The sequence below is a fragment of the Schistocerca americana genome, chromosome X (genome assembly GCF_021461395.2).
Source record: "Schistocerca americana isolate TAMUIC-IGC-003095 chromosome X, iqSchAmer2.1, whole genome shotgun sequence".
Taxonomy (NCBI): domain Eukaryota; kingdom Metazoa; phylum Arthropoda; class Insecta; order Orthoptera; family Acrididae; genus Schistocerca; species Schistocerca americana.
In genome coordinates, this window is record NC_060130.1 from 79,074,674 (window position 1) to 79,218,852 (window position 144,179).

Below are 144,179 nucleotides of genomic sequence, written 5' to 3' on the forward strand. Positions count from 1 at the left end.
ATATTGGACTCACAGGAGAGTATCAAATCATAGAGAGTTAGAGTGTCAGTCCTCTTGTACTTAAGTCGGCATTGTGCCTTTTGAATTTAATTCCGATGCAATTTCTGTGCTTCATCGTCAATAAGAAGTTCCACGGTATACAGTAAACCTGAAGTGAAGCATCGGAATCTCAAACTGGACTCACAGGAGAGGTTCAAATCATAGAAAGTTAGAGTGTCAGTCCTCTTGTACTTATGTCGGCATTGTGCCTTTTGATTTTAATTCCGATGCAATTTCTGTGTTTCATCGTCAATATGAAGTTCCAAGGTATACATTAAACCTGAAGTAAAGCATCGGAATCTAAAACTGGACTCACAGGAGAGGTTCCAATCATTGAATGTTAGAGTGTCAGTCCTCTTGTACTTAAAGTGGCATTGTGCCTTTTGAATTTAATTCCGATGCAATTTCTGTGTTTCATCGTCAATAAGAAGTTCCACGGTATACAGTAAACCAGAAGGGAAGCATCGGAATCTAAAACTGGACTAACAGGAGAGGTTCAAATCATAGAAAGTTAGAGTGTCAGCCCTCTTGTACTTAAGTCGGCATTGTCGCTTTTGGATTTAATTCCGATGCAATTTCTGTGTTTTATCGTCAATAAGAAGGTCCAAGGGATACAGTAAACCTGAAGTGAAGCATCGGAATCTAAAACTGGACTCACAGGAGTGGTTCAAATCAAAGAATGTTAGAGTGTCAGTCCTCTTGCACTTAAAGTGGCATTGTGCCTTTTGAATTTAATTCCGATGCAATTTCTGTGTTCCATCGGCAATAAGAAGTTGCAAGGTATACAGTGAACCTGAAGTGAAGCATCGGAATCTAAAACTGGACTCACAGGAGAGGTTCAAATCATAGCAAGTTAGAGTGTCGGTCCTCTTGTACTTAAGTCGTCATTGTGCCTTTCGTATTAAATTCGGATGCAATTTCTGTGTTTTGTCGTCAATAAGAAGGTCCAAGGGATACAGTAAACCTGAAGTGAGGCATCGGAATCTAAAACTGGACTCACAGGAGAGGTTCAAATCATAGAAAGTTAGAGTGTACGTCCTCTTGTACATAACTCGGCATTGTGCGTTTTGTATTAAATTCGAATGCAATTTCTGTGTTTCATCGTCAATAAGAAGGTCCAAGGGATACAGAAAACCTGAAGTGAAGCATCGGAATCTAAAACTGGACTCACAGGAGGGTTTCAAATCATAGAAAGTTAGAGTGTCAGTCCTCTTGTACCTAAGTCGGCATTGTGCCTTTTGTATTAAATTCGAATGCAATTTCTGTGTTTCATCGTCAATAAGAAGTTCCAAGGGATACAGTAAAAATGAAGTGAAGCATCGGAGTTTAATTCCGATGCAATTTCTGTTATTCATCATCAATACGAAGTTCCAAGGTATACAGTAAACCAGAAGGGAAGCATCGGAATCTAAAACTGGACTAACAGGAGAGGTTCAAATCATAGAAAGTTAGAGTGTCAGCCCTCTTGTACTTAAGTCGGCATTGTCGCTTTTGGATTTAATTCCGATGCAATTTCTGTGTTTCATCGTCAATAAGAAGTTCCAAGGTATACAGTAAACCTGAAGTGAAGCATCGGAATCTAAAACCAAACTCAAAGGAGAGGTTCAAAACATAGAAAGTTAGACCGTCAGTCCTCTTGCACTTAAGTCGGCATTGTGCCTTTTGAATGTAATTCAGATGCAATATCAGTTCTCTTGTACTTAAGTCGGCATTGTGCCTTTTGTATTAAATTCGGAAGCAATTTCTGTGTTTTAACGTCAATAAGAAGGTCAAAGGGATACAGTAAACCTGAAGTGAAGCATCGGAATCTAAAACTGGACTCACAGGAGAGGTTCAAATCATAGAATGGTAGAGTGTACGTCCTCTTGTACTTAAGTCGGCATTGTGCGTTTTGTATTAAATTCGAATGCAATTTCTGTGTTTCATCGTCAATAAGTAGGTCCAAGGGATACAGAAAACCTGAAGTGAAGCATCGGAATCTAAAACTGGACTCACAGGAGAGTTTCATATCATAGAAAGTTAGAGTGTCAGTCCTCTTGTACTTAAGACGGCATTGTGCCTTTTGAATTTAATTCCGATGCAATTTCTGTGTTTCATCGTCAATAAGAAGTATCAAGGTATACAGTTAACCTGAAGTGAAGCATCGGAATCTAAAACTGGACTCACAGGAGGGGTTCAAATCATAGAAAGTTAGAGTGTCGTTCCTCTTGTACTTAAGTCGGCATAGTGCCTTTTGTATTAAATTCGGATGCAATTTCTGTGTTTTGTCGGAAATAAGTAGGTCCAAGGGATACAGAAAACCTGAAGTGAAGCATCGGAATCTAAAACTGGACTCACAGGAGAGTTTCATATCATAGAAAGTTAGAGTGTCAGTCCTCTTGTACTTAAGACGGCATTGTGCCTTTTGAATTTAATTCCGATGCAATTTCTGTGTTTCATCGTCAATAAGAAGTATCAAGGTATACAGTTAACCTGAAGTGAAGCATCGGAATCTAAAACTGGACTCACAGGAGGGGTTCAAATCATAGAAAGTTAGAGTGTCGTTCCTCTTGTACTTAAGTCGGCATAGTGCCTTTTGTATTAAATTCGGATGCAATTTCTGTGTTTTGTCGGAAATAAGAAGGTCCAAGGGATACAATAAACCGGAAGTGAAGCATCGGAATCTAAAGCTGGACTCACAGGAGAGGTTCAAATCATAGAAAGTTAGAGTGTAAGTCCTCTTGTACTTAAGTCGGCATTGTGCCTTTTGTATTAAATTCGAATGCAATTTCTGTGTTTCATCGTCAATAAGAAGGTCCAAGGGATGCCGAAAACCTGACGTGAAGCATCGGAATCTAAAACTGGACTCACAGGAGAGTTTCAAATCATAAAAAGTTAGAGTTTCAGTCCTCTTGTACTTAAGTCGGCATTGTGCCTTTTGAATTTAATTCCGAAGCAATTTCTGTGTTTCATCGTCAATAAGAAGTTCCAAGGTATACTGTAAACCTGAAGTGAAGCATCGGAATATAAAACTGGACTCACAGGAGACGTTCAAATAATAGAAAGTTAGAGTGTCAGTCCTCTTGCACTTAAGTCGGCATTGTGCCATTTGTATTAAATTCGGATGCAATTTCTGTGTTTCATCGTCAATAAGAAGGTCCATGGGATACAGTAAACCTGAAGTGAAGCATCGGAAACTAAAAAAGGACTCACAGGAGAGTTTCAAAACATAGAAAGTTAGTGTGTCAGTCCTCTTGTACTTAAGTCGGCATTGTGCCTTTTGAATTTCAATCCTATGCAATTTCTGTTATTCATCATCAATACGAAGTTCCAAGGTATACAGTAAACCAGAAGGGAAGCATCGGAATCTAAATCTGGACTCACAGGAGAGGTTCAAAACATAGAGAGTTAGAGTGTCAGTCCTCATGTACTTAAGTCGGCATTGTGCCTTTTGAATTTAATTCCGATGCAATTTCTGTGTTCCATCGTCAATAAGAAGTTAAAAGGTGTTCAGTAAACCTGAAGTGAAGCATCGGAATTTAAAACTGGACTAACAGGAGAGGTTCAAATCATAGAAAGTTAGAGTGTCAGCCCTCTTGTACTTAAGTCGGCATTGTCGCATTTGGATTTAATTCCGTTGCAATTTCTGTGTTTCATCGTCAATAAGAAGTTCCAAGGTATACAGTAAACCTGAAGTGAAGCATCGGAATCTAAAACCAAACTCACTGGAGAGGTTCAAAACATAGAAAGTTAGACCGTCAGTCCTCTTGCACTTAAGTCGGCATTGTGAATTTTGTATTTAATTGGAATGCAATTTCTGTGTTTTATCGTCAATAAGACGTTCCCAGGTATACAGTAAACCTGATGTGAAGCATCGGAGTTCAAAACTGGACTCTCAGGAGAGGTTCAAATCATAGAAAGTTAGAGTGTCAGTCCTCTTGTACTTAAGTCGGCATTGTGCCTTTTGTAATTAATTCGGATGCAATTTCTGTGTTTCATCGTCAATAAGAAGTTCCAAGCTATACAGTTAACCCGAAGTGAAGCATCGGAATCTAAAACTGGACTCACAGGAGAGGTTCAAACCATAGAAAGTTGGAGTGTCAGCCCTCTTGTACTTAAGTCGGCATTGTGCCTTTTGTATTAAATTCGGATGCAATTTCTGTGTTTTATCGTCAATAAGAAGGTCCAAGGTATACAATAAACCTAAAGTGAAGCATCGGAATCTAAAAAAGGACTCACAGGAGAGTTTCAAATCAAAGAAAGTTAGAGTGTCAGTCCTCTTGTACTTAAGTCGGCATTGTGCCTTTTGAATTTAATTCCGATGCAATTTCTGTGTTTCATCGTCAACACGAAGTTCCAAGGTATACAGTAAACCTGAAGTGAAGCATCGGAATCTAAAACTGGACTCACAGGAGAGGTTCAAATCGTAGCAAGTTAGAGTGTCAGTCCTCTTGTACTTAAGTCGGCATTCTGCCGTTTGGATTTAATTCCGATGCAATTTCTGTGTTTCATCGTCAAGAAGAAGTTCCAAGGTATACATTAAACCTGAAGTGAAGCATCGGAATCTAAAACTGGACTCACAGGAGAGGTTCAAACCATAGAGGGTTAGAGTGTCAGTCCTCTTGTACTTAAGTCGGCATTGTGCCTCTTGTATTAAATGCGGATGCTATTTCTGTGTTTTATCGTCAATAAGAAGGTCCAAGGTATACAGTAAACCTGAAGTGAAGCATCGGAATCTAAAACTGGACTCACAGGAGAGGTTCAAATAATAGAAAGTTAGAGTGTCAGTCCTCTTGTACTTAAGTCGGCATTGTGCCTTTTGTATTTAATTCGGATGCAATTTCTGTGTTTCATCGTCAAAAAGAAGGACCACGGGATACAGTAAACCTGAAGTCAAGCATCGGAATCTAAAAAACGACTCACAGGAGAGTTTCAAATCATAGAAAGATAGAGTGTCCGTCCTCTTGTACATAAGTCTGCATTGTGCCTTTTGAATTTAATTCCGATGCAATTTCTGTGTTCCATCGTCAGTAAGAAATTCCAAGGTATTCAGTAAACCTGAAGTGAAGCATCGGAATCTAAAACCAAACTCACAGGATAGGTTCAAATCATAGAAAATTAGAACGTCGGTCCTCTTGTTCTTAAGTCGGCATTGTGCCTTTTGGATTTAACTCCGATGCAATTTCTGTGTTCCATCGTCAATAAGATGTTCCAAGGTATTCAGAAAACCTGAAGTGAAGCATCGGAATCTAAAACCAAACTCACAGGCGAGGTTCAAATCATAGAAAATTAGACTGTCAGTCCTCTTGTACTTAAGCCGGCATTGTGCCTTTTGAATTTAATTCCGATGCAATTTCTGTGTTTCATCGTCAATAAGAAGTTCCAAGGTATACAGAAAACCTGAAGTGAAGCATCGGATTCTAAAACTGGACTCACAGGAGAGGTTCAAATCATAGAAAGTTAGAGTGTCAGTTCTCTTGTACTTAAGCCGGCATTGTGCCTTTTGAATTTAATTCCGATGCAATTTCTGTGTTCCATCGTCAATAAGAGGTTCCACGGTATACAGTAAACCTGAAGTGAAGCATCGGAATCAAAAACTGGACTCACAGGAGAGGTTCAAATAATAGAAAGTTAGAGTGTCAGTCCTCTTGTACTTAAGTCGGCATTGTGCCTTTTGTATTTAATTCGGATGCAATTTCTGTGTTTCATCGTCAAAAGGAAGGTCCACGGGATACAGTAAACCTGAAGTCAAGCATCTGAATCTAAAACAAGCCTCACAGGAGAGGTTCAAATCATAGAAAGTTAGTGTGTCAGTCCTCTTGTACTTAAGTCGGCATTGTGCCTTTTGTATTAAATTCGGATGCAATTTCTGTGTTTCATCGTCAATAAGAAGGTCCAAGGTATTCAGGATACCTGAAGTGAAGCATCGGAATCTAAAACTGGACTCACAGGAGTGGTTCAGATCATAGAAAGTTAGAGTGTCAGTTCTCTTGTACTTAAGTCGGCATTCTACCTTTTGAATCTAATTCCGATGCAATTTCTCTGTTCCATCGTCAATAAGAAGTTCCAAGGTATACAGTAAACCTGAAATGAAGCATCGGAATCTAAAACTGGACTCACAGGAGAGGTTCAAATCATAGAAATTGAGAGTGTCAGTCCTCTTGTACATAAGAAGGCATTGTGCCTTTTGAATTTAATTCCGATGCAATTTCTGTTATTCATCATCAATACGAAGTTCCAAGGTATACAGTAAACCAGAAGGGAAGCATCGGAATCTAAAACTGGACTCACAGGAGTAGTTCAAAACATAGAGAGTTAGAGTGTCAGTCCTCATGTACTTAAGTCGGCATTGTGCTTTTGAATTTAATTCCGATGCAATTTCTGTGTGCCATCGTCAATAAGAAGTTCCACGGTATACAGTAAACCCTAAGTGAAGCATCGGAATCTAAAACTGGACTCACAGGAGAGGTTCAAATCATAGAATATTAGAGTGTCAGTCCCCTTGTACTTAAGTCGGCATTGTGCATTTTGTATTACATTCGGATTCAATTTCTGTGTTTTATCGTCAATAAGAAGGTCCAAGGGATACAGTAAACCTGAAGTGAAGGATCGGAGCTCAAAACTGGACTCACAGGAGAGGTTCAAATCATAGAAAGTTAGGGTGTCAGTGCTCTTGTACTTATGGCGGCATTGTTCCTTTTGAATTTAATTCCGATGCAATTTCTGTGTTTCATCGCCAATAAGAAGTTCCAAGGTATACAGAAAACCTGAAGTGAAGCATCGGAATCTTAAACTGGACTCACAGGTGTGGTTCAAATCATAGAAAGTTAGAGTGTCAATCCTCTTGTACTTAAGTCGGCATTGTGCCTTTTGTATTAAATTCGGATGCAATTTCTGTGTTTCATCGTCAATAAGAAGGTCCAAGGTATACAGGAAACCTGAAGTGAAGCATCGGAATCTAATACTGGACTCACAGGAGTGGTTCAAATCATAGAAAGTTAGAGTGTCAATACTCTTATACTTAAGTCGGCATTGTGCCTTTTGAATTTAATTCCGATGCAATTTCTGTGTTCCATCGTCAATAAGAAGTTCCACGGTATACAGTAAACCTTAAGTGAAACATCGGAATCTAAAACTGGACTCACAGGAGAGGTTCAAATCATAGAATATTAGAGTGTCAGTCCTCTTGTACCTAAGTCGGCATTGTGCATTTTGTATTAAATTCGGATGCAATTTCTGTGTTTTATCGTCAATAAGAAGGTCCAAGGGATACAGTAAACCTGAAGTGAAGGATCGGAGTTCAAAACTGGACTCACAGGAGAGATTCATATCATAGACAGTCAGAGTGTTAGTGCTCTTGTACTCAAGTCGGCATTGTGCCTTTTGAATTTATTTCCGATGCAATTTCCGTGTTTCATCGTCAATAAGAAGTTCCAAGGTATACAGTAAACCTGAAGTGAAGCATCGGAATCTAAAACTGGACTCACAGGAGTGGTTCAAATCATAGAAAGTTAGAGTGTCAGTCCTCTTGTACTTAAGTCGGCATTGTGCCTTTTGTATTAAATTCGGATGCAATTTCTGCGTTTTATCGTCAATAAAAAGGTCCAAGGTATACAGTAAACCCGAAGTGAAGCATCGGGATCTAAAACTGGACTCACAGGAGAGGTTCAAATAATAGAAACTTAAAGTGTGAGTCCACTTGTACTTAAGTCGGCATTGTGCCTTTTGTACTAAATTCAGATGCAATTTCTGTGTATCATCGACAGTAAAAAGGTCCAAGGGATTTAGTAAACCTGAAGTGAAGCATCGGAATCTAAAACCAAACTCACAGGAGAGGTTCAAATCATAGAAAGTTAGACCGTCAGTCCTCTTGTACTTAAGTCGGCATTGTGACTTTTGAATTTAATTCCGATGCAATTTCTGTGTTTCATCGTCAACACGAAGATCCAAGGTATACAGTAAAAATGAAGTGAAGCATCGGAATCTAAAACTGGACTCACAGGAGAGGTTCAAATCATAGAAAGTTAGAGTGTCAGTCCTCTTGTACTTAAGTCGGCATTGTGCCTTTTGAATTTAATTCCGATGCAATTTCTGTTTTCCATCGTCAATAAGAAGTTCCAAGGTATTCAGTAAACCAGAAGTGAAACATCGGAATCTAAAACTGGACTCACAGGAGAGGTTCAAATCATAGCAAGTTAGAGTGTCAGCCCTCTTGTACTTAAGTCGGCATTGTGCCTTTTGGATTTATTTCCGATGCAATTTCTGTGTTTCATCGTCAATAAAAAGTTCCAAGGTATACAGTAAACCTGATGTGAAGCATCGGAATCTAAAACTGGACTCACAGGAGAGGTTCAAACCATAGAAAGTTAGAGTGTCAGTCCTCTTGTACTTAAGTCGGCATTGTGCCTTTAGTATTAAATGCGGATGCAATTTCTTTGTTTTATCGTCAATAAGAAGGTCCAACGTATACAGTAAACCTGAAGTGAAGCGTCGGAATCTAAAACTGGACTCACAGGAGAAGTTCAAATAATAGAAAGTTTGAGTGTCACTCCTCTTGTACTTAAGTCGGCATTGTGCCTTTTGTATTTAATTCGGATGCAATCTCTGCGTTTCATCGTCAAAAAGAAGGTGCAAGGGATACAGTAAACCTGAAGTCAAGCATCGGAATCTAAAAAAGGACTCACAGGAGCGTTTCAAATCATAGAAAGTTAGAGTGTCAGTCCTCTTGTACTTAAGTCGCATTGTGCCTTTTGAATTTAATTCCGATGCAATTTCTGTGTTCCATCGTCAATAAGAAGTTCCAAGGTATACAGTAAACCTGAAATGAAGCATCGGAATCTAAAACTGGACTCACAGGAGAGGTACAAATCATAGAAAGTGAGAGTGTCAGTCCTCTTGTACTTAAATCGGCTTTGTGCCTTTTGTGTAAAATTCGGATGCAATATCTGTGTTTCATCGTCAATAAGAAGTTCCACGGTATACAGTAAACCTGAAGTGAAGCATCGGAACCTAAAACTGGGCTCACAGCAGTGGTTCAAATCATAGAAAATTAGAGTGTCAATACTCTTATACTTAAGTCGGCATTGTGCCTTTTGAATTTAATTCCGATGCAATATCTGTGTTCCATCGTCAATAAGAAGTTCCACGGTATACAGTAAAACTGAAGTGAAGCATCGGAATCTAAAACTGGACTCACAGGAGAGGTTCAAATCAAAGAATGTTAGAGTGTCAGTCCTCTTGTACTTAAGTCGACATTGTGCATTTTGTATTAAATTCGGATGCAATTTCTGTGTATTATCGTCAATCAGAAGGTCCAAGGGATACAGTAAACCTGAAGTGAAGCATCGGAGTTTAAAACTGGAATCACAGGAGAGGTTAAAATCATGGAAAGTTAGAGTGTCAGTCCTCTTGTACTTAAGTCGGCATTGTGCCTTTTGAATTTAATTCCGATCCAATTTCTGTGTTTCATCGTCAGTATGAAGTTCCAAGGTATACAGTAATCCTGATGTGAAGCATCGGAATCTAAAAGTAGACTCACAGGAGAGGTTCAAACCATAGAAAGTTAGAGTATCAGTCCTCTTGTACTTAAGTCGGCGTTGTGCCTTTTGTATTAAATTTGGATGCAATTTCTGTGTTTTATCGTCAATAAGAAGGTCCAAGGTATACAGTAAACCTGAAGTGAAGCATCGGAATCCAAAACTGGACTCACAGGAGAGGTTCAAATAATAGAAAATTAGAGTGTCAGTCCTCTTGTACTTAAGTCGGCATTGTGCCTTGTGAATTTAATTCTGATGCAATTTCTGTGTTCCATCGTCAATATGAAGTTCCAAGGTATTCAATAAACCTGAAGTGAGGCATCGGAATTTGAAATTGGACTCACAGGAGTGGTTCAAATCATAGAAAGTTAGAGTGTCAATACTCTTATACTTAAGTCGGCATTGTGCCTTTTGAATTTAATTCCGATGCAATTTCTGTGTTTTGCTTCGTCAATAAGAAGTTCCACGGTATACAGTAAAACTGAAGTGAAGCATCGGAATTTAAAACCGGACTCACAGGAGAGGTTCAAATCATAGATTGTTAGAGTGTCAGTCCTCTTGTACTTAAGTCGGCATTGTGCCTTTTGTATTAAATCAGATGCAATTTCTGTGTTTCATCGTCAATAAGAAGGTCCAAGGGATACAGTAAACCTGAAGTGAAGCATCGGAATCTAAAAAAGGACGTACAGGAGAGTTTCAAATCATAGAAAGTTAGAGTGTCAGCCCTCTTGTACTTAAGCCGGCATTGTGCCTTTCGAATTTTATTCCGATGCAATTTCTGTGTTCCATCGTCAATAAGAAGTTCGAAGGTATTCAGTAAACCTGAAGTGAAGCATCGGAATCTAAAACCAAACTCACAAGAGAGGTTCAAATCATAGAATGTTAGAGTGTCAGTCCTCTTGTACATAAGTCGGCATTGTGCCTTTTGTATTAAATTCGGATGCAATTTCTGTGTTTCATCATCAATAAGAAGGTCCAAGGGATACAGTAAACCTGAAGTGAAGCATCGGAATCTAAAAAAGGACTCACAGGAGAGTTCTAAATCTTAGAAAGTTAGAGTGTCAGTCCTCTTGCACTTAAGTCGGCATTGTGCCTTTTGAATTTAATTCCGATGCAATTTCTGTGTTTCATCGTCAGTAAGAAGTTCCACGTTATACTGTAAACCTGAAGTGAAGCATCGGAATCTAAAACTGGACTCACAGGAGAGGTTCAAATCAAAGAAAGTTAGAGTGTCAGTCCTCTTGTACTTAAGTCGGAATTGTGCCTTGTGAATTTAATTCCGATGCAATTTCTGTGTTCCATCGTCAATAAGAAGTTCCAAGGTATTCAGTAAACCTGAAGTGAAGCATCGGAATCCAAAACTGGACTCACAGGAGAGGTTCAAATAATAGAAAATTAGAGTGTCAGTCCTCTTGTACTTAAGTCGGCATTGTGCCTTTTGTATTAAATTCAGATGCAATTTCTGTGTTACATCGTCAATAAGGTGGTCCAAGGGATACAGTAAACCTGAAGTGAAGCATCGGAATCCAAAACAGGACTCACAGGAGAGGTTCAAATCATGGGAAGTTAGAGTGTCAGTCCTCTTGTACTTAAGTCGGCATTGTGCCTTTTGAATTTAATTCCGTTGCAATTTCTGTGTTTCATCGTCAATAAGAAGTTCCACGTTATACAGTAGACCTGAAGTGAAGCATCGGAATCTAAAAAAGGACTTACAGGAGAGTTTCAAATCATAGAAAGTTAGAGTGTCAGTCCTCTTGTACTTAAGTCGGCATTGTGCATTTTGAATTTAATTCCGATGCAATATCTGTGTTTCATCGTCAATAAGAAGTTCCAAGGGATACAGTAAAAATGAAGTGAAGCATCGGAGTTCAAAACTGGACTCACAGGAGAGGTTCAATTCATTGAAAGTTAGAGTGTCAGTCCTCTTGTACTTAAGTCGGCATTGTGCCTTTTGAATTTAATTCTGATGCAATTTCTGGGTTTCATCGTCAATCAGAAGTTCCAAGGTATACAGTAAACCTGAAGTGAAGCATCGGAATCTAAAACTGGACTCACAGGAGTGGTTCAAATCATAGAAAGTTAGAGTGTCAGTCCTCTTGTACTAAAGTCGGCATTGTGCCTTTTGAATTTAATTCCGATGCAATTTCTGTGTTTCACCGTCAATAAGAAGTTCCACGGTATACAGTAACCCTGAAGTGAAGCATCGGAATCTAAAACTGGATTCACAGGAGTGGTTCAAACCATAGAAAGTTAGAGTGTCAGTCCTCTTGTACTTAAGTCGGCATTGTGCCTTTTGAATTTAATTCCGATGCAATTTCTGTGTTTCATCGTCAATAAGAAGTTCCACGGTATACAGTAAACCTGAAGTGAAGCATCGGAATCTAAAACTGGACTCACCGGAGAGGTTCAAATCATAGAAAGTGAGAGTGTCAGTCCTCTTGTACTTAAGTCGGCATTGTGCCGTTTGAATTTTATACGGATGCAATTTCTGTGTTTCATCGTCAATAAGAAGGTCCAAGGGATACAGTAAACCTGAAGTGAAGCATCGGAATCTAAAAAAGAACTCACACTAGAGTTTCAAATCTTAGAAAGTTAGAGTGTCAGTCCTCTTGTACTTGATTCGGCATTGTGCCTTTTGAATTTAATTCCGATGCAATTTCTGTGTTTCATCGTCAATAAGAAGTTCCAAGGTATTCAGTAAACCTGAAGTGAAGCATCGGAATCTAAAACTGGACTCACAGGAGAGGTTCAAATCAAAGTAATTTAGAGTGTCAGTCCTCTTGTACTTAAGTCGGAATTGTGCCTTGTGAATTTAATTCCGATGCAATTTCTGTGTTCCATCGTCAATAAGAAGTTCCAAGGTATTCAGTAAACCTGAAGTGAAGCATCGGAATCTAAAACTGTACTCACAGGAGAGGTTCAAATAATAGAAAATTAGAGTGTCAGTCCTCCTGTACTTAAGTCGGCATTGTGCCTTTTGTATTAAATTCAGATGCAATTTCTGTGTTTCATCGCCAATAAGATGGTCCAAGGGATACAGTAAACCTGAAGTGAAGCATCGGAATCTAAAAAAGGACTTACAGGAGAGTGTCAAATCATAGAGAGTTAGGGTGTCAGTCCTCTTGTATTTAAGTCGGCATTGTGCCTTTTGAATTTAATTCCGATGCAATTTCTGTGTTTCATCGTCAATAAGATGCTCCAAGGGATACAGTAAAAATGAAGTGAAGCATCGGAGTTCAAAACTGGACTCACAGGAGAGGTTCAATTCATGGAAAGTTAGAGTGACAGTCCTCTTGTACTTAAGTCGGCATTGTGCCTTTTGAATTTAATTCCGATGCAATTTCTGGGTTTCATCGTCAATAAGAAGTTCCAAGGTATACTGTACACCTGAAGTGAAGCATCGGAATCAAAAACTGGACTCACAGGAGTGGTTCAAATCATAGAAAGTTAGAGTGTCAGTCCTCCTGTACGTAAGTCGGCATTGTGCCTTTTGAATTTAATTCCGATGCAATTTCTGTGTTTCATCGTCAATAAGAAGTTCCACGGTATACAGTAACCCAGAAGTGAAGCATCGGAATCTAAAACTGGACTCACAGGAGAGGTTAAAATCATAGAAAGATAGAGTGTCAGTCCTCTTGTACTTAACCCGGCATTGTGCCTTTCGAATTTAATTCCGATGCAATTTCTGTGTTCCATCGTCAATAAGAAGATCCACGGTATACAGTTACCCTGAAGTGAAGCATCGGAATCTAAAACTGGACTCACAGGAGAGGTTCAAATAATAGAGAATTAGAGTGTCAGTCCTCTTGTAATAATATAGGCATTGTGCTTTTTGTATTAAATTCAGATGCAATTTCTGTGTTTCATCGTCAATAAGATGGTCCAAGAGATACAGTAAACCTGAAGTGAAGAATCGGAATCTAAAACTGGACTCACAGGAGAGGTTCAAATAATGGAAAGTTAGAGTGTCAGTCCTCTTGTACTTAAGTCGGCATTGTGCCTTTTGTATTAAATTCGGATGCAATTTCTGTGTTTCATCGTCAATAAGATGGTCAAAGGGATACAGTAAACCTGAAGTGAAGCATCGGAATCTAAAACGGGACTCACAGGAGAGTTTCAAATTATAGAAAGTTAGAATGTCAGTCCTCTTGTACTGAAGACGGCATTGTGCCCTTTGAATTTAATTCCGATGAAATTTCTGTGTTTCATCGTCAATAAGAAGTTCCAATGTATACAGTAAACCTGAAGTGAACCACCGGAATCTAAAACTGGACTCACAGGACAGGTACAAATCATAGAAAGTTAGAGTGTTAGTCCTCTTGTACTTAAATCGGCATTGTGCCTTTTGTATTAAAAACCGGATGCATTTTCTGTGTTTCATCGTCAATAAAGAGGTCCAAGTTATACAGTAAACCTGAAGTGAAGCATCAGAATCTAAAACTGGACTCACAGGAGAGGTTCAAATCATAGAAAGTGAGAGTGTCAGTCCTCTAGTACTTAGGTCGGCATTGTGCCTTTTGTATTAAATTCGGATTCAATTTCTATGATTCATCGTCAATAAGAAGGTCCAAGGGATACAGTAAACCTGAAGTGAAGCATCGGAATCTAAAACTGGACTCGCAGGAGAGGTTCAAATCATAGAAAGTTAGAGTGTCAGTCCTCTTGTACTTAAGTCGGCATTGTGCGTTGTGAATTTATTTCCGATGCAATTTCTGTGTTCCATCGTTAATAAGAAGTTCCAAGGTATTCAGTAAACCTGAAGTGATGCATCGGAATCTAAAACTGGACTCACAGGAGAGGTTCAAATAATAGAAAATTAGAGTGTCAGTCCTCTTGTACTAAAGTCGGCATTGTGCTTTTTGTATTAAATTCAGATGCAATTTCTGTGTTTCATCGTCAAGAAGATGGTCCAAGGGATACAGTAAACCTGAAGTGAAGCATCGGAATCTAAAACTGGACTCACAGGAGAGGTTCAAATAATGGAAAGTTAGAGTGTCAGTCCTCTTGTACTTCAGTCGGCATTGTGCCTTTTGTATTTAATTCGGATGCAATTTCTGTGTTCCAACGTCAATAAGAAGGTCCAAGGGATACAGTAAACCTGAAGTGAAGCATCGGAATCTAAAAAAGGACACACAGGAGAGTTTCAAATCTTAGAAAGTTAGAGTGTCAGTCCACTTGTACTTAAGTCGGCATTGTGCCTTTTGAATTTAATTCCGATGCAATTTCTGTGTTTCATCGTCAGTAAGAAGTTCCACGTTATACTGTAACCCTGAAGTGAAGCATCGGAATCTAAAACTGGACTCACAGGAGAGGTTCAAATCAAAGAAAGTTAGACTGTAAGTCCTCTTGTACTTATGTCGGAATTGTGCCTTGTGAATTTAATTCCGATGCAATTTCTGAGTTCCATCGTCAATAAGAAGTTCCAAGGTATTCTGTAAACCTGAAGTGAAGCATCGGAATCTAAAACTGGACTCACAGGAGAGGTTCAAATAATAGAAAATTAGAGTGTCAGTCCTCTTGTACTTAGGTCGGCATTGTGCCTTTTGTATTAAATTCAGATGCAATTTCTGTGTTTCATCGTCAATAAAAAGTTCCAAGGTATACAGTAAACCTGAAGTGAAGCATCGGAATCTAAAAGTGGACTCACAGGAGAAGTTCAAACCATAGAAAGTTAGAGTGTCATTCCTCATATACTTAAGTCGGGCTTGTGCCTTTTGTATTAAATTCGGATGCAATTTCTGTGTTTTATCGTCAATAAGAAGGTCCATGGTATACAGTAAACCTGAAGTGAAGCATCGGAATCTAAAACTGGACTCACAGGAGAGGTTCAAATAATGGAAAGTTAGGGTGTCAGTCCTCTTGTACTTAAGTCGGCATTGTGCCTTTTGTATTAAATTCGGATGCAATTACTGTGTTTCATCGTAAATAATAGGGTCCAAGGGATACAGTAAACCTGAAGTGAAGCATCGGAATCTAAAAAAGAACTCACAGGACAGTTTCAAATCTTAGAAAGTTAGAGTGTCAGTCCTCTTGTACTTAAGTCGGCATTGTGCCTTTTGAATTTAATTCCGATGCAATTTCTGTGTTTCATCGTCAATAAGAAGTTCCACGTTATACAGTAAACCTGAAGTGAAGCATCGGAATCTAAAACTGGAGTCACAGGAGTGGTTCAAATCAAAGAAAGTTAGAGTGTCATTCCTCTTGTACTTAAGACGGAATTGTGCCTTGTGAATTTATTTCCGATGCAATTTCTGTGTTCCATCGTCAATAAGAAGTTCCAAGGTATTCAGAAAACCTGAAGTGAAGCATCGGAATCTAAAACTGGACTCACAGGAGAGGTTCAAATAATAGAAAATTAGAGTGTCAGTCCTCTTGTACTTAAGTCGGCACTGTGCCTTTTGTATTAAATTCAGATGCAATTTCTGTGTTTCATCGTCAAAAAGAAGGTCCAAGGGATACAGTAAACCTGAAGTGAAGCATCGGAATCTAAAAAAGGACTTACAGGAGAGTTTCAAATCATAGAAAGTTAGAGTGTCAGTCCTCTTGTACTTAAGTCGGCATTGTGCCTTTTGAATTTAATTCCGATGCAATTTCTGTGTTCCATCGTCAATAAGAAGTTCCAAGGCATTCAGTGAACCAGAAGTGAAGCATCGGAATCTAAAACCAATCTCACAGGTGAGGTCCAATTCATAGAAAGTTAGACCGTCAGTCCTCTTGTACTCAAGTCGGCATTGTAACTTTTGAATTTAATTCCGATGCAATTTCTGTGTTTCATCGTCAATAAGAAGTTCCAAGGTATACAGTAAACCAGAACTGAAGCATCGGAATCTAAAACTGGACTCACATTAGAGGTTCAAATCATAGAATGTTAGAGTGCCAGTTCTCTTGTACTTAAGTCGGCATTGTGCCTTTTGAATTTAATTCCGATGCAATTTCTGTGTTCCATCGTCTATAAGAAGTTCCAAGTTATACTGTAAACCTGAAATGAAGCATTAGAATCTAAAACTGGACTCACAGGAGAGCTTCAAATCATAGAATGATAGAGTGTCAGTCCTCTTGTACTTAAGTCGGCATTGTGCTTCTTGTATTAAATGCGGATGCAATTTCTGTGTTTCATCGTCAATAAGAAGTTCCACGGTATACAGTAAACCAGAAGTGAAGCATCGGAATCTTAAACTGGACTCACAGGAGAGGTTCTAATCATAGAAAGTTAGAGTGTCAGTCCTCTTGTACTTAAGTCGGCATTGTGCGTTGTGAATTTAATTCCGATGCAATTTCTGTGTTCCATCGTTAATAAGAAGTTCCAAGGTATTCAGTAAACCTGAAGTGAAGCATCGGAATCTAAAAAAGGACTGACAGGAGAGTTTCAAATCATAGAAAGTTAGAGTGTCAGTCCTCTTGTACTTAAGTCGGCATTGTGCCTTTTGAATTTAATTCCGATGCAATTTCTGTGTTCCATCGTCAATAAGAAGTTCCAAGGTATTCAGTAAACCTGAAGTGAAACATCGGAATCTAAAACCAAACTCACAGGAGAGGTTCAAATCATAGAAAGTTAGACCGTCAGTCCTCTTGTACTTAGGTCGGCATTGTGCCTTTTGGATTTAATTCCGATGCAATTTCTATGTTTCATCGTCACTAAGAAGTTCCAAGGTATACAGAAACCCTGAAGTGAAGTATCGGAATCTAAAACCAAACTCACAGGAGAAGTTCAATTCATAGAAAGTTAGACCGTCAGTTCTCTTGTACTTTAGTCGGCATTGTGACTTTTGAATTTAATTCCGATGCAATTTCTGTTTTCCATCGTCAATAAGAAGTTCCACGGTATACAGTAACCCTGAAGTGAAGCATTGATATCAAAAACTGGCCCCGCAGGAGAGGTTCAAACCACAGAAAGTTAGAGTGTCAGTCCACTTGCACTTAAGTCGGCATTGAGCCTTTTGTATTAAATTCGGAGGCAATTTCTGTGTTTTATCGTCAATAAGAACGTCCAAGGTATACAGTAAACCTGAAGTGAAGCATCGGAATCTAAAACTGGACTCACAGGAGAGGTTCAAATAATAGAAAGTTAGAGTGTCAGTCCTCTTGTACTTAAGTCGGCATTGTGCCTTTTGTATTTAATTCGGATGCAATTTCTGTGTTTCATGGTCAATACGAAGGTCCCAGGGATAGAGTAAACCTGAAGTGAAGCATCGCAATCTAAAAATGGACTCACAGGAGAGTTTCAAATCATAGAAAGTTAGAGTGTCCGTCCTCTTGTACCTAAGTCGGCATTGTGCCTTATGCATTTAATTCCGATGCAATTTCTGTGTTTCATCGTCAATAAGAAGTTCCAAGGTATACAGTAAACCTGAAGTGAAGAATCATAATCTAAAACTGGACTCACAAGTGAGGATCAAATCATAGAAAGTTAGAGTGTCAGTACTCTTATACTTAAGTCGGCATTGTGCCTTTTGAATTTAATTACGATTCAATTTCTGTGTTCCATCGTCAATAAGAAGTTCCACGGTATACAGTAAACCTGAAGTGAAGCATCGGAATCTAAAACTGGACTCACAGGAGAAGTTCAAATCATAGAAAGTGAGAGTGTCAGTCCTCTTGTACTTAAGTCGGCATTGTGCCTTTTGTATTAAATTCGGATGCAATTTCTGTGTTTCATCGTCAATAAGAAGGTCCAAGGTGCACATGAAACCTGAAGTGAAGCATCGGAATCTAAAACTTGACTCACAGGACAGGTTCAAATCATTGAAAGTTAGAGTGTCAGTCCTCTTGTACTTAAGTCGGCATTGTGCCTTTTGTATTAAATTTGGATGCAATTTTTATTTTTCATCGTCAATAAGAAGGTACAAGGGATACAGTAAACCTGAAGTGACGCATCGGAGTCTAAAACTGGACTCACAGGAGAAGTTCAAATCATAGAAAGTGAGAGTTTCACTCCTCTTGTACTTAAGTCGGCATTGTGCCGTTTGTATTAAATTCGGATGCAATTTCTGTGTTTCATCGTCAATACGAAGGTCCAAGGGATACAGTAAACCTGAAGTGAAGCATCGGAATCTAAAACTGGACTCACAGGAGAGGTTAAAATCATAGAAAGTTAGAGAGTCAGTCCTCTTCTACTTAAGTCGGCATTATGCCTTTCGTATTAAATGTGGATGCAATTTCTGATTTTCTTCGTCAATAAGAAGGTACAAAGGATACAGTAAACCTGAAGTGAAGCATCGGAATCTAAAACTGGACTCACAGGAGAGATTCAGATCATAGAAAGTAAGAGTGTCAGTCCTCTTATACTTACGTCGGCATTGTGCATTTTGTATTAAATTCGGATGCAATTTCTGTGTTTCATCGTCAATAAGAAGGTCCAAGGGATACAGTTAGCCTGAAGTGAAGCATCGGAATCTAAACCTAGACTCACTGGACAGGTTCAAAGCAAAGAAAGTTAGAGTGTCAGTCCCCTTGCACTTAAATCGGCATTGTGCCTTTTGCATTAAATTCGGATGCAATTTCTGTGTTTCATCGTCAATAAGAAGGTCCAAGGGATACAGGAAACCTGAAGTGAAGCATCGGAATCTAAAACTGGACTCACAGGAGAGTTTCAAATCATAGAAAAGTTAGAGTGTCTGTCCTCTTGTACTTAAGTCGGCATTGTGCCTTTTGTAATAAATTCGGATGCAATTTCTGTGTTGCATCGTCAATAACAAGGTCCAAGGGATACAGTAAACCTGAAGTGAAGCATCGGAATCTATAACTGCACTCACAAGAGAGGTTCAAATCATAGAAAGTGAGAGTGTCAGTCCTGTTGTACTTAAGTCGGCATTGTGCATTTTGTATTAAATTCGAATGCAATTTCTGTGTATCATCGTGAATAAGAAGGTCCAAGGGATACAGTAAACCTGAAGTGAAGCATCGGAATCTAAAACTGGACTCACAGGAGAGGTTCAAATCATAGAAAGTGAGAGTGTCAGTCCTCTTGTACTTAAGTCGGCATTGTGCCTTTTGTAATAAATTCGGATGCAATTTCTGTGTTTCTTTGTCAATAAGAAGGTCCAAGGGATATAGTAAACCTGAAGTGAAGCATCGGAATCTAAATGTGGACTCACAGGAGAGGATCAAATAGTAGAAAGTGGGAGTGTCAGTCCTTTTGCACTTAAGTCGGCATTGTGCCTTTTGTATTAAATTCGGTTGCAATTTCTGTGTTTCATCGTCAATAAGAAGGTCCAAAGGTTACAGTAAACCTTAAATGAAGCATCGGAATCTAAAACTGGATTCACAGGAGAGGTTAAAATCATAGAAAGTTAGAGTGTAAGACCTCTTGTACTTAAGTCGGCATTGTGCCTTTTGAATTTAATTCCGATGCAATTTCTGTGTTTCATCGTCAATAAGAAGTTCCAAGGTATACAGTAAACCTGAAGTGAAGCATCGGAATCTAAAACTGGACTCACAGGACAGGTTCAAATCACAGAAAGTTAGAGTGTCAGTCCTCTTGTACTTAAGTCGGCATTGTGCCTTTTGAATTTAATTGCGATGCAATTTCTGTGTTTCATCGTCAATAAGAAGTTCCAAGGTATACAGTAGACCTGGAGTGAAGCATCGGAATCTAAAACTGGACTCCCAGGACAGGTTCAAATCATAGAAAGTGAGAGTGTCAGTAATCTTGTACTTAAGTCGGCATTGTGCGCTTTGTATTAAATTCGGATGCAATCTCTGTGTTTCATCGTCAATAAGAAGGTCCAAAGGATACAGTAAATCTGAAGTGAAGCATCTGAATCAAAATGTGGACTCACAGGAGAGGTTCAAATCGTAGAAAGTCAGAATGTCAGTCCTCGTGTACTTAAGTTGGCATTGTGCCTTTTGTATTAAATTCGGATGCAATTTCTTTGTTTCATCGTCATTAAGAAGATCCAAGGTATACAGTAAACCTGAAGTATAGCATCGGAACCTAAAAGTGGACTCACAGGAGAGTTTCAAATCATAGAATGTTAGAGTGTCAGTCCTCTTCGACTTAAGTCGGCATTGTGCCTTTTGAGTTTATTTCCGACGCAATATCTGTGTTTCATCGTCAGTAAGAAGTTCCAAGGTGTACAGTAAACCTGAAGTGAAGCATCGGAATCTAAAACTGGACTCACAGGAGAGGTTCAAATCATAGAAAGTTAGAGTTTCAATCCTCTTGTACTTAAATCGGCATTATGCTTTTCGTATAAAATGTGGATGCAATTTCTCATTTTCATCGTCAAGAAGAAGGTACAAAGGATACAGTAAACCTGAAGTGAAGCATCGGAATCTAAAACTGGTCTCACAGGAGATGTTCAAATCATAGAAATTGAGAGTGTCAGTCCTCTTTTACTTAATTCGGCATTGTGCCTTTTGTATTAAATTCGGATGCAATTCCTGTCATTTATCGTCAATAAGAAGGTCCAACGGATACAGAAAACCTAAAGTGAGGCATCGGAATTTAAAACCGGACTCATAGGAGAGGTTCAAACCATAGAGAGTTAAGGTGTCAGTCCTCTTGTACTTAAGTCGGCATTGTGCCTTTTGTATTAAATTCGGATGCAATTTCTGTGTTTCATCGACAATAACAAGTTCCAAGGTGTACAGTAAACCTGAAGTGAAGCATCGGAATCTAAAACTGGACACACAGGAGAGATTCAATTCATAGAAAGTGTGAGTGTCAGTCCTCTTATACTTAAGTCGGCATTGTGTATTTTGTATTAAATTCGGATGCAGTTTCTGTGTTTCATCGTCAATATGAAGGTCCAAGGCATACAGTAAACCTGAAGTGAAGCATCGGAATCTAAAAGTGGACTCACAGGGGAGGTTCAAATCAAAGAAAGTGAGAGAGTCAGTCCTCTTGTACTTAAGTCGGCATTGTGCCTTTTGTAATAAATTCGGATGCAATTTCTGTGTTTCATCGTCAATAAGAAGGTCCAAGGGATACAGTAAACCTGAAGTGAAGCATCGGAATCTAAATGTGGACTCCCAGGAGAGGTTCAAATCGTAGGAAATGAGAGTGTCAGTCCTCTTGTACTTAAGTCGGCATTGTGCCTTTTGTATTAAATTCGGATGCAATTTCTGTGTTTCATCGTCAATAAGAAGGTCCAAGGGATACAGTAAACCTTAAGTGAAGCATCGGAATCTAAAACTCGATTCACAGGAGAGGTTAAAATCATAGAAAGTTAGAGTGTAAGACCTCTTGTACTTAAGTCGGCATTGTGCCTTTTGAATTTAATTCCGATGGAATTACTGTTTTTCATCGTCAATAAGAAGTTCCAAGGTATACAGTAAACCTGAAGTGAAGCATCGGAATCTAAAACTGGACTCACAAGACAGGTTCAAATCACAGTAAGTTAGAGTCTCAGTAATCTTGTACTTAAGTCGGCATTGTGCCTTTTGAATTTAATTGCGATGCAACTTCTGTGTTTCATCGTCAATAAGAAGTTCCAAGGTATACAGTAAACCTGGAGTGAAGCATCGGAATCTAAAACTGGACTCACAGGACAGGTTCAAATCATAGAAAGTGAGAGTGTCAGTCCTCTTATACTTAAGTCGACATTGTGCATTTTGTATTAAATTCGGATGTAATTTCTGTGTTTCATTGTCAATAAGAAGGTCCAAGGGATACAGTAAACCTGAAGTGAAGCATCGGAATCTAAAACTGGACTCACAGGAGAGGTTCAAATCATAGAAAGTGAGAGTGTCAGTCCTCTTGTACTTAAGTCGGCATTGTGCCTTTAGTATTAAATTCGGATCAATTTCTGTGTTTCATCGTAAATAAGAAGGTCCAAGGGATACAGTAAAGCTGAAATGAAGCATCGGAATCTAAATGTGGACTCACAGGAGAGGCTCAAATCGTTGAAAGTGAGAGTGTCAGTCCTCTTGTACTTAATTCGCCATGGTGCCTTTTGTATTAAATTCGGATGCAATTTCTTTGTTTCATCGTCAATAAGAAGGTACAAGGGATATTGTAAACCTTAAGTGAAGCATCAGAATCTAAAACTGGACTCACAGGTGAGGTTCAAATTATAGAAAGTGAGAGTGTCAGTCCTCCTGTAGTTAAGTCGGCATTGTGCCTTTTGAAATTAATTCCGACGTAATTTCTGTGTTTCATCGTCAATAAGAAGTTCCAAGGTGTACAGTAAATCTGAAGTGAAGCATCGGAATCTAAAACTGGACTCACAGGAGAGGTTCAAATCATAGAAAGTTATAGTGTCAGTCCTCTTGTACTTAAGTCGGCATTGTGCCATTTGTATTAAATTCGGATGCAATTTCTGTGTTTTATCGTCATTAAGAAGATCCAAGGTATACAGGAAACCTGAAGTGAAGCATCGGAATCTAAAACTGGACTCACAGGAGAGGTTGAAATCATAGAAAATTAGAGTGTCAGTCCTCTTGTACTTAAGTCGGCATTGTGCCTCTTGTATTAAATTCGGATGCAATTTCTGTGTTTCATCGTCAATAAGAAGGTCCAAGGGGTACTGTAAACCTTAAGTGAAGCATCGGAATCTAAAACTGGACTCACAAGAGAGGTTCAAATCATAGAAAGTTAGAGTGTCAGCCCTCTTGTACTTAAGTCGGCATTGGGCATTTTATGTTAAATTCGAATGCAACTTGTGTGTTTCATTGTCATTAAGAAGGTACAAGGGATACAGCAAACCTGAAGTGAAGCATCGGAATCTAAAACTGGACTCACAGGAGAGGTTCAAATCATAGAAAGTGAGAGTGTCAGTCCTCGTGTACTTAAGTCGGCACTGTGCCTTTTGTATGAAATTCGAATGCAATTTCTGTGTTTCATCGTCAATATCAATGTCCAAGGTATACACGAAACCAGAAGTGACGCATCGGAATCTAAAACTGGACTCACAGGAGAGGTTGAAATCATAGATAGTTAGAGTGTCAGTCCTCTTGTACTTAAGTCGGCATTGTGCCTTTTGTATTAAATTCGGATGCAATTTCTGTGTTTCATCGTCAATAAGAAGGTCCAAGGGGTACTGTAAACCTAAAGTGAAGCATCGGAAACTAAAACTGGACTCACAAGAGAGGTTCAAATCATAGAAGGTTAGAGTGTCAGTCCTCTTGTACTTAAGTCGGCATTGTGCCCTTTTAATTTAATTCCGATGCAATTTCTGTGATTCATCGTCAATAAGAAGTTCCAAAGTATACAGTGAACCTGAAGTGAAGCATCGGAATCTAAAACTGGACTCACAGGACAGGTTGAAATCATAGAAAGTGAGAGTGTCAGTCCTCTTGTAATTAAGTCGGCATTGTGCCTTTTGTATTAAATTCGGATGCAATTTCTGTGTTTCATCGTCGATAACAGGGTCCAAGGGATACAGTAACCCTGAAGTGAAGCATCGGAATCAAAATGTGGACTCACAGGAGTGGTTCAAATCGTAGAAAGTTAGAGTATCAGTCCTCTTGTACTTAAATCGGCATTGTGCCTTTTGTATTAAATTCGGATGCTATTTCTGTGCTTCATCGTCAATAAGAAGGTCCAAGGGATACAGTAAACCTGAAGTGAAGCATCGGAATCTAAAACTGGACTCACAGGAGAGGTTCAAATCATAGAAAGTGAGAGTGTCAGTCCTCTTGTACTTAAGTCGGCATTGGGCCTTTTATATTAAATTCGGATGCAACTTGTGTGTTTCATCGTCATTAAGAAGGTACAAGGGATACAGCAAACCTGAAGTGAAGCATCGGAATCTAAAACTGGACTCACAGGAGAGGTTCAAATCATAGAAAGTGAGAGCGTCAGTCCTCTTGTACTTAAGTCGGCATTGTGCCTTATGTATTAAGTTCGGATGCAATTCTGTGTTTCATCGTCAATAAGAAGTTCCAAGTGATACAGTAAACCTGAAGTGAAGCATCGGAATCTAAAACTGGACTCGCAGGAGAGGTTGAAATCATAGAAAGTTAGAGTGTCAGTCCTCTTGTACTTAAGTCGGCATTGTGCCTTTTGAATTTAATTCCGAAGCAATTTCTGTGTTCCATTGTCATTAAGAAGTTCCAAGGTATACAGTAAACCTGAAGTGAAGCATCGGAATCTAAAACTGGACTCACAGGAGAGCTTCAAGTCATAGAAATGTACAGTATCAGTCCTCTTGTACTTAAATCGGCATTGTGCCTTTTGTATTAAATTCCGATGCAATTTCTGTGTTTCATCGTCAATAAGAAGGTCCAGGGGATACAGTAAACCTGAAGTGAAGCATCGGAATCGAAAACTGGACTCACAGGAGATATTCAAATCATAGAAAGTTAGAGTGTCAATCCTCTTGTACTTAATTCGCATTGTGCCTTATGTATTAAATTCGGATGCAATTACTGTGATTTATCGTCAATACGAAGGTCCAAGGGATACAGTAAACCTGAAGTGAAGCATCGGAAACTAAAACTGGACTCACAGGAGAGGTTCAAATCATAGAAAGTTAGAGTGTCAGTCCTCTTGTACTTAAGTAGGCATTGTGCCTCTTGTATTAAATTCGGATGCAATTTCTGTGTTTCATCGTCAATAAGAAGGTCCAAGGGATACAGTAAACCTGAAGTGAAGCATGGGAATCTAAAACTGAACTCACAGGAGAGGATCAAATCATAGAAATTTAGAGTGTCAGTCCTCTTGTACATAAGTCGGCATTGGGCCTTTTGAATTTAATTCCGATGCAATGTCTGTGTTCCATCGTCAATAAGACGTTCCAAGGTATACAGTAAACCTGCAGTGAAGCATCGGAATCTAAAACTGGACTCACAGGAGAGTTTCAAATCATACAAAGTTAAGGTGTCACTCCTCTTGTACTTAAGTCGGCATTGTTCCTTTTGTATTAAATTCGGATGCAATTTCTGTGTTTCATCGTCAATAAGATGGTCCAAGGGATACAGTAAACCTGAAGTGAAGCATGGGAATCTAAAACTGAACTCACAGGAGGGGATCAAATCACAGAAAGTTAGAGTGTCAGTCCTCTTGTACATAAGTCGGCATTGTGCCTTATGTATTAAATTCGGATGCAATTACTGTGATTTATCGTCAATACGAAGGTCCAAGGGATACAGTAAACCTGAAGTGAAGCATCGGAAACTAAAACTGGACTCACAGGAGAGGTTCAAATCATAGAAAGTTAGAGTGTCAGTCCTCTTGTACTTAGGTAGGCATTGTGCCTCTTGTATTAAATTCGGATGGATTTTCTGCGTTTCATCGTCAATAAGAAGGTCCAAGGTATACAGTAAACCTGAAGTGAAGCATCGGAAACTAAAACTGGACTCACAGGAGAGGTTCAAATCATAGAAAGTTAGAGTGTCAGTCCTCTTGTACTTAAGTCGGCATTGTGCCTTTTGTATTAAATTCGGATGCAATTTCTGTATTTCATCGTCAGTAAGAAGGTAAAAGGAATACAGTAAACCTGAAGTGATGCATCGGAATCTAAAACTGGACTCACCGGAGAGGTTCAAATTATAGATAGTGTGAGTGTCAGTCCTGTTGTACTTAAGTCGGCATTGTGCCTTTTGTATTAAATTCGGATGCAAAATCTGTGTTTCATCGTCAATAAGAAGGTCCAAGGGATACAGTAAACCTGAAGTGAAGCATCGGAATATAAAACTGGTCTCACAGGAGAGGTTCAAATCGTAGAATGCGAGCGTGTCAGTCCTCTTGTACTTAAGTCGGCCTTGTGCCTTTTGTATTAAATTCGGATGCAACTTCTGTGTTTCATCGTCAATAAGAATGTCCAAGGTATACAGTAAACCTGAAGTGAAGCATCGGAATCTAAAACTGGCCTCACAGGAGAGTTTCAAATCATAGATAGTTTGAGTGTCAGTCCTCTTGTACTTAAGTCGGCATTGTGCCATTTGCATTTAATTCCGAAGCAATTTCTGTGTTTCATCGTCAATAAGTAGTTCCAAGGTATACAGTAAACCAGAAGTGAGGCATCGGGATCTAAAACTGGACTCGCAGGAGAGGTTCAAATCATAGAAAGTTAGAGTGTCAGTACTCTTGTACTTAAGTGGGCATTGTGCCTTTTGTATTAAATTCGGATGCAATTTCTGTGTTTCATCGTCAATAAGAAGGCCCAAGGTATACAGTAAACCTGAAGTGATGCATCGGAAACTAAAACTGGACTCACAGGAGAGGTTCAAATCATAGAAAGTTAGAGTGTCAGTCCTCTTATACTTAAGTCGTCATTGTGCCTATTGTATTAAATTCGGATGCAATTTCTGTGTTGCATCGTCAATAATAAGGTCCAAGGGGTACAGTAAACCTGAAGTGAAGAATCGGAATCTAAAACTGGATTCACAGGAGAGGTTCAAATCATAGAAAGTGAGAGTGTCAGTCCTCTAATACTTAAGTCGGCATTGTGCCATTTGTTTTAAATTCGGATGCAATTTCTGTGTTGCATCGTCAATAATAAGGTCCAAGGGATACAGTAAACCTGAAGTGAAGCTTCGGAATCTAAAACTGGACTCACAGGAGAGGTTAAAATCCTAGAAAATTAGAGTGTCAGTCCTCTTGTACTTATGTCGGCATGGTGCCTTTTGAATTTAATTCCGATGCAATTTCTGTGTTTCATCGTCAATAAGAAGTTCCAAGGTATACAGTAAACCTGAAGTGAAGCATCGGAATCTCAAACTGGACTCACAGGAGAGGTTCAAATCATAGAAAGTTAGTGTGTCAGTCCTCTTGTACTTAAGTCGGCATTGTGCCTTTTGTATTGAATTCGGATGCAATTTCTGTGTTTCATCGTCAATAAGAAGGTCCAAGGTATACAGTAACACTGGAGTGAAGCATCGGAATCTAAAACTGGACTCACAGGAGAGGTTCAAATCATAGAAAGTGAGGGTGTCAGTCCTCATTTCCTTAAGTCGGCATTGTGCCTTTTGTATTAAGTTCGGATGCAATTTCTGTGTTTCATCGTCAATAAGACGGTCCACGGTATACAGGAAACCTGAAGTGAAGCATCGGAATCCATAACTGGACTCACAGGAGATATTCAAATCATAGAAAGTTAGAATGTCAATCCTCTTGTACTTCCGTCGGCATTGTGGTTTTGTATTAAATTCGGATGCAGATTCTGTGTTTCATCGTCAATAAGAAGGTCCAAGGGATACAGTAAACCTGAAGTGAAGCATGGGAATCTAAAACTGAACTAACAGGAGAGGATCAAATCATAGAAAGTTAGAGTGTCAGTCCTCTTGTACATAAGTCGGCATTGTGCCTTATGTATTGAATTCGGATGCAATTACTGTGATTTATCGTCAATAAGAAGGTCCAAGGGATACAGTAAACCTTAAGTGAAGCATCGGAAACTAAAACTGGACTCACAGGAGAGGTTCAAATCATAGAAAGTTAGAGTGTCAGTCCTCTTGTACTTAAGTAGGCATTGTGCCTTTTGTATAAAATTCGGATGCAATTTCTGTGTTGCATCGTCAATAATAAGGTCCAAGGGGTACAGTAAACCTGAAGTGAAGCAACGGAATCTAAACTGGACTCACAGGAGAGGTTCAAATCATAGAAAGTGAGAGTGTCAGTCCTCTAATACTTAAGTCGGCTTTGTGCCTTTTGTATTAAATGCGGATGCAATTTCTGTGTTTCATCGTCAGTAAGAAGGTCCAAGGGATACAGTAAACCTGAAGTGAAGCATCGGAATCTAAAACTGGACTCACAGGAGAGGTTCAAATTATGGATAGTGAGAGTGTCAGTCCTGTTGTACTTAAGTCGGCATTGTGCCTTTTGTATTAAATTCGGAAGCAATTTCTGTGTTTCATCGTCAATAAGAAGTTCCAAGGTATACAGTAAACCTTAAGTGAGGCATCGGAAACCAAAACTGGACTCACAGGAGAGGTTCAAATCATAGAAAGTTGGAGTGTCAGCCCTCTTGTACTTAAGTGGGCATTGTGCCTTTTATATTAAATTCGGATGCAATTTCTGTGTTTCATCGTCAATAAGTAGGTCCAAGGTATACAGTAAACCTGAAGTGATGCATCGGAAACTAAAACTGGACCCACAGGAGAGGTTCAAATCATAGAAAGTTAGAGTGTCAGTCCTCTTATACTTAAGTCGGCATTGTGCGTATTGTATTAAATTCGGATGCAATTTCTGTGTTGCATCGTCAATAATAAGGACCAAGGGGTACAGTAAACCTGAAGTGAAGAGTCGGAATCTAAAACTGGACTCACGGGAGAGGTTCAAATCATAGTAAGTGAGAGTGTCAGTCCTCTAATACTTAAGTCGGCATTGTGCCTTTTGTATTGAATTCGGATGCAATTTCTGTGTTTCATCGTCAATAAGATGGTCCAAGGGATACAGTAAACCTGAAGTGAAGCATGGGAATCTAAAACTGAACTCACAGGAGGGGATCAAATCACAGAAAGTTAGAGTGTCAGTCCTCTTGTACATAATTCGGCATTGTGCCTTATGTATTAAATTCGGATGCAATTACTGTGATTTATCGTCAATACGAAGGTCCAAGGGATACAGTAAACCTGAAGTGAAGCATCGGAAACTAAAACTGGACTCACAGGAGAGGTTCAAATCATAGAAAGTTAGAGTGTCAGTTCTCTTGTACTTAGGTAGGCATTGTGCCTCTTGTATTAAATTCGGATGCATTTTCTGCGTTTCATCGTCAATAAGAATTTCCAAGGTATACAGTAAACCTGAAGTGAAGCATCGGAAACTAAAACTGGACTCACAGGAGAGGTTCAAATCATAGAAAGTTAGAGTGTCAGTCCTCTTGTACTTAAGTCGGCATTGTGCCTTTTGTATTAAATTCGGATGCAATTTCTGTATTTCATCGTCAGTAAGAAGGTAAAAGGAATACAGTAAACCTGAAGTGATGCATCGGAATCTAAAACTGGACTCACCGGAGAGGTTCAAATTATAGATAGTGAGAGTGTCAGTCCTGTTGTACTTAAGTCGGCATTGTGCCTTTTGTATTAAATTCGGATGCAATATCTGTGTTTCATCGTCAATACGAAGGTCCAAGGGATACAGTAAACCTGAAGTGAAGCATCGGAATATAAAACTGGTCTCACAGGAGAGGTTCAAATCGTAGAATGCGAGAGTGTCAGTCCTCTTGTACTTAAGTCGGCCTTGTGCCTTTTGTATTAAATTCGGATGCAACTTCTGTGTTTCATCGTCAATAAGAATGTCCAAGATATACAGTAAACCTGAAGTGAAGCATCGGAATCTAAAACTGGCCTCACAGGAGAGTTTCAAATCATAGATAGTTTGAGTGTCAGTCCTCTTGTACTTAAGTCGGCATTGTGCCATTTGCATTTAATTCCGAAGCAATTTCTGTGTTTCATCGTCAATAAGTAGTTCCAAGGTATACATTAAACCAGAAGTGAGGCATCGGGATCTAAAACTGGACTCACAGGAGAGGTTCAAATCATAGAAAGTTAGAGTGTCAGTACTCTTGTACTTAAGTGGGCATTGTGCCTTTTGTATTAAATTCGGATGCAATTTCTGTGTTTCATCGTCTATAAGAAGGCCCAAGGTATACAGTAAACCTGAAGTGATGCATCGGAAACTAAAACTGGACTCACAGGAGAGGTTCAAATTATAGAAAGTTAGAGTGTCAGTCCTCTTATACTTAAGTCGTCATTGTGCCTATTGTATTAAATTCGGATGCAATTTCTGTGTTGCATCGTCAATAATAAGGTCCAAGGGGTACAGTAAACCTGAAGTGAAGAATCGGAATCTAAAACTGGACTCACAGGAGAGGTTCAAATCATAGAAAGTGAGAGTGTCAGTCCTCTAATACTTAAGTCGGCATTGTGCCTTTTGTTTTAAATTCGGATGCAATTTCTGTGTTGCATCGTCAATAATAAGGTCCAAGGGATACAGTAAACCTGAAGTGAAGCTTCGGAATCTAAAACTGGACTCACAGGGGAGGTTAAAATCCTAGAAAATTAGAGTGTCAGTCCTCTTGTACTTATGTCGGCATGGTGCCTTTTGAATTTAATTCCGATGCAATTTCTGTGTTTCATCGTCAATAAGAAGTTCCAAGGTATACAGTAAACCTGAAGTGAAGCATCGGAATCTCAAACTGGACTCACAGGAGAGGTTCAAATCATAGAAAGTTAGTGTGTCAGTCCTCATTTCCTTAAGTCGGCATTGTGCCTTTTGTATTAATTTCGGATGCAATTTCTGTGTTTCATCGTCAATAAGACGGTCCACGGTATACAGGATACCTGAAGTGAAGCATCGGAATCCATAACTGGACTCACAGGAGATATTCAAATCATAGAAAGTTAGAATGTCAATCCTCTTGTACTTAAGTCGGCATTGTGCCTTTTGTATTAAATTCGGATGCAATTTCTGTGTTGCATCGTCAATAATAAGGTCCAAGGGGTACAGTAAACCTGAAGTGAAGCATCGGAATCTAAACTGGACTCACAGGAGAGGTTCAACTCATAGAAAGTGAGAGTGTCAGTCCTCTAATACATAAGTCGGCTTTGTGCCTTTTGTATTAAATGCGGATGCAATTTCTGTGTTTCATCGACAGTAAGAAGGTCCAAGGGATACAGTAAACCTGAAGTGAAGCATCGGAATCTAAAACTGGACTCACAGGAGAGGTTCAAATTATAGATAGTGAGAGTGTCAGTCCTGTTGTACTTAAGTCGGCATTGTGCCTTTTGCATTTAATTCCGAAGCAATTTCTGTGTTTCATCGTCAGTAAGAAGTTCCAAGGTATACAGTAAACCTGAAGTGATGCATCGGAAACTAAAACTGGACCCACAGGAGAGGTTCAAATCATAGAAAGTTAGAGTGTCAGTCCTCTTATACTTAAGTCGGCATTGTGCGTATTGTATTAAATTCGGATGCAATTTCTGTGTTGCATCGTCAATAATAAGGACCAAGGGGTACAGTATACCTGAAGTGAAGAGTCGGAATCTAAAACTGGACTCACGGGAGAGGTTCAAATCATAGTAAGTGAGAGTGTCAGTCCTCTAATACTTAAGTCGGCATTGTGCCTATTGTATTGAATTCGGATGCAATTTCTGTGTTTCATCGTCAATGAGAAGGTCCAAGGGATACAGTAATCCTGAAGTAAAGCATCGGAATCTAAAACTGGACTCACAGGAGAGGTTCAAATCATAGAAAGTGAGAGCGTCAGCCTGTTGTACTTAAGTCGGCATTGTGCCTTTTTTATTAAATTCGGATGCAATATCTGTGTTTAATCGTCAATAAGAAGGTCGAAGGGATACAGTAAACCTGAAGTGAAGCATCGGAATATAAAACTGGTATCACAGGAGAGGTTCAAATCGTAGAAAGTGCAAGTGTCAGTCCTCTTGTACTTAAGTCGGCATTGTGCCTTTTGAATATAATTCCGATGCAATTTCTGTGTTTCATCGTCAATAAGAAGTTCCAAGGTATACAGTAAACCTGAAAAGAAGCATCGGAATCTAAAACTGGACTGACAGGACAGGTTCAAATCATAGAAAGTTAGAATGTCAGTCTTCTTGTACTTATTTCGGCGTTGTGTCTTTTGTATTAAATTCGGATGCAATTTCTGTGTTTCATCGTCAATAAGTAGGTCCAAGGGATACAGTAAACCTGAAGTGAAGCATCGGGATCTAAAACTGGACTCACAGGAGAGGTTCAAATCATAGAAAGTTAGAGTGTCAGTACTCTTGTACTTAAGTGGGCATTGTGCCTTTTGTATTAAATTCGGATGCAATTTCTGTGTTTCATCGTCTATAAGAAGTTCCAAGGTATACAGTAAACCTTAAGTGAGGCATCGGAAACCAAAACTGGACTCACAGGAGAGGTTCAGATCATAGAAAGTTGGAGTGTCAGCCCTCTTGTACTTAAGTGGGCATTGTGCCTTTTATATTAAATTCGGATGCAATTTCTGTGTTTCATCATCAATAAGTAGGTCCAAGGTATACAGTAAACCTGAAGTGATGCATCGGAAACTAAAACTGGACCCACAGGAGAGGTTCAAATCATAGAAAGTTAGAGTGTCAGTCCACTTATACTTAAGTCGGCATTGTGCGTATTGTATTAAATTCGGATGCAATTTCTGTGTTGCATCGTCAATAATAAGGACCAAGGGGTACAGTAAATCTGAAGTGAAGAGTCGGAATCTAAAACTGGACTCACGGGAGAGGTTCAAATCATAGTAAGTGAGAGTGTCAGTCCTCTAATACTTAAGTCGGCATTGTGCCTTTTGTATTGAATTCGGATGCAATTTCTGTGTTTCATCGTCAATAAGATGGTCCAAGGGATACAGTAAACCTGAAGTGAAGCATGGGAATCTAAAACTGAACTCACAGGAGGGGATCAAATCATAGAAAGTTAGAGTGTCAGTCCTCTTGTACTTAGGTAGGCATTGTGCCTCTTGTATTAAATTCGGATGCATTTTCTGCGTTTCATCGTCAATAAGAATTTCCAAGGTATACAGTAAACCTGAAGTGAAGCATCGGAAACTAAAACTGGACTGACAGGAGAGGTTCAAATCATAGAAAGTTAGAGTGTCAGTCCTCTTGTACTTAAGTCGGCATTGTGCCTTTTGTATTAAATTCGGATGCAATTTCTGTATTTCATCGTCAGTAAGAAGGTAAAAGGAATACAGTAAACCTGAAGTGATGCATCGGAATCTAAAACTGGACTCACCGGAGAGGTTCAAATTATAGATAGTGAGAGTGTCAGTTCTGTTGTACTTAAGTCGGCATTGTGCCTTTTGTATTAAATTCGGATGCAATATCTGTGTTTCATCGTCAATAAGAAGGTCCAAGGGATACAGTAAACCTGAAGTGAAGCATCGGAATATAAAACTGGTCTCACAGGAGAGGTTCAAATCGTAGAATGCGAGAGTGTCAGTCCTCTTGTACTTAAGTCGGCCTTGTGCCTTTTGTATTAAATTCGGATGCAACTTCAGTGTTTCATCGTCAATAAGAATGTCCAAGGTATACAGTAAACCTGAAGTGAAGCATCGGAATCTAAAACTGGCCTCACAGGAGAGTTTCAAATCATAGATAGTTTGAGTGTCAGTCCTCTTGTACTTAAGTCGGCATTGTGCCATTTGCATTTAATTCCGAAGCAATTTCTGTGTTTCATCGTCAATAAGTAGTTCCAAGGTATACAGTAAACCAGAAGTGAATCATCGGGATCTAAAACTGGACTCACAGGAGAGGTTCAAATCATAGAAAGTTAGAGTGTCAGTACTCTTGTACTTAAGTGGGCATTGTGCCTTTTGTATTAAATTCGGATGCAATTTCTGTGTTTCATCGTCTATAAGAAGGCCCAAGGTATACAGTAAACCTGAAGTGATGCATCGGAAACTAAAACTGGACTCACAGGAGAGGTTCAAATCATAGAAAGTTAGAGTGTCAGTCCTCTTATACTTAAGTCGTCATTGTGCCTATTGTATTAAATTCGGATGCAATTTCTGTGTTGCATCGTCAATAATAAGGTCCAAGGGGTACAGTAAACCTGAAGTGAAGAATCGGAATCTAAAACTGGACTCACAGGAGAGGTTCAAATCATAGAAAGTGAGAGTGTCAGTCCTCTAATACTTAAGTCGGCATTGTGCCTTTTGTTTTAAATTCGGATGCAATTTCTGTGTTGCATCGTCAATAATAAGGTCCAAGGGATACAGTAAACCTGAAGTGAAGCTTCGGAATCTAAAACTGGACTCACAGGAGAGGTTAAAATCCTAGAAAATTAGAGTGTCAGTCCTCTTGTACTTATGTCGGCATGGTGCCTTTTGAATTTAATTCCGATGCAATTTCTGTGTTTCATCGTCAATAAGAAGTTCCAAGGTATACAGTAAACCTGAAGTGAAGCATCGGAATCTCAAACTGGACTCACAGGAGAGGTTCAAATCATAGAAAGTTAGTGTGTCAGTCCTCATTTCCTTAAGTCGGCATTGTGCCTTTTGTATTAAGTTCGGATGCAATTTCTGTGTTTCATCGTCAATAAGACGGTCCACGGTATACAGGAAACCTGAAGTGAAGCATCGGAATCCATAACTGGACTCACAGGAGATATTCAAATCATAGAAAGTTAGAATGTCAATCCTCTTGTACTTAAGTCGGCATTGTGCGTTTTGTATTAAATTCGGATGCAACTTCTGTGTTGCATCGTCAATAATAAGGTCCAAGGGGTACAGTAAACCTGAAGTGAAGCATCGGAATCTAAAACTGGACTCACAGGAGAGGTTCAAATCATAGAAAGTTGGAGTGTCAGCCCTCTTGTACTTAAGTGGGCATTGTGCCTTTTATATTAAATTCGGATGCAATTTCTGTGTTTCATCGTCAATAAGTAGGTCCAAGGTATACAGTAAACCTGAAGTGATGCATCGGAAACTAAAACTGGACCCACAGGAGAGGTTCAAATCATAGAAAGTTAGAGTGTCAGTCCTCTTATACTTAAGTCGGCATTGTGCGTATTGTATTAAATTCGGATGCAATTTCTGTGTTGCATCGTCAATAATAAGGACCAAGGGGTACAGTATACCTGAAGTGAAGAGTCGGAATCTAAAACTGGACTCACGGGAGAGGTTCAAATCATAGTAAGTGAGAGTGTCAGTCCTCTAATACTTAAGTCGGCATTGTGCCTATTGTATTGAATTCGGATGCAATTTCTGTGTTTCATCGTCAATGAGAAGGTCCAAGGGATACAGTAAACCTGAAGTAAAGCATCGGAATCTAAAACTGGACTCACAGGAGAGGTTCAAATCATAGAAAGTGAGAGCGTCAGCCTGTTGTACTTAAGTCGGCATTGTGCCTTTTTTATTAAATTCGGATGCAATATCTGTGTTTCATCGTCAATAAGAAGGTCGAAGGGATACAGTAAACCTGAAGTGAAGCATCGGAATATAAAACTGGTATCACAGGAGAGGTTCAAATCGTAGAAAGTGCAAATGTCAGTCCTCTTGTACTTAAGTCGGCATTGTGCCTTTTGAATATAATTCCGATGCAATTTCTGTGTTTCATCGTCAATAAGAAGTTCCAAGGTATACAGTAAACCTGAAAAGAAGCATCGGAATCTAAAACTGGACTGACAGGACAGGTTCAAATCATAGAAAGTTAGAGTGTCAGTCCTCTTGTACTTATTTCGGCGTTGTGTCTTTTGTATTAAATTCGGATGCAATTTCTGTGTTTCATCGTCAATAAGTAGGTCCAAGGGATACAGTAAACCTGAAGTGAAGCATCGGAATCTGAAAGTGGACTCACAGGAAAGGTTCAAATCATAGAAAGTGAGAGTGTGAGTCCTCTTGTGCTTAAGTCGGCATTGTGCCTTTTATATTAAATTCGGATGCAATTTGTGTGTTTCTTCGTCAATAAGAAGGTACAAGGGATACAGTAAACCTGAAGTGAAGCTTCGGAATCTAAAACTTGACTCACAGGAGAGGTTAAAACCTAGAAAATTAGAGTGTCAGTCCTCTAGTTCTTAAGTCGGCATTGTGCCTTTTGAATATAATTCCGATGCAATTTCTGTGTTTCATCGTCAGTAAGAAGGTCCAAGGGATACAGTAAACCTGAAGTGATGCATCGGAATCTAAAACTGGACTCACCGGAGAGGTTCAAATTATAGATAGTGTGAGTGTCAGTCCTGTTGTACTTAAGTCGGCATTGTGCCTTTTGTATTAAATTCGGATGCAAAATCTGTGTTTCATCGTCAATAAGAAGGTCCAAGGGATACAGTAAACCTGAAGTGAAGCATCGGAATATAAAACTGGTCTCACAGGAGAGGTTCAAATCTTAGAATGCGAGCGTGTCAGTCCTCTTGTACTTATGTCGGCCTTGTGCCTTTTGTATTAAATTCGGATGCAACTTCTGTGTTTCATCGTCAATAAGAATGTCCAAGGTATACAGTAAACCTGAAGTGAAGCATCGGAATCTAAAACTGGCCTCACAGGAGAGTTTCAAATCATAGATAGTTTGAGTGTCAGTCCTCTTGTACTTAAGTCGGCATTGTGCCATTAGCATTTAATTCCGAAGCAATTTCTGTGTTTCATCGTCAATAAGTAGTTCCAAGGTATACAGTAAACCAGAAGTGAGTCATCGGGATCTAAAACTGGACTCACAGGAGAGGTTCAAATCATAGAAAGTTAGAGTGTCAGTACTCTTGTACTTAAGTAGGCATTGTGCCTTTTGTATTAAATTCGGATGCAATTTCTGTGTTTCATCGTCAATAAGAAGGCCCAAGGTATACAGTAAACCTGAAGTGATGCATCGGAAACTAAAACTGGACTCACAGGAGAGGTTCAAATCATAGAAAGTTAGAGTGTCAGTCCTCTTATACTTAAGTCGTCATTGTGCCTATTGTATTAAATTCGGATGCAATTTCTGTGTTGCATCGTCAATAATAAGGTCCAAGGGGTACAGTAAACCTGAAGTGAAGAATCGGAATCTAAAACTGGATTCACAGGAGAGGTTCAAATCATAGAAAGTGAGAGTGTCAGTCCTCTAATACTTAAGTCGGCATTGTGCCATTTGTTTTAAATTCGGATGCAATTTCTGTGTTGCATCGTCAATAATAAGATCCAAGGGATACAGTAAACCAGAAGTGAAGCTTCGGAATCTGAAACTGGACTCACAGGAGAGGTTAAAATCCCAGAAAATTAGAGTGTCAGTCCTCTTGTACTTATGTCGGCATGGTGCCTTTTGAATTTAATTCCGATGCAATTTCTGTGTTTCATCGTCAATAAGAAGTTCCAAGGTATACAGTAAACCTGAAGTGAAGCATCGGAATCTCAAACTGGACTCACAGGAGAGGTTCAAATCATAGAAAGTTAGTGTGTCAGTCCTCTTGTACTTAAGTCGGCATTGTGCCTTTTGTATTGAATTCGGATGCAATTTCTGTGTTTCATCGTCAATAAGAAGGTCCAAGGTATACAGTAACCCTGGAGTGAAGCATCGGAATCTAAAACTGGACTCACAGGAGAGGTTCAAATCATAGAAAGTGAGGGTGTCAGTCCTCATTTCCTTAAGTCGGCATTGTGCCTTTTGTATTAAGTTTGGATGCAATTTCTGTGTTTCATCGTCAATAAGACGGTCCACGGTATACAGGAAACCTGAAGTGAAGCATCGGAATCCATAACTGGACTCACAGGAGATATTCAAATCATAGAAAGTTAGAATGTCAATCCTCTTGTACTTAAGTCGGCATTGTGCCTCTTGGATTAAATTCGGATGCAATTTCTGTATTTCATATTATATAAGAAGGTACAATGGATACAGTAAACCTGAAGTGAAGCATCGGAATCTAAAACTGGATGCGCAGGAGAGGTTCAAATCATAGGTAGTGAGAGTGTCAGTCCTCTTGTACTTAAGTCGGCATTGTTCCTTTTATATTAAATTCGGATGCTATTTGTGTGTTTCTGCGTCAATATGAAGGTACAAGGGATACAGTAAACCAGAAGTGAAGCATCGGAATCTAAAACTGGACTCACAGGAGAGTTTCAAATCATAGAAAGTTAAGGTGTCAGTCCTCTTGTACTTACGTCGGCATTGTGGTTTTGTATTAAATTCGGATGCAGATTCTGTGTTTCATCGTCAATAAGAAGGTCCAAGGGATACAGTAAACCTGAAGTGAAGCATGGGAATCTAAAACTGAACTCACAGGAGAGGATCAAATCATAGAAAGTTAGAGTGTCAGTCCTCTTGTACATAAGTCGGCATTGTGCCTTATGTATTGAATTCGGATGCAATTACTGTGATTTATCGTCAATAAGAAGGTCCAAGGGATACAGTAAACCTTAAGTGAAGAATCGGAAACTAAAACTGGACTCACAGGAGAGGTTCAAATCATAGAAAGTTAGAGTGTCAGTCCTCTTGTACTTAAGTACGCATTGTGCCTTTTGTATTAAATTCGGATGCAATTTCTGTGTTGCATCGTCAATAATAAGGTCCAAGGGGTACAGTAAACCTGAAGTGAAGCAACGGAATCTAAACTGGACTCACAGGAGAGGTTCAAATCATAGAAAGTGAGAGTGTCAGTCCTCTAATACTTAAGTCGGCTTTGTGCCTTTTGTATTAAATGCGGATGCAATTTCTGTGTTTCATCGTCGGTAAGAAGGTCCAAGGGATACAGTAAACCTGAAGTGAAGCATCGGAATCTAAAACTGGACTCACAGGAGAGGTTCAAATTATGGATAGTGAGAGTGTCAGTCCTGTTGTACTTAAGTCGGCATTGTGCTTTTTGTATTAAATTCGGATGCAATATCTGTGTTTCATCGTCAATAAGAAGGTCCAAGGGATACAGTAAACCTGAAGTGAAGCATCGGAGTATAAAACTGGCCTCACAGGAGAGGTTCAAATCGTAGAAAGCGAGAGTGTCAGTCCTCTTGTACTTAAGTCGGCCTTGTGCCTTTTGTATTAAATTCGGATGCAACTTCTGTGTTTCATCGTCAATAAACTGTCCAAGGTATACAGTAAAGCTGAAGAGAAGCATCGGAATCTAAAACTTCACTCACAGGAGGGTTTCAAATCATAGTTAGTTTGAGTGTCAGTCCTCTTGTACTTAAGTCGGCATTGTGCCTTTTGCATTTAATTCCGAAGCAATTTCTGTGTTTCATCGTCAATAAGAAGTTCCAAGGTATACAGTAAACCTTAAGTGAGGCATCGGAAACCAAAACTGGACTCACAGGAGAGGTTCAAATCATAGAAAGTTGGAGTGTCAGCCCTCTTGTACTTAAGTGGGCATTGTGCCTTTTATATTAAATTCGGATGCAATTTCTGTGTTTCATCGTCAATAAGTAGGTCCAAGGTATACAGTAAACCTGAAGTGATGCATCGGAAACTAAAACTGGACCCACAGGAGAGGTTCAAATCATAGAAAGTTAGAGTGTCAGTCCTCTTATACTTAAGTCGGCATTGTGCGTATTGTATTAAATTCGGATGCAATTTCTGTGTTGCATCGTCAATAATAAGGACCAAGGGGTACAGTAAACCTGAAGTGAAGAGTCGGAATCTAAAACTGGACTCACGGGAGAGGTTCAAATCACAGATAGTGAGAGTGTCAGTCCTGTTGTACTTAAGTCGGCATTGTGCCTTTTGTATTAAATTCGGATGCAATATCTGTGTTTCATCGTCAATAAGAAGGTCCAAGGGATACAGTAAACCTGAAGTGAAGCATCGGAATATAAAACTGGTCTCACAGGAGAGGTTCAAATCGTAGAATGCGAGAGTGTCAGTCCTCTTGTACTTAAGTCGGCCTTGTGCCTTTTGTATTAAATTCGGATGCAACTTCTGTGTTTCATCGTCAATAAGAATGTCCAAGGTATACAGAAAACCTGAAGTGAAGCATCGGAATATAAAACTGGTCTCACAGGAGGGGATCAAATCACAGAAAGTTAGAGTGTCAGTCCTCTTGTACATAATTCGGCATTGTGCCTTATGTATTAAATTCGGATGCAATTACTGTGATTTATCGTCAATACGAAGGTCCAAGGGATACAGTAAACCTGAAGTGAAGCATCGGACTCTAAAACTGGACTCACAGGAGAGGTTCAAATCATAGAAAGTTAGAGTGTCAGTCCTCTTGTACTTAGGTAGGCATTGTGCCTCTTGTATTAAATTCGGATGCATTTTCTGCGTTTCATCGTCAATAAGAATTTCCAAGGTATACAGTAAACCTGAAGTGAAGCATCGGAAACTAAAACTGGACTCACAGGAGAGGTTCAAATCATAGAAAGTTAGAGTGTCAGTCCTCTTGTACTTAAATCGGCATTGTGCCTTTTGTATTAAATTCGGATGCAATTTCTGTATTTCATCGTCAGTAAGAAGGTAAAAGGAATACAGTAAACCTGAAGTGATGCATCGGAATCTAAAACTGGACTCACCGGAGAGGTTCAAATTATAGATAGTGAGAGTGTCAGTCCTGTTGTACTTAAGTCGGCATTGTGCCTTTTGTATTAAATTCGGATGCAATATCTGTGTTTCATCGTCAATAAGAAGGTCCAAGGGATACAGTAAACCTGAAGTGAAGCATCGGAATATAAAACTGGTCTCACAGGAGAGGTTCAAATCGTAGAATGCGAGAGTGTCAGTCCTCTTGTACTTAAGTCGGCCTTGTGCCTTTTGTATTAAATTCGGATGCAACTTCTGTGTTTCATCGTCAATAAGAATGTCCAAGGTATACAGAAAACCTGAAGTGAAGCATCGGAATCTAAAACTGGCCTCACAGGAGAGTTTCAAATCATAGATAGTTTGAGTGTCAGTCCTCTTGTACTTAAGTCGGCATTGTGCCATTTGCATTTAATTCCGAAGCAATTTCTGTGTTTCATCGTCAATAATAAGGTCCAAGGGGTACAGTAAACCTGAAGTGAAGCATCGGAATCTAAAACTGGCCTCACAGGAGAGGTTCAAATCATAGAAAGTTAGAGTGTCAGTACTCTTGTACTTAAGTGGGCATTGTGCCTTTTGTATTAAATTCGGATGCAATTTCTGTGTTTCATCGTCAATAAGAAGGCCCAAGGTATACAGTAAACCTGAAGTGATGCATCGGAAACTAAAACTGGACTCACAGGAGAGGTTCAAATCATAGAAAGTTAGAGTGTCAGTCCTCTTATACTTAAGTCGTCATTGTGCCTATTGTATTAAATTCGGATGCAATTTCTGTGTTGCATCGTCAATAATAAGGTCCAAGGGGTACAGTAAACCTGAAGTAAAGAATCGGAATCTAAAACTGGACTCACAGGAGAGGTTCAAATCATAGAAAGTGAGAGTGTCAGTCCTCTAATACTTAAGTCGGCATTGTGCCTTTTGTTTTAAATTCGGATGCAATTTCTGTGTTGCATCGTCAATAGTAAGGTCCAAGGGATACAGTAAACCTGAAGTGAAGCTTCGGAATCTAAAACTGGACACACAGGAGAGGTTAAAATCCTAGAAAATTAGAGTGTCAGTCCTCTTGTACTTATGTCGGCATGGTGCCTTTTGAATTTAATTCCGATGCAATTTCTGTGTTTCATCGTCAATAAGAACTTCCAAGGTATACAGTAAACCTGAAGTGAAGTATCGGAATCTCAAACCGGACTCACAGGAGAGGTTCAAATCATAGAAAGTTAGTGTGTCAGTCCTCATTTCCTTAAGTCGGCATTGTGCCTTTTGTATTAAGTTCGGATGCAATTTCTGTGTTTCATCGTCAATAAGACGGTCCACGGTATACAGGAAACCTGAAGTGAAGCATCGAAATCCATAACTGGACTCACAGGAGATATTCAAATCATAGAAAGTTAGAATGTCAATCCTCTTGTACTTAAGTCGGCATTGTGCCTTTTGTATTAAATTCGGATGCAATTTCTGTGTTGCATCGTCAATAATAAGGTCCAAGGGGTACAGTAAACCTGAAGTGAAGCATCGGAATCTAAACTGGACTCACAGGAGAGGTTCAAATCATAGAAAGTGAGAGTGTCAGTCCTCTAATACGTAAGTCGGCTTTGTGCCTTTTGTATTAAATGCGGATGCAATTTCTGTGTTTCATCGACAGTAAGAAGGTCCAAGGGATACAGTAAACCTGAAGTGAAGCATCGGAATCTAAAACTGGACTCACAGGAGAGGTTCAAATTATAGATAGTGAGAGTGTCAGTCCTGTTGTACTTAAGTCGGCATTGTGCCTTTTGCAGTTAATTCCGAAGCAATTTCTGTGTTTCATCGTCAGTAAGAAGTTCCAAGGTATACAGTAAACCTGAAGTGAGGCATCGGAAACTAAAACTGGACTCACAGGAGAGGTTCAAATCATAGAAAGTTGGAGTGTCAGCCCTCTTGTACTTAAGTGGGCATTGTGCCTTTTATATTAAATTCGGATGCAATTTCTGTGTTTCATCGTCAATAAGTAGGTCCAAGGGATACAGTAAACCTGAAGTGAAGCATCGGAATCTAAAAGTGGACTCACAGGAAAGGTTCAAATCATAGAAAGTGAGAGTGTCAGTCCTCTTGTACTTAAGTCGGCATTGTGCCTTTTATATTAAATTCGGATGCAATTTGTGTGTTTCTTCGTCAATAAGAAGGTACAAGGGATACAGTAAACCTGAAGTGAAGCTTCGGAATCTAAAACTTGGCTCACAGGAGAGGTTAAAACCTAGAAAATTAGAGTGTCAGTCCTCTTGTACTTAAGTCGGCATTGTGCCTTTTGAATATAATTCCGATGCAATTTCTGTGTTTCATCGTCAATAAGAAGTTCCAAGGTATACAGTAAACCTGAAGTGAAGCATCGGAATCTCAAACTGGACTCACAGGAGAGGTTCAAATCATAGAAAGTTAGTGTGTCAGTCCTCTTGTACTTAAGTCGGCATTGTGCCTTTTGTATTGAATTCGGATGCAATTTCTGTGTTTCATCGTCAATAAGAAGGTCCAAGGTATACAGTAACCGTGGAGTGAAGCATCGGAATCTAAAACTGGACTCACAGGAGAGGTTCAAATCATAGAAAGTGAGGGTGTCAGTCCTCATTTCCTTAAGTCGGCATTGTGCCTTTTGTATTAAGTTCGGATGCAATTTCTGTGTTTCATCGTCAATAAGAGGGTCCACGGTACTCAGGAAACCTGAAGTGAAGCATCGGAATCCATAACTGGACTCACAGGAGATATTCAAATCATAGAAAGTTAGAATGTCAATCCTCTTGTACTTAAGTCGGAATTGTGCCTCTTGGATTAAATTCGGATGCAATTTCTGTATTTCATGTTATATAAGAAGGTACAATGGATACAGTAAACCTGAAGAGAAGCATCGGAATCTAAAACTGGACGCGCAGGAGAGGTTCAAATCATAGGTAGTGAGAGTGTCAGTCCTCTTGTACTTAAGTCGGCATTGTGCCTTTTATATTAAATTCGGATGCTATTTGTGTGTTTCATCGTCAATATGAAGGTACAAGGGATACAGTAAACCAGAAGTGAAGCATCGGAATCTAAAACTGGACTCACAGGAGAGTTTGAAATCATAGAAAGTTAAGGCGTCAGTCCTCTTGTACTTACGTCGGCATTGTGGTTTTGTATTAAATTCGGATGCAGATTCTGTGTTTCATCGTCAATAAGAAGGTCCAAGGGATACAGTAAACCTGAAGTGAAGCATGGGAATCTAAAACTGAACTCACAGGAGAGGATCAAATCATAGAAAGTTAGAGTGTCAGTCCTCTTGTACATAAGTCGGCATTGTGCCTTATGTATTAAATTCGGATGCAATTACTGTGATTTATCGTCAATAAGAAGGTCCAAGGGATACAGTAAACCTTAAGTGAAGCATCGGAAACTAAAACTGGACTCACAGGAGAGGTTCAAATCATAGAAAGTGAGAGTGTCAGTCCTCTAATACTTAAGTCGGCTTTGTGCCTTTTGTATTAAATGCGGATGCAATTTCTGTGTTTCATCGTCAGTAAGAAGGTCCAAGGGATACAGTAAACCTGAAGTGAAGCATCGGAATCTAAAACTGGACTCACAGGAGAGGTTCAAATTATAGATAGTGAGAGTGTCAGTCCTGTTGTACTTAAGTCGGCATTGTGCCTTTTATATTAAATTCGGATGCAATATCTGTGTTTCATCGTCAATAAGAAAGTCCAAGGGATACAGTAAACCTGAAGTGAAGCATCGGAGTATAAAACTGGCCTCACAGGAGAGGTTCAAATCGTAGAAAGCGAGAGTGTCAGTCCTCTTGTACTTAAGTCGGCCTTGTGCCTTTTGTATTAAATTCGGATGCAATTTCTGTGTTGCATCGTCAATAATAAGGACCAAGGGGTACAGTATACCTGAAGTGAAGAGTCGGAATCTAAAACTGGACTCACGGGAGAGGTTCAAATCATAGTAAGTGAGAGTGTCAGTCCTCTAATACTTAAGTCGGCATTGTGCCTTTTGTATTGAATTCGGATGCAATTTCTGTGTTTCATCGTCAATGAGAAGGTCCAAGGGATACAGTAAACCTGAAGTAAAGCATCGGAATCTAAAACTGGACTCACAGGAGAGGTTCAAATCATAGAAAGTGAGAGCGTCAGCCTGTTGTACTTAAGTCGGCATTGTGCCTTTTTTATTAAATTCGGATGCAATATCTGTGTTTCATCGTCAATAAGAAGGTCGAAGGGATACAGTAAACCTGAAGTGAAGCATCGGAATATAAAACTGGTCTCACAGGAGAGGTTCAAATCGTAGAAAGTGCAAGTGTCAGTCCTCTTGTACTTAAGTCGGCATTGTGCCTTTTGAATATAATTCCGATGCAATTTCTGTGTTTCATCGTCAATAAGAAGTTCCAAGGTATACAGTAAACCTGAAGAGAAGCATCGGAATCTAAAACTGGACTGACAGGTTAGGTTCCAATCATAGAAAGTTAGAGTGTCAGTCCTCTTGTACTTATTTCGGCGTTGTGTCTTTTGTATTAAATTCGGATGCAATTTCTGTGTTTCATCGTCAATAAGTAGGTCCAAGGGATTCAGTAAACCTGAAGTGAAGCATCGGAATCTAAAAGTGGACTCACAGGAAAGGTTCAAATCATAGAAAGTGAGAGTGTCAGTCCTCTTGTACTTAAGTCGGCATTGTGCCTTTTATATCAAATTCGGATGCAATTTGTGTGTCTCTTCATCAATAAGAAGGTACAAGGGATACAGTAAACCTAATGTGAAGCATCGGAATTCGAATCTGGACTCACAGGAGAGAATCAAATCATAGAATGGTACAGTGTCAGTCCTCTTGTACTTAAGTCGGCATTGTGCCTTTTGAATTTAATTCCGATGCAATTTCTGTGTTTCATCGTCAATAAGAAGTTCCAAGGTATACAGTAAACCTGAAGTGAAGCATCGGATCTAAAACTGGACTCACACGAGAGGTTCAAAACATAGAAAGTTAGAGTGTCAGTCCTCTTGTACTTAAGTCGCCATTGTGCCTTTTTTATTAAATTCGGATGCAATATCTGTGTTTTGTCGTCAATAAGAAGGTCCAAGGGATACAGTAAACCTGAAGTGAAGCATCGGCATCCAAAATTGGACTAACAGGAGAGGTTCAAATCATAGAAAGTTAGAAAGTCAGTCCTCATGTACTTAAGTCGGCATTGTGCCTTTTGTATTAAATTCGGATGCAATTTCTGTGTTGCATCGTCAATAATAAGGTCCAAGGGGTACAGTAAACCTGAAGTGAAGCATCGGAATCTAAACTGGACTCACAGGAGAGGTTCAAATCATAGAAAGTGAGAGTGTCAGTCCTCTAATACTTAAGTCGGCTTTGTGCCTTTTGTATTAAATGCGGATGCAATTTCTGTGTTTCATCGTCAGTAAGAAGGTCCAAGGGATACAGTAAACCTGAAGTGAAGCATCGGAATCTAAAACTGGACTCACAGGAGAGGTTCAAATTATAGATAGTGAGAGTGTCAGTCCTGTTGTACTTAAGTCGGCATTGTGCCTTTTGTATTAAATTCGGATGCAATATCTGTGTTTCATCGTCAATAAGAAAGTCCAAGGGATACAGTAAACCTGAAGTGGAGCATCGGAGTATAAAACTGGCCTCACAGGAGAGGTTCAAATCGTAGAAAGCGAGAGTGTCAGTCCTCTTGTACTTAAGTCGGCCTTGTGCCTTTTGTATTAAATTCGGATGCAACTTCTGTGTTTCATCGTCAATAAAGGGTCCAAGGTATACAGTAAACCTGAAGTGAAGCATCGGAATCTAAAACTTCACTCACAGGAAGGTTTCAAATCATAGATAGTTTGAGTGTCAGTCCTCTTGTACTTAAGTCGGCATTGTGCCTTTTGCATTTAATTCCGAAGCAATTTCTGTGTTTCATCGTCAATAAGAAGTTCGAAGGTATACAGTAAACCTGAAGTGAGGCATCGGACACTAAAACTGGACTCACAGGAGAGGTTCAAATCATAGAAAGTTGGAGTGTCAGCCCTCTTGTACTTAAGTGGGCATTGTGCCTTTTATATTAAATTCGGATGCAATTTCTGTGTTTCATCGTCAATAAGTAGGTCCAAGGTATACAGTAAACCTGAAGTGATGCATCGGAAACTAAAACTGGACCCACAGGAGAGGTTCAAATCATAGAAAGTTAGAGTGTCAGTCCTCTTATACTTAAGTCGGCATTGTGCGTATTGTATTAAATTCGGATGCAATTTCTGTGTTGCATCGTCAATAATAAGGACCAAGGGGTACAGTATACCTGAAGTGAAGAGTCGGAATCTAAAACTGGACTCACGGGAGAGGTTCAAATCATAGTAAGTGAGAGTGTCAGTCCTCTAATACTTAAGTCGGCATTGTGCCGTTTGTATTGAATTCGGATGCAATTTCTGTGTTTCATCGTCAATGAGAAGGTCCAAGGGATACAGTAAACCTGAAGTAAAGCATCGGAATCTAAAACTGGACTCACAGGAGAGGTTCAAATCATAGAAAGTGAGAGCGTCAGCCTGTTGTACTTAAGTCGGCATTGTGCCTTTTTTATTAAATTCGGATGCAATATCTGTGTTTCATCGTCAATAAGAAGGTCGAAGGGATACAGTAAACCTGAAGTGAAGCATCGGAATATAAAACTGGTCTCACAGGAGAGGTTCAAATCATAGAAAGTGCAAGTGTCAGTCCTCTTGTACTTAAGTCGGCATTGTGCCTTTTGAATATAATTCCGATGCAATTTCTGTGTTTCATCGTCAATAAGAAGTTCCAAGGTATACAGTAAACCTGAAGAGAAGCATCGGAATCTAAAACTGGACTGACAGGACAGGTTCAAATCATAGAAAGTTAGAGTGTCAGTCCTCTTGTACTTATTTCGGCGTTGTGTCTTTTGTATTAAATTCGGATGCAATTTCTGTGTTTCATCGTCAATAACTAGGTCCAAGGGATACAGTAAACCTGAAGTGAAGCATCGGAATCTAAAAGTGGACTCACAGGAAAGGTTCAAATCATAGAAAGTAAGAGTGTCAGTCCTCTTGTACTTAAGTCGCCATTGTGCCTTTTTTATTAAATTCGGATGCAATATCTGTGTTTTATCGTCAATAAGAAGGTCCAAGGGATACAGTAAACCTGAAGTGAAGCATCGGCATCCAAAATTGGACTAACAGGAGAGGTTCAAATCATAGAAAGTTAGAAAGTCAGTCCTCTTGTACTTAAGTCGGCATTGTGCCTTTTGTATTACATTCAGATGCAATTTCTGTGTTGCATCGTCAATAATAAGGTCCAAGGGGTACAGTAAATCTGATGTGAAGCATCGGAATCTAAACTGGACTCACAGGAGAGGTTCAAATCATAGAAAGTGAGAGTGTCAGTCCTCTAATACTTAAGTCGGCTTTGTGCCTTTTGTATTAAATGCGGATGCAAATTCTGTGTTTCATCGTCAGTAAGAAGGTCCAAGGGATACAGTAAACCTGAAGTGAAGCATCGGAATCTAAAACTGGACTCACAGGAGAGGTTCAAATTATAGATAGTGAGAGTGTCAGTCCTGTAGTACATAAGTCGGCATTGTGCCTTTTGTATTAAATTCGGATGCAATATCTGTGTTTCATCGTCAATAAGAAGGTCCAAGGGATACAGTAAACCTGAAGTGAAGCATCGGAATATAAAACTGGTCTCACAGGAGAGGTTCAAATCGTAGAAAGCGAGAGTGTCAGTCCTCTTGTACATAAGTCGGCCTTGTGCATTTTGTATTAAATTCGGATGCAACTTCTGTGTTTCATCGTTAATAAGAAGGTCAAAGGTATACAGTAAACCTGAAGTGAAGCATCGGAATCTAAAACTTCCCTCACAGGAGGGTTTCATATCATAGATAGATTGAGTGTCAGTCCTGTTGTACTTAGGTCGGCATTGTGCCTTTTGCATTTAATTCCGAAGCAATTTCTGTGTTTCATCGTCAGTAAGAAGGTCCAAGGGATACAGTAAACCTGAAGTGAAGAGTCGGAATCTAAAACTGGACTCACGGGAGAGGTTCAAATCATAGAAAGTGAGAGTGTCAGTCCTCTTGTACTTATTTCGGCATTGTGTCTTTTGTATTAAATTCGGATGCAATTTCTGTGTTTCATCGTCAATAAGTAGGTCCAAGGGATACAGTAAACCTGAAGAGAAGCATCGGAATCTAAATGTGGACTCACAGGAAAGGTTCAAATCATAGAAAGTGAGAGTGTCAGTCCTCTTGTACTTAAGTCGGCATTGTGTCTTTTGTATTAAATTCGGATGCAATTTCTGTGTTTCATCGTCAATAAGTAGGTCCAAGGGATACAGTAAACCTGAAGAGAAGCATCGGAATCTAAATGTGGACTCACAGGAAAGGTTCAAATCATAGAAAGTTAGAGTGTCGTCCTCTTGTACTTAAGTCGGCATAGTGCCTTTTGTATTAATTTCGGATGCAATTTCTGTGTTTCATCGTCAATAAGAAGGTACAAGGGATACAGTAAACCTGAAGTGAAGCAACGCAATCCGAATCTGGACTCCCAGGAGAGTATCAAATCATAGAAAGTTAGAGTGTCAGTCCTCTTGTACTTAAGTCGGCATTGTGCATTTTATATTAAATTCGGATGCAATTTGTGTGTTTTTTCGTCAATAAGAAGGTACAAGGGATACAGTAAACCTGAAGTGAAGCATCGGAATCCGAATCTGGACTCACAGGAGAGAATCAAATCATAGAAAGGTAGAGTGTCAGTCCTCTTGTACTTAAGTCGGCATTGTGCCTTTTGAATTTAATTCCGATGCAATTTCTGTGTTTCATCGTCAATAAGAAGTTCCAAGGTATACAGTAAACCTGAAGTGAAGCATCGGAATCTAAAACTGGACTCACAGGAGAGGTTCAAATCATAGAAAGTTAGAGTGTCAGTCCTCTTGTACTTAAGTCGCCATTGTGCATTTTTTATTAAATTCGGATGCAATTTCTGTGTTTTATCGTCAATAAGAAGGTCCAAGGGATGCAGTGAACCTCAAGTGAAGCATCGGCATCCAAAATTGGACTAACAGGAGAGGTTCAAATCATAGAAAGTTAGAGTGTCGTCCTCTTGTACTTAAGTCGGCATAGTGCCTTTTGTATTAATTTCGGATGCAATTTCTGTGTTTCATCGTCAATAAGAAGGTACAAGGGATACAGTAAACCTGAAGTGAAGCATCGCAATCCGAATCTGGACTCCCAGGAGAGTATCAAATCATAGAAAGTTAGAGTGTCAGTCCTCTTGTACTTAAGTCAGCATTGTGCCTTTTGTATTAAATTCGGATGCAATTTCTGTGTTTCATCGTCAATAAGAAGGTCCAAGTATACAGTAAATCTGAAGTGAAGCATCGGAATCTAAAACTGGACTCACAGGAGAGGTTCAAATCATAGAAAGTGAGGGTGTCAGTCCTCTTGTACATAAGTCGGCATTGTGCCTTTTATATTAAATTCGGATGCAATTTGTGTGTTTCATCGTCAATAAGAAGGTACAAGGGATACAGTAAACCTGAAGTGAAGCATCGGAATCCAAAACTGGACTCACAGGAGAGGTTCAAATCATAGAAAGTTAGAGTGTCAGTCCTCTTGTACTTAAGTCGGCATTGTGCCTTTTGAATTTAATTCCGATGCAATTTCTGTGTTTCATCGTCAATAAGAAGTTCCAAGGTATACAGTAAAGCAGAAGTGAAGCATCGGAATCTGAAAGTGGACTCACAGCAGAGGTTCAAATCATTGAAAGTTAGAGTGTCAGTCCTCTTGTACTTAGGTCGTCATTGTGCCTTTTTTATTAAAGTCGGATGCAATTTCTGAGTTTTATCGTCAGTAAGAAGGTCCAAGGGATACAGTAAACCTGAAGTGAAGAATCGGCATCTAAAACTGGACTCACAGGAGAGGTTCAAATCATAGAAAGTTAGAGTGTCAGACCTCTTGTACTTAAGTCGGCATTGTGCCTTTTGAATTTAATTCCGATGCAATTTCTGTGTTTCATCGTCAATAAGAAGTTGCAAGGTATACAGTAAACCTGAAGTGAAGCATCGGAATCTAAAACTGGACTCACAGGAGAGGTTCAAATCATGGAAAGTTAGAGTGTCAGTCCTCTTGTACTTAAGACGGCATTGTGCCTTTTGAATTAAAATCCGATGCAATTTCTGTTTTTCATCGTCAATAAGAAGTTCCAAGGTATACAGTAAATCTGAAGTGATGCATCGGAATCTAAAACTGGACTCACAGGAGAGGTTCGAGTCATAGAAAGTGAGAGTGTCAGTCCTCTAATACTTAAGTCGGCATTGTGCCCTTTGTATTAATTTCGTATGCAATTTCTGTGTTTCATCGTCAATAAGAAGGTCCAAGGGATACAGTAAACCTGAAGTGAAGCATCGGAATTTAAAACTGGACTCACAGGAGAGGTTGAAATCATAGCAAGTTAGAGTGTCAGTCCTCCTGTACTTAAGTCGGCATTGTGCCTTTTTTATTAAATTCGGATGCAATTTCTGTGTTTTATCGTCAATAAGAAGGTCCAAAGAATACAGTAAACCTGAAGTGAAGCATAGGCATCTAAAACAGAACTCACAGGAGAGGTTCGAATCATAGAAAGTTAGAGTGTCACTCCTCTTGTACTTAAGTCGTCATTGTGCCTTTTGTATTTTATTCGGAAGCAATTTCTGTGTTTCATCGTCAATAAAATGGTACAAGGGATACAGTAAACCTGAAGTGAAGCATCGGAATCCGAATCTGGACTCACAGGAGAGAATCAAATCATAGAAAGGTAGAGTGTCAGTCCTCTTGTACTTAAGTCGGCATTGTGCCTTTTGAATTTAATTCCGATGCAATTTCTGTGTTTCATCGTCAATAAGAAGTTCCAATTTATACAGTAAACCTGAAGTGAAACATCGGAACCTAAAACTGGACTCACAGGAGAGGTTCAAATCATAGAAAGTTAGAGTGTCAGTCCTCTTGTACTTAAGTCGCCATTGTGCCTTTTTTATTAAATTCGGATGCAATTTCTATGTTTTATCGTCAATAAGAAGGTCCAAGGGATACAGTGAACCTGAAGTGAAGCATCGGCATCCAAAATTGGACTAACAGGAGAGGTTCAAATCATAGAAAGTTAGAGTGTCGTCCTCTTGTACTTAAGTCGGCATAGTGCCTTTTGTATTAATTTCGGATGCAATTTCTGTGTTTCATCGTCAATAAGAAGGTACAAGGGATACAGTAAACCTGAAGTGAAGCATCGGTATCTGAAACTGGACTCACAGGACAGTTTCAAATCATAGAAAGTTAGAGTGTCAGTCCTCTTGTACTTAAGTCGGCATTGTGCGTTTTATATTAAACTCGGATGCAATTTGTGTGTTTCGTCGTGAATAAGAAGGTACAAGGGATGCAATAAACCTGAAGTGAAGCATCGGAATCTAAAACTGGACTCCCAGGAGAGTATCAAATCATAGAAAGTTAGAGTGTCAGTCCTCTTGTACTTAAGTCAGCATTGTGCCTTTTGTATTAAATTCGGATGCAATTTCTGTGTTTCATCGTCAATAAGAAGGTCCAAGTATACAGTAAATCTGAAGTGAAGCATCGGAATCTAAAACTGGACTCACAGGAGAGGTTCAAATCATAGAAAGTGAGGGTGTCAGTCCTCTTGTACATAAGTCGGCATTGTGCCTTTTATATTAAATTCGGATGCAATTTGTGTGTTTCATCGTCAATAAGAAGGTACAAGGGATACAGTGAACCATGAAGTGAAGCATCGGAATCTAAAACTGGACTCACAGGAGAGTTTCAAATCATAGAAAGTTAGAGTGTCAGTCCTCTTGTACTTAAGTCGGCATTGTTCCTTTTGTATTAAATTCCGATGCAATTTCTGTGTTTCATCGTCAATAAGAAGGTCCAAGGGATACAGTAAATCTGAAGTGAAGCATCGGAATCTAAAACTGGACTCACAGGAGAGGTTCAAACCATAGAAAGTGAGAGTGTCAGTCCTCTTGTACTTAAGTCGGCATTGTGCCTTTTATATTAAATTCGGATGCAATTTGTGTGTTTCATCGTCAATAAGAAGGTACAAGGGATACAGTAAACCTGAAGTGAAGCATCGGAATCCAAAACTGGACTCACAGGAGAGGTTCAAATCATAGAAAGTTAGAGTGTCAGTCCTCTTGTACTTAAGGCGGCATTGTGCCTTTTGAATTTAATTCCGATGCAATTTCTGTGTTTCATCGTCAATAAGAAGTTCCAAGGTATACAGTAAAGCAGAAGTGAAGCATCGGAATCTAAAACTGGACTCACAGGAGAGTTTCAAATCATAGAAAGTTAGAGTGTCAGTCCTCTTGTACTTAGGTCGTCATTGTGCCTTTTTTATTAAAGTCGGATGCAATTTCTGAGTTTTATCGTCAGTAAGAAGGTCCAAGGGATACAGTAAACCTGAAGTGAAGAATCGGCATCTAAAACTGGACTCACAGGAGAGGTTCAAATCATAGAAAGTTAGAGTGTCAGACCTCTTGTACTTAAGTCGGCATTGTGCCTTTTGAATATAATTCCGATGCAATTTCTGTGTTTCATCGTCAATAAGAAGTTGCAGGGTATACAGTAAACCTGAAGTGAAGCATCGGAATCTAAAACTGGACTCACAGGAGAGGTTCAAATCACGGAAAGTTAGAGTGTCAGTCCTCTTGTACTTAAGACGGCATTGTGCCTTTTGAATTAAAATCCGATGCAATTTCTGTGTTTCATCGTCAATAAGAAGTTCCAAGGTATACAGTAAATCTGAAGTGATGCATCGGAATCTAAAACTGGACTCACAGGAGAGGTTCGAGTCATAGAAAGTGAGAGTGTCAGTCCTCTAATACTTAAGTCGGCATTGTGCCTTTTGTATTAATTTCGAAAGCAATTTCTGTGTTTCATCGTCAATAAGAAGGTCCAAGGGATACAGAAACCTGAAGTGAAGCCTCGGAATCTAAAACTGGACTCACAGGAGAGGTTGAAATCAAAGCAAGTGAGAGTGTTGGTCCTCTTGTACTTAAGTCGGCATTGTGCCTTTTGTAATAAATTCGGATGAAATATCTGTGTTTCATTGTCAATAAGAAGGTCCAAGGTATACAGTAAACCTGAAGTGAAGCATCGGAATCTAAAACTGGACTCACAGGAGAGTTTCAAATCATAGAAAGTTAGAGTGTCAGTCCTCTTGTACTTAAGTCGGCATTGTGCCTTTTATATTAAATTCGGATGCAATTTGTGTGTTTCATCGTCAATAAGAAGGTACAAGGGATACAGTAAACCTGAAGGGAAGCATCGAAATCCAAAACTGGACTCACAGGAGAGGTTCAAATCATAGAAAGTTAGAGTGTCAGACCTCTTGTACTTAAGTCGGCATTGTGCCTTTTTAATTTAATTCCGATGCGCTTTCTGTGTTTCATCGTCAATAAGAAGTTCCAAGGTATACAGTAAACCTGAACTGAAGCATCGGAATCTAAAACTGGACTCACAGGAGAGGTTCAAATCGTAGAAAGTGAGAGTGTCAATCCTCTTGTACTTATGTCGGCATTGTGTCTTTTGTATTAAATTCGGATGCAACTTCTGTGTTTCATCGTCAATAAGAAGGTCCAAGGTATACAGTAAACCTGAAGTGAAGCATCGGAATCTAAAACTGGACTCACAGGAGAGTTTCAAATCATAGAAAGTTAGAGTGTCAGTCCTCTTGTACTTAAGTCGGCATTGTGCCTTTTATATTAAATTCGGATGCAATTTGTGTGTTTCATCGTCAATAAGAAGGTACAAGGGATACAGTAAACCTGAAGGGAAGCATCGAAATCCAAAACTGGACTCACTGGAGAGGTTCAAATCATAGAAAGTTAGAGTGTCAGTCCTTTTGTACTTAAGTTGGCATTGTGCCTTTTTAATTTAATTCCGATGCAATTTCTGTGGTTCATCGTCAATAAGAAGTTCCAAGGTATACAGTAAACCTGAACTGAAGCATCGGTATCTAAAACTGGACTCACAGGAGAGGTTCAAATCATAGAAAGTTAGAGTGTCAGTCCTCCTGTAGTTAAGTCGGCATTGTGCCTTTTTTATTAAATTCGGATGCAATTTCTGTGTTTTATCGTCAATAAGAAGGTCCAAAGAATACAGTAAACCTGAAGTGAAGCATAGGCATCTAAAACAGAACTCACAGGAGAGGTTCGAATCATAGAAAGTTAGAGTGTCAGTCCTCTTGTACTTAAGTCGGCATTGTGCCTTTTGTATTAAATTCGGAAGCAATTTCTGTGTTTCATCGTCAATAAAAGGTACAAGGGATACAGTAAACCAGAAGTTAAGCATCGGAATCTAAAACTGGACTCACAGGAGAGTTTCAAATCATAGAAAGTTAGAGTGTCCGACCTCTTGTACTTAAGTCGGCATTGTGCCTTTTGAATTTAATTCCGATGCAATTTCTGTGTTTTATCGTCAATAAGAAGTTCCAAGGCATACAGTAAACCTGAAGTGAAGCATCGGAATCTAAAACCGGACTCACAGGAGAGGTTCAAATCATGGAAAGTTAGAGTATCAAGCCTCTTGTACTTATGTCAGCATTGTGCCTTTTGAATTTAAATCCGATGCAATTTGTGTGTTTCATCGTCAATAAGAAGTTCCAAGGTATACAGTTAACCTGAAGTGATGCATTGGAATCTAAAACTGGACTCACAGGAGAGGTTCAAATCATAGAAAGTGAGAGTTTCAGTCCTCTAATACTTAAGTCGGCTTTGTGCCTTTTGTATTAAATTCGGATGCAATTTCTGTGTTTCATCGTCAGTAAGAAGGTCCAAGGGATACAGTAAACCTGAAGTGAAGCATCGGAATCTAAAACTGGACTCACAGGAGAGGTTCAAATCATAGAAAGTGAGCGAGTCAGTCCTGTTGTACTTAAGTCGGCATTGTGCCTTTTGTAATTAATTTGGATGCAATATCTGGGTTTCATCGTCAATAAGAAGGTCCAAGGGATACACTAAACCTGAAGTGAAGCATCGGAATATAAAACTGGTCTCACAGGAGAGGTTCAAATCATAGAATGTGAGGGTGTCAGTCCTCTTGTACTTAAGTCGGCCTTGTGCCTTTTGTATTAAATTCAGATGCAATTTCTGTGTTGCATCGTCAATAATAACGTCCAAGGGGTACAGTAAACCTGAAGTGAAGCATTGGAAACTAAAACTGGACTCACAGGAGAGGTTCAAATCATAGAACGTGAGAGTGTCAGTCCTCAAATACTTAAGTCGGCATTGTGCCTTTTGTATTGAATACGAATGCAATCTCTGTGTTTCATCGTCAATAAGAAGGTCCAAGGGATACAGTAAACCTGAAGTGAAGCATCGGAATCTAAAACAGGACTCACAGGAGAGGTTCAAATCATAGAAAGTGAGAGTGTCAGTCCTTTGTACTTAAAACGGCATTGTGCCTTTTGTATTAAATTCGGATGCAATATCTGTGTTTCATCGTCAGTAAGAAGGTTCAAGGGATACAGTAAACCTGAAGTGAGGAATCGGAATATTAGACTGGTCTCACAGGAGCGGATTAAATCGTAGAATGTGAGAGTGTCTGTCCTCTTGTACTTAAATCGGCATTGAGACTTTTGTATTAAATTCGGATGCAACTTCTGTGTTTCATCGTCAATAAGAAGGTCCAAGGTATACAGTAAACCTGAAGTGAAGCATCGGAATCTAAAACTGGACTCACAGGAGAGTTTCAAATCATAGATAGTAAGAGTGTCAGTCCTCTTGTACTTAAGTCGGCATTGTGCCTTTTGAATATAAGTCCGATGCAATATCTGTGTTTCATCGTCAATAAGAAGTTCCAAGGTATTCAGTAAACCTGAAGTGAAGCATCGGAATCTAAAAGTGAACTGACAGGAGAGGTGCAAATCATAGAAAGTGAGAGTGTCAGTCCTCTTGTACTTACGTCGGCATTGTGCCTTTTATATTAAATTCGGATGCAATTTGTGTGTTTCATCGTCAATAAGAAGGTACATGGGATACAGTAAACCTGAAGTGAAGCATCGAAATCCGAATCTGGACTCACAGGAGAGGTTCAAATCATAGAAAGATAGAGTGTCAGTCCTCATGTACTTAAGTCGGCATTGTGCCTTTTGAATTTAATTCCGATGCAATTTCTGTGTTTCATCGTCAATAAGACGTTCCAAGGTATACAGTAAACCTGAAGTGAAGCATCGGAATCTAAAACTGGACTCACAGGAGAGGTTCACATCATAGAAAATTAGAGTGTCAGTCCTCTTGTACTTAAGTCGGCATTGTAGTTTTTTTATTAAATTCGGATGCAATTTCTGTGTTTTATCGTCAATAAGAAGGTCCAAGGGATACAGTAAACCTGAGGTGAAGCATCGGCATCCAAAATTGGACTCACAGGAGAGGTTCAAATCATAGAAAGTTAGAGTGTCAGTCCTCTTGTGCTTAAGTTGGCATTGTGCCTTTTGTATTACATTCGGATGCAATTTCTGTGTTTCATCGTCAATAAGAAGGTCCAAGGGATACAGTAAATCTGAAGTGAAGCATCGGAATCTAAAACTGGACTCACAGGAGAGGTTCTAATCATAGAAAGTGAGAGTGTCAGTCCCCTTGTACTTAAGTCGGATTTGTGCCTTTTATATTAAATTCGGATGCAATTTGTGTGTTTCATCGTCAATAAGAAGGTACAAGGGATACAGTAAATCTGAAGTGAAGCATCGGAATCTAAAACTGGACTCACAGGAGAGGTGCAAATCATAGAAAGTGAGAGTGTCAGTCCTCTTGTACTTAAGTCGGCATTGTGCCTTTTATATTAAATTCGGATGCATTTTGTGTGTTTCATCGTCAATAGGAAGGTACAAGGGATACAGTAAACCTGAAGTGAAGCATCGAAATCCAAAACTGGACTCACAGGAGAGGTTCAAATCATAGAAAGATTGAGTGTCAGTCCTCTTGTACTTAAGTCGGCATTGTGCCTTTTGAAATTAATTCCGACGCAATTTCTGTGTTTCATCGTCAATAAGAAGTTCCAAGGTATACAGTAAACCTGAAGTGAAGCATCGGAATCTAAAACTGGACTCACAGGAGAGGTTCAAATCATAGAAACTTAGAGTGTCAGTCCTCTTGTACTTAAGTCGGCATTGTGCCTTTTGTATTAAATTCGGATGCAATTTCTGTGTTTCATCGTCAATAAGAAGGTCCAAGGTATACAGTAAACCTGAAGTGAAGCATCGGCATCCAAAATTGGACTCACAGGAGAGGTTCAAATCATAGAATGTTAGAGTGTCAGTCCTCTTGTACTTAAGTCGGCATTGTGCCTTTTGTATTAAATTCGGATGACATTTCTGTGTTTCATCGTCATTAGGAAGGTCCAAGGGATACAGTAAATCTGAAGTGAAGCATCGGAATCTAAAACTGGACTCACAGGAGAGGTTCAAATCATAGAAAGTGAGAGTGTCAGTCCTCTTGTACATAAGTCGGCATTGTGCCTTTTATATTAAATTCGGATGCAATTTGTGTGTTTGAACGTCAATAAGGAGGTACAAGGGATACAGTAAACCTGAAATGAAGCATCGGAATCTAAAACTAGACTCACAGGAGAGTTTCAAATCATAGAAAGTTAGAGTGTCAGTCCTCTTGTACTTACGTCGGCATTGTGCCTTTTATATTAAATTCGGATGCAATTTGTGTGTTTCATCGTCAATAAGAAGGTACAAGGGATACAGTAAACCTGAAGTGAAGCATCGGAATCCTAAACTGGACTCACAGGAGAGGTTCAAATCATAGAAAGTTAGAATGTCAGTCCTCTTGTACTTAAGTCGGCATTGTGCCTTTTGAATATAATTCCGATGCAATTTCTGTGTTTCATCGTCAATAAGAAGGTCCAAGGTATTCAGTAAACCTGAAGTGAAGCATCGGAATCTAAAAGTGGACTCACAGGAGAGGTTCAATTCATAGAAAGTTAGAGTGTCAGTCCTCTTGTACTTAAGTCGGCATTGTGCCTTTTGTATTAAATTCGGATGCAATTTCTGTGTTTCATCGTCAATAAAAAGGTCCAAGGGATACAGTAAATCTGAAGTGAAGCATCGGAATCTAAAACTGGACTCACAGGAGGGGTTCAAATCATAGAAAGTGAGTGTGTCAGTCCTCTTGTTCATAAGTCGGCATTGTGCCTATTATAATTAAATACGGATGCAATTTGTGTGTTTGATCGTCAATACGAAGGCACAAGGGATACAGTAAACCTGAAATGAAGCATCGGAATCTAAAACTAGACTCACAGGAGAGTTTCAAATCATAGAAAGTTAGAGTGTCAGTCCTCTTGTACTTATGTCGGCATTGTGCCTTTTGTATTAAATTCCGATGCAATTTCTGTGTTTCATCGTCAATAAGAAGTTCCAAGGTATACAGTAAACCTGAAGGGAAGCATCGGAATCTAAAACTGGACTCACAGGAGAGGTGCAAATCATAGAAAATGAGAGTGTCAATCCTCTTGTACTGACGTCGGCATTGTGCCTTTTATATTAAATTCGGATGCAATATGTGTGTTTCATCGTCAATAAGAAGGTACAAGGGATACAGTAAACCTGAAGTGAAGCATCGAAATCCGAATCTGGACTCACAGGAGAGGTTCAAATCATAGGAACGTAGAGTGTCAGTCCTCTTGTACTTAAGTCGGCATTGTGCCTTTTGAATTTAATTCCGATGCAATTTCTGTGTTTCATCGTCAATAAGAAGTTCCAAGGTATACAGTAAACCTGAAGTGAAGCATCGGAATCTAAAACTGGACTCACAGGAGAGGTTCAAATCATAGAAAGTTAGAGTGTCAGTCCTGTTGCACTTAAGTCTGCATTGTGCCTTTTTTATTAAATTCGGATGCAATTTCTGTGTTTTATCGTCAATTAGAAGGTCCAAGGGATACAGTAAACCTGAAGTGAAGCATCGGCATCCAGAATTGGAATCACAGGAGAGGTTCAAATCATAGAAAGTTAGAGTGTCAGTCCACTTGTACTAAGGTCGGCATTGTGCCTTTTGTATTAAATTCGGATACAATTTCTGTGTTTCATCGTCAATAAGAAGGTCCAAGGGATACAGTACATCTGAAGTGAAGCATCGGAATCTAAAACTGGACTCACAGGAGAGGTTCAAATCATAGAAAGTGAGAGTGGCAGTCCTCTTGCACATAAGCCGGCATTGTGCCCTTTATATTAAATTCGGATGAAATTTGTGTGTTTGATCGTCAATAAGAAGGTACAAGGGATACAGTAAACCTGAAGTGAAGCATCGGAATCCAAAACTGGACTCACAGGAGAGGTTCAAATCATAGAAAGTTAGAATGTCAGTCCTCATGTACTTAAGTCGGCATTGTGCCTTTTGAATTTAATTCCGATGCAATTTCTGTGTTTCATCGTGAATAAGAAGTTCCAAGGTATACAGTAAACCAGAAGAGAAGCATCGGAATCTAAAACTGGACTCACAGCAGAGGTTCAAATCATAGAAAGTGAGAGTGTCAGTCCTCTTGTACTTAGGTCGGCATTGTGCCTTTTTTATTAAATTCGGATGCAATTTCTGAGTTTTATCGTCAATAAGAAGGTCCAAGGGATACAGTAAACCTGAAGTGAAACATCGGCATCTAAAACTCGACTCACAGGACAGGTTCAAATCATAGAAAGTTAGAGTGTCAGTCCTCTTGTGCTTAAGTCGCCATTGTGCTTTTTGTATTAAATTCGGATGCAATTTCTGTGTTTCATCGTCAATAAGAAGGTACAAGGTATACAGTAAACCTGAAGTGAAGCATCGGAATCTAAAACTGGACTCACAGGAGAGGTTCAAATCATGGAAAGTTAGAGTGTCAGTCATCTTGTACTTAAGTCGGCATTGTGCCTTTTGAATTAAAATCCGATGCAATTTCTGTGTTTCATCGTCAATAAGAAGTTCCAAGGTATACAGTAAACCTGAAGTGATGCATCGGAATCTAAAACTGGACTCACAGGAGAGGTTCAAATCATAGAAAGTGAGAGTGTCAGTCCTCTAATACTTATGTCGGAATTGTGCATTTTGTATTAAATTCGGATGCAATTTGTGTGTTTGATCGTCAATAAGAAGGTCCAAGGGATACAGTAAACCTGAAGTGAAGCATCGGAATCTAAAACTGGACTCACAGGAGAGGTTCAAATCATAGAAAGTGAGAGTGTCAGTCCTCTTGTACTTAAGTCGGCATTGTGCCTTTGGTAATCAATTCGGATGCAATATCTGTGTTACATCGTCAACAAGAAGATCCAAGGGATACAGTAAACCTGAAGTGAAGCATCGGAATATAAAACTGGTCTCAAGCGGAGGGGTTCAAATCGTAGAAAGTGAGAGCGTCAGTCCTCTTGTACTTAAATCGGCATTGTGCCTTTTGTATTAAATTCGGATGCAACTTCTGTGTTTCATCGTCAATAAGAAGGTCCAAGGTATACAGTAAACCTGAAGTGAAGCATCGGAATCTAAAACTGGACACACAGGAGAGTTTCAAATCATAGATAGTTAGAGTGTCAGTCCTCTTGTACTTAAGGTGGCATTGTGACTTTTGAATATAATTCCGATGCAATTTCTGTGTTTCATCGTCAATAAGAAGTTCCAAGGTATACAGTAAACCTGAAGTGAAGCATCGGAATCTAAAACTGGACTCACAGGACAGGTACAAATCATAGAAAGTGAGAGTGTCAGTCCTCTTGTACTTAAGTCGGCATTGTGCCTTTTATATTAAATTCGGATGCAATTTGTGTGTTTCATCGTCAATAAGTAGGTACAAGGGATACAGTAAACCTGAAGTGAAGCATCGGAATCCAAAACTGGACTCACAGGAGAGTTTCAAATCATAAAAACTTAGTGTGTCAGTCCTCTTGTATTTAAGTCGTCATTGTACCTTTTGTATTAAATTCGGATACAATTTCTGTGTTTCATCGTCAATAAGAAGGTCCAAGGGATACAGTAAATCTGAAGTGAAGCATCGGAATCTAAAACTGGACTCACAGGAGAGGTTCAAATCATAGAAAGTGAGAGTGTCAGTCCTCTTGTACTTAAGTCGGCATTGTGCCTTTTTTATTGAATTCGGATGCAATTTCTGTGTTTCAGCGACAATAAGAAGGTACAAGGAATACAGTAAACCTGACGTGAAGCATCGGAATCTAAAACTGGAGTCACAGGAGAGTTTTAAATCATAGAAAGTTAGAGTGTCAGACCTCTTGTACTTAAGTCGGCATTGTGCCTTTTGAATTTAATTCCGATGCAATTTCTGTGTTTCATCGTCAATAAGATGTTCCAAGGTATACAGTAACCCTGAAAAGAAGCATCTGAATCTAAAACTGGACTCACAGGAGAGGTTCAAATCATGGAAAGTTAGAGTGTCAGTCCGCTTGTACTTAAGTCGGCATTGTGCCTTTTGATATTTAATTCCGATGCAATTTCTGTGGATCATCGTCAATAAGAAGTACCAAGGTATACAGTAAACCTGAAGTGAAGCACCGGAATCAAAAACTGGACGCACAGGACAGGTTCAAATCATAGAAAGTAAGAGTGTCAGTCCTCTTGTACTTAAGTCGGCATTGTGCCTTTTGAATTTAATTCCGATGCAATTTCTGTGTTTCATCGTCAATAAGAAGTTCCACGGTAAACAGTAAGCCTGAAGTGAAGTATCGGAATCTATAACTGGACTCACAGGAGAGGTTCAAATCATAGAAAGTTAGAGTGTCAGTCATCTTGTACTTAAGGCGGCATTGTGCCTTTTGTATTAAATTCGGATGCAATTTCTGTGCTTCATCGTCAATAAGAAGGTCCAATGGATACAGTAAACCTGAAGTGAAGCATCGGAATCTAAAACGGGACTCAGAGGAGAGGTTCAAATCATTGAAAGGTGGAGTGCAGTAATCGTCTACTTAAGTCGGCATTGTGCCTTTTGTATTAAATTCGGATGCAATTTCTGTGTTTCATCGTGAATAAGAAGGTCCAAGGTATACAAGAATTCCTGAGATGAAGCATCCGAATCTAAAACTGGACTCACAGGAGAGGTACAAATCATAGAGAGCTAGAGTGTCAATCCTCTTGTACTTAAGTCGGCATTGTGCCTTTTGAATTTAACTCCGATGCAATTTCTGTGTTTCTTCGTCAATAAGACGTTCCAAGGTATATAGTAACCCTGAAGTGAAGCATCGGAATCTAAAACTGGACTCACAGGAGAGGTTCAAATCATACAAAGTTAGAGTGTCAGACCTTTTGTACTTAAGTCGGCATTGTGCCTTTTGAATTTAATTCCGATGCAATTTCTGCGTTTCATCGTCAATAAGAAGTTCCAAGGTATACAGTAAACCTGAAGTGAAGCATCGGAATCTAAAACTGGACTCACAGGAGAGGTTCAAATCATGGAAAGTTGGAGTGTGAGTCATCTTGTACTTGAGTCGGCATTGTGCCTTTTGAATTAAAATCCGATGCAATTTCTGTGTTTCATCGTCAATAAGAAGTTCCAAGTATACAGTAAACCTGAAGTGATGCATCGGAATCTTAAACTGGACTCACAGGAGAGGTTCAAATCATAGAAAGTGAGAGTGTCATTCCTCTAATACTTAAGTCGGAATTGTGCATTTTGTATTAAATTCGGATGCAATTTGTGTGTTTGATCGTCAATAAGAAGGTCCAAGGGATACAGTAAACCTGAAGTGAAGCATCGGAATCTAAAACTGGACTCACAGGAGAGGTTCAAATCATAGAAAGTGAGAGTGTCAGTCCTCTTGTACTTAAGTCGGCATTGTGCCTTTTGTAATCAATTCGGATGCAATATCTGTGTTTCATCGTCAATAAGAAGATCCAAGGGATACAGTAAACCTGAAGTGAAGCATCGGAATATAAAACTGGTCTCAAGCGGAGGGGTTCAAATCGTAGAAAGTGAGAGCGTCAGTCCTCTTGTACTTAAATCGGCATTGTGCCTTTTGTATTAAATTCGGATGCAACTTCTGTGTTTCATCGTCAATAAGAAGGTCCAAGGTATACAGTAAACCTGAAGTGAAGCATCGGAATCTAAAACTGGACTCACAGGACAGGTACAAATCATAGAAAGTGAGAGTGTCAGTCCTCTTGTACTTAAGTCTGCATTGTGCCTTTTATATTAAATTCGGATGCAATTTGTGTGTTTCATCGTCAATAAGTAGGTACAAGGGATACAGTAAACCTGGAGTGAGGCATCGGAATCCAAAACTGGACTCACAGGAGAGTTTCAAATCATAAAAACTTAGAGTGTCAGTCCTCTTGTATTTAAGTCGTCATTGTGCCTTTTGTATTAAATTCGGATACAATTTCTGTGTTTCATCGTCAATAAGAAGGTCCAAGGGATACAGTAAATCTGAAGTGAAGCATCGGAATCTAAAACTGGACTCACAGGAGAGGTTCAAATCATAGAAAGTGAGAGTGTCAGTCCTCTTGTACTTAAGTCGGCATTGTGACTTTTATATTAAATTCGGATGCAATTTGTGTGTTTCATCGTCAATAAGAAGGTACAAGTGATACAGTAAACCTGAAGTGAAGCATCGGAATCCAAAACTGGACTCACAGGAGAGGTTCAAATCATAGAAAGTTAGAGTGTCAGTTCTCTTGTACTTAAGTCGGCATTGTGCCATTTGAATTTAATTCCGATGCAATTTGTGTGTTTCATCATCAATAAGATGTTCCAAGGTATACAGTAAACCTGAAGTGAAGCATCGGAATCTAAAACTGGACTCACAGGAGAGGTTCAAATCATAGAAATTAGAGTGTCAGTCCTCTTGTAGTAAGTCGGCATTTTGCCTTTTTTATTAAATTCGGATGCAATTTCTGTGTTTTATCGTCAATAAGAAGGTCCAAGGGATACAGTAAACCTGAAGTGAAGCATCGGCATCTGAAACTGGACTCACAGGAGAGGTTCAAATCATAGAAAGTGAGAGTGTCAGTCCTCTAATACCTAAGTCGGCATTGTGCCTTTTGTATTAAATTCGGATGCAATTCCTGTGTTTCATCGTCAATAAGAAGGTCCAAGGGATACAGTACACCTGAAGTGAAGCATCGGAATCTAAAACTGGACTCACAGGACAGTTTCAAATCATAGAGAGTAAAAGTGGCAGTCCTCTTGTACTTAAGTCGGCATTGTGCCTTTTGAATATAATTCCGATGCAATTTCTGTGTTTCATCGTCAATAAGAAGTTCCAAGGTATACAGTAAACCTGAAGTGAAGTGTCGGAATCCAAAACTGGACTAACAGGACAAGTTCAAATCATAGAAAGTTAGAGTGTCAGTCCTCTTGTACCTAATTCGCCATTGTACCTTTTGTATTAAATTCGGATGCAATTTCTGTGTTTCATCGTCAATAAGAAGTTCCAAGGTATACAGTAAACCAGAAGTGAAGCATCAGAATCTAAAACTGGACCCACAGGAGAGTTTCAAATCATAAAAACTTAGAGTTCAGTCCTCTTGCATTTAAGTCGGCATTGTGCCTTTTGTATTAAATTCGGATGCAATTTCTGTGTTTCATCGTCAATAAGAAGGTCCAAGGGATACAGTAAATCTGAAGTGAAGCATCGGAATCTAAAACTGGACTCACAGGAGAGGTTCAAATCATAGAAAGTGAGAGTGTCAGTCCGCTTGTACTTAAGTCGGCATTGTGCCTTTTATATTAAATTCGGATGCAATTTGTGGGTTTCATCGTCAACAAGAAGGTACAGGTGATACAGTAAACCTGAAGTGAAGCATCGGAATCCAAAACTGGACTTACAGGAGCGGTTCAAATCATAGAAAGTTAGAGTGTCTGTTCTCTTGTACTTAAGTCGGCATTGTGCCTTTTGAATTTAATTCCGATGCAATTTGTGTGTTTCATCGTCAATAAGAAGTTCCAAGGTATACAGTAAACCTGAAGTGAAGCATCGGAATCTAAAACTGGACTCACAGGAGAGGTTCAAATCATAGAAATTAGAGTGTCAGTCCTCTTGTAGTAAGTCGGCATTGTGCCTTTTTTATTAAATTCGGATGCAATTTCTGTGTTTTATCGTCAATAAGAAGGTCCAAGGGATACAGTAAACCGGAAGTGAAGCATCGGAAACTAACACTAGACTCACAGGAGTGGTTCAAATCATAGAAAGTTAGAGTGTCAGTCCTCTTGTACTTAAGTCGGAATTGTGCCTTTTGAACTTCATTGCGATGCAATTTCTGTGTTTCATCGTCAATAAGAAGTTCCAAGGTATACAGTAAACCTGAAGTGATGCATCGGAATCTAAAACTGGACTCACAGGAGAGGTTCAAATCATAGAAAGTGAGAGTGTCAGTCCTCTAATACTTAAGTCGGCATTGTGCCTTTTTTATTAAATTCGGATGCAATTCCTGTGTTTCATCGTCAATAAGAAGGTCCAAGGGATACAGTAAACCTGAAGTGAAGCATCGGTATCTAAAACTGGACTCACAGGAGAGGTTCAAATCATAGAAAGTTAGAGTGTCGGTCCTCTTGTACCTAAGTCGGCATTGTGCCTTTTTTATTGAATCGTGATGCAATTTCTGTGTTTCAGTGACAATAAGAAGGTACAAGGAATACAGTAATCCTGAAGTGATGCATCGGAATCTAAAACTGGAGTCACAGGAGAGTTTTAAATCATAGAAAGTTAGAGTGTCAGACCTCTTGTACTTAAGTCGGCATTGTGCCTTTTGAATTTAATTCCGATGCAATTTCTGTGTTTCATCGTCAATAAGATGTTCCAAGGTATACAGTAAACCTGAAGTGAAGCATTGGAATCTAAAACTGGACTCACAGGAGAGGTTCAAATCATGGAAAGTTAGCGTGTCAGTCCGCTTGTACTTAAGTCGGCATTGTGCCTTTTGATATTTAATTCCGATACAATTTCTGTGGATCATCGTCAATAAGAAGTACCAAGGTATGCAGTAAACCTGAAGTGAGCACCGGAATCAAAAACTGGACGCACAGGACAGGTTCAAATCATAGAAAGTAAGAGTGTCAGTCCTCTTGTACTTAAGTCGGCATTGTGCCTTTTGAATTTAATTCCGATGCAATTTCTGTGTTTCATCGTCAATAAGAAGTTCCACGGTAAACAGTAAACCTGAAGTGAAATATCGGAATCTATAACTGGACTCACAGGAGAGGTTCAAATCATAGAAAGGTAGAGTGTCAGTCATCTTGTACTTAAGGCGGCATTGTGCCTTTTGTATTAAATTCGGATGCAATTTCTGTGCTTCATCGTCAATAAGAAGGTCCAATGGATACAGTAAACCTGAAGTGAAGCATCGGAATCTAAAACGGGACTCAGAGGAGAGGTTCAAATCATTGAAAGGTGGAGTGCAGTCCTCGTCTACTTAAGTCGGCATTGTGCCTTTTGTATTAAATTCGGATGCAATTTCTGTGTTTCATCGTGAATAAGAAGGTCCAAGGTATACAAGAATTCCTGAGATGAAGCATCCGAATCAAAAACTGGACTCACAGGAGAGGTACAAATCATAGAGAGCTAGAGTGTCAATCCTCTTGTACTTAGGTCGGCATTGTGCCTTTTGAATTTAATTCCGATGCAATTTCTGTGTTTCTTCGACAATAAGACGTTCCAAGGTATATAGTAACCCTGAAGTGAAGCATCGGAATCTAAAACTGGACTCACAGGAGAGGTTCAAATCATACAAAGTTAGAGTGTCAGTCCTCGAGTACTTAGGTCGGCATTGTGTCTTTTGAATGTAATACCGATGCCATTTCTATGTTTCATCGTCAATATGAAGTTCCAAGGCGTACAGTAAACCTGAAGTGAAGCATTGGAATCTAAAACTGGACTCACACGGGAGATTCAAAACATAGAAAATAAGAGTGTCAGTCCTCTTGCACTTAAGTCGGCATTGTGCCTTTTGATTTTACTTCCGATGCTATTTCTGTGTTTCATCGTCAATATGAAGGTCCAAGGGATACAGTAAACCCGAAGTGAAGCATCGGAATCTAAAACTGGACTCACAGGAGAGCTTCAAATCATAGAAAGTTAGAGTGTCAGTCCTCTTGTACTTAAGTCGGCATTGTGCCTTTTGTATTAAATTCGGATGCAATTTCTGTGTTTCATCGTCAATACGTAGGCCCAAGGGATACAGTAAACCTGAAGTGAAGCATCGGAATCCAAAAATGGACTCACAGGAGAGGTTCAAATCATAGAAAGTTAGAGTGTCAGTCCTCTTGTACTTAAGTCGGCATTGTGCCTTTTGTATTAAATTCGGATGCAATATCTGTGCTTCATCGTCAATAAGAAGGTCCAAGGGATACAGTAAACCTGAAGTGAAGCATCGGAATCTAAAACTGGACTCACAGAAGAGGTTCAAATCATAGAAAGTTAGAGTGTCAGTCCTCTTGTACTTAAGTCGGCATTGTGCCTTTTGATATAACTCTGATGGAATATCTGTGTTTCATCGTCAATAAGAAGTTCCAAGGTTTACAGTAAACCTGAAGTGAAGCATCGGAATCTAAAACAGGACTCACAGGAGAGGTTCAAATCATAGAATGTTAGAGTGTCAGTCCTCATGTACTTAAGTCGGCATTGTGCCTTTTGAATTTAATTCCGATGCAATTTCTGTGTTTCATCGTCAGTAAAAAGTTCCACCGTATACAGTAAACCTGAAGTGAAACATCGGAATCTAAAACTGGACTCACAGGAGAGGTTCAAATCATAGAAAGTTAGAGTGTCAGTCCCCTTGTACTTAAGTTGGCATTGTGCCTTTTGTATTAAATTCGGATGCAATTTCTGTGATTTATCGTCAATAAGAAGGTCCAAAGGATACAGTAAACCTGAAGTGAAGCATCGAAATCTAAAACTGGACTCACAGGAGAGGTTCAAATCATAGAAAGTTAGAGTGTCAGTCCTTTTGTACTTAAGTCGGCATTGTGCCTTTAGTATTAAATTCGGATGCAATTTCTGTGTTTCATCGCCAACAAGAAGGTCCAAGGGATACGGTAAACCTGAAGTGAAGCATCGGAATCTAAAACTGGACTCACAGGAGAGTTCCAAATCATAGAAAGTTAGAGAGTCAGTCCTCTTGTACATAAGTCGGTATTGTGCCTTTTGAATTTCATTCCGATGCAATTTCCGTGTTCCTTAGTCAATAAGAAGTTCCAAGGTATACAGTAAACCTGAAGTGAGCACCGGAATCAAAAACTGGACGCACAGGACAGGTTCAAATCATAGAAAGTAAGAGTGTCAGTCCTCTTGTACTTAAGTCGGCATTGTGCCTTTTGAATTTAATTCCGATGCAATTTCTGTGTTTCATCGTCAATAAGAAGTTCCACGGTAAACAGTAAACCTGAAGTGAAATATCGGAATCTATAACTGGACTCACAGGAGAGGTTCAAATCATAGAAAGGTAGAGTGTCAGTCATCTTGTACTTAAGGCGGCATTGTGCCTTTTGTATTAAATTCGGATGCAATTTCTGTGCTTCATCGTCAATAAGAAGGTCCAATGGATACAGTAAACCTGAAGTGAAGCATCGGAATCTAAAACGGGACTCAGAGGAGAGGTTCAAATCATTGAAAGGTGGAGTGCAGTCCTCGTCTACTTAAGTCGGCATTGTGCCTTTTGTATTAAATTCGGATGCAATTTCTGTGTTTCATCGTGAATAAGAAGGTCCAAGGTATACAAGAATTCCTGAGATGAAGCATCCGAATCAAAAACTGGACTCACAGGAGAGGTACAAATCATAGAGAGCTAGAGTGTCAATCCTCTTGTACTTAGGTCGGCATTGTGCCTTTTGAATTTAATTCCGATGCAATTTCTGTGTTTCTTCGACAATAAGACGTTCCAAGGTATATAGTAACCCTGAAGTGAAGCATCGGAATCTAAAACTGGACTCACAGGAGAGGTTCAAATCATACAAAGTTAGAGTGTCAGTCCTCGAGTACTTAGGTCGGCATTGTGTCTTTTGAATGTAATACCGATGCCATTTCTATGTTTCATCGTCAATATGAAGTTCCAAGGCGTACAGTAAACCTGAAGTGAAGCATTGGAATCTAAAACTGGACTCACACGGGAGATTCAAAACATAGAAAATAAGAGTGTCAGTCCTCTTGCACTTAAGTCGGCATTGTGCCTTTTGATTTTACTTCCGATGCTATTTCTGTGTTTCATCGTCAATATGAAGGTCCAAGGGATACAGTAAACCCGAAGTGAAGCATCGGAATCTAAAACTGGACTCACAGGAGAGCTTCAAATCATAGAAAGTTAGAGTGTCAGTCCTCTTGTACTTAAGTCGGCATTGTGCCTTTTGTATTAAATTCGGATGCAATTTCTGTGTTTCATCGTCAATACGTAGGCCCAAGGGATACAGTAAACCTGAAGTGAAGCATCGGAATCCAAAAATGGACTCACAGGAGAGGTTCAAATCATAGAAAGTTAGAGTGTCAGTCCTCTTGTACTTAAGTCGGCATTGTGCCTTTTGTATTAAATTCGGATGCAATATCTGTGCTTCATCGTCAATAAGAAGGTCCAAGGGATACAGTAAACCTGAAGTGAAGCATCGGAATCTAAAACTGGACTCACAGAAGAGGTTCAAATCATAGAAAGTTAGAGTGTCAGTCCTCTTGTACTTAAGTCGGCATTGTGCCTTTTGATATAACTCTGATGGAATATCTGTGTTTCATCGTCAATAAGAAGTTCCAAGGTTTACAGTAAACCTGAAGTGAAGCATCGGAATCTAAAACAGGACTCACAGGAGAGGTTCAAATCATAGAATGTTAGAGTGTCAGTCCTCATGTACTTAAGTCGGCATTGTGCCTTTTGAATTTAATTCCGATGCAATTTCTGTGTTTCATCGTCAGTAAAAAGTTCCACCGTATACAGTAAACCTGAAGTGAAACATCGGAATCTAAAACTGGACTCACAGGAGAGGTTCAAATCATAGAAAGTTAGAGTGTCAGTCCCCTTGTACTTAAGTTGGCATTGTGCCTTTTGTATTAAATTCGGATGCAATTTCTGTGATTTATCGTCAATAAGAAGGTCCAAAGGATACAGTAAACCTGAAGTGAAGCATCGAAATCTAAAACTGGACTCACAGGAGAGGTTCAAATCATAGAAAGTTAGAGTGTCAGTCCTTTTGTACTTAAGTCGGCATTGTGCCTTTAGTATTAAATTCGGATGCAATTTCTGTGTTTCATCGCCAACAAGAAGGTCCAAGGGATACGGTAAACCTGAAGTGAAGCATCGGAATCTAAAACTGGACTCACAGGAGAGTTCCAAATCATAGAAAGTTAGAGAGTCAGTCCTCTTGTACATAAGTCGGTATTGTGCCTTTTGAATTTCATTCCGATGCAATTTCCGTGTTCCTTAGTCAATAAGAAGTTCCAAGGTATACAGTAAACCTGAAGTGAAGCATCGGAATCTAAAACTGGACTCACAGGAGGGGTTCAAATCATAGAATGTTAGAGTGTCAGTCCTCTTGTACTTAAGTCGGCATTGTGGATTTTGAATTTAATTCCGATGCAATTTCTGTGTTTCATCGTCAATAAGAAGTTCCAAGGTATACAGTAAACCTGAAGTGAAGCTTCGGAATCTTAAACTGGACTCTCAGGAGAGGTTCAAATCATAGAAAGTTAGAGTGTCAGTCCTCTTGTACTTAAGTCGGCATTGTGCCTTTTGATATTTAATTCCGATGTAATTTCTGTGTTTCATCGTCAATAAGAAGTACCAAGGTATACAGTAAACCTGAAGTGAAGCACCGGAATCTAAAACTGGACGCACAGGACAGGTTCAAATCCTAGAAAGTAAGAGTGTCAGTCCTCTTGTACTTAAATCGGCATTGTGCCTTTTGAATTAAATTCCGATGCAATTTCTGTGTTTCATCGTCAATAAGAAGTTCCACGGTAAACAGTAAACCTGAAGTGAAGCATCGGAATCTATAACTGGACTCACAGGAGAGGTTCAAATCATAGAAAGTTAGAGTGTCAGTCATCTTGTACTTAAGGCGGCATTGTGCCTTTTGTATTAAATTCGGATGCAATTTCTGTGCTTGATCGTCAATAAGAAGGTTCAATGGATACAGTAAACCTGAAGTGAAGCATCGGAATCCAAAACTTGACTCACAGGAGAGGTTCAAATCATAGAAAGTTAGAGTGTCAGTCCTCTTGTACTTAAGTCGGCATTGTGCCTTTTGTATTAAATTCGGATGCAATATCTGTGCTTCATCGTCAATAAGAAGGTCCAAGGGATACAGTAAACCTGAAGTGAAGCATCGGAATCTAAAACTGGACTGACAGAAGAGGGTCAAATCATAGAAAGTTAGAGTGTCAGTCTTCTTGTACTTAAGTCGGCATTGTGTCTTTTGAATTTAATTCCGATGGAATGTCTATCTTCCATCGTCAATAAGAAGTTCCACGGTAAACAGTGAACCTGAAGCGAAGCATCCGAATCTAAAACTGGACTCACAGGAGAGGTTCAAATCATAGAAAGTTAGAGTGTCAGTCATCTTGTACTTAAGTCGGCATTGTGCCTTTTGTATTAAATTCGGATGCAATTTCTGTGTTTTATCGTCAATAAGAAGGTCCAAAGGATACAGTAAACCTGAAGTGAAGCATCGAAGCCTAAAACTGGACTCACAGGAGAGGTTCAAATCATAGAAAGTTAGAGTGTCGGTCCTTTTGTACTTAAGTCGGCATTGTGCCTTTTGAATTTAATTCCGATGCAATTTCTGTGTTTCATCGTCAATAAGAAGTTCCAAGGTATACCGTAAACCTGAAGTGAAGCTTCGGAATCTTAAGCTGGACTCTCAGGAGAGGTTCAAATCATAGAAAGTTAGAGTGTCAGTCCTCTTGTACTTAAGTCGGCATTGTGTCTTTTCAATTTAATTCCGATGGAATGTCTATGTTCCACGGTCAATAAGAAGTTCCACGGTAAACAGTAAACCTGAAGCGAAGCATCCGAATCTAAAACTGGACTCACAGGAGAGGTTCAAATCATAGAAAGATAGAGTCTCAGTCATCTTGTACTTATGTCGGCATTGTGCCTTTTGTATTAAATTCGGATGCAATTTCTGTGCTTCATCGTCAATAAGAAGGTCCAATGGATACAGTAAACATGAAGTGAAGCATCGGAATCCGAAACTGGACTCAGAGGAGAGGTTCAAATCGTAGAAAGATGGAGTGCAGTCCTCTTCTACTTAAGTCGGCATTGTGCCTTTTGTATTATATTCGGATGCAATATCTGTGTTTCATCGTGAATAAGAAGGTCCAAGATATACAAGAATTCCTGAAATGAAGCATCGGAATCTAAAACTGGGCTCACAGGAGGGGTTCAAATCATAGAAAGTTAGAGTGTCAGTCCACTTGTACTTAAGTCGGCATTGTGCCTTTTGAATTTAATTCCGATGCAATTTCTGTGTTTCATCGTGAAAAAGAAGTTCCAAGGTATACAGTAAACCTGAAGTGAAGCATCGGAATCTAAAACTGGACTCACAGGAGAGGTTCAAATCATAGACAGTGAGAGTGTCTGTCCTCTTGTACTTAAGTCGGTTTTGTGCCTTTTGTATTACATTCGGATGCAATTAGTGTGTTTCATCGTCAATAAGAAGGTCCAAGGAATACAGTAAACCTGAAGTGAAGCATCGGAATCAATAACTGGACCCACATTAGAGTTTCAAATCATAGAGAGTTAGAGTGTCAGTCCTCTTGTACTTAAGTCGGCATTGTGCCTTTTGATATTTAATTGCGATGCAATTTCTGTGTTTCATCGTCAATAAGAAGTACCAAGGTATACAGTAAACCTGAAGTGAAGCACCGGAATGTAAAACTGGACGCACAGGACAGGTTCAAATCATAGAAAGTTTGAGTGCCAGTCCTCTTGTACTTATATTGGCATTGTGCCATTTGTATTAAATTCGGATGCAATTTCTGTGTTTCATAGCCAATAAGAAGGTACAAGGGATACAGTAAACCTGAAGTGAAGCATCGGAATCTAAAACGGGACTCAGAGGAGAGGTTCAAATCATAGGAAGTTAGAGTGTCAGTCCTCTTGTACTTAAGTCGGCCATGTGCCCTTTGAATTTAATTCCGTTGCAATTTCTGTGTTTCATCGTCAATAAGAAGTTCCAAGTAAACATGAGGATAAGCATTCAAATCTCAAACTGGACTCACAGGAGAGGTTCTAATCATAGAAAGTGAGAGTGTCAGTCCAGTTGTACTTAAGTCGGCATTGTGCCTTTTGTATTAATTTCGGATGCAATTTCTGTGTTTCATCGTCAATAAGAATTTCCAAGGTATACAGTAAACCTGAAGTGAAGCATCGGAATCTAACCCTGAACTCATAGGAGAGGTTCAAATCATAGAAAGTAAGAGTGTCAGTCCTCTTGTACATAAGTCGGCATTGTGCTATTTCAATTTAATTCCGATGCAATTTCTGTGTTTCATCGTCAATAAGAAGGTCCAAGGGATACTGTAAACCTGAAGTGAAGCATCGGAATCTAAAACTGGACTCACAGGAGGGGTTCAAATCATAGAAAGTTAGAGTGTCAGTCCTCTTGTACTTAAGTCGGCATTGTGGATTTTGAATTTAATTCCGATGCAATTTCTGTGTTTCATCGTCAATAAGAAGTTCCAAGGTATACAGTAAACCTGAAGTGAAGCTTCGGAATCTTAAACTGGACTCTCAGAAGAGGTTCAAATCATAGAAAGTTAGAGTGTCAGTCCTCTTGTACTTAAGTCGGCATTGTGTCTTTTGAATTTAACTCCGATGGAATGTTTATGTTCCATCGTCAATAAGAAGTTCCACGGTAAACAGTAAACCTGAAGTGAAGCATCCGAATCTAAAACTGGACTCACAGGAGAGGTTCAAATCATAGAAAGTTAGAATGTCAGTCATCTTGTACTTAAGTCGGCATTGTGCCTTTTGTATTAAATTCGGATGCAATTTCTGTGCTTCATCGTCAATAAGAAGGTCCAACGGATACAGTAAACCTGAAGTGGAGCATCGGAATCCGAAACTGGACTCAGAGGAGAGGTTCAAATCATAGAAGGATGGAGTGCAGTCCTCTTCTTCTTAAGTCGGCATTGTGCCTTTTGTATTAAATTCGGATGCAATTTCTGTGTTTCATCGTGAATAAGAAGGTCCAAGGTATACAAGAATTCCTGAAATGAAGCATCGGAATCTAAAACTGGACTCACAGGAGAGGTTCAAATCATAGAAAGTTAGAGTGTCAGCGCACTTGTACTTAAGACGGCATTGTGCCTTTTGAATTTAATTCCGATGCAATTTCTGTGTTTCATCGTCAATAAGAAGTTCCAAGGTATACAGTAAACCTGAAGTGAAGCTTCGGAATCTTAAACTGGACTCTCAGAAGAGGTTCAAATCATAGAAAGTTAGAGTGTCAGTCCCCTTGTACTTAAGTTGGCATTGTGCCTTTTGTATTAAATTCGGATGCAATTTCTGTGTTTTATCGTCGATAAGAAGGTCCAAAGGATACAGTAAACCTGAAGTGAAGCATCGTAATCTAAAACTGGACTCACAGGAGAGGTTCAAATAATAGAAAGTTAGAGTGTCAGTCCTTTTGTACTTAAGTCGGCATTGTGCCTTTAGTATTAAATTCGGATGCAATTTCTGTGTTTCATCGCCAACAAGAAGGTCCAAGGGATACGGTAAACCTGAAGTGAAGCATCGGAATCTAAAACTGGATTCACAGGAGAGTTCCAAATCACAGAAAGTTAGGGAGTCAGTCCTCTTGTACTTAAGTCGGTATTGTGCCTTTTGAATTTAATTCCGATGCGATTTCTGTGTTTCATCGTCAATAAGAAGGTCCAAGGTATACTGTAAACCTGAAGTGAAGCATCGGAATCTAAAACTGGACTCACAGGAGAGGTTCAAATTATAGAAAGTTAGAGTGTCAGTACTCTTACACTTAAGTCGGCATTGTGCCTTTTGAATTTCATTCCGATGCAATTTCTGTGTTCCTTAGTCAATAAGAAGTTCCACGGTATACAGTAAACCTGAAGTGAAGCATCGGAATCTAAAACTGGACTCACAGGAGGGGTTCAAATCATAGAAAGTTAGAGTGTCAGTCCTCTTGTACTTAAGTCGGCATTGTGGATTTTGAATTTAATTCCGATGCAATTTCTGTGTTTCATCGTCAATAAGAAGTTCCAAGGTATACAGTAAACCTGAAGTGAAGCTTCGGAATCTTAAACTGGACTCTCAGGAGAGGTTCAAATCATAGAAAGTTAGAGTGTCAGTCCTCTTGTACTTAAGTCGGCATTGTGTCTTTTGAATTTAACTCCGATGGAATGTTTATGTTCCATCGTCAATAAGAAGTTCCACGGTAAACAGAAAACCTGAAGTGAAGCATCCGAATCTAAAACTGGACTCACAGGAGAGGTTCAAATCATAGAAAGTTAGAGTGTCAGTCATCTTGTACTTAAGTCGGCATTGTGCTTTTTGTATTAAATTCGGATGCAATTTCTGTGCTTCATCGTCAATTAGAAGGTCGAATGGATACAGTAAACCTGAAGTGAAGCATCGGAATCCGAAACTGGACTCAGAGGAGAGGTTCAAATCGTAGAAGGATGGAGTGCAGTCCTCTTCTTCTTAAGTCGGCATTGTGCCTTTTGTATTAAATTCGGATGCAATTTCTGTGTTTCATCGTGAATAAGAAGGTCCAAGGTATACAAGAATTCCTGAAATGTAGCATCGGAATCTAAAATTGGACTCACAGGAGAGGTTCAAATCATAGAAAGTTAGAGTGTCAGTGCACTTGTACTTAAGACGGCATTGTGCCTTTTGAATTTAATTCCGATGCAATTTCTGTGTTTCATCGTCAATAAGAAGTTCCAAGGTATACAGTAAACCTGAGGTGAAGCATCGGAATCTAAAACTGGACTCACAGGAGAGGTTCAAATCATAGAAAGTGAGAGTGTCTGTCCTCTTATACTTAAGTCGGCTTTGTGCCTTTTGTATTAAATTCGGATGCAATTAGTGTGTTTCATCGTCAATAAGAAGGCCCAAGGAATACAGTAAACCTGAAGTGAAGCATCGGAATCAATAACTGGACCCACAGGAGAGTTTCAAATCATAGAGAGTTAGAGTGTCAGTCCTCTTGTACTTAAGTCGGCATTGTGCCTTTTGATATTTAATTCCGATGCAATTTCTGTGTTTCATCGTCAATAAGAAGTACCAAGGTCTACACTAAACCTGAAGTGAAGCACCGGAATCTAAAACTGGACGCACAGGACAGGTTCAAATCCTAGAAAGTAAGAGTGTCAGTCCTCTTGTACTTAAATCGGCATTGTGCCTTTTGAATTAAATTCCGATGCAATTTCTGTGTTTCATCGCCAACAAGAAGGTCCAAGGGATAAGGTAAACCTGAAGTGAAGCATCGGAATCTAAATCTGGATTCACAGGAGAGTTTCAAATCATAGAAAGTTAGAGAGTCAGTCCTCTTGTACTTAAGTCGGTATTGTGCCTTTTGAAATTAATTCCGATGCAATTTCTGTGTTTCATCGTCAATAAGAAGTTCCAAGGTATACTGTAAACCTGAAGTGAAGCATCGGAATCTAAAACTGGACACACAGGAGAGGTTCAAATCATTGAAAGTTAGTGTGTCAGTACTCTTATACTTAAGTCGGCATTGTGCCTTTTCAATTTCATTCCGATGCAATTTCTGTGTTCCTTAGTCAATAAGAAGTTCCACGGTATACAGTAAACCTGAAGTGAAGCATCGGAATCTAAAACTGGACTCACAGGAGAGGTTCAAATCCTAGAAAGTTAGAGTGTCAGTCATCTTGTACTTAAGTCGGCATTGTGCCTTTTGTATTAAATTCGGATGCAATTTCTGTGTTTCATCGTCAATAAGAAGTTCCAAGGTATACCGTAAACCTGAAGTGAAGCTTCGGAATCTTAAACTGGACTCTCAGGAGAGGTTCAAATCATAGAAAGTTAGAGTGTCAGTCCTCTAGTACTTAAGTCGGCATTGTGTCTTTTGAATTTAATCCCGATGGAATGTCTATGTTCCATCGTCAAAAAGAAGTTCCACGGTAAACAGTAAACCTGAAGCGAAGCATCCGAATCTAAAACTGGACTCACAGGAGAGGTTCAAATCATAGAAAGTTAGAGTGTCAGTCATCTTATACTTAAGTCGGCATTGTGCCTTTTGTATTAAATTCGGATGCAATTTCTGTGCTTCATCGTCAATAAGAAGGTCCAATGGATACAGTAAACCTGAAGTGAAGCATCGGAATCCGAAACTGGACTCAGAGGAGAGGTTCAAATCGTAGAAAGATGGAGTGCAGTCCGCTTCTACTTAAGTCGGCATTGTGCCTTTTGTATTAAATTCGGATGCAATATCTGTGTTTCATCGTGAATCAGAAGGGCCAAGGTATACAAGAATTCCTGAAATGAAGCATCGGAATCAAAAACTGGACTCACAGGAGGGGTTCAAATCATAGAAAGTTAGAGTGTCAGTCCACTTGTACTTAATTCGGCAGTGTGCCTTTTGAATTTAATTCCGATGCAATTTCTGTGTTTCATCGTCAATAAGAAGTTCCAAGGTATACAGTAAACCTGAAGTGAAGCATCGGAATCTAAAACTGGACTCACAGGAGATGTTCAAATCATAGACAGTGAGAGTGTCTGTCCTCTTGTACTTAAGTCGGCTTTGTGCCTTTTGTATTACATTCGGATGCAATTTCTGTGTGTCATCGTCAATAAGTAGGTCCAAGGGATACAGTAAACCTGAAGTGAAGCATCGGAATCTAAAACTGGACTCACAGGAGACATTCAAATAATAGAAAGTTAGAGTGTCAGTCCTCTTGTACTTAAGTTGGCATTGTGCCTTTTGAATTTAATTCCGATGCAATTTCTGTGTTTCATCGTCAATAAGAAATTCCAAGGTATACAATAAACCTGAAGTGTAGCATCGGAATCTAAAACTGGACCACAGGAGAGGTTCAAATCATAGAAAGTTAGAGTGTCAGTCCTCTTGTACTTAAGTCGGCATTGTGCCTTTTGTATTAAATTCGGAAGCAATTTCTGTGTTTTTTGGTCAATAAGAAGGTCCAAGGGATACAGAAAACCTGAAGTGAAGCATCGGAATCTAAAACTGGACTCACAGGAGAGGTTCAAATCATAGAAAGTTAGAGTGTCAGTCTTCTTGTACTTAAGTCGGCATTGTGCCTTTTGTATTAAATTCGGATGCAATTTCTGTGTTTCATCGTCAATAAGAAGGTCCAAGGGATACAGTAAACCTGAAGTGAAGCATCGGAATCTAAAACTGGACTCACAGGAGAGTTTCAAATCATAGAAATTTAGAGAGTCAGACCTCTTGTACTTAAGTCGGTATTGTGCCTTTTGAATTTGAATCCGATGCAATTTCTGTGTTTCATCGGCAATAAGAAGTTCCAAGGTATACAGTAAACCTGAAGTGAAGAATCGGAATCTAAAACTGGACTCACAGGAGGGGAACAAATCATAGAAAATTAGAGTGTCAGTCCTCTTGTACTTAAGTAGGCATTGTGCCTTTTGAAATTTATTCCGTTGCAATATCTGTGTTCCATCGTCAATAAGAAGTTCCAAGGTATACAGTAAACCTGAAGTGAAGCATCGGAATCTAAAACTGGACTCACAGGAGAGGTTCAAATCATAGAAAGTTAGAGTGTCAGTTCTCTTGTACTTAAGTCTGCATTGTGGGTTTTGATTTTAATTCCGATGCAATTTGCGTGTCTCATCGTCAATAAGAAGTTCCAAGGTATACAGTAAACCTGAAGTGAAGCATCGGAATCTAAAACTGGACTCACAAGGGAGGTGCAATTCATAGAAAGTTAGAGTGTCAGTACTCTTATACTTAAGTCGGCATTGTGCCTTTTTCATTTAATTTCGATGCAAATTTTTGGTTCCATCGTCAATAAGAAGTTCCACGGTATACAGTAAACCTGATATGAAGCATCGGAATCTAAAACTGGACTCACAGGAGAGGTTCAAATCATAGAAAGTTAGAGTGTCAGTCCTCTTGTACTTAAGTCGGCATTGTGCCTTTTGTATTAAATTCGGATGCAATATCTGTGTCTCATCGTCAATAAGAAAGTCCAAAGGATACAGTAAACCTTAAGTGAAGCATCGGAATCTAAAACTGGACTCACAGGAGAGGTTCAAATCATAGAAAGTTAGAGTGTCAGTCCTCTTGTACTTAAGTCGGCATTGTGCCTTTTGAACTTAATTCCGATGCAATTTCTGTGTTTCATCGTCAATAAGAAGTTCCAAGGTATACAGTAAACCTGAAGTGAAGCATCAGAATCTAAAACTGGACTCACAGGAGAGGTTCAAATCATAGAAAGTTAGAGTGTCAGTCCTCTTGTACTTAAGTCGGCATTGTGCCTTTTGAATTTCATTCCGATGCAATTTCTGTCTTCCATCGTCAATAAGTAGTTCCAAGGTATACAGTAAACCTGAAGTGAAGCATCGGAATCTAAAACTGGACTCACAGGCGAGGTTCAAATCATAGAAAGTTAGAGTGTCAATCCTCTTGTACTTAAGTCGGCATTGTGCCGTTTGAATTTAATTCCGATGCAATTTCTGTGTTACATCGTCAATAAGAAGTTCCACGGTATACAGTAAACCTGAAGTGAAGCATCGGAATCTAAAACTGGACTCACAGGAGAGGTTCAAATCATAGAAAACTAGAGTGTCAGTCGTCTTGTACTTAAGTCGGCATTGTTCCTTTTGTATTAATTTCGGATGCTATTTCTGTGTCTCATCGTCAACAAGAAGTTCCAAGGTATACAGTTAACCTGAAGTGAAGCATCGGACTCTAAAACTGGACTCACGAGGGAGGTGCAATTCATAGAAAGTTAGAGTGTCAGTACTCTTATACTTAAGTCGGCATTGTGCCTTTTTCATTTAATTCCGATGCAATTTCTGTGTTTCATCGTCATTACCAAGTTCCAAGGTATACAGTAAACCTGAAGTAAAGCATCGGAATCTAAAACTGGACACAGAGAGGAGGTTCAAATCATAGAAACTTAGAGTGTCAGTCCTCTTGTACTTAAGTCGGCATTGTGCCTTTTGAATTTAATTCCGAAGCAATTTCTGTGTTTCATCGTCAATAAGAAGTTCCAAGTACACCTGAAGAGAAGCATTGGAATCTAAAACTGGACTCACAGGAGAGTTTCTAATCATACGAAGTGAGAGTGTCAGTCCCGTTGTACTCAAGTCGGCATTGTGCCTTTTGTATTAATTTCGAATGCAATTTCTGTGTTTCATAGTCAATAAGAATTTCCAAGGAATACAGTAAACCTGAAGTGAAGCTTCGGAATGTAACACTGGACTCACAGGAGAGGTTCAAATCATAGATAGTAAGAGTGTCAGTCCTCTTGTACGTAAGTCGGCATTGTGCCTTTTGAATTTAATTCCGATGCAATTTCTGTGTTTCATCGTCAATAAGAAGGTCCAAGGGATACAGTACACCTGAAGTGAAGCAGCGGAATCCAAAACTGGACTCACAGGAGACATTCAAATCATAAAAAGTTAGAGTGTCAGTCCTCTTGTACTTAAGTTGGCATTGTGCCTTTTGAATTTAATTCCGATGCAATTTCTGTGTTTCATCGTCAATAAGAAATTCCAAGGTATACAATAAACCTGAAGTGTAGCATCGGAATATAAAACTGGACCACAGGAGAGGTTCAAATCATAGAAAGTTAGAGTGTCAGTCCTCTTGTACTTAAGTCGGCATTGTGCTTTTTGTATTAAATTCGGATGCAATTTCTGTGTTTTATGGTCAATAAGAAGGTCCAAGGGATACAGTAAACCTGAAGTGAAGCATCGGAATCTAAAACAGGACTCACAGGAGAGGTTCAAATCATAGAATGTTAGAGTGTCAGTCCTCTTCTACTTAAGTCGGCATTGTGCCTTTTGTATTTAATTCGGATGCAATGTCTGTGTTTCATCGTCAATAAGAAGGTCCAAGGGATACAGTAAACCTGAAGTGAAGGATCGGAATCTAAAACTGGACTCACAGAAGAGGTTCAAATCATAGAAAGTTAGAGTGCAGTCCTCTTGTACTTAAGTCGGCATTGCGCCCTTTGTATTAAATTCGGATGCAATTTCTTTGTTTCATCGTGAATAAGAAGGTCCAAGGTATACAGGAAACCTGAAATGAAGCATCGGAACCTAAAACTGGACTCACAGGAGAGGTTCAAATCATAGAAAGTTATAGTGTCAGTCCTCTTGTACTTAAGTCGGCATTGTGCCCTTTGAACTTAATTCCGATGCAATTTCTGTGTTTCATCGTCAATACGAAGTTCCAAGGTGTACAGTAAACCTGAAGTGACGCATCGGAATCTAAAACTGGACTCACAGGAGAGGTTCAAATCATAGAAAGTTAGAGTGTCAGTCCTCTTGTACTTAAGTCGGCATTGTGCCTTTTGAATTTAATTCCGATGCAATTTCTGTGTTTCATCGTCAGTAAGAAGTTCCACCGTATACAGTAAACCTGAGGTGAAGCATCGGAATCTAAAACTGGACTCACAGGAGAGGTTCAAATCATAGAAAGTTAGAGTGTCAGTCCTCTTGTACTTAAGTCGGCATTGTGCCTTTTGTGTTAAATTCGGATGCAATTTCTGTGTTTTATCGTCAATAAGAAGGTCCAAAGGATACAGTAAACCCGAAGTGAAGCATCGAAATCTAAAACTGGACTCACAGGAGAGGTTCAAATCTTAGAAAGTTAGAGTGTCAGTCCTTTTGTACTTAAGTCGGCATTGTGCCTTTAGTATTAAATTCGGATGCAATTTCTGTGTTTCATCGCCAACAAGAATGTCCAAGGGATACGGTAAACCTGAAGTGAAGCATCGGAATCTAAAACTGGATTCACAGGAGAGTTTCAAATCATAGAAAGTTAGAGAGTCAGTCCTTTTGTACTTAAGTCGGCATTGTGCCTTTTGTATTAATATCGGATGCAATTTCTGTGTTTCATAGTCAATAAGAATTTCCAAGGTATACAGTAAACCTGAAGTGAAGCATCGGAATGTAACACTGGACTCACAGGAGAGGTTCAAATCACAGAAAGTAAGAGTGTCAGTCCTCTTGTACGTAAATCGGCATTGTGCCTTTTGAATTTAATTCCGATGCAATTTCTGTGTTTCATCGTCAATAAGAAGGTCCAAGGGATACAGTACACCTGAAGTGAAGCAGCGGAATCCAAAACTGGACTCACAGGAGACAATCAAATCATAAAAAGTTAGAGTGTCAGTCCTCTTGTACTTAAGTTGGCATTGTGCCTTTTGAATTTAATTCCGATGCAATTTCTGTGTTTCATCGTCAATAAGAAATTCCAAGGTATACAATAAACCTGAAGTGTAGCATCGGAATCTAAAACTGGACCACAGGAGAGGTTCAAATCATAGAAAGTTAGAGTGTCAGTCCTCTTGTACTTAAGTCGCCATTGTGCCTTTTGTATTAAATTCGGATGCAATTTCTGTGTTTTATGGTCAATAAGAAGGTCCAAGGGATACAGTAAACCTGAAGTGAAGCATCGGAATCTAAAACAGGACTCACAGGAGAGGTTCAAATCATAGAATGTTAGAGTGTCAGTCCTCTTGTACTTAAGTCGGCATTGTGCCTTTTGTATTTAATTCGGATGCAATTTCTTTGTCTCATCGTGAATAAGAAGGTCCAAGGTATACAGGAAACCTGAAATGAAGCATCGGAACCTAAAACTGGACTCACAGGAGAGGTTCAAATCATAGAAAGTTAGAGTGTCAGTCCTCGTGTACTTAAGTCGGCATTGTGCCCTTTGAATTTAATTCCGATGCAATTTCTGTGTTTCATCGTCAATACGAAGTTCCAAGGTATACAGTAAACCTGAAGTGACGCATCGGAATCTAAAACTGGACTCACAGGAGAGGTTCAAATCATAGAAAGTTAGAGTGTCAGTCCTCTTGTACTTAAGTCGGCATTGTGCCTTTTGAATTTAATTCCGATGCAATTACTGTGTTTCATCGTCAGTAAGAAGTTCCACCGTATACAGTAAACCTGAAGTGAAGCATCGGAATCTAAAACTGGACTCACAGGAGAGGTTCAAATCATAGAAAGTTGGAGTGTCAGTACTCTTATACTTAAGTCGGCATTGTGCCTTTTGAATTTCATTCCGATGCAATTTCTGTGTTCCTTACTCAATAAGAAGTTCCACGGTATACAGTAAACCTGAAGTGAAGTATCGGAATCTAAAACTGGACTCACAGGAGAGGTTCAAATCATAGAAAGTTAGAGTGTCAGTCCTCTTGTACTTATGTCGGCATTGTGCCTTTTGAATTTAATTCCGATGCAATTTCTGTGTTTCATCGTCAATAAGAAGTTCCAAGGTATACAGTAAACCTTAAGTGAAGCTTCGGAATCTTAATCTGGACTCTCAGGAGAGGTTCAAATCATAGAAAGTTAGAGTGTCAGTCCTCTTCTACTTAAGTCGGCATTGTGCCTTTTGAATTTAATTCCGATGCAATTTCTGTGTTTCATCGTCAGTAAGAGGTTCCACCGTATACAGTAAACCTGAAGTGAAGCATCGGAATCTAAAACTGGACTCACAGCAGAGGTTCAAATCATAGAAAGTTAGAGTGTCAGTCATCTTGTACTTAAGTCGACATTGTGCTTTTGTATTAAATTCGGATGCAATATCTGTGTTTCATCGTCAATAAGAAGGTCCAAGGGATACAGTAAACCTGAAGTGAAGCATCGGAATCTATAACTGGACTCACAGGAGAGGTTCAAATCATAGAAAGTTAGAGTGTCAGTCCTCTTGTACTTATGTCGGCATTGTGCCTTTTGAATTTAATTCCGATGCAATTTCTGTGTTTCATCGTCAATAAGAAGTTCCAAGGTATACAGTAAACCTTAAGTGAAGCTTCGGAATCTTAATCTGGACTCTCAGGAGAGGTTCAAATCATAGAAAGTTAGAGTGTCAGTCCTCTTCTACTTAAGTCGGCATTGTGTCTTTTGAATTTAATTCCGATGGAATGTCTATGTTCCATCGTCAATAAGTAGTTCCACGGTAAACAGTAAACCTGAAGCGAAGCATCCGAATCTAAAACTGGACTCACAGGCGAGGTTCAAATCATAGAAAGTTAGAGTGTCAGTCATCTCGTACTTAAGTCGGCATTGTGCCATTTGTATTAAATTCGGATGCAACTTCTGTGCTTCATCGTCAATAAGAAGGTCCAATGGATACAGTAAACCTGAAGTGAAGCATCGGAATCCGAAACTGGACTCAGAGGAGAGGTTCAAATCGTAGAAAGATGGAGTGCAGTCCTCTTCTAGTTAAGTCGGCATTGTGCCTTTTGTATTAAATTCGGATGCAATTTCTGTGTTTCATAGTGAATAAGAAGGGCCAAGGTATACAAGATTTCCTGAAATGAAGCATCGGAATCTAAAACTGGACTCACAGGAGAGGTTCAAATCATAGAAAGTTAGAGTGTCAGTCCACTTGTACTTAGGTTGGCATTGTGCCTTTTGTATTAAATTCGGATGCAATTAGCGTGTTTCATCGTCAATAAGAAGGTCCAAGGAATACAGTAAACCTGAAGTGAAGCATCGGAATCAATAACTGGACCCACAGGAGAGTTTCAATTCATAGAGAGTTAGAGTGTCAGTCCTCTTGCACTTAAGTCGGCATTGTGCCTTTAGATATTTAATTCCGATGAAATTTCTGTGTTTCATCGTCAATAAGAAGTACCAAGGTATACAGTTAACCTGAAGTGAAGCACCGGAATCTAAAACTGGACGCACAGGACAGGTTCAAATCATAGAAAGTTTGGGTGCCAGTCCTCTTGTACTTATATTGGCATTGTGCCTTTTGTATTAAATTCGGATGCAATTTCTGTGTTTCATAGTCAATAAGAAGGTCCAAGGGATACAGTAAACCTGAAGTGAAGCATCGGAATCTAAAACGGGACTCAGAGGAGAGGTTCAAATCATAGGAAGTTAGAGTGCCAGTCCTCTTGTACTTAAGTCGGCCATGTGCCCTTTGAAATTAATTCCGATGCAATTTCTGTGTTTCATCGTCAATAAGAAGTTCCAAGTAAACATGAGGAGAGGCATTCAAATCTAAACCTGGACTCACAGGAGAGGTTCTAATCATAGAAAGTGAGAGTGTCAGTCCCGTTGTAATTAAGTCGGCATTGTGCCTTTTGTATTAATTTCGGATGCAATTTCTGTGTTTCATCGTCAATAAGAATTTCCAAGGTATACTGTAAACCTTAAGTGAAGCATCGGAATCTAACACTGGACTCATAGGAGAGGTTCAAATCATAGAAAGTAAGAGTGGCAGTCCCCTTGTACATGAGTCGGCATTGTGCCATTTCAATATAATTCCGATGCAATTTCTGTGTTTCATCGTCAATAAGAAGGTCCAAGGGATACTGTAAACCTGAAGTGAAGCATCGGAATCTAAAACTGGACTCACAGGAGAGCTTCAAATCATCGAAAGTTAGAGTGTCAGTCCTCTTGAACTTAAGTCGGCTTTGTGCCTTTTGTATTACATTCGGAAGCAATTTCTGTGTGTCATCGTCAATAAGTAGGTCCAAGGGATACAGTAAACCTGAAGTGAAGCATTGGAATCTAAAACTGGACTCACAGGAGACATTCAAATCATAGACAGTTAGAGTGTCAGTCCTCTTGTACTTAAGTTGGCATTGTGCCTTTTGAATTTAATTCCGATGCAATTTCTGTGTTTCATCGTCAATAAAAAATTCCAAGGTATACAATAAACCTGAAGTGTAGCATCGGAATCTAAAACTGGACCACAGGAGAGGTTCAAATCATAGAAAGTTAGAGTGTCAGTCCTCTTGTACTTAAGTCGGCATTGTGCCTTTTGTATTAAATTCGGATGCAATTTCTGTGTTTTATGGTCAATAAGAAGGTCCAAGGGATACAGAAAACCTGAAGTAAAGCATCGGAATCTAAAACTGGACTCACAGGAGAGGTTCAAATCATAGAAAGTTAGAGTGTCATTCTTCTTGTACTTAAGTCGGCATTGTGCCTTTTGTATTAAATTCGGATGCATATTCTGTGTTTCATCGTCAATAAGAAGGTCCAAGGGATACAGTAAACCTGAAGTGAAGCATCGGAATCTAAAACTGGACTCACAGGAGAGTTTCAAATCATAGAAATTTAGAGAGTCAGTCCTCTTGTACTTAAGTCGGTATTGTGCCTTTTGAATTTAAATCCGATGCAATTTCTGTGTTTCATCGGCAATAAGAAGTTCCAAGGTATACAGTAAACCTGAAGTGAAGAATCGGAATCTAAAACTGGACTCACAGGAGGGGAACAAATCATAGAAAATTAGAGTGTCAGTCCTCTTGTACTTAAGTAGGCATTGTGCCTTTTGAAATTCATTCCGTTGCAATTTCTGTGTTCCATCGTCAATAAGAAGTTCCAAAGTATACAGTAAACCTGAAGTGAAGCATCGGAATCTAAAACTGGACTCACAGGAGAGGTTCAAATCATAGAAAGTTAGAGTGTCAGTTCTCTTGTACTTAAGTCGGCATTGTGGGTTTTGATTTTAATTCCGATGCAATTTCTGTGTCTCATCGTCAATAAGAAGTTCCAAGGTATACAGTAAACCTGAATTGAAGCATCGGAATCTAAAACTGGACTCACAGGAGAGGTTCAAATCATAGAAAGTTAGAGTGTCAATCCACTTCTACTTAAGTCGGCATTGTGCCTTTTGAATTTAATTCCGATGCAATTTCTGTGTTACATCGTCAATAAGAAGTTCCACGGTATACAGTAAACCTGAAGTGAAGCATCGGAATCTAAAACTGGACTCACAGGAGAGGTTCAAATCATAGAAAATTAGAGTGTCAGTCCTCTTGTACTTAAGTCGGCATTGTTCCTTTTGTATTAAATTCGGATGCTATTTCTGTGTCTCATCGTCAATAAGAAGTTCCAAGGTATACAGTTAACCTGAAGTAAAGCATCGGAATCTAAAACTGGACACAGAGGGAGGTTGAAATCATAGAAACTTAGAGTGTCAGTCCTCTTGTACTTAAGTCGGCATTGTGCCTTTTGAATTTATTTCCGATGCAATTTCTGTGTTTCATCGTCAATAAGAAGGTCCAAGGGATACAGTACACCTGAAGTGAAGCATCGGAATCTAAAACAGGACTCACAGGAGAGGTTCAAATCATAGAATGTTAGAGTGTCGGTCCTCTTGTACTTAAGTTGGCATTGTGCCTTTTGAATTTAATTCCGATGCAATTTCTGTGTTTCGTCGTCAATAAGAAATTCAAAGGTAAACAATAAACCTGAAGTGTAGCATCGGAATCTAAAACTGGACCACAGGAGAGGTTCAAATCATAGAAAGTTAGAGTGTCAGTCCTCTTGTACTTAAGTCGGCATTGTGCCTTTTGTATTAAATTCGGATGCAATTTCTGTGTTTTATGGTCAATAAGAAGGTCCAAGGGATACAGTAAACCTGAAGTGAAGCATCGGAATCTAAAACAGGACTCACAGGAGAGGTTCAAATCATAGAATGTTAGAGTGTCAGTCCTCTTGTACTTAAGTTGGCATTGTGCCTTTTGAATTTCATTACGATGCAATTTCTGTGTTTCATCGTCATTACCAAGTTCCAAGGTATACAGTAAACCTGAAGTAAAGCATCGGAATCTAAAACTGGACACAGAGGGGAGGTTCAAATCATAGAAACTTAGAGTGTCAGTCCTCTTGTAATTAAGTCGGCATTGTGCCTTTTGAATTTAATTCCGAAGCAATTTCTGTGTTTCATCGTCAATAAGAAGTTCCAAGTAAACCTGAAGAGAAGCATTGGAATCTAAAACTGGTCTCACAGGAGAGTTTCTAATCATAGAAAGTTAGAGTGTCAGTCTTGTTGTACTCAAGTCGGCATTGTGCCTTTTGTATTAATGTCGGATGCAATTTCTGTGTTTCATCGTCAATAAGAGTTTCCAAGGTATACAGTAAACCTGAAGTGAAGCATCGGAATGTAACACTGGACTCACAGGAGAGTTTCAAATCATGGAAAGTAAGAGTGTCAGTCCTCTTGTACGTAAGTCGGCATTGTGCCTTTTGAATTTCATTACGATGCAATTTCTGTGTTTCATCGTCAATGAGAAGGTCCATGGGATACAGTACACCTGAAGTGAAGCATCGGAATCCAAAACTGGACTCACAGGAGACATTCAAATCATAAAAAGTTAGAGTGTCAGTCCTCTTGTACTTAAGTTGGCAATGTGCCTTTTGAATTTCATTCCGATGCAATTTCTGTGTTTCATCGTCAATAAGAAATTCCAAGGTATACAATAAACCTGAAGTGTAGCATCGGAATCTAAAACTGGACCACAGGAGAGGTTCAAATCATAGAAAGTTAGAGTGTCAGTCCTCATGTACTTAAGTCGGCATTGTGCCTTTTGTATTAAATTCGGATGCAATTTCTGTGTTTTATGGTCAATAAGAAGGTCCAAGGGATACAGTAAACCTGAAGTCAAGCATGGAATCTAAAACAGGACTCACAGGAGAGGTTCAAATCATAGAATGTTAGAGTGTTAGTCCTCTTGTACTTAAGTCGGCATTGTGCCTTTTGTATTTAATTCGGATGCAATTTCTGTGTTTCATCGTCAATAAGAAGGTCCAAGGGATACAGTAAACCTGAAGTGAAGGATCGGAATCTAAAACTGGACTCACAGTAGAGGTTCTAATCATAGAAAGTTAGAGTGCAGTCCTCTTGTACTTAAGTTGGCATTGCGCCTTTTGTATTAAATTCGGATGCAATTCCTTTGTTTCATCGTGAATAAGAAGGTCCAAGGTATACAGGAAACCTGAAATGAAGCATCGGAACCTAAAACTGGACTCACAGGAGAGGTTCAAATCATAGAAAGTTAGAGTGTCAGTCCTCTTGTACTTAAGTCGGCATTGTGCCTTTTGAATTTAATTCCGATGCAATTTCTGTGTTTCATCGTCAATACGAAGTTCCAAGGTATACAGTAAACCTGAAGTGACGCATCGGAATCTAAAACTGGACTCACAGGAGAGGTTCAAATCATAGAAAGTTAGAGTGTCAGTCCTCTTGTTTTTAAGTCGGCATTGTGCCTTTTGAATTTAATTCCGATGCAATTTCTGTGTTTCGTCGTCAGTAAGAAGTTCCACCGTATACAGTAAACCTGAAGTGAAGCATCCGAATCTAAAACTGGACTCACAGGAGAGGTTCAAATCATAGAAAGTTAGAGTGTCAGTCCTCTTGTACTTAAGTCGGCATTGTGCCTTTTGTATTAAATTCGGATGCAATTTCTGTGTTTTATGGTCAATAAGAAGGTCCAAGGGAAACAGAAAACCTGAAGTGAAGCATCGGAATCTAAAACTGGACTCACAGGAGAGGTTCAAATCATAGAATGTTAGAGTGTCAGTCCTCTTGTACTTAAGTCGGCATTGTGCCTTTTGAATTTAATTCCGATGCAATTTCTGTGTTTCATCGTCAATAAGAAGTTCCAAGGTATACAGTAAACCTGAAGTGAAGCATCAGAATCTAAAACTTGACTCACAGGAGAGGTTCAAATCATAGAAAGTTAGAGTGTCAGTCCTCTTGTACTTAAGTCGGCATTGTGCCTTTTGAATTTCATTCCGATGCAATTTCTGTCTTCCATCGTCAATTAGAAGTTCCAAGGTATACAGTAAACCTGAAGTGAAGCATCGGAATCTAAAATTGGACTCACAGGAGAGGTTCAAATCATAGAAAATTAGAGTGTCAGTCCTCTTGTACTTAAGTTGGCATTGTTCCTTTTGTATTAAATTCGGATGCTATTTCTGTGTTTCATCGTCAATAAGAAGGTCGAAGGGATACAGTAAACCTGAAGTGACGCATCGGAATCTAACACTGGACTCACAGGAGACGTTCAAATCACAGAAAGTAAGAGTGTCAGTCCTCTTGTACTTAGGTCGGCATTGTGCCTTTTGAATTTAATTCCGATGCAATTTCTGTGTTTCATCGTCAATAAGAAGGTCCAAGGGATACAGTACACCTGAAGTGAAGCATCGGAATCCAAAACTGGACTCACAGGAGAGCTTCAAATCATAGAAAGTTAGAGTGTCAGTCCTCTTGTACTTAAGTCGGCATTGTGCCTTTTGTATTAAATTCGGATGCAATTTCTGTGTTTCATCGACAATAAGTAGGTCCAAGGGATACAGTAAACCTGAAGTGAAGCATCGGAATCTAAAACTGGACTCACAGGAGAGGTTCAAATCATAGAAAGTTAGAGTGTCAGTCCTCTTGTACTTAAGTCGGCATTGTGCCTTTTGTATTAAATTCGGATGCAATTTCTGCGCTTCATCGTCAATAAGAAGGTCCAAGGGATACAGTACAAAGTACAAAGGAGGTGGCTTACAAAACACTCGTTCGACCTATACTAGAGTATTGCTCATCAGTGTGGGATCCGTACCAGGTCGGGTTGACGGAGGAGATAGAGAAGATCCAAAGAAGAGCGGCGCGTTTCGTCACTGGGTTATTCGGTAACCGTGATAGCGTTACGGAGATGTTTAATAAACTCAAGTGGCAGACTCTGCAAGAGAGGCGCTCTGCATCGCGGTGTAGCTTGCTCGCCAGGTTTCGAGAGGGTGCGTTTCTGGATGAGGTATCGAATATATTGCTTCCCCCTACTTATACTTCCCGAGGAGATCACGAATGTAAAATTAGAGAGATTAGAACGCGCACGGAGGCATTCAGACAGTCGTTCTTCCCGCGAACCATACGCGACTGGAACAGGAAAGGGAGGTAATGACAGTGGCACGTAAAGTGCCCTCCGCCACACACCGTTGGGTGGCTTGCGGAGTATCAATGTAGATGTAGATGTAGATGTAGATACAGTAAACCTGAAGAGAAGCATCGGAATCCAAGACTGGACTCACAGGAGAGTTTCAAATCATAGAAAGTTAGAGAGTCAGTCCTCTTGTACTTAAGTCGGTATTGTGCCTTTTGAATTTAAATCCGATGCAATTTCTGTGTTTCATCGGCAATAAGAAGTTCCAAGGTATACAGTAAACCTGAAGTGAAGCATCGGAATCTAAAACTGGACTCACAGGAGAGGTTCAAATCATAGAAAGTTAGAGTGTCAGTTCTCTTGTACTTAATTCGGCATTGTGCCTTTTGATTTTAATTCCGATGCAATTTCCGTGTTTCATCGTCAATAAGAAGTTCCAAGGTATACAGTAAACCTGAAGTGAAGCATCGGAATCTAAAACTGGACTCACAGGAGAGGTTCAACTCATAGAAAGTTAGAGTGTCAGTCCTCTTGTTCTTAAGTCGGCATTGTGCCTTTTGTATTAAATTCGGATGCAATATCTGTGTTTCGTCGTCAATAAGAAGGTCCAAGGGATACAGTAAACCTGAAGTGAAGCAACGGAATCTAACACTGGCCCTCACAGGAGAGTTTCAAATCATAGAAAGTTAGAGTGTCAGTCCTCTTGTACTTAAGTCGGCATTGTGCCTTTTGTATTAAATTCGGATGCAATTTCTGTGTTTCATCGTCAAGAAGAAGGTCCAAGGGATACATTAAACCTGATGGGGAGCATCGGAGTCTAAAACAGGACTCACAGGAGAGTTTCAAATCATAGAAAGTTAGAGAGTCAGTCCTCTTGTACTTAAGTCGGTATTGTGCCTTTTGAATTTAATTCCGATGCAATTTCTGTGTTTCATCGTCAATAAGAAGTTCCAAGGTATACAGAAAACCTGAAGTGAAGCATCGTAATCTAAAACTGGACTCACAGGAGGGAATCAAATCATAGAAAGTTAGAGTGTCAGTCCTCTTGTACTTAAGTCGGCATTGTGCCTTTTGAATTTAATTCCGATGCAATTTCTGTGTTACATCGTCAATAAGAAGTTCCACGGTATACAGTAAACCTGAAGTGAAGCATCGGAATCTAAAACTGGACTCACAGGAGAGGTTCAAATCATAGAAAGTTAGGGTGTCAGTCCTCTTGTACTTAAGTCGGCATTGTGCCTTTTGAATTTAATTCCGATGCAATTTCTGTGTTTCATCGTCAATACCAAGTTCCAAGGTATACAGTAAACCTGAAGTAACGCATCGGAATCAAAAACTGGACTCAGAGGAGAGGTTCAAATCATAGAAACTTAGAGTGTCAGTTCTCTTGTACTTAAGTCGGCATTGTGGGTTTTGATTTTAATTCCGATGCAATTTCTGTGTTTCATCGGCAATAAGAAGTTCCAAGTAAACCTGAAGAGAAGCATTGGAATTTAAAACTGGACTCACAGGAGAGTTTCTAATCATAGAGAGTGAGAGTGTCAGTCCCGTTGTACTCAAGTCGGCATTGTGCCTTTTGTATTAATTTCGGATGCAATTTCTGTGTTTCATCATCAATAAGTATTTCCAAGGTATACAGTAAACCTGAAGGAAGAATCGGAATCCAAAACTGGACTCACAGGAGGGGAACAAATCATAGAAAATTAGAGTGTCAGACCTCTTGTACTTAAGTAGGCATTGTGCCTTTTGAAATTCATTCCGTTGCAATTTCTGTGTTCCATCGTCAATAAGAAGATCCAAGGTATACAGTAAACCTGAAGTGAAGCATCGGAATCTAAAACTGGACTCACAGGAGAGGTTCAAATCATAGAACGTTAGAGTGTCAGTTCTGTTGTACTTAATTCGGCATTCTGCCTTTTGATTTTAATTCCGATGCAATTTCCGTGTTTCATCGTCAATAAGAAGTTCCAAGGTATACAGTAAACCTGAAGTGAAGCATCGGAATCTAAAACTGGACTCACAAGGGAGGTGCAATTCATAGAAAGTTAGAGTGTCAGTACTCTTATACTTAAGTCGGCACTGTGCCTTTTTCATTTAATTTCGATGCAAATTCTGTGTTCCATCGTCAATATGAAGTTCCACGGTATACAGTAAACCTGAAGTGAAGCATCGGAATCTAAAACTGGACTCACAGGAGGGGTTCAACTCATAGAAAGTTAGAGTGTCAGTCCTCTTGTTCTTAAGTCGGCATTGTGCCTTTTGTATTAAATTCGGATGCAATATCTGTGTTTCGTCGTCAATAAGAAGTTCCAAGGGATACAGTAAACCTGAAGTTAAGCATCGGAATCTAAAACTGGACTCACAGGAGAGGTTCAAATCATAGAAAGTTAGAGAGTCAGTCCTCTTGTACTTAAGTCGGTATTGTGCCTTATGAATTTAATTCCGATGCAATTTCTGTGTTTCATCGTCAATAAGAAGTTCCAAGGTATACAGTAAACCTGAAGTGAAGCATCGGAATCTAAAACTGGACTCACAGGAGTGGTTCAAATCATAGAAAGTTAGAGTGTCAGTCCTCTTGTACTTAAGTCGGCATTGTGCCTTTTGAATTTCATTCCGATGCAATTTCTGTCTTCCATCGTCAATAAGAAGTTCCAAGGTATACAGTAAACCTGAAGTGAAGCATCGTAATCTAAAACTGGACTCACAGGAGGGAATCAAATCATAGAAAGTTAGAGTGTCAGTCCTCTTGTACTTAAGTCGGCATTGTGCCTTTTGAATTTAATTCCGATGCAATTTCTGTGTTACATCGTCAATAAGAAGTTCCACGGTATACAGTAAACCTGAAGTGAAGCATCGGAATCCAAAACTGGACTCACAGGAGAGGTTCAAATCATGGAAAGTTAGGGTGTCAGTCTTCTTGTACTTAAGTCGGCATTGTGCCTTTTGAATTTAATTCCGATGCAATTTCTGTGTTTCTTCGTCAATACCAAGTTCCAAGGTATACAGTAAACCTGAAGTAACGCATCGGAATCAAAAACTGGACTCAGAGGAGAGGTTCAAATCATAGAAACTTAGAGTGTCAGTTCTCTTGTACTTAAGTCGGCATTGTGGGTTTTGATTTTAATTCCGATGCAATTTCTGTGTTTCATCGGCAATAAGAAGTTCCAAGTAAACCTGAAGAGAAGCATTGGAATTTAAAACTGGACTCACAGGAGAGTTTCTAATCATAGAAAGTGAGAGTGTCAGTCCCGTTGTACTCAAGTCGGCATTGTGCCTTTTGTATTAATTTCGGATGCAATTTCTGTGTTTCATCATCAATAAGTATTTCCAAGGTATACAGTAAACCTGAAATAAGAATCGGAATCCAAAACTGGACTCACAGGAGGGGAACAAATCATAGAAAATTAGAGTGTCAGACCTCTTGTACTTAAGTAGGCATTGTGCCTTTTGAAATTCATTCCGTTGCAATTTCTGTGTTCCATCGTCAATAAGAAGATCCAAGGTATACAGTAAACCTGAAGTGAAGCATCGGAATCTAAAACTGGACTCACAGGAGAGGTTCAAATCATAGAACGTTAGAGTGTCAGTTCTCTTGTACTTAATTCGGCATTGTGCCTTTTGATTTTAATTCCGATGCAATTTCCGTGTTTCATCGTCAATAAGAAGTTCCAAGGTATACAGTAAACCTGAAGTGAAGCATCGGAATCTAAAACTGGACTCACAAGGGAGGTGCAATTCATAGAAAGTTAGAGTGTCAGTACTCTTATACTTAAGTCGGCACTGTGCCTTTTTCATTTAATTTCGATGCAAATTCTGTGTTCCATCGTCAATATGAAGTTCCACGGTATACAGTAAACCTGAAGTGAAGCATCGGAATCTAAAACTGGACTCACAGGAGGGGTTCAACTCATAGAAAGTTAGAGTGTCAGTCCTCTTGTTCTTAAGTCGGCATTGTGCCTTTTGTATTAAATTAGGATGCAATATCTGTGTTTCGTCGTCAATAAGAAGGTCCAAGGGATACAGTAAACCTGAAGTGAAGCATCGGAATCTAAAACTGGACTCACAGGAGAGGTTCAAATCATAGAAAGTTAGAGAGTCAGTCCTCTTGTACTTAAGTCGGTATTGTGCCTTATGAATTTAATTCCGATGCAATTTCTGTGTTTCATCGTCAATAAGAAGTTCCAAGGTATACAGTAAACCTGAAGTGAAGCATCGGAATCTAAAACTGGACTCACAGGAGTGGTTCAAATCATAGAAAGTTAGAGTGTCAGTCCTCTTGTACTTAAGTCGGCATTGTGCCTTTTGAATTTCATTCCGATGCAATTTCTGTCTTCCATCGTCAATAAGAAGTTCCAAGGTATACAGTAAACCTGAAGTGAAGCATCGTAATCTAAAACTGGACTCACAGGAGGGAATCAAATCATAGAAAGTTAGAGTGTCAGTCCTCTTGTACTTAAGTCGGCATTGTGCCTTTTGAATTTAATTCCGATGCAATTTCTGTGTTACATCGTCAATAAGAAGTTCCACGGTATACAGTAAACCTGAAGTGAAGCATCGGAATCTAAAACTGGACTCACAGGAGAGGTTCAAATCATGGAAAGTTAGGGTGTCAGTCCTCTTGTACTTAAGTCGGCATTGTGCCTTTTGAATTTAATTCCGATGCAATTTCTGTGTTTCATCGTCAATACCAAGTTCCAAGGTATACAGTAAACCTGAAGTAACGCATCGGAATCAAAAACTGGACTCAGAGGAGAGGTTCAAATCATAGAAACTTAGAGTGTCAGTTCTCTTGTACTTAAGTCGGCATTGTGGGTTTTGTTTTTAATTCCGATGCAATTTCTGTGTTTCATCAGCAATAAGATGTTCCAAGTAAACCTGAAGAGAAGCATTGGAATCTAAAACTGGACTCACAGGAGAGTTTCTAATCATAGAAAGTGAGAGTGTCAGTCACGTTGTACTCAAGTCGGCATTGTGCCTTTTGTATTAATTTCGGATGCAATTTCTGTGTTTCATCATCAATAAGTATTTCCAAGGTATACAGTAAACCTGAAATAAGAATCGGAATCCAAAACTGGACTCACAGGAGGGGAACAAATCATAGAAAATTAGAGTGTCAGACCTCTTGTACTTAAGTAGGCATTGTGCCTTTTGAAATTCATTCCGTTGCAATTTCTGTGTTCCATCGTCAATAAGAAGATCCAAGGTATACAGTAAACCTGAAGTGAAGCATCGGAATCTAAAACTGGACTCACAGGAGGGGAACAAATCATATAAAATTAGAGTGTCAGTCCTCTTGTACTTAAGTAAGCATTGTGCCTTTTGAAATTCATTCCGTTGCAATTTCTGTGTTCCATCGTCAATAAGAAGTTCCAAGGTATACAGTAAACCTGAAGTGAAGCATCGGAATCTAAAACTGGTTCACAGGAGAATCTCAAATCACAGAAAGTTAGTGTGTCAGTTCTCGTGTACTTAAGTCGGCATTGTGGGTTTTGATTTTAATTCCGATGCAATTTCTGTGTCTCATCGTCAATAAGAAGTTCCAAGGTATACAGTAAGCCTGAAGTGAAGCATCGGAATCTAAAACTGGACTCACAAGGGAGGTGCAATTCATAGAAAGTTAGAGTGTCAGTACTCTTGTACTTAAGTCGGCATTGTGCCTTTTTCATTTAATTTCGATGCAATTTCTGTGTTCCATCGTCAATAAGACGTTCCACGGTATACAGTAAATCTGAATTGAAGCATCGGAATCTAAAACTGGACTCACAGGAGAGGTTCAAATCATAGAAAGCTAGAGTGTCAGTCCTCTTGTTCTTAAGTCGGCATTGTGCCTTTTGAATTTAATTCGGGATGCAATTTCTGTGTTTCATCGTCAATAAGAAGGTCCAGGGGATACAGTACACCTGAAGTGAAGCATCGGAATCTAAAACTGGACTCACAGGAGAGGTTCAAATCATAGAAAGTTAGAGTGTCAGTCCTCTTGTACTTAAGTCGGCATTGTGCCTTTTGAATTTAATTCCGATGCAATTTCTGTGTTTCATCGTCAATAAGAAGTTCCAAGGTATACAGTAAACCTGAAGTGAAGCATCAGAATCTAAAACTGGACTCACAGGAGAGGTTCAAATCATAGAAAGTTAGAGTGTCAGTCCTCTTGTACTTAAGTCGGCATTGTGCCTTTTGAATTTCATTCCGATGCAATTTCTGTCTTCCATCGTCAATAAGAAGTTCCAAGGTATACAGTAAACCTGAAGTGAAGCATCGGAATCTAAAACTGGATTCACAGGAGAGGTTCAAATCATAGAAAGTTAGAGTGTCAATCCTCTTGTACTTAAGTCGGCATTGTGCCTTTTGAATTTAATTCCGATGCAATTTCTGTGTTACATCGTCAATAAGAAGTTCCACAGTATACAGTAAACCTGAAGTGAAGCATCGGAATCAAAAACTGGACTCACAGGAGAGGTTCAAATCATAGAAAGTTAGAGTGTCAGTCCTCTTGTACTTAAGTCGGCATTGTGCCTTTTAAATTTAATTCCGAAGCAATTTCTGTGTTTCATCGTCAATAAGAAGTTCCAAGTAAACCTGAAGAGAAGCATTGGAATCTAAAACTGGACTCACAGGAGAGTTTCTAATCATAGAAAGTGAGAGTGTCAGTCCCGTTGTACTCAAGTCGGCATTGTGCCTTTTGTATTAATTTCGGATGCAATTTCTGTGTTTCATCGTCAATAAGAATTTCCAAGGTATACAGCAAACCTGAAGTAAAGCATCGGAATATAAATTGGACTCACAGGAGAGGTTCAAATCATAGACAGTTAGAGTGTCAGTCCTCTTGTACTTAAGTTGGCATTGTGCCTTTTGAATTTAATTCCGATGCAATTTCTGTGTTTCTTCGTCAATAAGAAATTCCAAGGTATACAATAAACCTGAAGTGTAGCATCGGAATCTTATACTGGACTCACAGGAGAGGTTCAAATCATAGAAAGTTAGAGTGTCAGTCCTCTTGTACTTAAGTCGGCGCTGTGAATTTTGTATTAAATTCGGATGCAATATCTGTGTTTTATCGTCAATAAGAAGGTCCAAGGTATACAGTAAACCTGAAGTGAAGCATCGGAATCTAAAACTGGACTCACAGGAGAGGTTCAAATCATAGAAAGTTTGAGTGTCAGTCCTCTTGTACTTAAGTCGGCATTGTGCCTTTTGTATTAAATTCGGATGCAATTTCTGTGTTTCATCGTCAATAAGAAGGTGCAAGGGATACAGTAAACCTGAAGTGAAGCTTCGGAATCTAAAACTGGACTCACAGGAGAGTTTCAAATCATAGAAAGTTAGAGAGTCAGTCCTCTTGTACTTAAGTCGGTATTGTGCCTTTTGAATTTAAATCCGATGCCATTTCTGTGTTTCATCGGCAATAAGAAGTTCCAAGGTATACAGTGAACCTGAAGTGAAGAATCGGAATCTAAAACTGGACTCACAGGAGAGGTTCAAATCATAGAAAGTTAGAGTGTCAGTCCTCTTGTACTTAAGTCGGCATTGTGCCTTTTGAATTTAATTCCGGTGCAATTTCTGTGTTTCATCGTCAATAAGAAATTCCAAGGTATACAGTAAACCTCAAGTGTAGCATCGGAATCTTAAACTGGACTCACAGGAGAGGTTCAAATCATAGAAACTTAGAGTGTCAGTTCTCTTGTACTTAAGTCGGCAATGTGGGTTTTGATTTTAATTCCGATGCAATTTCTGTGTTTCATCGGCAATAAGAAGTTCCAAGTAAACCTGAAGAGAAGCATTGGAATTTAAAACTGGACTCACAGGAGAGTTTCTAATCATAGAAAATGAGAGTGTCTGTCCCGTTGTACTCAAGTCGACATTGTGCCTTTTGTATTAATTTCGGATGCAATTTCTGTGTTTCATCATCAATAAGTATTTCCAAGGTATACAGTAAACCTGAAGGAAGAATCGGAATCCAAAACTGGACTCACAGGAGGGGAACAAATCATAGAAAATTAGAGTGTCAGACCTCTTGTACTTAAGTAGGCATTGTGCCTTTTGAAATTCATTCCGTTGCAATTTCTGTGTTCCATCGTCAATAAGAAGATCCAAGGTATACAGTAAACCTGAAGTGAAGCATCGGAATCTAAAACTGGACTCACAGGAGAGGTTCAAATCATAGAACGTTAGAGTGTCAGTTCTCTTGTACTTAATTCGGCATTGTGCCTTTTGATTTTCATTCCGATGCAATTTCCGTGTTTCATCGTCAATAAGAAGTTCCAAGGTATACAGTAAACCTGAAGTGAAGCATCGGAATCTAAAACTGGACTCACAAGGGAGGTGCAATTCATAGAAAGTTAGAGTGTCAGTACTCTTATACTTAAGTCGGCACTGTGCCTTTTTCATTTAATTTCGATGCAAATTCTGTGTTCCATCGTCAATAAGAAGTTCCACGGTATACAGTAAACCTGAAGTGAAGCATCGGAATCTAAAACTGGACTCACAGGAGAGATTCAACTCATAGAAAGTTAGAGTGTCAGTCCTCTTGTTCTTAAGTCGGCATTGTGCCTTTTGTATTAAATTCGGATGCAATATCTGTGTTTCGTCGTCAATAAGAAGGTCCAACGGATACAGTAAACCTGAAGTGAAGCATCGGAATCTAAAACTGGACTCACAGGAGAGGTTCAAATCATAGAAAGTTAGAGTGTCAGTCCTCTTGTACTTAAGTCGGCATTGTGCCTTTTCTATTAAATTCGGATGCAATTTCTGTGTTTCATCGTCAAGAAGAAGGTCCAAAGGATACATTAAACCTGATGGGGAGCATCGGAGTCTAAAACAGGACTCACAGGAGATTTTCAAATCATAAAAGTTAGAGAGTCAGTCCTCTTGTACTTAAGTCGGTATTGTGCCTTATGAATTTAATTCCGATGCAATTTCTGTGTTTCATCGTCAATAAGAAGTTCCAAGGTATACAGTAAACCTGATGTGAAGCATCGGAATCTAAAACTGGACTCACAGGAGAGGTTCAAATCATAGAACGTTAGAGTGTCAGTACTCTTATACTTAAGTCGGCACTGTGCCTTTTTCATTTAATTTCGATGCAAATTCTGTGTTCCATCGTCAATAAGAAATTCCAAGGTATACAGTAAACCTGAAGTGTAGCATCGGAATCTAAAACTGGACTCACAGGAGAGGTTCAAATCATAGAAATTTAGAGTGTCAGTCCTCTTGTACTTAAGTCGGCATTGTGCCTTTTGAATTTAATTCCGGTACAATTTCTGTGTTTCATCGTCAATAAGAAATTCCAAGGTATACAGTAAACCTGAAGTGTAGCATCGGAATCTTAAACTGGACTCACAGGAGAGGTTCAAATCATAGAAACTTAGAGTGTCAGTTCTCTTGTACTTAAGTCGGCATTGTGGGTTTTGATTTTAATTCCGATGCAATTTCTGTGTTTCATCGGCAATAAGAAGTTCCAAGTAAACCTGAAGAGAAGCATTGGAATTTAAAACTGGACTCACAGGAGAGTTTCTAATCATAGAAAGTGAGAGTGTCAGTCCCGTTGTACTCAAGTCGGCATTGTGCCTTTTGTATTAATTTCGGATGCAATTTCTGTGTTTCATCATCAATAAGTATTTCCAAGGTATACAGTAAACCTGAAGGAAGAATCGGAATCCAAAACTGGACTCACAGGAGGGGAGCAAATCATAGAAAATTAGAGTGTCAGACCTCTTGTACTTAAGTAGGCATTGTGCCTTTTGAAATTCATTCCGTTGCAATTTCTGTGTTCCATCGTCAATAAGAAGATCCAAGGTATACAGTAAACCTGAAGTGAAGCATCGGAATCTAAAACTGGACTCACAGGAGAGGTTCAAATCATAGAACGTTAGAGTGTCAGTACTCTTATACTTAAGTCGGCACTGTGCCTTTTTCATTTAATTTCGATGCAAATTCTGTGTTCCATCGTCAATAAGAAGTTCCACGGTATACAGTAAACCTGAAGTGAAGCATCGGAATCTAAAACTGGACTCACAGGAGAGGTTCAACTCATAGAAAGTTAGAGTGTCAGTCCTCTTGTTCTTAAGTCGGCATTGTGCCTTTTGTATTAAATTCGGATGCAATATCTGTGTTTCGTCGTCAATAAGAAGGTCCAAGGGATACAGTAAACCTGAAGTGAAGCATCGGAATCTAAAACTGGACTCACAGGAGAGGTTCAAATCATAGAAAGTTAGAGTGTCAGTCCTCTTGTACTTAAGTCGGCATTGTGCCTTTTGTATTAAATTCGGATGCAATTTCTGTGTTTCATCGTCAAGAAGAAGGTCCAAAGGATACATTAAACCTGATGGGGAGCATCGGAGTCTAAAACAGGACTCACAAGAGATTTTCAAATCATAAAAGTTAGAGAGTCAGTCCTCTTGTACTTAAGTCGGTATTGTGCCTTATGAATTTAATTCCGATGCAATTTCTGTGTTTCATCGTCAATAAGAAGTTCCAAGGTATACAGTAAACCTGATGTGAAGCATCGGAATCTAAAACTGGACTCACAGGAGTGGTTCAAATCATAGAAAGTTAGAGTGTCAGTCCTCTTGTACTTAAGTCGGCATTGTGCCTTTTGAATTTCATTCCGATGCAATTTCTGTCTTCCATCGTCAATAAGAAGTTCCAAGGTATACAGTAAACCTGAAGTGAAGCATCGTAATCTAAAACTGGACTCACAGGAGGGAATCAAATCATAGAAAGTTAGAGTGTCAGTCCTCTTGTACTTAAGTCGGCATTGTGCCTTTTGAATTTAATTCCGATGCAATTTCTGTGTTACATCGTCAATAAGAAGTTCCACGGTATACAGTAAACCTGAAGTGAAGCATCGGAATCTAAAACTGGACTCACAGGAGAGGTTCAAATCATAGAAAGTTAGAGTGTCAGTCCTCTTGTACTTAAGTCGGCATTGCTCCTTTTGTATTAAATTCGGATGCTATTTCTGTGTTTCATCGTCAATAAGAACGTCCAAGGGATACAGTAAACCTGAAGTGAAGCATCAGAATCTAAAACTGGACTCACAGGAGAGGTTCAAATCATAGAAAGTTAGGGTGTCAGTCCTCTTGTACTTAAGTCGGCATTGTGCCTTTTGAATTTAATTCCGATGCAATTTCTGTGTTTCATCGTCAATACCAAATTCCAAGGTATACAGTAAACCTGAAGTAACGCATCGAAAACAAAACCTGGACTCAGAGGAGAGGTTCAAATCATAGATACTTAGAGTGTCAGTTCTCTTGTACTTAAGTCGGCATTGTGGGTTTTGATTTTAATTCCGATGCAATTTCTGTGTTTCATCGGCAATAAGATGTTCCAAGTAAACCTGAAGAGAAGCATTGGAATCAAAAACTGGACTCACAGGAGAGTTTCTAATCATAGAAAGTGAGAGTGTCAGTCACGTTGTACTCAAGTCGGCATTGTGCCTTTTGTATTAATTTCGGATGCAATTTCTGTGTTTCATCGTCAATAAGTATTTCCAAGGTATACAGTAAACCTGAAGTGAAGAATCGGAATCTAAAACTGGACTCAAAGGAGGGGAACAAATCATAGAAAATTAGAGTGTCAGTCCTCTTGTACTTAAGTAAGCATTGTGCATTTTGAAATTCATTCCGTTGCAATTTCTGTGTTCCTTCGCCAATAAGAAGTTCCAAGGTATACAGTAAACCTGAAGTGAAGCATCGGAATCTAAAACTGGTTCACAGGAGAGGCTCAAATCACAGAAAGTTAGTGTGTCAGTTCTCTTGTACTTAAGTCGGCATTGTGGGTTTTGATTTTAATTCCGATGCAATTTCTGTGTCTCATCGTCAATAAGAAGTTCCAAGGTATACAGTAAACCTGAAGTGAAGCATCGGAATCTAAAACTGGACTCACAAGGGAGGTGCAATTCATAGAAAGTTAGAGTGTCAGTACTCTTGTACTTAAGTCGGCATTGTGCCTTTTTCATTTAATTTCGATGCAATTTCTGTGTTCCATCGTCAATAAGACGTTCCACAGTATACAGTAAACCTGAATTGAAGCATCGGAATCTAAAACTGGACTCACAGGAGAGGTTCAAATCATAGAAAGTTAGAGTGTCAGTCCTCTTGTCCTTAAGTCGGCATTGTGCCTTTTGAATTTAATTCCGATGCAATTTCTGTGTTTCATCGTCAATAAGAAGTTCCAAGGGATACAGTACACCTGAAGTGAAGTATCGGAATCTAAAACTGGACTCACAGGAGAGGTTCAAATCATAGAAAGTTAGAGTGTCAGTCCTCTTGTACTTAAGTCGGCATTGTGCCTTTTGAATTTAATTCCGATGCAATTTCTGTGTTTCATCGTCAATAAGAAGTTCCAAGGTATACAGTAAACCTGAAGTGAAGCATCAGAATCTAAAACTGGACTCACAGGAGAGGTTTAAATCATAGAAAGTTAGAGTGTCAGTCCTCTTGTACTTAAGTCGGCATTGTGCCTTTTGAATTTCATTCCGATGCAATTTCTGTCTTTCATCGTCAATAAGAAGTTCCAAGGTATACAGTAAACCTGAAGTGAAGCATCGGAATCTAAAACTGGACTCACAGGAGAGGTTCAAATCATAGAAAGTTAGAGTGTCAATCCTCTTTTACTTAAGTCGGCATTGTGCCTTTTGAATTTAATTCCGATGCAATTTCTGTGTTACATCGTCAATAAGAAGTTCCACGGTATACAGTTAACCTGAAGTGAAGCATCGGAATCTCAAACTGGACTCACAGGAGAGGTTCAAATCATAGAAAGTTTGAGTGTCAGTCCTCTTGTACTTAAGTCGGCATTGTGCCTTTTAAATTTAATTCCGAAGCAATTTCTGTGTTTCATCGTCAATAAGAAGTTCCAAGTAAACCTGAAGAGAAGCATTGGAATCTAAAACTGGACTCACAGGAGAGTTTCTAATCATAGAAAGTGAGAGTGTCAGTCCCGTTGTACTCAAGTCGGCATTGTGCCTTTTGTATTAATTTCGGATGCAATTTCTGTGTTTCATCGTCAATAAGAATTTCCAAGGTATACAGTAAACCTGAAGTGAAGCATCGGAATCTAACACTGGACTCACAGGAGATGTTCAAATCATAGAAAGTAAGAGTGTCAGTCCTCTTGTACTTAAGTCGGCATTGTGCCTTTTGAATTTAATTCCGATGCAATTTCTGTGTTTCATCGTCAATACCAAGTTCCAAGGTATACAGTAAACCTGAAGTAAAGCATCGGAATCTAAAACTGGACACAGAGGGGAGGTTCAAATCATAGAAACTTAGAGTGTCAGTCCTCTTGTACTTAAGTCGGCATTGTGCCTTTTGAATTTAATTCCGAAGCAATTTCTGTGTTTCATCGTCAATAAGAAGTTCCAAGTAAACGTGATGAGAAGCATTGGAATCTAAAATTGGACTCACAGGAGAGTTTCTAATCATAGAAAGTGAGAGTGTCAGTCCCGTTGTACCCATGTCGGCATTGTGCCTTTTGTATTAATTTCGGATGCAATTTCTGTGTTTCATCGTCAATAAGAATTTCCAAGGTATACAGTAAACCTGAAGTGAAACATCGGAATCTAACACTGGACTCACAGGAGAGGTTCAAATCATAGAAAGTAAGGGTGTCAGTCCTCATGTACTTAAGTCGGCATTGTGCCTTTTGAATTTAATTCCGATGCAATTTCTGTGTTTCATCGTCAATAAGAAGGTCAAAGGGATACAGTGCACCTGAAGTGAAGCATCGGAATCCAAAACTGGACTCACAGGAGAGCTTCAAATCATAGAAAGTTAGAGTGTCAGTCCTTTTGTACTTAAGTCGGCATTGTGCCTTTTGTATTAAATTTGGATGCAATTTCTGTGTTTCATCGACAATAAGTAGGTCCGAGGGATACAGTAAACCTGAAGTGAAGCATCGGAATCTAAAACTGGACTCACAGGAGAGGTTCAAATCATAGAAAGTTAGAGTGTCAGTCGTCTTGTACTTAAGTCGGCATTGTGCCTTTTGTATTAAATTCGGATGCAATTTCTGTGCTTCATCGTCAATAAGAAGGTCCAAGGGATACAGTAAACCTGAAGAGAAGCATCGGAATCTAAGACTGGACTCACAGAAGAGGTTCAAAACATAGAAAGTTAGAGTGTCAGTCCTCTTGTACTTAAGTCGGCATTGTGCCTTTTGAATTTAATTCCGATGCAATTTCTGTGGTTCATCGTCAATAAGAAGTTCCACGGTATACAGTAAACCTGAAGTGAAGCATCGGAATCTAAAACTGGACTCACAGGAGAGGTTCAAATCATAGAAAATTAGAGTGTCAGTCCTCTTGTACTTAGGTCGGCATTGTTCCTTTTGTATTAAATTCGGATGCTTCTTCTGTGTTTCATCGTCAATAAGAAGGTCCAAGGGATACAGTAAACCTAAAGTCAAGCATCAGAATCTAAAACTGGACTCACAGGAGTGGTTCAAACCATAGAAAGTTAGAGTGTCAGTCCTCTTGTACTTAAGTCGGCATTGTGCCTTTTGAATTTAATTCTGATGCAATTTCTGTGTTTCATCGACAATACCAAGTTCCAAGGTATACAGTAAACCTGAAGTAAAGCATCGGAATCTAAAACTGGACACAGAGGGGAGGTTCAAATCATAGAAACTTAGAGTGTCAGTCCTCTTGTACTTAAGTCGGCATTGTGCCTTTTGAATTTAATTCCGAAGCAATTTCTGTGTTTCATCGTCAATAAGAAGTTCCAAGTAAACCTGAAGAGAAGCATTGGAATCTAAAAGTGGACTCACAGGAGAGTTTCTAATCATAGAAAGTGAGAGTGTCAGTCCCGTTGTACCCATGTCGGCATTGTGCCTTTTGTATTAATTTCGGATGCAATTTCTGTGTTTCATCGTCAATAAGAATTTCCAAGGTATACAGTAAACCTGAAGTGAAGCATCGGAATCTAACACAGGACTCACAGGAGAGGTTCAAATCATAGAAAGTAAGGGTGTCAGTCCTCTTGTACTTAAGTCGGCATTGTGCCTTTTGAATTTAATTCCGATGCAATTTCTGTGATTCATCGTCAATAAGAAGGTCCAAGGGATACAGTACACCTGAAGTGAAGCATCGGAATCCAAAACTAGACTCACAGGAGAGCTTCAAATCATAGAAAGTTAGAGTGTCAGTCCTTTTGTACTTAAGTCGGCATTGTGCCTTTTCTATTAAATTCGGATGCAATTTCTGTGTTTCATCGACAATAAGTAGGTCCGAGGGATACAGTAAACCTGAAGTGAAGCATCGGAATCTAAAACTGGACTCACAGGAGAGGTTCAAATCATAGAAAGTTAGAGTGTCAGTCGTCTTGTACTTAAGTCGGCATTGTGCCTTTTGTATTAAATTCGGATGCAATTTCTGTGCTTCATCGTCAATAAGAAGGTCCAAGGGATACAGTAAACCTGAAGAGAAGCATCGGAATCTAAGACTGGACTCACAGAAGAGGTTCAAATCATAGAAAATTAGAGTGTCAGTCCTCTTGTACTTAAGTCGGCATTGTGCCTTTTGAATTTAATTCCGATGCAATTTCTGTGTTTCATCGTCAATAAGAAATTCCAAGGTATACAATAAACCTGAAGTGTAGCATCGGAATCTTAAACTGGACTCACAGGAGAGGTTCAAATCATAGAAAGTTAGAGTGTCAGTCCTCTTGTACTTAAGTCGGCATTGTGAATTTTGTATTAAATTCGGATGCAATATCTGTCTTTTATCGTCAATAAGAAGGTCCCAGGGATACAGTAAACCTGAAGTGTAGCATCGGAATCTAAAACTGGACTCACAGGAGAAGTTCAAATCATAGAAATTTTGAGTGTCAGTCCTCTTGTACTTAAGTCGGCATTGTTCCTTTTGTATTAAATTCGGATGCAATTTCTGTGTTTCATAGTCAATAAGAAGGTCCAAGGGATACAGTTAACCTGAAGTGAAGCATCGGAATCTAAAACTGGACTCACAGGAGAGTTTCAAATCATAGAAAGTTAGAGAGTCAGTCCTCTTGTACTTAAGTCGGTATTGTGCCTTTTGAATTTAAATCCGATGCCATTTCTGTGTTTCATCGGCAATAAGAAGTTCCAAGGTATACAGTAAACCTGAAGTGAAGAATCGGAATCTAAAACTGGACTCACAGGAGGGGAACAAATCATAGAAAATTAGAGTATCAGTCCTCTTGTACTTAAGTAGGCATTGTGCTTTTTGAATTTAATTCTGATGGAATTTCTGTGGTTCATCGCCAATAAGAAGCTCCAAGGTATACAGCAAACCTGAAGTAAAGCATCGGAATCTAAAATTGGACTCACAGGAGGGGTTCAAATCATAGAAAGTTAGAGTGTCAGTCCTCTTGTACTTAAGTCGGCATTGTGCCTTTTGTATTAAATTCGGATGCAATTTCTGTGCTTCATCGTCAATAAGAAGGTCCAAGGGATACAGTAAACCTGAAGAGAAGCATCGGAATCTAAGACTGGACTCACAGAAGAGGTTCAAATCATAGAAAGTTAGAGTGTCAGTCCTCTTGTACTTAAGTCGGCATTGTGCCTTTTGAATTTAATTCTGATGGAATTTCTGTGTTTCATCGCCAATAAGAAGCTCCAAGGTATACAGCAAGCCTGAAGTAAAGCATCGGAATCTAAAATTGGACTCACAGGAGAGGTTCAAATCATAGAAAGTTAGAGTGTCAGCCCTCTTGTTCTTAACTCGGCATTGTGCCTTTTGTATTACATTCGGATGCAATTTCTGTGCTTCATCGTCAATAAGAAGGTCCAAGGGATACAGTAAACCTGAAGAGAAGCATCGGAATCTAAGACTGGACTCACAGAAGAGGTTCAAATCATAGAAAGTTAGAGTGTCAGTCCTCTCGTACTTAAGTCGGCATTGTGCCTTTTGAATTTAATTCTGATGGAATTTCTGTGTTTCATCGCCAATAAGAAGCTCCAAGGTATACAGCAAACCTGAAGTAAAGCATCGGAATCTAAAATTGGACTCACAGGAGAGGTTCAAATCATAGAAAGTTAGAGTGTCAGTCCTCTTGTTCTTAATTCGGCATTGTGCCTTTTGTATTACATTCGGATGCAATATCTGGGTTTCGTCGTCAATAAGAAGGTCCAAGGGATACAGTAAACCTGAAGTGAAGCATCGGATTCTAAAACTGGACTCACTGGAGAGGTTCAAATCATAGAAAGTTAGAGTGTCAGTCCTCTTGTACTTAAGTCGGCATTGTGCCTTTTGAATTTAATTCCGATGCAAATTCTGTGTTTCATCGTCAATACCAAGTTCCAAGGTATACAGTAAACCTGAAGTAACGCATCGGAATCTAAAACTGTACTCAGAGGAGATGTTCAAATCATAGAAACTTAGAGTGTCAGTCCTCTTGTACTTAAGTCGGCATTTTACCTTTTGAATTTAATTCCGATGCAATTTCTGTGTTTCATCGTCAGTAAGAAGTTCCACGGTACACAGTAAACCTGAAGTGAAGCATCGGAAACTAAAACTGGACTCAGAGCAGAGGTTCAAATCATAGAAAGTTAGAGTGTCAGTCCTCTTGTACGTAAGTCGGCATTGTGCCTTTTGTATTAAATTCGGATGCAATTTCTGTGTTTTATCGTCAATAAGAAGGTCCAAGGGATACGGTAAACCAGAAGTGAAGCATCGGAATCTGAAACTGGACTCACAGGAGAGTTTCAAATCATAGAAAGTTAGAGAGTCAGTCCTCTTGTACTTAAGTCGGTATTGTGCCTTTTGAATTTAAATCCGATGCCATTTCTGTGTTTCATCGGCAATAAGAAGTTCCAAGGTATACAGTATACCTGAAGTGAAGAATCGGAATCTAAAACTGGACTCACAGGAGGGGAACAAATCATAGAAAATTAGAGTATCAGTCCTCTTGTACTTAAGTAGGCATTGTGCTTTTTGAATTTAATTCTGATGGAATTTCTGTGGTTCATCGCCAATAAGAAGCTCCAAGGTATACAGCAAACCTGAAGTAAAGCATCGGAATCTAAAATTGGACTCACAGGAGAGGTTCAAATCATAGAAAGTTAGAGTGTCAGTCCTCTTGCACTTAAGTCGGCATTGTGCCTTTTGTATTAAATTCGGATGCAATTTCTGTGCTTCATCGTCAATAAGAAGGTCCAAGGGATACAGTAAACCTGAAGAGAAGCATCGGAATCTAAGACTGGACTCACAGAAGAGGTTCAAATCATAGAAAGTTAGAGTGTCAGTCCTCTTGTACTTAAGTCGGCATTGTGCCTTTTGAATTTAATTCTGATGGAATTTCTGTGTTTCATCGCCAATAAGAAGCTCCAAGTTATACAGCAAGCCTGAAGTAAAGCATCGGAATCTAAAATTGGACTCACAGGAGAGGTTCAAATCATAGAAAGTTAGAGTGTCAGTCCTCTTGTTCTTAACTCGGCATTGTGCCTTTTGTATTACATTCGGATGCAATTTCTGTGCTTCATCGTCAATAAGAAGGTCCAAGGGATACAGTAAACCTGAAGAGAAGCATCGGAATCTAAGACTGGACTCACAGAAGAGGTTCAAATCATAGAAAGTTAGAGTGTCAGTCCTCTTGTACTTAAGTCGGCATTGTGCCTTTTGAATTTAATTCTGATGGAATTTCTGTGTTTCATCGCCAATAAGAAGCTCCAAGGTATACAGCAAACCTGAAGTAAAGCATCGGAATCTAAAATTGGACTCACAGGAGAGGTTCAAATCATAGAAAGTTAGAGTGTCAGTCCTCTTGTTCTTAATTCGGCATTGTGCCTTTTGTATTACATTCGGATGCAATATCTGGGTTTCGTCGTCAATAAGAAGGTCCAAGGGATACAGTAAACCTGAAGTGAAGCATCGGATTCTAAAACTGGACTCACTGGAGAGGTTCAAATCATAGAAAATTAGAGTGTCAATCCTCTTGTACTTAAGTCGGCATTGTGCCTTTTGTATTAAATTCGGATGCAATATCTGTGTTTCATCGACAAGAAGAAGGTCCAAGGGATACAGTAAACCTGAAGTGAAGCATCGGTATCTAAAACTGGACTCACAGGAGAGGTTCAAATCATAGAAAGTTAGAGTGTCAGTCCTCTTGTACTTAAGTCGGCATTGTGCCTTTTGAATTTAATTCCGATGCAAATTCTGTGTTTCATCGTCAATACCAAGTTCCAAGGTATACAGTAAACCTGAAGTAACGCATCGGAATCTAAAACTGGACTCAGAGGAGATGTTCAAATCATAGAAACTTAGAGTGTCAGTCCTCTTGTACTTAAGTCGGCATTTTACCTTTTGAATTTAATTCCGCTGCAATTTCTGTGTTTCATCGTCAGTAAGAAGTTCCACGGTACACAGTAAACCTGAAGTGAAGCATCGGAAACTAAAACTGGACTCAGAGCAGAGGTTCAAATCATAGAAAGTTAGAGTGTCAGTCCTCTTGTACGTAAGTCGGCATTGTGCCTTTTGTATTAAATTCGGATGCAATTTCTGTGTTTTATCGTCAATAAGAAGGTCCAAGGGATACGGTAAACCAGAAGTGAAGCATCGGAATCTGAAACTGGACTCACAGGACAGGTTCAAATCATAGAATGTTAGAGTGTCAGTCCTCTTGTACTTAAGTCGGCATTGTGCCTTTTGAATTTCATTCCGATGCAATTTCTGTCTTCCAACGTCAATAACAAGTTCCAAGGTATACAGTAAACCTGAAGTGAAGCATCGTAATCGAAAACAGGACTCACAGGAGAGAATCAAATCATAGAAAGTTAGAGTGTCAGTGCTCTTGTACTTAAGTCGGCATTGTGCCTTTTGAATTTAATTCCGATGCAATTTCTGTGTTACATCGTCAATAAGAAGATCCACGGTATACAGTAAACCTGAAGTGAAGCATCGGAATCTAAAACTGGACTCACAGGAGAGGTTCAAATCATAGAAAGTTAGAGTGTCAGTCCTCTTGTACTTAAGTCGGCATTGCTCCTTTTGTATTAAATTCGGATGCTATTTCTGTGTTTCATCGTCAATAAGAACGTCCAAGGGATACAGTAAACCTGAAGTGAAGCATCAGATTCTAAAACTGGACTCACAGGAGAGGTTCAAATCATAGAAAGTTAGGGTGTCAGTCCTCTTGTACTTAAGTCGGCATTGTGCCTTTTGAATTTAATTCCGATGCAAAATCTGTGTTTCATCGTCAATACCAAGTTCCAAGGTATACAGTAAACCTGAAGTAACGCATCGGAATCTAAAACTGGACTCAGAGGAGATGTTCAAATCATAGAAACTTAGAGTGTCAGTCCTCTTGTACTTAAGTCGGTATTGTGCCTTTTGAATTTAAATCCGATGCCATTTCTGTGTTTCATCGGCAATAAGAAGTTCCAAGGTATACGGTAAACCTGAAGAGAAGCATCGGAATCTAAGACTGGACTCATAGAAGAGGTTCAAATCATAGAAAGTAAGAGTGTCAGTCCTCTTGTTCTTAAGTCGGCATTGTGCCTTTTGTATTAAATTCGGAAGCAATTTCTGTGTTTCATCGACAATAAGTAGGTCCAAGGGATACAGTAAACCTGAAGTGAAGCATCGGAATCTAAAACTGGACTCACAGGAGAGGTTCAAATCATAGAAAGTTAGTGTGTCAGTCCTCTTGTACTTAAGTCGGCATTGTGCCTTTTGTATTAAATTAGGATGCAATTTCTGTGCTTCATCGTCAATAAGAAGGTCCAAGGGATACAGTAAACCTGAAGAGAAGCATCGGAATCTAAGACTGGACTCACAGAAGAGGTTCAAATCATAGAAAGTTAGAGTGTCAGTCCTCTTGTACTTAAGTCGGCATTGTGCCTTTTGAATTTAATTCTGATGGAATTTCTGTGTTTCATCGCCAATAAGAAGCTCCAAGGTATACAGCAAACCTGAAGTAAAGCATCGGAATCTAAAATTGGACTCACAGGAGAGGTTCAAATCATAGACAGTTAGAGTGTCAGTCCTCTTGTACTTAAGTTGGCATTGTGCCTTTTGAATTTAATTCCGATGCAATTTCTGTGTTTCTTCGTCAATAAGAAATTCCAAGGTATACAATAAACCTGAAGTGTAGCATCGGAATCTTATACTGGACTCACAGGAGAGTTTCAAATCATAGAAAGTTAGAGGGTCAGTCCTCTTGTACTTAAGTCGGTATTGTGCCTTTTGAATTTAAATCCGATGCCATTTCTGTGTTTCATCGGCAATAAGAAGTTCCAAGGTATACAGTAAACCTGAAGTGAAGAATCGGAATCTAAGACTGGACTCACAGGAGAGGTTCAAATCATAGAAAGTTTGAGTGTCAGTCCTCTTGTACTTAAGTCGGCATTGTGCCTTTTGAATTTAATTCCGATGCAATTTCTGTGTTTCATCGTCACTACCAAGTTCCAAGGTATACAGTAAACCTGAAGTAAAGCATCGGAATCTAAAACTGGACACAGAGGGGAGGTTCAAATCATAGAAACTTAGAGTGTCAGTCCTCTTGTACTTAAGTCGGCATTGTGCCTTTTGAATTTAATTCCGAAGCAATTTCTGTGTTTCATCGTCAATAAGAAGTTCCAAGTAAACCTGAAGAGAAGCATTGGAATCTAAAACTGGACTCACAGGAGAGTTTCTAATCATAGAAAGTGAGTGTGTCAGTCCCATTGTACCCATGTCGGCATTGTGCCTTTTGTATTAATTTCGGATGCAATTTCTGTGTTTCATCGGCAATAAGAATTTCCAAGGCATACAGTAAACCTGAAGTGAAACATCGGAATCTAACACTGGACTCACAGGAGAGGTTCAAATCATAGAAAGTAAGGGTGTCAGTCCTCTTGTACTTAAGTCGGCATTGTGCCTTTTGAATTTAATTCCGATGCAATTTCTGTGTTTCATCGTCAATAAGAAGGTCAAAGGGATACAGTACACCTGAAGTGAAGCATCGGAATCCAAAACTGGACTCACAGGAGAGCTTCAAATCATAGAAAGTTAGAGTGTCAGTCCTTTTGTACTTAAGTCGGCATTGTGCCTTTTGTATTAAATTCGGATGCAATTTCTGTGTTTCATCGACAATAAGTAGGTCCGAGGGATACAGTAAACCTGAAGTGATGCATCGGAATCTAAAACTGGACTCACAGGAGATGTCCAAATCATAGAAAGTTAGAGTGTCAGTCGTCTTGTAGTTAAGTCGGCATTGTGCCTTTTGTATTAAATTCGGATGCAATTTCTGTGCTTCATCGTCAATAAGAAGGTCCAAGGGATACAGTAAACCTGTAGAGAAGCATCGGAATCTAACTCTTTACTCACAGAAGAGGTTCAAATCATAGAAAGTTAGAGTGTCAGTCCTCTTGTACTTAAGTCGGCATTGTGCCTTTTGAATTTAATTCCGATGCAATTTCTGTGTTTCAACGTCAATAAGAAGGTCCCAGGGATACAGTAAACCTGAAGTGAGGCATCGGAATCTAAAACTGGACTCACAGGAGAGGTTCAAATCATAGAAAGTTAGAGTGTCAGTCCTCTTGTACTTAAGTCGGCATTGTGCCTTTTGTATTAAATTCGGATGCAATTTCTGTGTTTCATCGTCAAGAAGAAGGTCCAAAGGATACATTAAACCTGATGGGGAGCATCGGAGTCCAAAACAGGACTCACAGGAGATTTTCAAATCATAGAAATTTAGAGAGTCAGTCCTCTTGTACTTAGGTCGGTATTGTGCCTTATGAATTTAATTCCGATGCAATTTCTGTGTTTCATCGTCAATAAGAAGTTCCAAGGTATACAGTAAACCTGAAGTGAAGCATCGTAATCTAAAACTGGACTCACAGGAGGGAATCAAATCATAGAAAGTTAGAGTGTCAGTCCTCTTGTACTTAAGTCGGCATTGTGCCTTTTGAATTTAATTCCGATGCAATTTCTGTGTTACATCGTCAATAAGAAGTTCCACGGTATACAGTAAACCTGAAGTGAAGCATCGGAATCTAAAACTGGACTCACAGGAGAGGTTCAAATCATAGAAAGTTAGAGTGTCAGTCCTCTTGTACTTAAGTCGGCATTGCTCCTTTTGTATTAAATTCGGATGCTATTTCTGTGTTTCATCGTCAATAAGAACGTCCAAGGGATACAGTAAACCTGAAGTGAAGCATCAGAATCTAAAACTGGACTCACAGGAGAGGTTCAAATCATAGAAAGTTAGGGTGTCAGTCCTCTTGTACTTAAGTCGGCATTGTGCCTTTTGAATTTAATTCCGATGCAATTTCTGTGTTTCATCGTCAATACCAAGTTCCAAGGTATACAGTAAACCTGAAGTAACGCATCGGAATCAAAAACTGGACTCAGAGGAGAGGTTCAAATCATAGAAACTTAGAGTGTCAGTTCTCTTGTACTTAAGTCGGCATTGTGGGTTTTGATTTTAATTCCGATGCAATTTCTGTGTTTCATCGGCAATAAGATGTTCCAAGTAAACCTGAAGAGAAGCATTGGAATCTAAAACTGGACTCACAGGAGAGTTTCTAATCATAGAAAGTGAGAGTGTCAGTCACGTTGTACTCAAGTCGGCATTGTGCCTTTTGTATTAATTTCGGATGCAATTTCTGTGTTTCATCGTCAATAAGTATTTCCAAGGTATACAGTAAACCTGAAGTGAAGAATCGGAATCTAAAACTGGACTCACAGGAGGGGAACAAATCATAGAAAATTAGAGTGTCAGTCCTCTTGTACTTAAGTAAGCATTGTGCCTTTTGAAATTCATTCCGTTGCAATTTCTGTGTTCCATCGTCAATAAGAAGTTCCAAGGCATACAGTAAACCTGAAGTGAAGCATCGGAATCTAAAACTGGTTCACAGGAGAGGCTCAAATCACAGAAAGTTAGTGTGTCAGTTCTCTTGTACTTAAGTCGGCATTGTGGGTTTTGATTTTAATTCCGATGCAATTTCTGTGTCTCATCGTCAATAAGAAGTTCCAAGGTATACAGTAAACCTGAAGTGAAGCATCGGAATCTAAAACTGGACTCACAAGGGAGGTGCAATTCATAGAAAGTTAGAGTGTCAGTACTCTTGTACTTAAGTCGGCATTGTGCCTTTTTCATTTAATTTCGATGCAATTTCTGTGTTCCATCTTCAATAAGACGTTCCACGGTATACAGTAAACCTGAATTGAAGCATCGGAATCTAAAACTGGACTCACAGGAGAGGTTCAAATCATAGAAAGTTAGAGTGTCAGTCCTCTTGTTCTTAAGTCGGCATTGTGCCTTTTGAATTTAATTCCGATGCAATTTCTGTGTTTCATCGTCAATAAGAAGGTCCAAGGGATACAGTACACCTGAAGTGAAGTATCGGAATCTAAAACTGGACTCACAGGAGAGGTTCAAATCATAGAAAGTTAGAGTGTCAGTCCTCTTGTACTTAAGTCGGCATTGTGCCTTTTGAATTTAATTCCGATGCAATTTCTGTGTTTCATCGTCAATAAGAAGTTCCAAGGTATACAGTAAACCTGAAGTGAAGCATCAGAATCTAAAACTGGACTCACAGGAGAGGTTCAAATCATAGAAAGTTAGAGTGTCAGTCCTCTTGTACTTAAGTCGGCATTGTGCCTTTTGAATTTCATTCCGATGCAATTTCTGTCTTTCATCGTCAATAAGAAGTTCCAAGGTATACAGTAAACCTGAAGTGAAGCATCGGAATCTAAAACTGGACTCACAGGAGAGGTTCAAATCATAAAAAGTTAGAGTGTCAATCCTCTTGCATTTAAGTCGGCATTGTGCCTTTTGAATTTAATTCCGATGCAATTTCTGTGTTACATCGTCAATAAGAAGTTCCATGGTATACAGTAAACCTGAAGTGAAGCATCGGAATCTAAAACTGGACTCACAGGAGAGGTTCAAATCATAGAAAGTTAGAGTGTCAGTCCTCTTGTACTTAAGTCGGCATTGTGCCTTTTGTATTAAATTAGGATGCAATTTCTGTGCTTCATCGTCAATAAGAAGGTCCAAGGGATACAGTAAACCTGAAGAGAAGCATCGGAACCTAAGACTGGACTCACAGAAGAGGTTCAAATCATAGAAAGTTAGAGTGTCAGTCCTCTTGTACTTAAGTCGGCATTGTGCCTTTTGAATTTAATTCTGATGGAATTTCTGTGTTTCATCGCCAATAAGAAGCTCCAAGGTATACAGCAAACCTGAAGTAAAGCATCGGAATCTAAAATTGGACTCACAGGAGAGGTTCAAATCATAGACAGTTAGAGTGTCAGTCCTCTTGTACTTAAGTTGGCATTGTGCCTTTTGAATTTAATTCCGATGCAATTTCAGTGTTTCTTCGTCAATAAGAAATTCCAAGGTATACAATAAACCTGAAGTGTAGCATCGGAATCTTATACTGGACTCACAGGAGAGTTTCAAATCATAGAAAGTTAGAGAGTCAGTCCTCTTGTACTTAAGTCGGTATTGTGCCTTTTTAATTTAAATCCGATGCCATTTCTGTGTTTCATCGGCAATAAGAAGTTCCAAGGTATACAGTAAACCTGAAGTGAAGAATCGGAATCTAAAACTGGACTCACAGGAGAGGTTCAAATCATAGAAAGTTTGAGTGTCAGTCCTCTTGTACTTAAGTCGGCATTGTGCCTTTTGAATTTAATTCCGATGCAATTTCTGTGTTTCATCGTCACTACCAAGTTCCAAGGTATACAGTAAACCTGAAGTAAAGCATCGGAATCTAAAACTGGACACAGAGGGGAGGTTCAAATCATAGAAACTTAGAGTGTCAATCCTCTTGTACTTAAGTCGGCATTGTGCCTTTTGAATTTTTATTCCGAAGCAATTTCTGTGTTTCATCGTCAATAAGAAATTCCAAGGTATACAGTAAACCTGAAGTGTAGCATCGGAATCTTAAACTGGACTCACAGGAGAGGTTCAAATCATAGAAAGTTAGAGTGTCAGTCCTCTTGTACTTAAGTCGGCATTGTGAATTTTGTATTAAATTCGGATGCAATATCTGTGTTTTATCGTCAATAAGAAGGTCCCAGGGATACAGTAAACCTGAAGTGAAGCATCGGAATCTAAAACTGGACTCACAGGAGAGGTTCAAATCATAGAAAGTTAGAGTGTCAGTCCTCTTGTACTTAAGTCGGCATTGTGCCTTTTGTATTAAATTCGGATGCAATTTCTGTGTTTCATCGTCAAGAAGAAGGTCCAAAGGATACATTAAACCTGATGGGGAGCATCGGAGTCTAAAACAGGACTCACAGGAGATTTTCAAATCATAGAAAGTTAGAGAGTCAGTCCTCTTGTACTTAAGTCGGTATTGTGCCTTATGAATTTAATTCCGATGCAATTTCTGTGTTTCATCGTCAATAAGAAGTTCCAAGGTATACAGTAAACCTGAAGTGAAGCATCGGAATCTAAAACTGGACTCACAGGAGTGGTTCAAATCATAGAAAGTTAGAGTGTCAGTCCTCTTGTACTTAAGTCGGCATTGTGCCTTTTGAATTTCATTCCGATGCAATTTCTGTCTTCCATCGTCAATAAGAAGTTCCAAGGTATACAGTACACCTGAAGTGAAGCATCGTAATCTAAAACTGGACTCACAGGAGGGAATCAAATCATAGAAAGTTAGAGTGTCAGTCCTCTTGTACTTAAGTCGGCATTGTGCCTTTTGAATTTAATTCCGATGCAATTTCTGTGTTACATCGTCAATAAGAAGTTCCACGGTATACAGTAAACCTGAAGTGAAGCATCGGAATCTAAAACTGAAGTCACAGGAGAGGTTCAAATCATAGAAAGTGAGAGTGTCAGTCACGTTGTACTCAAGTCGGCATTGTGCCTTTTGTATTAATTTCGGATGCAATTTCTGTGTTTCATCGTCAATAAGTATTTCCAAGGTATACAGTAAACCTGAAGTGAAGAATCGGAATCTAAAACTGGACTCACAGGAGGGGAACAAATCATAGAAAATTAGAGTGTCAGTCCTCTTGTACTTAAGTAAGCATTGTGCCTTTTGAAATTCATTCCGTTGCAATTTCTGTGTTCCATCGTCAATAAGAAGTTCCAAGGTATACAGTAAACCTGAAGTGAAGCATCGGAATCTAAAACTGGTTCACGGGAGAGGCTAAAATCACAGAAAGTTAGTGTGTCAGTTCTCTTGTACTTAAGTCGGCATTGTGGGTTTTGATTTTAATTCCGATGCAATTTCTGTGTCTCATCGTCAATAAGAAGTTCCAAGGTATACAGTAAACCTGAAGTGAAGCATCGGAATCTAAAACTGGACTCACAGGAGAGGTTCAAATCATAGAAAGTTAGAGTGTCAATCCTCTTGTACTTAAGTCGGCATTGTGCCTTTTGAATTTAATTCCGATGCAATTTCTGTGTTTCATCGTCAATAAGAAGGTCCAAGGGATAAAGTACACCTGAAGTGAAGTATCGGAATCTAAAACTGGACTCACAGGAGAGGTTCAAATCATAGAAAGTTAGAGTGTCAGTCCTCTTGTACTTAAGTCGGCATTGTGCCTTTTGAATTTAATTCCGATGCAATTTCTGTGTTTCATCGTCAATAAGAAGTTCCAAGGTATACAGTAAACCTGAAGTGAAGCATCAGAATCTAAAACTGGACTCACAGGAGAGGTTCAAATCATAGAAAGTTAGAGTGTCAGTCCTCTTGTACTTAAGTCGGCATTGTGCCTTTTGAATTTCATTCCGATGCAATTTCTGTCTTTCATCGTCAATAAGAAGTTCCAAGGTATACAGTAAACCTGAAGTGAAGCATCGGAATCTAAAACTGGACTCACAGGAGAGGTTCAAATCATAGAAAGTTAGAGTGTCAATCCTCTTGTACTTAAGTCGGCATTGTGCCTTTTGAATTTAATTCCGATGCAATTTCTGTGTTACATCGTCAATAAGAAGTTCCACGGTATACAGTAAACCTGAAGTGAAGCATCGGAATCTAAAACTGGACTCACAGGAGAGGTTCAAATCATAGAAAGTAAGAGTGTCAGTCCTCTTGTACTTAAGTCGGCATTGTGCCTTTTGAATTTAATTCCGATGCAATTTCTGTGCTTCATCGTCAATAAGAAGGTCCAAGGGATGCAGTAAACCTGAAGAGAAGCATCGGAATCTAAGACTGGACTTACAGAAGAGGTTCAAATCATAGAAAGTAAGAGTGTCAGTCCTCTTGTACTTAAGTCGGCATTGTGCCTTTTGTATTAAATACGGATGCAATTTCTGTGTTTCATCGACAATAAGTAGGTCCAAGGGATACAGTAAACCTGAAGTGAAGCATCGGAATCTAAAACTGGACTCACAGGAGAGGTTCAAATCATAGAAAGTTAGAGTGTCAGTCCTCTTGTACTTAAGTCGGCATTGTGCCTTTTGTATTAAATTCGGATGCAATATCTGTGCTTCATCGTCAATAAGAGGGTCCAAGGGATACAGTAAACCTGAAGAGAAGCATCGGAATCTAAGACTGGACTCACAGAAGAGGTTCAAATCATAGAAAGTTAGAGTGTCAGTCCTCTTGTACTTAAGTCGGCATTGTGCCTTTTGAATTTAATTCTGATGGAATTTCTGTGTTTCATCGCCAATAAGAAGCTCCAAGGTATACAGCAAACCTGAAGTAAAGCATCGGAATCTAAAATTGGACTCACAGGAGAGGTTCAAATCATAGACAGTTAGAGTGTCAGTCCTCTTGTACTTAGTTGGCATTGTGCCTTTTGAATTTAATTCCGATGCAATTTTTGTGTTTCTTCGTCAATAAGAAATTCCAAGGTATTCAATAAACCTGAAGCGTAGCATCGGAATCTTATACTGGACTCACAGGAGAGGTTCAAATCATAGAAAGTTAGAGTGTCAGTCCTCTTGTACTTAAGTCGGCATTGAGAATTTTGTATTAAATTCGGATGCAATATCTGTGTTTTATCGTCAATAAGAAGGTCCAAGGGATACAGTAAACCTGAAGTGAAGCATCGGAATCTAAAACTGGACTCACAGGAGAGGTTCAAATCATAGAAAGTTTGAGTGTGAGTCCTCTTGTACTTAAGTCGGCATTGTGCCTTTTGTATTAAATTCGGATGCAATTTCTGTGTTTCATCGTTAATAAGAAGGTGCAAGGGATACAGTAAACCTGAAGTGAAGCATCGGAATCTAAAACTGGACTCACAGGAGAGTTTCAAATCGTAGAAAGTTAGAGAGTCAGTCCTCTTGTACTTAAGTCGGTATTGTGCCTTTTGAATTTATATCCGATGCCATTTCTGTGTTTCATCGGCAATAAGAAGTTCCAAGGAATACAGTAAACCTGAAGTGAAGAATCGGAATCTAAAACTGGACTCACAGGAGAGGTTCTAATCATAGAAAGTTTGAGTGTCAGTCCTCTTGTACTTAAGTCGGCATTGTGCCTTTTGAATTTAATTCCGATGCAATTTCTGTGTTTCATCGTCAATAAGAAGTTCCAAGGTATACAGTAAACCTGAAGTGAAGCATCAGAATCTAAAACTGGACTCACAGGAGAGGTTCAAATCATAGAAAGTTAGAGTGTCAGTCCTCTTGTACTTAAGTCGGCATTGTGCCTTTTGAATTTCATTCCGATGCAATTTCTGTCTTTCATCGTCAATAAGAAGTTCCAAGGTATACAGTAAACCTGAAGTGAAGCATCGGAATCTAAAACTGGACTCACAGGAGAGGTTCAAATCATAGAAAGTTAGAGTGTCAATCCTCTTGTACTTAAGTCGGCATTGTGCCTTTTGAATTTAATTCCGATGCAATTTCTGTGTTACATCGTCAATAAGAAGTTCCACGGTATACAGTAAACCTGAAGTGAAGCATCGGAATCTAAAACTGGACTCACAGGAGAGGTTCAAATCATAGAAAGTAAGAGTGTCAGTCCTCTTGTACTTAAGTCGGCATTGTGCCTTTTGAATTTAATTCCGATGCAATTTCTGTGCTTCATCGTCAATAAGAAGGTCCAAGGGATGCAGTAAACCTGAAGAGAAGCATCGGAATCTAAGACTGGACTTACAGAAGAGGTTCAAATCATAGAAAGTAAGAGTGTCAGTCCTCTTGTACTTAAGTCGGCATTGTGCCTTTTGTATTAAATACGGATGCAATTTCTGTGTTTCATCGACAATAAGTAGGTCCAAGGGATACAGTAAACCTGAAGTGAAGCATCGGAATCTAAAACTGGACTCACAGGAGAGGTTCAAATCATAGAAAGTTAGAGTGTCAGTCCTCTTGTACTTAAGTCGGCATTGTGCCTTTTGTATTAAATTCGGATGCAATATCTGTGCTTCATCGTCAATAAGAGGGTCCAAGGGATACAGTAAACCTGAAGAGAAGCATCGGAATCTAAGACTGGACTCACAGAAGAGGTTCAAATCATAGAAAGTTAGAGTGTCAGTCCTCTTGTACTTAAGTCGGCATTGTGCCTTTTGAATTTAATTCTGATGGAATTTCTGTGTTTCATCGCCAATAAGAAGCTCCAAGGTATACAGCAAACCTGAAGTAAAGCATCGGAATCTAAAATTGGACTCACAGGAGAGGTTCAAATCATAGACAGTTAGAGTGTCAGTCCTCTTGTACTTAGTTGGCATTGTGCCTTTTGAATTTAATTCCGATGCAATTTTTGTGTTTCTTCGTCAATAAGAAATTCCAAGGTATTCAATAAACCTGAAGCGTGGCATCGGAATCTTATACTGGACTCACAGGAGAGGTTCAAATCATAGAAAGTTAGAGTGTCAGTCCTCTTGTACTTAAGTCGGCATTGAGAATTTTGTATTAAATTCGGATGCAATATCTGTGTTTTATCGTCAATAAGAAGGTCCAAGGGATACAGTAAACCTGAAGTGAAGCATCGGAATCTAAAACTGGACTCACAGGAGAGGTTCAAATCATAGAAAGTTTGAGTGTGAGTCCTCTTGTACTTAAGTCGGCATTGTGCCTTTTGTATTAAATTCGGATGCAATTTCTGTGTTTCATCGTTAATAAGAAGGTGCAAGGGATACAGTAAACCTGAAGTGAAGCATCGGAATCTAAAACTGGACTCACAGGAGAGTTTCAAATCGTAGAAAGTTAGAGAGTCAGTCCTCTTGTACTTAAGTCGGTATTGTGCCTTTTGAATTTATATCCGATGCCATTTCTGTGTTTCATCGGCAATAAGAAGTTCCAAGGAATACAGTAAACCTGAAGTGAAGAATCGGAATCTAAAACTGGACTCACAGGAGAGGTTCTAATCATAGAAAGTTTGAGTGTCAGTCCTCTTGTACTTAAGTCGGCATTGTGCCTTTTGAATTTAATTCCGATGCAATTTCTGTGTTTCATCGTCAATACCAAGTTCCAAGGTATACAGTAAACCTGAAGTAAAGCATCGGAATCTAAAACTGGACACAGAGGGGAGGTTCAAATCATAGAAACTTAGAGTGTCAGTCCTCTTGTACTTAAGTCGGCATTGTGCCTTTTGAATTTAATTCCGAAGCAATTTCTGTGTTTCATCGTCAATAAGAAGTTCCAAGTAAACGTGATGAGAAGCATTGGAATCTAAAACTGGACTCACAGGAGAGTTTCTAATCATAGAAAGTGAGAGTGTCAGTCCCGTTGTACCCATGTCGGCATTGTGCATTTTGTATTAATTTCGGATGCAATTTCTGTGTTTCATCGTCAATAAGAATTTCCAAGGTATACAGTAAACCTAAAGTGAAACATCGGAATCTAACACTGGACTCACAGGAGAGGTTCAAATCGTAGAAAGTAAGGGTGTCAGTCCTCTTGTACTTAAGTCGGCATTGTGCCTTTTGAATTTAATTCCGATGCAATTTCTGTGTTTCATCGTCAATAAGAAGGTCAAAGGGATACAGTACACCTGAAGTGAAGCATCGGAATCCAAAACTGGACTCACAGGAGAGCTTCAAATCATAGAAAGTTAGAGTGTCAGTCCTCTTGTACTTAAGTCGGCATTGTGCCTTTTGTATTAAATTCGGATGCAATTTCTGTGTTTCATCGACAATAAGTAGGTCCGAGGGATACAGTAAACCTGAAGTGAAGTATCGGAATCTAAAACTGGACTCACAGGAGAGGTTCAAATCATAGAAAGTTAGAGTGTCAGTCGTCTTGTACTTAAGTCGGCATTGTGCCTTTTGTATTAAATTCGGATGCAATTTCTGTGTTTCATCGTCAATAAGAAGGTGCAAGGGATACAGTAAACCTGAAGTGAAGCATCGGAATCTAAAACTGGACTCACAGGAGAGTTTCAAATCATAGAAAGTTAGAGTGTCAGTCCTCTTGTACTTAAGTCGGCATTGTGCCTTTTGAATTTAATTCTGATGGAATTTCTGTGTTTCATCGCCAATAAGAAGCTCCAAGGTATACAGCAAACCTGAAGTAAAGCATCGGAATCTAAAATTGGACTCACAGGAGAGGTTCAAATCATAGACAGTTAGAGTGTCAGTCCTCTTGTACTTAAGTTGGCATTGTGCCTTTTGAATTTAATTCCGATGCAATTTTTGTGTTTCTTCGTCAATAAGAAATTCCAAGGTATTCAATAAACCTGAAGTGTAGCATCGGAATCTTATACTGGACTCACAGGAGAGGTTCAAATCATAGAAAGTTAGAGTGTCAGTCCTCTTGTACTTAAGTCGGCATTGTGAATTTTGTATTACATTCGGATGCAATATCTGTGTTTTATCGTCAATAAGAAGGTCCAAGGGATACAGTAAACCTGAAGTGAAGCATCGGAATCTAAAACTGGACTCACAGGAGAGGTTCAAATCATAGAAAGTTTGAGTGTCAGTCCTCTTGTACTTAAGTCGGCATTGTGCCTTTTGTATTAATTTCGGATGCAATTTCTGTGTTTCATCGTCAATAAGAAGGTGCAAGGGATACAGTAAACCTGAAGTGAAGCATCGGAATCTAAAACTGGACTCACAGGAGAGTTTCAAATCATAGAAAGTTAGAGAGTCAGTCCTCTTGTACTTAAGTCGGTATTGTGCCTTTTGAATTTAAATCCGATGCCATTTCTGTGTTTCATCGGCAATAAGAAGTTCCAAGGTATACAGTAAACCTGAAGTGAAGAATCGGAATCTAAAACTGGACTCACAGGAGAGGTTCTAATCATAGAAAGTTTGAGTGTCAGTCCTCTTGTACTTAAGTCGGCATTGTGCCTTTTGAATTTAATTCCGATGCAATTTCTGTGTTTCATCGACAATACCAAGTTCCAAGGTATACAGTAAACCTGAAGTAAAGCATCGGAATCTAAAACTGGACACAGAGGGGAGGTTCAAATCATAGAAACTTAGAGTGTCAGTCCTCTTGTACTTAAGCCGGCATTGTGCCTTTTGAATTTAATTCCGAAGCAATTTCTGTGTTTCATCGTCAATAAGAAGTTCCAAGTAAACCTGAAGAGAAGCATTGGAATCTAAAACTGGATTCACAGGAGAGTTTCTAATCATAGAAAGTGAGAGTGTCAGTCCCGTTGTACCCATGTCGGCATTGTGCCTTTTGTATTAATTTCGGATGCAATTTCTGTGTTTCATCGTCAATAAGAATTTCCAAGGTATACAGTAAACCTGAAGTGAAGCATCGGAATCTAACACAGTACTCACAGGAGAGGTTCAAATCATAGAAAGTAAGGGTGTCAGTCCTCTTGTACTTAAGTCGGCATTGTGCCTTTTGAATTTGATTCCGATGCAATTTCTGTGATTCATCGTCAATAAGAAGGTCCAAGGGATACAGTACACCTGAAGTGAAGCATCGGAATCCAAAACTAGACTCACAGGAGAGCTTCAAATCATAGAAAGTTAGAGTGTCAGTCCTTTTGTACTTAAGTCGGCATTGTGCCTTTTGTATTAAATTCGGATGCAATTTCTGTGTTTCATCGACAATAAGTAGGTCCGAGGGATACAGTAAACCTGAAGTGAAGCATCGGAATCTAAAACTGGACTCACAGGAGAGGTTCAAATCATAGAAAGTTAGAGTGTCAGTCGTCTTGTACTTAAGTCGGCATTGTGCCTTTTGTATTAAATTCGGATGCAATTTCTGTGCTTCATCGTCAATAAGAAGGTCCAAGGGATACAGTAAACCTGAAGAGAAGCATCGGAATCTAAGACTGGACTCACAGAAGAGGATCAAATCATAGAAAATTAGAGTGTCAGTCCTCTTGTACTTAAGTCGGCATTGTGCCTTTTGAATTTAATTCCGATGCAATTTCTGTGTTTCATCGTCAATAAGAAATTCCAAGGTATACAATAAACCTGAAGTGTAGCATCGGAATCTTAAACTGGACTCACAGGACAGGTTCAAATCATAGAAAGTTAGAGTGTCAGTCCTCTTGTACTTAAGTCGGCATTGTGAATTTTGAATTAAATTCGGATGCAATATCTGTCTTTTATCGTCAATAAGAAGGTCCCAGGGATACAGTAAACCTGAAGTGTAGCATCGGAATCTAAAACTGGAGTCACAGGAGAAGTTCAAATCATAGAAAGTTTGAGTGTCAGTCTTCTTGTACTTAAGTCGGCATTGTTCCTTTTGTATGAAATTCGGATGCAATTTCTGTGTTTCATAGTCAATAAGAAGGTCCAAGGGATACAGTAAACCTGGAGTGAAGCATCGGAATCTAAAACTGGACTCACAGGAGAGTTTCAAATCATAGAAAGTTAGAGAGTCAGTCCTCTTGTACTTAAGTCGGTATTGTGCCTTTTGAATTTAAATCCGATGCCATTTCTGTGTTTCATCGGCAATAAGAAGTTCCAAGGTATACAGTAAACCTGAAGTGAAGAATCGGAATCTAAGACTGGACTCACAGAAGAGGTTCAAATCATAGAAAGTTAGAGTGTCAGTCCTCTTGTACTTAAGTCGGCATTGTGCCTTTTGTATTAAATTCGGATGCAATTTCTGTGTTTCATCGCCAATAAGAAGCTCCAAGGTATACAGCAAACTTGAAGTAAAGCATCGGAATCTAAAATTGGACTCACAGGAGAGGTTCAAATCATAGAAAGTTAGAGTGTCAGTCCTCTTGTACTTAAGTCGGCATTGCGCCTTTTGTATTAAATTCGGATGCAATTTCTGTGCTTCATCGTCAATAAGAAGGTCCAAGGGATACAGTAAACCTGAAGAGAAGCATCGGAATCTAAGACTGGACTCACAGAAGAGGTTCAAATCATAGAAAGTTAGAGTGTCAGTCCTCTTGTACTTAAGGCGGCATTGTGCCTTTTGAATTTAATTCTGATGGAATTTCTGTGTTTCATCGCCAATAAGAAGCTCCAAGGTATACAGCAAACCTGAAGTAAAGCATCGGAATCTAAAATTGGACTCACAGGAGAGGTTCAAATCATAGAAAGTTAGAGTGTCAGTCCTCTTGTTCTTAACTCGGCATTGTGCCTTTTGTATTACATTCGGATGCAATATCTGGGTTTCGTCGTCAATAAGAAGGTCCAAGGGATACAGTAAACCTGAAGTGAAGCATCGGAATCTAAAACTGGACTCACTGGAGAGGTTCAAATCATAGAAAGTTAGAGTGTCAATCCTCTTGTACTTAAGTCGGCATTGTGCCTTTTGTATTAAATTCGGATGCAATATCTGTGTTTGATCGACAAGAAGAAGGTCCAAGGGATACAGTAAACCTGAAGTGAAGCATCGGTATCTAAAACTGGACTCACAGGAGAGGTTCAAATCATAGAAAGTTAGAGTGTCAGTCCTCTTGTACTTAAGTCGGCATTGTGCCTTTTGAATTTAATTCCGATGCAAATTCTGTGTTTCATCGTCAATACCAAGTTCCAAGGTATACAGTAAACCTGAAGTAACGCATCGGAATCTAAAACTGGACTCAGAGGAGATGTTCAAATCATAGAAACTTAGAGTGTCAGTCCTCTTGTACTTAAGTCGGCATTTTACCTTTTGAATTTAATTCCGATGCAATTTCTGTGTTTCATCGTCAGTAAGAAGTTCCACGGTATACAGTAAACCTGAAGTGAAGCATCGGAATCTAAAACTGGACTCAGAGCAGAGGTTCAAATCATAGAAAGTTAGAGTGTCAGTCCTCTTGTACGTAAGTCGGCATTGTGCCTTTTGTATTAAATTCGGATGCAATTTCTGTGTTTTATCGTCAATAAGAAGGTCCAAGGGATACGGTAAACCAGAAGTGAAGCATCGGAATCTGAAACTGGACTCACAGGACAGGTTCAAATCATAGAATGTTAGAGTGTCAGTCCTCTTGTACTTAAGTCGGCATTGTGCCTTTTGAATTTCATTCCGATGCAATTTCTGTCTTCCAACGTCAATAACAAGTTCCAAGGTATACAGTAAACCTGAAGTGAAGCATCGTAATCGAAAACTGGACTCACAGGAGAGAATCAAATCATAGAAAGTTAGAGTGTCAGTGCTCTTTTACTTAAGACGGCATTGTGCCTTTTGAATTTAATTCGGATGCAATTTCTGTGTTACATCGTCAATAAGAAGATCCACGGTATACAGTAAACCTGAAGTGAAGCATCGGAATCTAAAACTGGACTCACAGGAGAGGTTCAAATCATAGAAAGTTAGAGTGTCAGTCCTCTTGTACTTAAGTCGGCATTGCTCCTTTTGTATTAAATTCGGATGCTATTTCTGTGTTTCATCGTCAATAAGAACGTCCAAGGGATACAGTAAACCTGAAGTGAAGCATCAGATTCTAAAACTGGACTCACAGGAGAGGTTCAAATCATAGAAAGTTAGGGTGTCAGTCCTCTTGTACTTAAGTCGGCATTGTGAATTTTGAATTTAATTCCGATGCAAAATCTGTGTTTCATCGTCAATACCAAGTTCCAAGGTATACAGTAAACCTGAAGTAACGCATCGGAATCTAAAACTGGACTCAGAGGAGATGTTCAAATCATAGAAACTTAGAGTGTCAGTCCTCTTGTACTTAAGTCGGTATTGTGCCTTTTGAATTTAAATCCGATGCCATTTCTGTGTTTCATCGGCAATAAGAAGTTCCAAGGTATACAGTAAACCTGAAGAGAAGCATCGGAATCTAAGACTGGACTCACAGAAGAGGTTCAAATCATAGAAAGTAAGAGTGTCAGTCCTCTTGTTGTTAGGTCGGCATTGTGCCTTTTGTATTAAATTCGGATGCAATTTCTGTGTTTCATCGACAATAAGTAGGTCCAAGGGATACAGTAAACCTGAAGTGAAGCATCGGAATGTAAAACTGGACTCACAGGAGAGGTTCAAATCATAGAAAGTTAGAGTGTCAGTCCTCTTGTACTTAAGTCGGCATTGTGCCTTTTGTATTAAATTAGGATGCAATTTCTGTGCTTCATCGTCAATAAGAAGGTCCAAGGGATACAGTAAACCTGAAGAGAAGCATCGGAATCTAAGACTGGACTCACAGGAGAGGTTCAAATCATAGAAAGTTAGAGTGTCAGTCCTCTAGTACTTAAGTCGGCATTGTGCCTTTTGAATTTAATTCTGATGGAATTTCTGTGTTTCATCGCCAATAAGAAGCTCCAAGGTATACAGCAAACCTGAAGTAAAGCATCGGAATCTAAAATTGGACTCACAGGAGAGGTTCAAATCATAGACAGTTAGAGTGTCAGTCCTCTTGTACTTAAGTTGGCATTGTGCCTTTTGAATTTAATTCCGATGCAATTTCTGTGTTTCTTCGTCAATAAGAAATTCCAAGGTATACAATAAACCTGAAGTGTAGCATCGGAATCTTATACTGGACTCACAGGAGAGTTTCAAATCATAGAAAGTTAGAGAGTCAGTCCTCTTGTACTTAAGTCGGTATTGTGCCTTTTGAATTTAAATCCGATGCCATTTCTGTGTTTCATCGGCAATAAGAAGTTCCAAGGTATACAGGAAACCTGAAGTGAAGAATCGGAATCTAAAACTGGACTCACAGGAGAGGTTCAAATCATAGAAAGTTTGAGTGTCAGTCCTCTTGTACTTAAGTCGGCATTGTGCCTTTTGAATTTAATTCCAATGCAATTTCTGTGTTTCATCGTCACTACCAAGTTCCAAGGTATACAGTAAACCTGAAGTAAAGCATCGGAATCTAAAACTGGACACAGAGGGGAGGTTCAAATCATAGAAACTTAGAGTGTCAGTCCTCTTGTACTTAAGTCGGCATTGTGCCTTTTGAATTTAATTCCGAAGGAATTTCTGTGTTTCATCGTCAATAAGAAGTTCCAAGTAAACCTGAAGAGAAGCATTGGAATCTAAAACTGGACTCACAGGAGAGTTTCTAATCATAAAAAGTGAGAGTGTCAGTCCCGTTGTACCCATGTCGGCATTGTTCCTTTTGTATTAATTTCGGATGCAATTTCTGTGTTTCATCGTCAATAAGAATTTCCAAGGTATACAGTAAACCTGAAGTGAAACATCGGAATCTAACACTGGACTCACAGGAGAGGTTCAAATCATAGAAAGTAAGGGTGTCAGTCCTCTTGTACTTAAGTCGGCATTGTGCCTTTTGAATTTAATTCCGATGCAATTTCTGTGTTTCATCGTCAATAAGAAGGTCAAAGGGATACAGTACACCTGAAGTGAAGCATCGGAATCCAAAACTGGACTCACAGGAGAGCTTCAAATCATAGAAAGTTAGAGTGTCAGTCCTTTTGTACTTAAGTCGGCATTGTGCCTTTTGTATTAAATTCGGATGCAATTTCTGTGTTTCATCGACAATAAGTAGGTCCGAGGGATACAGTAAACCTGAAGTGATGCATCGGAATCTAAAACTGGACTCACAGGAGATGTTCAAATCATAGAAAGTTAGAGTGTCAGTCGTCTTGTACTTAAGTCGGCATTGTGCCTTTTGTATTAAATTCGGATGCAATTTCTGTGCTTCATCGTCAATAAGAAGGTCCAAGGGATACAGTAAACCTGAAGAGAAGCATCGGAATCTAAGACTTTACTCACAGAAGAGGTTCAAATCATAGAAAGTTAGAGTGTCAGTCCTCTTGTACTTAAGTCGGCATTGTGCCTTTTGAATTTAATTCCGATGCAATTTCTGTGTTTCATGGTCAATAAGAAATTCCAAGGTATACAGTAAACCTGAAGTGTAGCATCGGAATCTTAAACTGGACTCACAGGAGAGGTTCAAATCATAGAAAGTTAGAGTGTCAGTCCTCTTGTACTTAAGTCGGCATTGTGAATTTTGTATTAAATTCGGATGCAATATCTGTGTTTTATCGTCAATAAGAAGGTCCCAGGGATACAGTAAACCTGAAGTGTAGCATCGGAATCTAAAACTGGACTCACAGGAGAGATTCAAATCATAGAAAGTTTGAGTGTCAGTCCTCTTGTACTTAAGTCGGCATTGTGCCTTTTGTATTAAATTCGGATGCAATTTCTGTGTTACATCGTCAATAAGAAGTTCCACGGTATACAGTAAACCTGAAGTAAATCATCGTAATCTAAAACTGGACTCACAGGAGAGGTTCAAATCATAGAAAATTAGAGTGTCAGTCCTCTTGTACTTAGGTCGGCATTGTTCCTTTTGTATTAAATTCGGATGTTATTTCTGTGTTTCATCGTCAATAAGAAGGTCCAACGGATACAGTAAACCTGAAGTCAAGCATCAGAATCTAAAACTGGACTCACAGGAATGGTTCAAATCATAGAAAGTTAGAGTGTCAGTCCTCTTGTACTTAAGTAGGCATTGTGCCTTTTGAAATTCATTCCGTTGCAATTTCTGTGTTCCATCGTCAATAAGAAGTTCCAAGGTATACAGTAAACCTGAAGTGAAGCATCGGAATCTAAAACTGGACTCACAGCAGAGGTTCAAATCATAGAAAGTTAGAGTGTCGATCCTCTTGTACTTAAGTCGGCATTGTGCCTTTTGAATTTAATTCCGATGCAATTTCTGTGTTACATCGTCAATAAGAAGTTCCACGGTATACAGTAAACCTGAAGTGAAGCATCGGAATCTAAAACTGGACTCACAGGAGAGGTTCAAATCATAGAAAATTAGAGTGTCAGTCTTCTTGTACTTAGGTCGGCATTGTTCCTTTTGTATTAAATTCGGATGCTTCTTCTGTGTTTCATCGTCAATAAGAAGGTCCAAGGGATACAGTAAACCTGAAGTCAAGCATCAGAATCTAAAACTGGACTCACAGGAGTGGTTCAAATCATAGAAAGTTAGAGTGTCAGTCCTCTTGTACTTAAGTCGGCATTGTGCCTTTTGAATTTAATTCCGATGCAATTTCTGTGTTTCATCGTCAATACCAAGTTCCAAGGTTTACAGTAAACCTGAAGTAAAGCATCGGAATCTAAAACTGGACACAGAGGGGAGGTTCAAATCATAGAAACTTAGAGTGTCAGTCCTCTTGTACTTAAGTCGGCATTGTGCCTTTTGAATTTAATTCCGAAGCAATTTCTGTGTTTCATCGTCAATAAGAAGTTCCAAGTAAACCTGAAGAGAAGCATTGGAATCTAAAACTGGACTCACAGGAGAGTTTCTAATCATAGAAAGTGAGAGTGTCAGTCCCGTTGTACCCATGTCGGCATTGTGCCTTTTGAATTTAATTCCGATGCAATTTCTGTGTTACATCGTCAATAAGAAGTTCCACGGTATACAGTAAACCTGAAGTGAAGCATCGGAATCTAAAACTGGACTCACAGGAGAGGTTCAAATCATAGAAAATTAGAGTGTCAGTCTTCTTGTACTTAGGTCGGCATTGTTCCTTTTGTATTAAATTCGGATGCTTCTTCTGTGTTTCATCGTCAATAAGAAGGTCCAAGGGATACAGTAAACCTGAAGTCAAGCATCAGAATCTAAAACTGGACTCACAGGAGTGGTTCAAATCATAGAAAGTTAGAGTGTCAGTCCTCTTGTACTTAAGTCGGCATTGTGAATTTTGAATTTAATTCCGATGCAAAATCTGTGTTTCATCGTCAATACCAAGTTCCAAGGTATACAGTAAACCTGAAGTAACGCATCGGAATCTAAAACTGGACTCAGAGGAGATGTTCAAATCATAGAAACTTAGAGTGTCAGTCCTCTTGTACTTAAGTCGGTATTGTGCCTTTTGAATTTAAATCCGATGCCATTTCTGTGTTTCATCGGCAATAAGAAGTTCCAAGGTATACAGTAAACCTGAAGAGAAGCATCGGAATCTAAGACTGGACTCACAGAAGAGGTTCAAATCATAGAAAGTAAGAGTGTCAGTCCTCTTGTTGTTAGGTCGGCATTGTGCCTTTTGTATTAAATTCGGATGCAATTTCTGTGTTTCATCGACAATAAGTAGGTCCAAGGGATACAGTAAACCTGAAGTGAAGCATCGGAATGTAAAACTGGACTCACAGGAGAGGTTCAAATCATAGAAAGTTAGAGTGTCAGTCCTCTTGTACTTAAGTCGGCATTGTGCCTTTTGTATTAAATTAGGATGCAATTTCTGTGCTTCATCGTCAATAAGAAGGTCCAAGGGATACAGTAAACCTGAAGAGAAGCATCGGAATCTAAGACTGGACTCACAGGAGAGGTTCAAATCATAGAAAGTTAGAGTGTCAGTCCTCTAGTACTTAAGTCGGCATTGTGCCTTTTGAATTTAATTCTGATGGAATTTCTGTGTTTCATCGCCAATAAGAAGCTCCAAGGTATACAGCAAACCTGAAGTAAAGCATCGGAATCTAAAATTGGACTCACAGGAGAGGTTCAAATCATAGACAGTTAGAGTGTCAGTCCTCTTGTACTTAAGTTGGCATTGTGCCTTTTGAATTTAATTCCGATGCAATTTCTGTGTTTCTTCGTCAATAAGAAATTCCAAGGTATACAATAAACCTGAAGTGTAGCATCGGAATCTTATACTGGACTCACAGGAGAGTTTCAAATCATAGAAAGTTAGAGAGTCAGTCCTCTTGTACTTAAGTCGGTATTGTGCCTTTTGAATTTAAATCCGATGCCATTTCTGTGTTTCATCGGCAATAAGAAGTTCCAAGGTATACAGTAAACCTGAAGTGAAGAATCGGAATCTAAAACTGGACTCACAGGAGAGGTTCAAATCATAGAAAGTTTGAGTGTCAGTCCTCTTGTACTTAAGTCGGCATTGTGCCTTTTGAATTTAATTCCAATGCAATTTCTGTGTTTCATCGTCACTACCAAGTTCCAAGGTATACAGTAAACCTGAAGTAAAGCATCGGAATCTAAAACTGGACACAGAGGGGAGGTTCAAATCATAGAAACTTAGAGTGTCAGTCCTCTTGTACTTAAGTCGGCATTGTGCCTTTTGAATTTAATTCCGAAGGAATTTCTGTGTTTCATCGTCAATAAGAAGTTCCAAGTAAACCTGAAGAGAAGCATTGGAATCTAAAACTGGACTCACAGGAGAGTTTCTAATCATAAAAAGTGAGAGTGTCAGTCCCGTTGTACCCATGTCGGCATTGTTCCTTTTGTATTAATTTCGGATGCAATTTCTGTGTTTCATCGTCAATAAGAATTTCCAAGGTATACAGTAAACCTGAAGTGAAACATCGGAATCTAACACTGGACTCACAGGAGAGGTTCAAATCATAGAAAGTAAGGGTGTCAGTCCTCTTGTACTTAAGTCGGCATTGTGCCTTTTGAATTTAATTCCGATGCAATTTCTGTGTTTCATCGTCAATAAGAAGGTCAAAGGGATACAGTACACCTGAAGTGAAGCATCGGAATCCAAAACTGGACTCACAGGAGAGCTTCAAATCATAGAAAGTTAGAGTGTCAGTCCTTTTGTACTTAAGTCGGCATTGTGCCTTTTGTATTAAATTCGGATGCAATTTCTGTGTTTCATCGACAATAAGTAGGTCCGAGGGATACAGTAAACCTGAAGTGATGCATCGGAATCTAAAACTGGACTCACAGGAGATGTTCAAATCATAGAAAGTTAGAGTGTCAGTCGTCTTGTACTTAAGTCGGCATTGTGCCTTTTGTATTAAATTCGGATGCAATTTCTGTGCTTCATCGTCAATAAGAAGGTCCAAGGGATACAGTAAACCTGAAGAGAAGCATCGGAATCTAAGACTTTACTCACAGAAGAGGTTCAAATCATAGAAAGTTAGAGTGTCAGTCCTCTTGTACTTAAGTCGGCATTGTGCCTTTTGAATTTAATTCCGATGCAATTTCTGTGTTTCATGGTCAATAAGAAATTCCAAGGTATACAGTAAACCTGAAGTGTAGCATCGGAATCTTAAACTGGACTCACAGGAGAGGTTCAAATCATAGAAAGTTAGAGTGTCAGTCCTCTTGTACTTAAGTCGGCATTGTGAATTTTGTATTAAATTCGGATGCAATATCTGTGTTTTATCGTCAATAAGAAGGTCCCAGGGATACAGTAAACCTGAAGTGTAGCATCGGAATCTAAAACTGGACTCACAGGAGAGATTCAAATCATAGAAAGTTTGAGTGTCAGTCCTCTTGTACTTAAGTCGGCATTGTGCCTTTTGTATTAAATTCGGATGCAATTTCTGTGTTACATGGTCAATAAGAAGTTCCACGGTATACAGTAAACCTGAAGTAAATCATCGTAATCTAAAACTGGACTCACAGGAGAGGTTCAAATCATAGAAAATTAGAGTGTCAGTCCTCTTGTACTTAGGTCGGCATTGTTCCTTTTGTATTAAATTCGGATGTTATTTCTGTGTTTCATCGTCAATAAGAAGGTCCAAGGGATACAGTAAACCTGAAGTCAAGCATCAGAATCTAAAACTGGACTCACAGGAATGGTTCAAATCATAGAAAGTTAGAGTGTCAGTCCTCTTGTACTTAAGTAGGCATTGTGCCTTTTGAAATTCATTCCGTTGCAATTTCTGTGTTCCATCGTCAATAAGAAGTTCCAAGGTATACAGTAAACCTGAAGTGAAGCATCGGAATCTAAAACTGGACTCACAGCAGAGGTTCAAATCATAGAAAGTTAGAGTGTCGATCCTCTTGTACTTAAGTCGGCATTGTGCCTTTTGAATTTAATTCCGATGCAATTTCTGTGTTACATCGTCAATAAGAAGTTCCACGGTATACAGTAAACCTGAAGTGAAGCATCGGAATCTAAAACTGGACTCACAGGAGAGGTTCAAATCATAGAAAATTAGAGTGTCAGTCTTCTTGTACTTAGGTCGGCATTGTTCCTTTTGTATTAAATTCGGATGCTTCTTCTGTGTTTCATCGTCAATAAGAAGGTCCAAGGGATACAGTAAACCTGAAGTCAAGCATCAGAATCTAAAACTGGACTCACAGGAGTGGTTCAAATCATAGAAAGTTAGAGTGTCAGTCCTCTTGTACTTAAGTCGGCATTGTGCATTTTGAATTTAATTCCGATGCAATTTCTGTGTTTCATCGTCAATACCAAGTTCCAAGGTTTACAGTAAACCTGAAGTAAAGCATCGGAATCTAAAACTGGACACAGAGGGGAGGTTCAAATCATAGAAACTTAGAGTGTCAGTCCTCTTGTACTTAAGTCGGCATTGTGCCTTTTGAATTTAATTCCGAAGCAATTTCTGTGTTTCATCGTCAATAAGAAGTTCCAAGTAAACCTGAAGAGAAGCATTGGAATCTAAAACTGGACTCACAGGAGAGTTTCTAATCATAGAAAGTGAGAGTGTCAGTCCCGTTGTACCCATGTCGGCATTGTGCCTTTTGTATTAATTTCGGATGCAATTTCTGTGTTTCATCGTCAATAAGAATTTCCAAGGTATACAGTAAACCTGAAGTGAAGCATCGGAATCTAACACTGGACTCACAGGAGAGGTTCAAATCATAGAAAGTAAGGGTGTCAGTCCTCTTGTACTTAAGTCGGCATTGTGCCTTTTGAATTTAATTCCGATGCAATTTCTGTGTTTCATCGTCAATAAGGAGGTCCAAGGGATACAGTACACCTTAAGTGAAGCATCGGAATCCAAAACTAGACTCACAGGAGAGCTTCAAATCATAGAAAGTTAGAGTGTCAGTCGTCTTGTACTTAAGTCGGCATTGTGCATTTTGTATTAAATTCGGATGCAATTTCTGTGCTTCATCGTCAATAAGAAGGTCCAAGGGATACAGTAAACCTGAAGAGAAGCATCGGAATCTAAGACTGGACTCACAGAAGAGGTTCATATCATAGAAAATTAGAGTGTCAGTCCTCTTGTACTTAAGTCGGCATTGTGCCTTTTGAATTTAATTCCGATGCAATTTCTGTGTTTCATCGTCAATAAGAAATTCCAAGGTATACCATAAACCTGAAGTGTAGCATCGGAATCTTAAACTGGACTCACAGGAGAGGTTCAAATCATAGAAACTTAGAGTGTCAGTCCTCTTGTACTTAAGTCGGCGTTGTGAATTTTGTATTAAATTCGGATGCAATTTCTGTGTTTTATCGTCAATAAGAAGGTCCCAGGGATACAGTAAACCTGAAGTGTAGCATCGGAATCTAAAACTGGACTCACAGGAGAGGTTCAAGTCATAGATAGTTTGAGTGTCAGTCCTCTTGTACTTAAGTCGGCATTGTGCCTTTTGTATTAAATTCGGATGCAATTTCTGTGTTTCATAGTCAATAAGAAGGTCCAAGGGATACAGTAAACCTGAAGTGAAGCATTGGAATCTAAAACTGGACTCACAGGAGAGTTTCAAATCATAGAAAGTTAGAGAGTCAGTCCTCTTGTACTTAAGTCGGTATTGTGCCGTTTGAATTTAAATCCGATGCCATTTCTGTGTTTCATCGGCAATAAGAAGTTCCAAGGTATACAGTAAACCTGAAGTGAAGAATCGGAATCTAAAACTGGACTCACAGGAGAGGTTCAAATCATAGAAAGTTTGAGTGTCAGTCCTCTTGTACTTAAGTCGGCATTGTGCCTTTTGAATTTAATTCCAACGCAATTTCTGTGTTTCATCGTCACTACCAAGTTCCAAGGTATACAGTAAACCTGAAGTAAAGCATCGGAATCTAAAACTGGACACAGAGGGGAGGTTCAAATCATAGAAACTTAGAGTGTCAGTCCTCTTGTACTTAAGTCGGCATTGTGCCTTTTGAATTTAATTCCGAAGCAATTTCTGTGTTTCATCGTCAATAAGAAGTTCCAAGTAAACCTGAAGAGAAGCATTGGAATCTAAAACTGGACTCACAGGAGAGTTTCTAATCATAGAAGGTGAGAGTGTCAGTCCCGTTGTACCCATGTCGGCATTGTGCCTTTTGTATTAATTTCGGATGCAATTTCTGTGTTTCATCGTCAATAAGAATTTCCAAGGTATACAGTAAACCTGAAGTGAAACATCGGAATCTAACACTGGACTCACAGGAGAGGTTCAAATCATAGAAAGTAAGGGTGTCAGTCCTCTTGTACTTAAGTCGGCATTGTGCCTTTTGAATTTAATTCCGATGCAATTTCTGTGTTTCATCGTCAATAAGAAGGTCAAAGGGATACAGTACACCTGAAGTGAAGCATCGGAATCCAAAACTGGACTCACAGGAGAGCTTCAAATCATAGAAAGTTAGAGTGTCAGTCCTTTTGTACTTAAGTCGGCATTGTGCCTTTTGTATTAAATTCGGATGCAATTTCTGTGTTTCATCGACAATAAGTAGGTCCGAGGGATACAGTAAACCTGAAGTGATGCATCGGAATCTAAAACTGGACTCACAGGAGATGTTCAAATCAGAGAAAGTTAGAGTGTCAGTCGTCTTGTACTTAAGTCGGCATTGTGCCTTTTGTATTAAATTCGGATGCAATTTCTGTGCTTCATCGTCAATAAGAAGGTCCAAGGGATACAGTAAACCTGAAGAGAAGCATCGGAATCTAAGACTTTACTCACAGAAGAGGTTCAAATCATAGAAAGTTAGAGTGTCAGTCCTCTTGTACTTAAGTCGGCATTGTGCCTTTTGAATTTAATTCCGATGCAATTTCTGTGTTTCATCGTCAATAAGAAATTCCAAGGTATACAGTAAACCTGAAGTGTAGCATCGGAATCTTAAACTGGACTCACAGGAGAGGTTCAAATCATAGAAAGTTAGAGTGTCAGTCCTCTTGTACTTAAGTCGGCATTGTGAATTTTGTATTAAATTCGGATGCAATATCTGTGTTTTATCGTCAATAAGAAGGTCCCAGGGATACAGTAAACCTGAAGTGTAGCATCGGAATCTAAAACTGGACTCACAGGAGAGATTCAAATCATAGAAAGTTTGAGTGTCAGTCCTCTTGTACTTAAGTCGGCATTGTGCCTTTTGAATTTAATTCCGATGCAATTTCTGTGTTTCATCGTCAATACCAAGTTCCAAGGTTTACAGTAAACCTGAAGTAAAGCATCGGAATCTAAAACTGGACACAGAGGGGAGGTTCAAATCATAGAAACTTAGAGTGTCAGTCCTCTTGTACTTAAGTCGGCATTGTGCCTTTTGAATTTAATTCCGATGCAAATTCTGTGTTTCATCGTCAATACCAAGTTCCAAGGTATACAGTAAACCTGAAGTAACGCATCGGAATCTAAAACTGGACTCAGAGGAGATGTTCAAATCATAGAAACTTAGAGTGTCAGTCCTCTTGTACTTAAGTCGGCATTTTACCTTTTGAATTTAATTCCGATGCAATTTCTGTGTTTCATCGTCAGTAAGAAGTTCCACGGTATACAGTAAACCTGAAGTGAAGCATCGGAATCTAAAACTGGACTCAGAGCAGAGGTTCAAATCATAGAAAGTTAGAGTGTCAGTCCTCTTGTACGTAAGTCGGCATTGTGCCTTTTGTATTAAATTCGGATGCAATTTCTGTGTTTTATCGTCAATAAGAAGGTCCAAGGGATACGGTAAACCAGAAGTGAAGCATCGGAATCTGAAACTGGACTCACAGGACAGGTTCAAATCATAGAATGTTAGAGTGTCAGTCCTCTTGTACTTAAGTCGGCATTGTGCCTTCTGAATTTCATTCCGATGCAATTTCTGTCTTCCAACGTCAATAACAAGTTCCAAGGTATACAGTAAACCTGAAGTGAAGCATCGTAATCGAAAACTGGACTCACAGGAGAGAATCAAATCATAGAAAGTTAGAGTGTCAGTGCTCTTGTACTTAAGACGGCATTGTGCCTTTTGAATTTAATTCGGATGCAATTTCTGTGTTACATCGTCAATAAGAAGATCCACGGTATACAGTAAACCTGAAGTGAAGCATCGGAATCTAAAACTGGACTCACAGGAGAGGTTCAAATCATAGAAAGTTAGAGTGTCAGTCCTCTTGTACTTAAGTCGGCATTGCTCCTTTTGTATTAAATTCGGATGCTATTTCTGTGTTTCATCGTCAATAAGAACGTCCAAGGGATACAGTAAACCTGAAGTGAAGCATCAGATTCTAAAACTGGACTCACAGGAGAGGTTCAAATCATAGAAAGTTAGGGTGTCAGTCCTCTTGTACTTAAGTCGGCATTGTGCCTTTTGAATTTAATTCCGATGCAATTTCTGTGTTACATCGTCAATAAGAAGTTCCACGGTATACAGTAAACCTGAAGTGAAGCATCGGAATCTAAAACTGGACTCACAGGAGAGGTTCAAATCATAGAAAATTAGAGTGTCACTCCTCTTGTACTTAGGTCGGCATTGTTCCTTTTGTATTAAATTCGGATGCTATTTCTGTGTTTCATCGTCAATAAGAAGGTCCAAGGGATACAGTAAACCTGAAGTCAAGCATCAGAATCTAAAACTGGACTCACAGGAATGGTTCAAATCATAGAAAGTTAGAGTGTCAGTCCTCTTGTACTTAAGTAGGCATTGTGCCTTTTGAAATTCATTCCGTTGCAATTTCTGTTTTCCATCGTCAATAAGAAGTTCCAAGGCATACAGTAAACCTGAAGTGAAGCATCGGAATCTAAAACTGGACTCACAGCAGAGGTTCAAATCATAGAAAGTTAGAATGTCGATCCTCTTGTACTTAAGTCGGCATTGTGCCTTTTGAATTTAATTCCGATGCAATTTCTGTGTTACATCGTCAATAAGAAGTTCCACGGTATACAGTAAACCTGAAGTGAAGCATCGGAATCTAAAACTGGACTCACAGGAGAGGTTCAAATCATAGAAAATTAGAGTGTCAGTCTTCTTGTACTTAGGTCGGCATTGTTCCTTTTGTATTAAATTCGGATGCTTCTTCTGTGTTTCATCGTCAATAAGAAGGTCCAAGGGATACAGTAAACCTGAAGTCAAGCATCAGAATCTAAAACTGGACTCACAGGAGTGGTTCAAATCATAGAAAGTTAGAGTGTCAGTCCTCTTGTACTTAAGTCGGCATTGTGCCTTTTGAATTTAATTCCGATGCAATTTCTGTGTTTCATCGTCAATACCAAGTTCCAAGGTTTACAGTAAACCTGAAGTAAAGCATCGGAATCTAAAACTGGACACAGAGGGGAGGTTCAAATCATAGAAACTTAGAGTGTCAGTCCTCTTGTACTTAAGTCGGCATTGTGCCTTTTGAATTTAATTCCGAAGCAATTTCTGTGTTTCATCGTCAATAAGAAGTTCCAAGTAAACCTGAAGAGAAGCATTGGAATCTAAAACTGGACTCACAGGAGAGTTTCTAATCATAGAAAGTGAGAGTGTCAGTCCCGTTGTACCCATGTCGGCATTGTGCCTTTTGTATTAATTTCGGATGCAATTTCTGTGTTTCATCGTCAATAAGAATTTCCAAGGTATACAGTAAACCTGAAGTGAAGCATCGGAATCTAACACTGGACTCACAGGAGAGGTTCAAATCATAGAAAGTAAGGGTGTCAGTCCTCTTGTACTTAAGTCGGCATTGTGCCTTTTGAATTTAATTCCGATGCAATTTCTGTGTTTCATCGACAATAAGGAGGTCCAAGGGATACAGTACACCTTAAGTGAAGCTTCGGAATCCAAAACTAGACTCACAGGAGAGCTTCAAATCATAGAAAGTTAGAGTGTCAGTCGTCTTGTACTTAAGTCGGCATTGTGCCTTTTGTATTAAATTCGGATGCAATTTCTGTGCTTCATCGTCAATAAGAAGGTCCAAGGGATACAGTAAACCTGAAGAGAAGCATCGGAATCTAAGACTGGACTCACAGAAGAGGTTCATATCATAGAAAATTAGAGTGTCAGTCCTCTTGTACTTAAGTCGGCATTGTGCCTTTTGAATTTAATTCCGATGCAATTTCTGTGTTTCATCGTCAATAAGAAATTCCAAGGTATACAATAAACCTGAAGTGTAGCATCGGAATCTTAAACTGGACTCACAGGAGAGGTTCAAATCATAGAAACTTAGAGTGTCAGTCCTCTTGTACTTAAGTCGGCGTTGTGAATTTTGTATTAAATTCGGATGCAATTTCTGTGTTTTATCGTCAATAAGAAGGTCCCAGGGATACAGTAAACCTGAAGTGTAGCATCGGAATCTAAAACTGGACTCACAGGAGAGGTTCAAGTCATAGATAGTTTGAGTGTCAGTCCTCTTGTACTTAAGTCGGCATTGTGCCTTTTGTATTAAATTCGGATGCAATTTCTGTGTTTCATAGTCAATAAGAAGGTCCAAGGGATACAGTAAACCTGAAGTGAAGCATTGGAATCTAAAACTGGACTCACAGGAGAGTTTCAAATCATAGAAAGTTAGAGAGTCAGTCCTCTTGTACTTAAGTCGGTATTGTGCCTTTTGAATTTAAATCCGATGCCATTTCTGTGTTTCATCGGCAATAAGAAGTTCCAAGGTATACAGTAAACCTGAAGTGAAGAATCGGAATCTAAAACTGGACTCACAGGAGAGGTTCAAATCATAGAAAGTTTGAGTGTCAGTCCTCTTGTACTTAAGTCGGCATTGTGCCTTTTGAATTTAATTCCAACGCAATTTCTGTGTTTCATCGTCACTACCAAGTTCCAAGGTATACTGTAAACCTGAAGTAAAGCATCGGAATCTAAAACTGGACACAGAGGGGAGGTTCAAATCATAGAAACTTAGAGTGTCAGTCCTCTTGTACTTAAGTCGGCATTGTGCCTTTTGAATTTAATTCCGAAGCAATTTCTGTGTTTCATCGTCAATAAGAAGTTCCAAGTAAACCTGAAGAGAAGCATTGGAATCTAAAACTGGACTCACAGGAGAGTTTCTAATCATAGAAAGTGAGAGTGTCAGTCCCGTTGTACCCATGTCGGCATTGTGCCTTTTGTATTAATTTCGGATGCAATTTCTGTGTTTCATCGTCAATAAGAATTTCCAAGGTATACAGTAAACCTGAAGTGAAACATTGGAATCTAACACTGGACTCACAGGAGAGGTTCAAATCATAGAAAGTAAGGGTGTCAGTCCTCTTGTACTTAAGTCGGCATTGTGCCTTTTGAATTTAATTCCGATGCAATTTCTGTGTTTCATCGTCAATAAGAAGGTCAAAGGGATACAGTACACCTGAAGTGAAGCATCGGAATCCAAAACTGGACTCACAGGAGAGCTTCAAATCATAGAAAGTTAGAGTGTCAGTCCTTTTGTACTTAAGTCGGCATTGTGCCTTTTGTATTAAATTCGGATGCAATTTCTGTGTTTCATCGACAATAAGTAGGTCCGAGGGATACAGTAAACCTGAAGTGATGCATCGGAATCTAAAACTGGACTCACAGGAGATGTTCAAATCAGAGAAAGTTAGAGTGTCAGTCGTCTTGTACTTAAGTCGGCATTGTGCCTTTTGTATTAAATTCGGATGCAATTTCTGTGCTTCATCGTCAATAAGAAGGTCCAAGGGATACAGTAAACCTGAAGAGAAGCATCGGAATCTAAGACTTTACTCACAGAAGAGGTTCAAATCATAGAAAGTTAGAGTGTCAGTCCTCTTGTACTTAAGTCGGCATTGTGCCTTTTGAATTTAATTCCGATGCAATTTCTGTGTTTCATCGTCAATAAGAAATTCCAAGGTATACAGTAAACCTGAAGTGTAGCATCGGAATCTTAAACTGGACTCACAGGAGAGGTTCAAATCATAGAAAGTTAGAGTGTCAGTCCTCTTGTACTTAAGTCGGCATTGTGAATTTTGTATTAAATTCGGATGCAATATCTGTGTTTTATCGTCAATAAGAAGGTCCCAGGGATACAGTAAACCTGAAGTGTAGCATCGGAATCTAAAACTGGACTCACAGGAGAGATTCAAATCATAGAAAGTTTGAGTGTCAGTCCTCTTGTACTTAAGTCGGCATTGTGCCTTTTGAATTTAATTCCGATGCAATTTCTGTGTTTCATCGTCAATACCAAGTTCCAAGGTTTACAGTAAACCTGAAGTAAAGCATCGGAATCTAAAACTGGACACAGAGGGGAGGTTCAAATCATAGAAACTTAGAGTGTCAGTCCTCTTGTACTTAAGTCGGCATTGTGCCTTTTGAATTTAATTCCGATGCAAATTCTGTGTTTCATCGTCAATACCAAGTTCCAAGGTATACAGTAAACCTGAAGTAACGCATCGGAATCTAAAACTGGACTCAGAGGAGATGTTCAAATCATAGAAACTTAGAGTGTCAGTCCTCTTGTACTTAAGTCGGCATTTTACCTTTTGAATTTAATTCCGATGCAATTTCTGTGTTTCATCGTCAGTAAGAAGTTCCACGGTATACAGTAAACCTGAAGTGAAGCATCGGAATCTAAAACTGGACTCAGAGCAGAGGTTCAAATCATAGAAAGTTAGAGTGTCAGTCCTCTTGTACGTAAGTCGGCATTGTGCCTTTTGTATTAAATTCGGATGCAATTTCTGTGTTTTATCGTCAATAAGAAGGTCCAAGGGATACGGTAAACCAGAAGTGAAGCATCGGAATCTGAAACTGGACTCACAGGACAGGTTCAAATCATAGAATGTTAGAGTGTCAGTCCTCTTGTACTTAAGTCGGCATTGTGCCTTTTGAATTTCATTCCGATGCAATGTCTGTCTTCCAACGTCAATAACAAGTTCCAAGGTATACAGTAAACCTGAAGTGAAGCATCGTAATCGAAAACTGGACTCACAGGAGAGAATCAAATCATAGAAAGTTAGAGTGTCAGTGCTCTTGTACTTAAGACGGCATTGTGCCTTTTGAATTTAATTCGGATGCAATTTCTGTGTTACATCGTCAATAAGAAGATCCACGGTATACAGTAAACCTGAAGTGAAGCATCGGAATCTAAAACTGGACTCACAGGAGAGGTTCAAATCATAGAAAGTTAGAGTGTCAGTCCTCTTGTACTTAAGTCGGCATTGCTCCTTTTGTATTAAATTCGGATGCTATTTCTGTGTTTCATCGTCAATAAGAACGTCCAAGGGATACAGT